The sequence below is a fragment of the Lutjanus erythropterus genome, chromosome 13 (assembly GCF_056507025.1).
Source record: "Lutjanus erythropterus isolate fLutEry1 chromosome 13, fLutEry1.hap2, whole genome shotgun sequence".
NCBI classification, from domain to species: domain Eukaryota; kingdom Metazoa; phylum Chordata; class Actinopteri; order Lutjaniformes; family Lutjanidae; genus Lutjanus; species Lutjanus erythropterus.
In genome coordinates, this window is record NC_139329.1 from 34629605 (window position 1) to 34773783 (window position 144179).

General features: G+C 39.6%; 3 protein-coding genes and 1 long non-coding RNA gene across 5 annotated transcripts; 2 read left to right on the forward strand and 2 right to left on the reverse strand.

Moving 5' to 3' along the window:
- Nucleotides 1–11900: 11900 nt before the first annotated feature.
- ppip5k1b (diphosphoinositol pentakisphosphate kinase 1b) lies at nt 11901–81054 on the reverse strand. Its single transcript, XM_084735080.1, has 33 exons — nt 80765–81054; nt 66828–67424; nt 63882–64077; nt 61589–61679; nt 60527–60612; nt 59219–59373; nt 58306–58407; nt 57986–58147; nt 56506–56627; nt 55106–55207; nt 54880–54966; nt 53663–53738; nt 53128–53237; nt 52833–52856; nt 49890–49975; nt 48715–48840; nt 45657–45701; nt 43452–43573; nt 42711–42893; nt 40970–41111; nt 40494–40717; nt 39105–39232; nt 38836–38950; nt 38033–38140; nt 37830–37946; nt 36799–36939; nt 35450–35549; nt 31461–31610; nt 28052–28114; nt 23032–23187; nt 18112–18249; nt 16951–17064; nt 11901–12187 (listed from the first exon to the last, which is right to left on the reverse strand). Exons 2-33 carry the CDS (start codon nt 67017–67019, stop codon nt 12096–12098), a joined length of 3855 nt encoding a protein of 1284 aa, XP_084591206.1. The 5' UTR covers nt 67020–67424; nt 80765–81054; the 3' UTR covers nt 11901–12095.
- Nucleotides 81055–97259: 16205 nt separating this feature from the next.
- LOC146316980 (aggrecan core protein-like) lies at nt 97260–123438 on the forward strand. Its single transcript, XM_084734149.1, has 32 exons — nt 97260–97313; nt 103871–103949; nt 104676–105059; nt 105402–105576; nt 105729–105856; nt 105953–106246; nt 106397–106630; nt 107429–107603; nt 107805–107932; nt 108029–108322; nt 108805–108900; nt 110588–110718; nt 110806–110947; nt 111854–111964; nt 112126–112256; nt 112346–112487; nt 112674–112804; nt 112897–113038; nt 113656–113780; nt 114382–114523; nt 114682–114812; nt 114902–115043; nt 116106–116236; nt 116328–116469; nt 117497–117604; nt 117736–118773; nt 119419–119532; nt 119676–119834; nt 120784–120866; nt 120951–121095; nt 121355–121537; nt 122634–123438. Exons 2-32 carry the CDS (start codon nt 103877–103879, stop codon nt 122723–122725), a joined length of 5646 nt encoding a protein of 1881 aa, XP_084590275.1. The 5' UTR covers nt 97260–97313; nt 103871–103876; the 3' UTR covers nt 122726–123438.
- LOC146316981 (uncharacterized) lies at nt 111101–111732 on the forward strand. The gene is made up of 3 exons (XR_014771796.1): nt 111101–111239; nt 111331–111472; nt 111610–111732. It is a non-coding gene; the product is annotated as an uncharacterized LOC146316981 (long non-coding RNA).
- Nucleotides 123439–129067: 5629 nt separating the features above from the next.
- On the reverse strand, nt 129068–133675 carry hapln3 (hyaluronan and proteoglycan link protein 3). Of its 2 annotated transcripts, none has more exons than XM_084734940.1 (5): nt 133587–133675; nt 132613–132759; nt 130754–131152; nt 130011–130313; nt 129068–129931 (listed from the first exon to the last, which is right to left on the reverse strand). In XM_084734940.1, the coding sequence occupies exons 2-5, from the start codon at nt 132746–132748 to the stop codon at nt 129654–129656; spliced, it is 1116 nt and encodes a 371-aa protein (XP_084591066.1). In that variant the 5' UTR covers nt 132749–132759; nt 133587–133675; the 3' UTR covers nt 129068–129653. The 2 variants fall into 2 exon arrangements, with proteins under 2 accessions (XP_084591066.1, XP_084591065.1); XM_084734939.1 differs by having other exon boundaries at nt 132613–132762; nt 133587–133672.
- Nucleotides 133676–144179: the final 10504 nt, after the last annotated feature.

Sequence of the window (144179 nt, forward strand, 5' to 3'; positions counted from 1 at the left end):
TTTTTAAAACATGAAAAGTATGTATGTATGAATGTATGTATGAATTTTTAAAGAGTAAAAAGTATTTATGTATTTTTAAAGAGTAAAAAGTATATATGTATGTATGTATGTATGTATTTTTAAAGCATAAAAAGTATGTATGTATGTATGTATGTATATATGTATTTTTAAAACATAAAAAGTATGTATGTATGTATGTATGTATGTCTGAATTTTTAAAGAGTAAAAAGTATGTATGTATGTATGTATGTATGAATTTTTAAAGAGTAAAAAGTATTTATGTATGTATGTATGTATGTACGTATGTATTTTTGAAGCATAAAAACTATGTGTATGTATGTATGAATTTTCAAAGCATAAAAAGTATGTATGTATGTATGTATGTATGTATTTTTAAAACATAAAAAAGTATGTATGTATGTATGTATGTATGTATGAATTTTTAAAGAGTAAAAAGTATTTATGTATTTTTAAAGAGTAAAAAGTATGTATGTATGTATGTATGTATGTATGTATGTATTTTTAAAGCTTAAAAAGTATGTATGTATGTATGTATGTATGTATATATGTATTTTTAAAACATAAAAAGTATGTATGTATGTATGTATGTCTGAATTTTTAAAGAGTAAAAAGTACGTATGTATGTATGTATGTATGTATGAATTTTTAAAGAGCAAAAAGTATTTATGTATTTTTAAAGAGTAAAAAGTATGTATGTATGTATGTATGTATGTATGTATTTTTAAAGCATAAAAAGTATGTGTATGCATGTATGAATTTTTAAAGCATAAAAAGTATGTATGTATGTATGTATGTATGTATGTATGTATGTATATATGTATTTTTAAAACATAAAAAGTATGTATGTATGTATGTATGTATGTATGTCTGAATTTTTAAAGAGTAAAATGTATGTATGTATGTATGTATGTATGAATTTTTAAAGAGTAAAAAGTATTTATGTATTTTTAAAGAGTAAAAAGTATGTATGTATGTATGTATGTATTTTTAAAGCATAAAAAGTATGTATGCATGTATGTATGCATGTATGTATGTATTTATTTTTAACGCGTAAAAAGTATGTATGGATATATGTATGTATTTTTAAAGAGTAAAACTATGTATGTATGTATGTATGTACTTATGTATTTTTGAAGCATAAAAAGTATATGTATGCATGTATGAATTTTTAAAGCATAAAAACTATGTATGTATGTATGTATTTATATATGTATTTTTAAAACATAAAAAGTATGTATGTTTGTATGTATGTCTGAATTTTTAAAGAGTAAAAAGTATGTATGTATGTATGTATGTATGAATTTTTAAAGAGTAAAAAGTATTTATGTATTTTTAAAGAGTAAAAAGTATGTATGCATGTATGTATGTATGTATGTATTTTTAAAGCATAAAAAGTATGTGTATGCATGTATGAATTTTTAAAGCATAAAAACTATGTATGTATGTATGTATTTATATATGTATTTTTAAAACATAAAAAGTATGTATGTTTGTATGTATGTCTGAATTTTTAAAGAGTAAAAAGTATGTATGTATGTATGTATGTATGAATTTTTAAAGAGTAAAAAGTATTTATGTATTTTTAAAGAGTAAAAAGTATGTATGCATGTATGTATGTATGTATGTATTTTTAAAGCATAAAAAGTATGTGTATGCATGTATGAATTTTTAAAGCATAAAAAGTATGTATGTATGTATATATGTATTTTTAAAACATAAAAAGTATGTATGTATGTATGTATGTATGTCTGAATTTTTAAAGAGTAAAAAGTATGTATGTATGTATGTATGTATGTATGTATGAATTTTTAACGAGTAAAAAGTATTTATGTATTTTTAAAGAGTAAAAAGTATGTATGTATGTATGTATGTATGTATGTATGTATTTTTAAAGCATAAAAAGTATGTATGCATGTATGTATGCATGTATGTATGTATTTATTTTTAAAGCGTAAAAAGTATGTATGTATGTATGTATGTATGTACGCATGTATTTTTGAGGCATAAAAAGTATGTATGCATGTATGTATGCATGTATGTATGTATTTATTTTTAAAGCGTAAAAAGTATGTATGTATGTATGTATGTATGTATGTATGAATTTTTAAAGAGTAAAAAGTATTTATGTATTTTTAAAGAGTAAAAAGTATGTATGTATGTATGTATGTATGTATGTATTTTTAAAGCATAAAAAGTATGTGTATGCATGTATGAATTTTTAAAGCATAAAAAGTATGTATGTATGTATATATGTATTTTTAAAACATAAAAAGTATGTATGTATGTATGTATGTATGTCGGAATTTTTAAAGAGTAAAAAGTATGTATGTATGTATGTATGTATGTATGTATGTATGAATTTTTAACGAGTAAAAAGTATTTATGTATTTTTAAAGAGTAAAAAGTATGTATGTATGTATGTATGTATTTTTAAAACATAAAAAGTATGTATGTTTGTATGTATGTATGTATGAATTTTTAAAGAGTAAAAAGTATTTATGTATTTTTAAAGAGTAAAAAGTATGTATGTATGTATGTATGTATTTTTAAAGCATAAAAAGTATGTATGCATGTATGTATGCATGTATGTATGTATTTATTTTTAACGCGTAAAAAGTATGTATGGATGTATGTATGTATTTTTAAAGAGTAAAACTATGTATGTATGTATGTATGTTTAAAGCATAAAAAGTATGTATGTATGTATGTATGTATGTACGTATGTATGTTTAAAACATAAAAAAGTATGTATGTATGTATGTATGTATGTATGTATGTATGAATTTTTAAAGAGTAAAAAGTATTTATGTATTTTTAAAGAGTAAAAAGTATGTATGTATGTATGTATGTATTTTTAAAGCATAAAAAGTATGTATGTATGTATGTATGTATGTATGTATATATATGTATTTTTAAAACATAAAAAGTATGTATGTTTGTATGTATGTCTGAATTTTTAAAGAGTAAAAAGTATGTATATATGTATGTATGTATGAATTTTTAAAGAGCAAAAAGTATTTATGTATTTTTAAAGAGTAAAAAGTATGTATGTATGTATGTATGTATGTATGTATGTATGTATTTTTAAAACATAAAAAGTATGTATGTATTTATGTATGTATGTATGAATTTTTAAAAAATAAAAAGTATGTATATATGTATGTATGTATGTATGTATACATTTTTAAAGAGTAAAAAGTATTTATGTATTTTTAAAGAGTAAAAAGTATGTATGGATGTATGTGTGTATGTATGTATATATTTTTAAAGCATAAAAAGTATGTATGTATGTATGTATGCATGTATGTATGTATTTATTTTTAAAGTGTAAAAAGTATGTATGTATGTATGTATGTATGTACGTATGTATTTTTGAAGTATAAAAAGTATGTGTATGTATGTATGAATTTTTAAAGCATAAAAAGTATGTATGTATGTATGTATGTATGTATGTATGTATGTATTTTTAAAACATAAAAAGTATGTATGTATGTATGTATGTATTTTTAAAGAGTAAAAAGTATGTATGTATGTATGTATTTTGAAAGCATAAAAAGCATGTATGTATGCATGCATTTTTAAAGAGTAAAAAGTATGTATGTATGCATGTATGTATGTATGTATGTATGTATGTATGTATGTATGTATGTTTTTAAGCATAAAACGTATGTATGTATTTTTAAAGCATAAAAAGTATGCGTACATGTAAGTATGCATTTTTAAAACGTAACAAGTATGTATGTATGTATGTATGTATGTATGTATGTATTTATGTATTTTTAAAACGTAAAAAGTATGTATGTATGTATGTATGTATGTATGTATGAATTTTTAAAGAGTAAAAAGTATTTATGTATTTTTAAAGAGTAAGAAGTATGTATGTATGTATGTATGTATGTATGTATGTATGTATGTATGTTTAAAGCATAAAAAGTATGTATATATGTATGTATGTATGTATGTATGTATTTTTAAAACATAAAAAGTATGTATGTATGTATGTATGTATGTATTTTTAAAGAGTAAAAAGTATGTATGTATGTATTTATTTTTAAAGCATAAAAAGTATGTATGTAAGTATGCATTTTTAAAGAGTAAAAAGTATGTATGTAAGTATGTATGTATGTTTAAAGGATAAATAGTATGTATGTATTTTTAAAGCATAAAAAGTATGTGTGCATGTATGTATGCATTTTTAAAGCGTAACAAGTATGTATGTATGTATGTATTTATGTATTTTAAAAACGTAAAAAGTATGTATGTATGTATGTATGTATGTATGTATGTATTTTTAAAGAGTAAAAAGTATGTATGTATGTATGTATATATGTATATATGTATTTTTAAAGAGTAAAATATATGTATGTATGTATGTATGAATTTTTAAAACGTAAAAAGTACGTATGTATTTTTAAAGAGTAAAATGTATGTATGTATGTATGTATGTATGTATGTTTAAAGCATAAAAAGTACGTATGTATGTATTTTTAAAACGTAAAAAGTATGTTTATATGTATGTATGTATGTATGTATATATGTATGCATGTATGTATTTTTAAAGAGTAAAAAGTATGTATGTATGTATGTATGTATGTATGTAAGTTTAAAGAGTAAAATCTATGTATGTATGTATGTATGTATGTATGTATGTATGTTTGAATGTACTTTTAAAGAGTAAAAAGTATGTATGTATGTATGTATGTATGTATGTATGTTTGTATGTATGTTTAAAGCATAAAAAGTATGTATGTATGTATGTATGTATGTATTTTTAAAACGTAAAAAGTATGTATGTATGTATGTTTGTACGTATGTATATATTTTTAAAGCTTAAAAAGTACGTACGTATGCATGTATGTATGTATGCATGTATGCATGCATGTATTCTTAAAGAGTAAAAAGTATGTATGTATTTATGTATGTATATATGTTTAAAGCATAAAAAGTATCTATGTATGTATGTATGTATGTATGTATTTTTAAAGCGTAAAAAGTATGTATGTATGTATTTTTAAAGCGTAAAAAGTATGTATGTGTGTATGGTCATATGTATGTATGTTCATATGTATGTATGTATGGTTATATGTATGTATGTATGTATGTATGTATGGTCATATGTATGGTCATTTGTATGCATCTTCATATGAATGTATGTATGGTCATAAATATGTATGTATGTATGTATGTATGTATGTATGGTCATATTTATGTATGTTTGTATGTATGTATGGTCATATGTATGAATGTATGTATGTATGTATGTATGTATGTATGGTCATATGTATGTATGTATGTATGCTCATATGTATGTATGTATGTATGTATGCATGGTCATATGTATGCTCATATGTATGTGTGTATGTATGCTCATATGTATGTATGTATATATGTATGCATGGTCATATGTATGCTTATATCAGAGGTTGCGCTACACTTTTTCGTTGTCTGTCATTTTGACTGACAGGGTCCTAAAAATCCTGTCATAATCTATTTTTACCCGTCACTTTAATTTTTAAAATGATAATAATTACATATTCAATAGCATTTACTTTTCATTCATTTTTAATAAATATTCAGTCCGAACAAGCTGAACAGAGAATCCACACCGTACCTCTTTTATCAACACCATCATCGTTATTGGGCTTTTTGAAGAAACTTCAGCTGCTGACACTCAGCTGCCGTGACACTAGGTGCGTTTGAGATGATCCAGGCCTGTGCAGAATTGATCAGCGGTGATCGCCGCATAGTGCATGCCGGTTAGTTTTGTGTCCGACTTGATCCCGACTTGCTCTGACGTCATGCACACGTGGGCAACGATAACCTCACGAGATCGAGGCGGCCACAGTTTGTAGAGCCAGGCGCTGCAGCTGCCCTCCACCGACTGCAAACGCCTGGCTGTCACCTGATTGACAAGCTGACAGGCTCTGATTGGCTCTTAATTTTGACAACAAACACCACGTGTTGTATAAAATACTAATTTTCTGTGTAATTGTAATATTTAATGCTGGACATATCAGTCTTCTATCTATGTATACTCATATGTATTGCCATATGTATGTATGTATGTATGTATGGTCATATGTATGTATGTATGTATGTATGTATGTATGCTCATATGTATGTATGTATGTATGGATGGTCATGTTTATGTATGTTCATATGTATGTATGTATGGTCATATGTATGTATGTATGTATGTATGTATGTATGGTCATATGTATGTATGTACGTATGTATGTATGTATGTATGGTCATATGTATGTATGGTCATATGTATGTATGTATGGTCATAAATATGTATGTATGTATGTATGGTCATATGTATGTATGTATATATGTATGCTCATATGTATGTATGTATGTATGTATGGTCATATGTATGTATGTTCATATGTATGTATGTATGGTCATATGTATGTATGGTTGTATGTATGTATGTATGTATGGTCATATGTATGTATGTATGGTCATAAATATGTATGTATGTATGTATGGTCATATGTATGTATGTATATATGAATGCTCATATGTATGTATGTATGTATGTATGTATGTATGGTCATATGTATGTATGTTCATATGTATGTATGTATGGTCATATGTATGTATGTATGTATGTATGGTCATATGTATGTATGTTCATATCTATGTATGGTCGTATGTATGTATGTATGTATGTATGTATGTATGTATGGTCATATGTATGTATGTATGTATGTATGCATAGTCATATGTATGTATGTATGTATGCATGGTCATATGTATGTACATATGTATGTATGTATGCTCATATGTATGCTCATATGTATGTACGTATGTATCTATGTATGGTCATGTATGTATGTATGTTTGTATGCATCGTCATATGTATGCTCATATGTATGTATGCTCATATGTATGTATGTATGTATGTATGTATGTATGTATGGTCATATGTATGTCAGGATATTATTTTTTATTTATGATCTTTAGGGAGTTAAACTGTACTTTAATTTAGTTACACACTTGCTACAAGTTGTAAAGGTTGCTAAGAACGTAACACTGTTGGTTACTTGTGTTTTATGGCCCTGTAACCTTCTTATTTGGAAGCAAAACATGTTTTCACAATAATAATAAAAAATAAATAAATAAATAAAAATTGAGTTTGTATGATTTTCAGTCTGTACAAAATTTTATCATCTCAGAAAGTTTTTAAAAAATATATATATATATCGATATCAGTAAATATCAGTTATCAGCTATAACAGCAATATCAATATTGGATATCGGTATCGGTCAGAATTTCCAGATCGGTGCATCCCTAGTTTCATATTTATGAAAATTCACTGTTCACAATAATTTCTATTTTGGGAAGAAAAACAAACATTAATTACTTTTGGCAAGCTTGGCACCTTTTTATTTTGTCTTTTGGTTGGGTCAGTATAGTCTGAATATATATAATATAACATATGACTGGTGAAATCAATTAAAATGACAATTATTAACAAGAGCTCACTTGCTTATAATTGTTTGCAACATCTAAGTGATTATAATGAATTTGCACACACACACATTGAGTCGACATGTGTCTTAGGTTTTCAGTTATATCTAATTAATGCACTTCCAAAATATTTAAATGCACAATTTTTAAAATATGCAATTATACTGCATGGGACTGTAAAGTGGAGACTCTTGGGTACCTATAAAACCCGTCTTCTTTTCAGATATCTTGAGGTGAGAGGTCAAGGGACCCCTTTGAAAATGGCCATGCCAGTTTTTCCTTCGCCAACATTTAGCACATTTAACACTGGAGCGTTATTTCACCATCTTCTCAAAAGGCTTGCATTACACCAATGGATGCCTCAGGTCACCTAGTAACACATGAAACAAGTACATTCACTCCACAAACATGTATCCACAGCTACAAACAACTAAAGCTCCTGGCCCACCAGCGAATCACATTTTCTTGGTCAGTTTTCTGGCAAATCAAAATGAAGCTTGGATACAAATTTCAGCCCCATTTGCATAAAGTCAAACTATTAAATCTTTTGACAAATCCCAGCATTTCCACCACAAGCAAGTCCCAAAACCACCTGCTGTCCCATAATGGTTTGAGCATCCAGTGTGTTTTCATCCCAGGAGACCTACTGGCATTTCTTTGTTTTTGATTACCCTTCTTCAGACTGAGCTTTAACATTTTTGTTGCCAACAGAATTAATGACATTTTTGTCTTTGTGACTCTGCTGCTAGAGCGAGTGCAACTTGATAAAGGTCAGAAAAACTACCTGCAGCCACATGGTGGTCAGCTGTGAATGAAAGTAGCTCTTGTAGAGTTTGTATTGAATCAAGAGAGACGATTGTGTCTTTGTAACTCAAAGTGTGTGTGTGCATGTGTGTGTGTGTGTGTGTGTGTGTGTGTGTGTGTGTGTGTAGCTGATAGACAGAATGAATGGACATTTGTGTGTTTAAGTGTGTGTGAATGTTGGAAATAAACCCCTGAGAGGAAGACTTCCCATCCAGACAGAATGAATGACATCAGCTTTTGGCTTCCGGTGAGTCGGCGGTCTCTGTCTGTCTCTCTCCATTCACCCAGCGTCGCTCAGGAGGAGTCAATTACATCTGGGGGCGTCGCTATAGCAACGCATGGGAGCAATAGGAGGAGGCATGAGTCATCACTATTCTTAAAAGCTGTTTGGCGAGGAGAGGAGTGGGAGAGGGACGGGAGGGGGGGTGGCAGGAGAAGAGAAGAGAAGGAGGAGGAGGAGGAGGAGGACAGAGGAAAATGGAGTGAGGTATAAAACACAAGAGAAGAAGAGATTGGAAGGTAAAAAAGGAGAGAAAAGAGGGCAAAATAGGGTGGGGGTGAAAATAAGGGAGACTCGAGATGAGGAGAGGAGATGAAACAGATGAAAGGAGGAGGGGAGACAAGTTGAGGAAAGGAAAAAAGAGAGGAGAGGAAACAAGGAAAATGGTAAAGGAGATAAAACAGAGAGGAGACAAGGAGAGGAGAGGAGAGGAGAGGAGAGGAGAGGAGAGGAGAGGAGAGGAAAAAGTGGGGAGATAAGGAGAGAGGAAATGAGGAGAAGAAAGAGATAAGTAGAGGAGAAGAAACCAGGAGAAGATTGCAAAGGTGATAAGAAGAGGAGATGAAACAAGGAAGTGAAACAAGGAGATGAAAGATGGAAAGGAAGTGAAAGGAAACAAGAGATAAAACAAAGATAGGAAAGGACCTAAGGGGGGATGACACGTGTCAGGGCCAGCGCTGAACAGTAATGCATTACTCAGTAACTTACATATTACAGTAACAGTGTAAGGGATTACATTACTCGAATTAGGGAAGTGTTGTCATCATTTTGAGTTTGTTTGGCTACTTGAGAGAGAATCTGTGGTGATGGAATCGTATTCGAAGGCCACCCAGAGTTAAACTTCTACAGCTGATGTCTGCACAGTTGACAACAAAAGCTTTCTGGGTATTAACTGCCAACAAAGCATGAAAAAATATAGTAATGCTGTGAGTAATTACTTGTGGTAGCAGGTAAAAAGTAATGTTATTTTTTAAAGTCGTAATTAGTAAGAAGTAACTTACTAAACTTATTGTTGCTCTGATTGGTATAGGTAAGGTATTTTGGTCTGCGCCTGTGGATAACAGTCTCTGGAAATCAAAATGGCGACGCCAGGCTGAAAGGAGATAAGAAGAGGAGATAAAACATGGATAGGATGCAAGGAAAGGAGAGGAAACAAGGGGAGGATAGGAGGAAAATTGGGTTGAGGTAAAAAATAAAAAGATGGGGTGAGACATAAAAGTAGAGGGAGGGGCAGCAGGGAAGAAAGAATAAAGAAAAAAGATGAGTGGAGAGGGTGGGAGAGGAGAGAAAGGGTAAGGGGAAGAAAATGTGAGGCGAAAATACCTGGACGGAGAGATGGAAACGAGGAGAGAGGAGGAGGAAAATAAGGATAAGAGAGACACCGGGATTAATGAAATGGAATGGGAGGGAAGAGAACTAAAACACGAGGGAGGAAAAAAAAAAAGAAAGAAAAACAACCGAGAGAAATGAGACGTGGAGGGAGAGGAGTGAGTTGGCAGAACGGTGACAAGGCGCTTTGTTTATGGAGCAATAACAGGCTTATGTGTCTGGACTGTGGATCATTAATAAACACACACACACACACACACACACACACACACACACACACACACACACACACACACACACACTTAAACCGACCTACTGCAGGTACACATGCTTAATAACATACAGAACAATGTTTTCACTGTTTAATTGATTTTCTTTTCTTTTATTATCCCCCTTCTCTTCCTCCTTCTCTTCCTCTTTCCAACATTACAAGAAATCAACAGACATCTTTTACACATTTTTTACACATTAAACCACGACTTTGTTCTCTTAGCAGCCAAAGTCATCACAGAAACACACCCGTCCTCTTTGGCTGACATTAAATAGAACATTAAATAATCACATAAATAACTAAACAACTAAAATCACCCACGTTCAGGTAAAAAAAAATCATTAGTCCTATTCAAATCTAAAACTCTTTCCATGATGACTAAAAAAAAAAACCATATATATCTTTGTTCTACAGCAGGTGTTTCCAGGTTTTGGGGGCCAGTTCATTTTCAATCTAACCAGTTTGAAATGAACAGGGAGCCATTTTTTTTTTCTCCCGTTTATACTTCGGTGTTGCAGACAGAACATAATGATCACTGTTTCATGATAAAGCTTTAACTCTACAAAGTTTTGGTTAAAGTAATAAAAGCAGTTCTTTGGAGATTAAAGTGGTAAATTCACCACTGAATTTCTTCCTTTTTAAAATAACTGAAAGTGAACTGACGCCCCAGTTCAGTCACGTACTGATAAAAATCTTTAGATTCATGATATGTCTACCTGAGTATCACTCATCAGATCTTTAATTTAACATCAAAACACACACGCAATTTGGTTTGACAGCAGACACAAACAGTCTGAGAGTTCAGCATCAACTGAGAAAACTCATCAGGTAGTCGTCATTTGGTAAAAGTACATTTATACTATTTACTTAATCAAGTGGTTCTTCCCTTTAATTCTAAAGTAAAACTATACCACAGATTTTCTTGACATCATTTTTGATTTTTAAATGAAAAAATAATAAAAATACAGCAGGAAACCCACAGTTTTGACAATAATCTCTTAAATATTTCTTGCAAAAGTCATTTAAAGGCACCTTTACAGATAAATTGTTTTCCATTTAACAGCAGACTATCATTGAAAAGAATAATACAGTTTGAACAAGCTGGCTCTGGTTGTAATTTTTGTTATAAATACCTGTATTTCAGAATGGAGTCTTTGCAATTTTGGTTGTACGAAGTAAGCTAAAAATCCTGTGAACCGAAAGTACCACAACAGCCAAATTCGCTAAAAGACGCCACAAGCTGTAAGTCAAATGTTGCTAAATGTCACATGGATTTAAAAACACAGCAGCCTGTTCTGTTCCAGAGCTGGCTGTGATTAACAGACCACAGCGCTGCAGCACAACAGCGGGAGAAAAAAAAAAATAAAAAGCTAATCAATGACGGTTGACACTCTGACTCACAGCCTGTAATGCGTTTCAGTCGTACACGTCTCCGGTCAGGATGGAGGCAGCTGGTGAAATATTTTGTAAAACAGCATTTGGGCAGGAGAGAAAAAAACAAAACAAAAACAGCAGGCACTGTTGTTTGTTGTGTTAGCGTAGACAGCATCCAAATTAAACTAAAGGCACAACTGGTCTGAATGTTGGCTTGATGCACCGTTTCTCAGCTGGTTTATGAGTGCGTCGACAAACTGACGAGGAGGATGGAGCGGATGATACGGGTCCAGTGTTTTGGGAGCGGGGGAAAGGAAGGTGTGGCGATCGGACGTGAGGAACTGCAGCAGAAAAGTTTGAGTGGTTTTATTTACAGTCCATCCAGAATCGGCTTCTCCTCCAGTGTTTGTTTTTGTGTTTGTGTGAATGTGAGCAGAAGGACAGATGAAAAGATGAAACGGGGAGACGCACAGACAGAAGCCTTCAGATCGTGCCCTTAGATACCCAGAAGTCCTCGTGCTTCTCTGACAGACAGTCTATTCACTGAAGCTGAAGTTCAGGCCGGAGCTTTCTGTGATTGGGGAGGAGGGGCCGGCACTGGACACAGCACTGGAGGGGATACTGCCATCTTTAAAAAACAAAGAAAAGTCAGTCAGTTATCTTTTTAACGCACACATGAACAGAACAAACATGAAGCTCTGACCTTAACCATCAACTGAAAACAAATTATCTGGTACAAATGCTGAATTTTTAAAATCTCTGTCAATCCCCGATGGACAAATTAATGACATTACTTTCCGCCCAGAGCCCTCACTCCGCTCTGAGAGTTGGAGTGTAATTTATTTGTTACTGTGTGTGCGTCATGTGGAGGGGACACAAAGTGAAAAAAAGAGGGGGGGAGTCGTCTGGTAAAAAAAAAAACAAAAAAACAGGAAAGCAGCAGCGTCATCTCCTCGCCACTTCATCCCCTGTTGCCATGGAGAACTTTATGAAAACAGTTTTTTTGGGGTTTCATAAATCAAGTCACACGGACCTCAACGTGCCTCGACTACAACAGTTTCAACCTGCAGCTCATTACTCAATAAATTAGTGGATATTATAATGTTCAGTATATGAGATTTTTAATGTTAAGATCAAAACTGGACAATGACTTCTCTCTCAATTATTGCATATAAAAGTTACTTTCAAATGTCTGATTTAAAGGCAAAGTTCACCCCAAAATCAAAAGTGGTTATTTTCCCCCTTCCCTGCAGTGCTGTTTATCCGTCCAGATGTTTTTGGTGTGAGTTGCAGATTTGTGAAGACATCGGCCTTCTCTCCAGTGTAATGGGACTGAATGTAGTTCTGCTTGTGGTGCTCAAAGCGCAAAAAAATACATTTTACTTGATGTTTTAGGTAGCTAGCATTATCGGGATTTTTAGCAGGCCGCAGTAATAATTACATAACATGGATTTAGGTCACTCAGCAGATCGAAGAAATATCTCCATACCAACCTGAATATATTGGTAATTGTACAGCAGGGAAAAACAGGAAGTAGCGCCAGAATATTTCTGCATGTGACTCTGTGAATGAAGAGTTTATTTCAACCAAACCAAAGTCGGTGATTGTTGGAAGAGTGGAAAGACGAACCAAGTTTAGATAAAGTGTATGTTACCATGATTTGCAAAGTAAAATGCCTAATTTTGTAAATGGAGTCTGGTGGCGTTGAGAGCAATGATATAACAGTTCAACCAAAAAATATCTTACTTTCCACTACTCTCTGTAGGGATCTTTTCCATAATGTTGTCAGACACTACGAATAACAATCTGAGCCTGTCAGTGCCAAAAACGAGCACTTTTAGTGGAAATACTTTTACGTTGAAGCTGTTGTAGACAAATCTGTGGCTGCCGGCTGAGGCGTATACTGGGGTGAGAATGTTTTCACATCTAATTTGTTGAAAAAAGGATTTAATTTAAAACTAGTTGGTGATGTAGGAAGGGGAGACGAGAGGTCGCTCTGGATATTTAACCGCAGATCAAAAATGCGTCTCATGCTCTTGGAAAACAGGGAAAAGAAAATATTAAAATGCTCTTATTGTAGTGGTTAAATGCTTAAAAAAAAGCCAAAATGTTGATGATTGTTTGAACAGTTGAAAGACTAAACAAGACAGTTTGGGTGAGTTTTTGCTTTAACTTGCTTTATGTTGTTTACTTTATGTTTCCTCTTTTATCCAATGGTTTCCTGTCGCCTTACTTTTGTGGATCAAATGAATTTTACATTTGCTTATGTATAAAGCTGCAAGCCTCTGGGGTTTTTTGTTAAATCTCACCTGCATAATTTGCTTCTTTTCTCTCTTTAGTTGTTGTATTTCTTCTGCCCTCTTTTGATCTGTGAGATAAAATCACTGTATCTGTCAGTGAAGTCCAGTGGGCTGATGTGCTTTTTGTTTTGGTCGAAGTTGTTGGCGCTCTAGTGCGACATCTAGTGGCAGCACATGTTGTATGACGAACCTTTAAGGTCATTTCAAACCCATATGCATCAATAAATAATTGGAGTTTCTCCACAAGGGTGACCCCAAATGTTTTTGACACCAAAACATTCTCCATAACTGAGTGACGTCACCCTGCACTTGCAAACAGCTGTCCTCTAACTACAGCCAATAGGAGAACAAGCCGTGTCACGCCACCAGCGGAACAAGTGGCGTATTCATCCTGATGTAACCTCCAGCATCTCTGCCGGTACATCGTGTGATAAACGAGGCTAAATGAGTTATCAGCTGCTACAGCAACCCAGATCTGGAGCAGGACAGGAAAAAAAGATTGACAGAGAGATAAAATACCACCCAAAGTGTTTCATAATGTTAATAAAATGATGAAACGGGGGAAACACGAGAGCCGAGAGAGTAGATGCTTCATCAATCAACAACACCGGCACAGAAACGAATGAATCACCTCGCCACCCAGGGGGATAAGGGGAAGAGGAGGGTGGCGACATTAAGAAGGAGAGGCTGAGTTGTTAAAGAGGCTGTGATGTTCTCTAACAGTCCTGTTTTACTGTAGTTATACAGCTGATGCTGATCCCACAGGATCGTCCGTCTGACATTTACAGTCTGCTGTTGTTTAGCCTGTCTGACAGTTTCAGGGCTTTTTAAAGCGAGTTTTACCACAATTACAGCTCGTCTGGTGAAAATGTAGGCTGTTCTTGAAAAGCCCTTTCTACTTTATAGGTTAATATGCACATTTTGGAAGAGCTGCAGCTATTATTTTTAAACAGTTAGTCAAACAATTATTTTGTCAATCAGTTTATTTATCTAACAACAAATTTATTGATTATTCTAAAGTCTTTTTTTAAATATTTGATTAATATATCAATTAGTTTGCCCCAATCAAAATATAAAGATTTGTCTCATTAATATTTCAATAATTTATTCAATCATAATCCTGAAAAATGGACTCACAAACCACATTAATGACGATAATGATAACTGTGGCATATTTTAAAATCAGTCTAATTTCCACCCCATTTAACAGAAAATATTTGTCAAACGTCTGATAATATAAAATACTGATTGTTGTGACGGACATTAATTTTTTCTTTTCAGAGAACATCTGTATTTTTCCTTCAGGACTAAAAACTTAAAATCTTAATGAAATGGATCTATTTCACTGGAGTAATACGCAGTTAAGATCATCACTGGGAAATTGTTTTTTGCATCAGTGTGGGTCAAAAATGAACAAATTACAGACTGTAACAACAGTCTATGATTTTAGTTCAAGCCGGTGAAGGGGGGCGTGGATGACGAGAAATACAGTGAAACACAGTTAACTGAATATGATTTATGTAGAGGGAATAAACAAGAATATGCTGATGTGATCATGCTGACCTTTATTTCACTAAAATTCACCTTTTTTTAGAAAAAATCTTCCCCAATTATTGTTAATGATTGATAATAATTCTGGGGTGGGAAGAACTTTTTTTGGGCTTCTAAGACTGGGGGGTGCATGCCAGAAAAAAGTTTGGGAACCAGTGATTTAGCTGGTTTGTCACTCATACGTGGCCCTTAAAGTAAACAGAAAATATAAAATAACAATGTCAGATGACTCGTGGTTTAACGTCATGTTAACAGCAGAGGCGCGAGAATCGACAAACCACCCCAGAGCTATATTTTAGTCATTTCAGATGACGTTCTTACCCAGAGAAACTTACAGGTTGGCTGTTTAGGCTGGTGTTCAGATCAATAGTGGAACAATTAACCGATCATCAATAAGTTGACTGACAGAAAATTAACGTCAACATTTTTCAAAACAATTTATCATTCAGGTAAAGATCGAGACGCTTCATCCTTGACTCTTTGACCTTTGGAAAAATCAGATGACAAAACAATTTCCGCTCAGTCAATTATTAAAGGAATTTACCAAACATGAACGCAAAAATATTTGCTATTACTTGTTTTCAGCTTCTCAAATTAGCTGAAAACCACACACACAAAAAAAACAGTGTCCCATCACTCATTAGGAAAGCACAGATTCTCTTTTTGGCCTGTTGTACCTTTTCATGAGCCTGATGAAGACTTGGTGATGCCTCGTGTTGTTGCTGATCACATTTTTATGGTCTGAGTGTCACTTGAACAAACGCTGGTGGTTTGTTTTTTTTCTGATTTATCTCGCAGTTGCCAGCGGCGACAGCTCTGCAGTAGCCATTGTATATTCTTATTTATATTTTCCAACAAAAAAAAAATTGATATATACATTGAAAAACCAAACCGATTAATAAATGATGGAACCATCAGCAGCCCCGGCTCTGAGATGAGGTTCAGTGAAATGTGCCTTTCAGCCGATGTGGGGCAGAATTTGTTATGATACCGAAGCTGTAACCACGAGGTCATCGCAGATAAATGAGTCCTATCAGGTCACATCTGCTGCCATCTACACTATGTGAAGGTCGAGCTGAATGAGTGGAAGGCCTCTTTATCTTAATCCGGGTTTCGCTGAGCATGCATGATCACTCTGCTTCTCATGCCTGCAGTTACTCACTTTCACACATGGGAGCTGTTCAGAGCAGCTCTACAGGAGGATTAAAAGCCTCGTATGAGGGGGAATCTGAAAATGATAGCCACTAAGCAGTGATGCATTAAACAAGCATTAAAAATGAAGTATTTTGACCGCTTAGACAGATTCTTGAGAGTTTACCCTGCCAGAATGGTCTTAAAACCTGCTTTCTGCCAATCAATCTCTTACTTTTCTATTTTAGGATTAATGCATCTAAATGTTACCCCAGAAAGCCGTCACACACATTTCCTTTCATTGTAGTAACAGTCCTAAATCTCCAGCACTAAAAGATCATCTCTCATAAGAGATAAAAAAGTAGGCCAACATTTTGTATAATTCCATAAAATCTTTTAAAACACTCACGCCACAGAGGCTGGCTTGGCGGCCGAAGAGATGTTTCAGACCCAGAGGAGGACAGAGGCTGCTGAGGGCTGTAGAGAGACGTCTGGCTCTGAGAGTCAAACAGGCTGGAGAGCGCTGGAGCAAAGACAGAAAAAAAACCCCAACAACATCAAGATCACTTTCCAAATGTCACATACTGAAGCTCATTTTTACAAGCACTTAATACAAACACAGTGCAGTGTTCAATATTTTAAGAGCTGTTGAGTGAGTTGGGTCCTCATCCAGCATATCTGATCTGAAACTAAATTATGCATTATTTGTGGTGTTTACTTCTATATCAGATAAAGATTACAGGAATTGTAGTGTAGTCCCTTGATAGTATATTTAACATTTGTCTGCAAATACTTCAATGCAATCAGGGACTCAAATCTACAACCCAGACATGTTGCGCCCACATAAGCCCCGGGTTAGAAAGTTGTTCTTCCGACTTTGATGCATTTATGAGCTTTTACAGAAGGATTATGTAGCAATTGTGTGCCCAGAAATGAGCCCTGCAGCCCAAATAGCGAATCAGAGCCATAGACGGTACATTAAATAGGTTATTTATTATAAAATCTATGATTGAAAGGAGTTGTTTCCCCCCCAACTGCTCCTCACCAGACTCAAAAAGCTAAGGCAGGATGCAGGAACACCGCAGGACAATAAGAAGTGGTTTTAGTTTCAGATGATTAAAAGAAATAATTGTTATAAATATGTTAATAACACACTTAGACTTTACATACTTACACCTGGCAAGTATGGGTACTTCTCTTTCAATTTAATAATTCTAAATAAATTCCACCCTTGGCGTGAAAGCGTTTTGGACGCGTTAAAACCTTAAAGGTAGAATCAGGAGGACTTGTCAGAGCAGAGTCTCGTTACCAGGACGTGAAATACCGATGTTTTGGGTTGGTAAAATGTCCCGAGCGCAGCAAAATAATGAGAAAATTAGACAGTACAGGGAGAGGGCAGGGTCTCTGCAGATACAGCCGCCACCACACACTTCTAGTGGGTGGGAAATGATGGGTGAAAGTATGAGCCGCACCAGAACTTTTGTCTGCATCACATAACTAGTGGAGAACTGAACAAAGAAAGACAAAGCAGGTATGTAGTAATTAATGCCGCTTCACTATGCGGGCCTACCTCTCATGGTTTTGGCGTGGGCCTCGCTGCTGCTCTCACACACCGTGTTGAGGAACTCGTCCACCTGCTTCAGTGAGAGCGAGTTGTGCAGCGTCTCCAGCGGGTAGATAGAGGGCACCATGGAGCAGCCTTCAAACCCTGCAGCACAGACGGGAGAGACAGAAATGCAGAAGATTGTACCGCTGCTCCATCAGACAGTAGAAGAGGAGGAGGAGGAGGAGGAGGAAGAGGAGTGATGGCACTACAGAGCTCTCTGTGCATGTTGGCTGCTGCTCCTCCGGGTGTCTGCTCATTCTCCCAGCGCCATATTGACAAGCAGGTCCCAACATTCAGCAGCCATTTTTGTTTGTTAACTAACAACACAGACTTCTACTTCTTCTGCAAGATCTAAAATGAATGGTTTGCTACCTTCTACAGCAGCTGGTACAGTTTATTTACTGTCTGGCCTCCAACAGTAGCTGCACTACACAATTAATATAACCAAAAGTTTGATGTTCCGGTCATTTGGGAAAGTGTCGTATACTATATAAAAGAGGGGTTGGATCAATTCACTCTCAAAATACTCACTGATGTTAGCATTTTGATGTGAGGAGCACATTTAAAGTCAATGAGATGATTTGATTTATCATGTTTTACACAACTATCAGCATACTGTCAGTCATAGGCAGTGGAGGAAGGAGTATTTAGCTTTAACTTTAGTAGAAGTAGCAATATCAACCTGCAGAAATACTCATCCTGCATGCAGACTTTGGCTTCAGTATAAAAGAGTTGGCAGCAAAAAGTAAAAGTACTCATAAGGCAACAAAATGACCCCTGCCATTATACGACTACAGTATCATATACTATATTATCTGAGTGCTGTATGAGCCACAGAAAGTTTTAAAACGTTCTTGTATTTCATGTTTTTTTAGTCTTACATTGTTCACTGCATTGTCGTTAGTGGTGGGATCATCCACCCGAGCTTGGGAAGTAATTATGGTGGTTTTATCTGATTTCATTCTCCTGTTCATCTTTTTTTAGCTTTAACAGAAATGTTGACTCAATACAGTACTGGGCAGTCCAGAAAAGCCACGAGGGACTAAACACGGAGAAACACTGTGGCGCTCAGTTAGTTAAAACAATTCAGTTCCACTTAAAATGTCCGTGTTTGATGCCACAGTGTTTTCTCTCATTTAAATCCATTTTTTGGACAGTTTACATTTGTCTATAGTTGATATAATTACTGTAACATTAGTATTAAAGTTGTGGCTGGTCGACGTGAAGCTAATTTTAACCACCATTCTGAAATATGTTAATGTTTGTGGTTTTAATTTCGATAATTTCAATTTGTGCTTTACTTAGGTGCAGTGCAGTACTTGAGTAAATGTACTTAATTACTTTACAATAATGGTTGTCACCTTAAGCTTCCTTGTTGATGCTTTAATTGTATTTTCTTTAAGGAAGCGCTGAATATAAATACAAAAAGAGGTGGTTAGAGTTTTTGCCAAGATCAGAAGAAAGAAGGTGCATCAACTCGACTGATTAATTTGAAAATGAAATAGTCCCAAAATCATGATTTTAAACAGAGGTTACAGATGTTTATGTAGATTTCCATCTTTTGTTAACCTCTGATGAAGTATCCAATAATTCTGACTGCAGAGGAATGGAAAACAAGTGAGGTGTGTTTAAACAATCAGCAAGATGTTGTTGACTCCGACTTTAATGATGGTTGATAATCCAACATAAATGACAATTTCTCCTTCAGGAGGGAGGAGGAAGCAATTATACTGCAATAATCTTTTTAGTTTTGATAATTAATGGATTGAAAGTGAATTGACCACAACCCTTGTATATTAAAAGACATTTAAATTTAAATAATGTTGATGCAGTGTTGCACTGTGTACAACAACCGTGCCATCGCCAGCTGACTTTTACACACAAACATAGAGCAAATAAAATCCAGTGTCATTCAGTGCAGCCCGACAAACAACACCATGATGAAGCGATAACACCAAAAGAAAAAACAAAAAGGGGGATGGATGGTGGTTTTAAGCAGCGCTTCCAATTCATCCATATCCCCAGAGAGCATGCTGGTCAGCCTGACATTTCTCCATGAATAATGTGCTACGACTACAGATTTTTTTTGTTTTTTTTACAGCAACCCTCTAAAACAACTTGTCTGTCTAATATAACCACACAAGCAGAACGAACCGCAGTCAGCACTCAATGGACGGGAACCGATCAAGGCCTTGAGGGGCCGAGATATGAATTTGAGGAATAGCTCAGTGTTAATGTTTCTCATGGGATCATTCATGTGCAGAACATAACACCAAACCTTTATGGACATCAAGAAAGTTATAGATCATTTGAGGGTCATCAGACTGTTCAGATTTTCTGCTGTCACTCGATGTAAATATCTCTACATGACATTTCTTCGTAGCCCTTTGGCCAAACAGCTGATGCATACAAGAAAACAAAGAAAAGCAGGACTGGAAAGGCATTTTACATCACAGACAGCTGCTTTAAAGTTGTTTTAGCCTGTATTTAGACTACATTAATCATCAAATCTTTTCCTTACTGGATGCCAGCCAAAGGAGCTTTATTCATTAGAGGTAAGATCACTGTTCAACATGAAAAGGTCTTCCTGCCAAGGCTTTGATCACAGAAGAAAAATAATACCTGCTTGCCTTAAATAAAGCCTCAAGGAAGGAAGGAAGTGTTGTGGTGGCTCAGCAGACTAAGATGTATATCGCAGTTTTCCAAGTTTGATCTTCAGGTTTGCTACATAACATTTATCTGAGATTCAGTCATCACTGTTCTCTAAAGCTGGGGTTGTATGAACATAATGTAAGATGGCATTGATCGCCCCTGCCTCCTCCCTATCTTTGCTGCAGCCTCTCCATGTGGATATCAAATTCAGCTCACACACCAGATGCAGTGGGAGCAGAAAACACTGATGCTACACTGCACCATTCACCACTCAACCAACACAGGTGAGCACAAAAACAGGAGGACAGGAAAATACAGGATGGCACAGAAATAAAAACATAAAAGTCAGTGTGACAGAGCCAGAAAGTCCATATCTACTCGACGCCTGTGGCAAGAAAAAAAACAAAAAAAAACATCTGTAACTTATTACAGACTGAGAAAGAATAATCACTTTGCCAGGTGACACAACGTGCCAAGAAAGAAACACTTTACAAAATCAGCACTTTATGAACAGGCCACCACTTAATTAGCCAATTAAAATGAGGGATGAGACAATGACCCAAATCTTTCAACAGACGCTCAAAAATCTGCCAACTGGCCAGGAAACATATTTTGGGAGTCGTGGGGGAGGCGCAGCGATGCCCAGTCGTGACCTCCCACTGCGAAGGCAGAACTGGTGCCACCAACACCTGATTCTTTTTCTACACAGCTCATTACTGAACAAGTGCCCAGTTTTGAAGGCATTTTCTCTGAAGACCCCCGCTCAGGATGGAGCATGCACACAATGCAGTCAGACAAGCCTAAACGTCTTCCACAGAAGCGTTTGTTCGGCTGGTCATCAAGTGTCCACACAGCATGCATGTAGAGCAATTAGTCCTCCTTGTGCAGACTGATTTCAACACTTATCAAAGAAAAACTACAAAAAGAATTATAACACCGCTTTTTCCAGCTCTAGAAATGGCACAATAGGTGTCCAATCATGTGCAAGGACTGTGGACAAAACAGACTTCAGGACTTAAAGACACAGTGAAATAAAGAAATTAGAATTACCGCTTGCACTGACATGTGATTCCAGTCAATACCAGTAAGAAACATGCTCTCTTCATATAGAGACTAGTTTTTACAGAGGAGTCCAGAGGGCTGATAGAGAGCTGAACATTATGATGTCACAATGAAGTTTTTATTTTTGAGGTTTTTATGCATTTAATTTAGACAGGACAGCTTAAGTGAAGACAGGAATAGAGAAGAGAGAGTGGAGGTGTGATACGCAGCAAAGGGCCACAGGCAGGAGTCGAACCCACGGCCATTGCAGAGGACCTGTAGCCTCGGCTCATGGGATAAATGTTATCAGGCCACCTGTCACAGTGAAGTTGACTTTTGATCCTTGTGATATACACTGTCATAATTTCATCATTTTATCCTATTGCATATTTGTTTTAAATTTTGTCATAGTTAGCATGTGAGATATCAGAGATGTACACGAGAATCAGACTGACAAAAGATTAGCGTGCCCTTTGACCACCAAAATCTAGAAATCCACTCATTCTTGAGACGTGGCGTTCACATGACCGGGTCAGACTGGAGGTCACAGTGACCTTGATCTTTACCTTTGACCACCGAAATCTTATCAGTTCATCCTTGGGCCCAAATGGATGTTTGTCCCAAATTTGAAGAAATTCCCTTCAGGCGTTCCTGAGACATTGCATTCACAAGAGTGGGACCAACATATGGACGGATTGCAACTCACCTAACAACTTAGGTGAGGGAGGTGTGGGTGGAGGCCTCCAGCCCACATCACGATTGAGTGAACCAATCAAATCTCATTGAGTTGATCAAATTCCTCTCGTAACTAAAGTCCAAACACAGATTTAGGATATGTCACATTACAGAAGATTAGGGCTAACAACGGTTTCACCGTGACTTTAAGCATGCAGAAGAAAACGGGCATTTCCTGCTTTCTAAGCAAGTGTTGCACCCTCTGGCAGACATGCAAAACAACAACAAAAAAATAAGAACAGGTTGCCAGTTGGACGTGAAATGGAGCAGGGCTGCAGGTGTGGCAAAAAGAACAGGAGACAGGATGAATGCACAGGCAGGAAACCAGTCTGAACTACCGTAGATGCAAAGCTCAGCGGGCAGTAACATTGTCCCACTCGCCCCAACACTGGCTGCACGGGGCTAGAGGGAGGAAGAGGAGGCAACGGGAAGTGAGAGCGGTCTACAGAGGCTGACCGTGGAGGGATTCTGGGAGCTCCTGACCAGACATCAGCCAGCTCTTGAGGAGGCGGCGGTGGTAGGGACAGTGGCGCAGGTGGTGGGCTATAGCCCCGTCCACAGCCAGAGGGGCAAACCCCATCGTTTGGACGACACGAAGCTCGTCTGAGGGCTCTGAGGGACGAGAGGCAGAGCAGGGAGAGAGGAAGAGAAAGTGGAGTGGAGGAGCAGGAGGAGTGATAGGAGCTGTTTAACAGATAAGCCCAAAGCTAAAAGGACAGTGGATTAACTCAGAATAGAAAATACCCCCATTCCAATAAATAACTCTGTGCATAGAGATACAACTGCACTGTGAATGCTTTCCCAAATAAAGAATGTGTATTTGAGATCAAACCATGACTTTCTGACAAGGCTGGATTACCAGCCATGTAAATACGGCAACTGCCCTGGAGCCCCAAACTCTCCCATGATGCCCACAGGCTCTGGGTTCACCACGAGGTGATTAGGTCATGGTAATTCAATGTTTATTTGTTTGTTAAAACTGTAAGAAACACAATGGCCTGATGCACCAGGGGGGGTTAAACCTGCAATAACTGATTTTTTTGGCCACTTAGTGGCAGCAGAAACAAGCTGCGTGCAGAGGATAATTTTATCACCTTTTAAAGTTGAGATAAAATGAAAATTGCCCTTTCAACCATTTTAGATCACATCCCTCGTTAACTGCCTACCTACTTATATCAAGGTACAAGCATGTTTTCTTCATGTAAAACAAAATACGATGGTGTGGTTATGTAAGCTTGAACCAGCCAATATCAAGACATGAATCCATTAATCGATCTTCAACATTTAGCCACACAGAGCTAAGAATAGTTAGCCAGCTAGTGACAGCATCGTACATCGGGTTATGACATGCCTACTTTTCAAAGTTCAAACAAAATTCCTACCCACATTTTCCCCGCCTGCCCTTCCCGATTTACTCGGAAATTCATCTGGGCTTAAAGTTGCAATGGCACGTGTTAGCAAACAGTTGTTTATTAAGACATCCAGCCATTACGGAGCAACATTATTATTCATTTAGAGATGTGTTTCTGGACACCTCGCGAATTCAAGTTCAATATTCACCCTCTTTTAGCTCTATTTTTGGTCTCCACCATCTTCTAAGTGAAAAATCTCTTTCTTTAGCTTTTAAATGCAGCTAGATGCAAACTCTTCGTCTTGTTGTTATGAGCTGAGAAGGTAGCATACAGTGAGCATTTATAATTTGTTTTCAGAAAAACAAAACAGAAACCAGCTCTAAAACCCAGCAAGAGCGATGAGAGTGAACTAAAATAGTAAAGTTGTGGGCAGGGCAACTAAGCAATGAGCTGAAACACCTATTGGTCCAAAAAGACACTCTCTACCTGCAGTTTCTAACCCTAACCCATCTAACTACTTGGATGAAAAGGGCACGCAACAACTGAGGTAAAACTCAAATTATTTTATTCCGACACTGGAAATTTGTCTGCAATAGTTAAATTGAAATGCTGCTCGGTGTAAAGCCTGAAAGGGCCAAACTCCCGCCAATTCAGCACCATGGACAGAACCAGCAGTCACTGAATTAATAACTGCAGGGAGAGTATGTATTTTTGGAGCAGTGGGCCTTCGGAGTAATGGGCATTTGTTTTCAGGATAATGGACTGTCAGACAAAGTGGCTTTCAGTCCAAGGAAACATTTGTAAGGTTTGGGAATAACGAGCCGTCGCCTCGTAAAGTTGAGCTGCAGATTCAGGTGAGAAATCTCTGTAAGATCAACGCTACGGGTGACCACTTTCACATTACATCATCTGATATATCGTTATTACAAAATTGTAAATTATAGTGTCTATGGGGCAAAATGTGTTTTTACCATCTTGAGGCCCAGTCTTAGAAATGCCTCCTAAACCTGAGCAACTGCCTGGTTTTAAGGCCTGTGTTATTTCAGTTTATACAAGCTCAGAAGGTATAAAACTGTGCTTAATGAAGATGTCACAAACTCACACCGATTGTTTTTTTTTCCCAGGGTCTCTTGGTCAGTTAATCCAGCTCTGCATTCTGATCACAACCACAAAGAACGGCTTGAAGGAAGACAAGACCAGACTGCTCAAGCACTGCATAAAGACACCTGACAAAACTCTCACACACAACACATTTTTCTTCATCTCCAGTCCACTGCAATACGATATTTCTCCCAATAACAAGGTTATGAGTGGGGAAGCTGTTGCGATTGTTCTTTTCTCTGCAGACCATCATAACGGGTAATTCATCAGTGCTAATTTGCTAATTTTCTCAGGAAGCACAACAGGTTTCCTCACACCCTGACAAGCTAATAACTAGATAGAAAATGGATTAAATGGATTAATTAAATTCTCTTCATTTTTTTTTTCTCTCTCTCTCTCTCTCACCATTTTGGCTGCACAAATGTAAAATGTACGTCTGAGTTCAGGTTTTGCTTCAATTAAAAAATAATACGAGATGTTTCGCTCCAAAACACTGCATTGATTTTGTGAAAATGTGACCTGACTGATTTACGACTCAATCTAAGACAAAAAATAAAATCAGCCAAAGCCCCCAACAGCTAAATATCCTATTAGTATTCCACGGTGAGTTTTACACAGCCATAATTCTCTTTACAAAATGTGTGTATGAAAGGACATTTTGAACTACTACACTATTTTAAGACCATGTACTCTTTTTAAGGGAATATCATTATGTATTATTAATTAAAAACAGGCAGAGAGGAAAAAAGGTAGCTGCAGGTAACAGTGTGAAACTTAATCAGAGATTTATTTTAAAACAACTAAAGAAGCAAAGCTGAGGAAAACTGCATAAATAGGTTAAATGTGGTGCGACATGCTGTCTGTTTTTACCCCTTCTGACTAACTGAAACAAAACTTCCAATGAGGTGTCATTTCATTACTTCTTAAATTTAAATACTAGATACTACGCCAAACCACATACATACTTCATACACATGCTACTACAGTTCAAACTGGCGCCAAAGTCACTGTGGTTCCCGGTGGTTTGTCCAAAAGCTTGTCAGCGTTATATCAGCTTTCTGAATTACACTGACTCTGCTTGTCATTCTGAATCAACACGCCAGACGATCCGAGTGCTTGGACGAAATGTGATTCCTCCTGCTGGAGTACAGACGGCTCTAATCGGACTGGCAGCACATGCTGGGCTTCTTCTCAGCCATTGATCTAGATCCCAAATACCATTCAGTCATATACAAATAACCGTTCAGGACTTGTGTTCAGTCCTGCGCTGCACAGTAGCGTTTAATTTGCCACATGTCTGTCTATAAAGAGCCAGAGGGGCTCAAATCAGTCAGCAAAACACATCTCAGGGAGGTAAAGAGTCAAGCAGAGAGTGAATTCCTTCTTACTGCTTTAGCAATCAGAAATCTTTTTGGAAAACATTCACCGAGGAGTAACTCTCATTAATTCTGCTAATAAAGCTGCTGTTCCCAAAAGAAACACAGACGCAGATGACTGAATTAAAGACACTGAATATTAAATAACTTTTCACAAATGGACTAGAGACCCAGCAAACAACACAGCAGGCCGTTCGCAGCCACAGCTCGGCTCTACCAGTGACTCAATATGTCAACAAACAGCTGAAATTAACACTTGTTATCAAGAAGGATTTTAATGACAGGGTTCCTGCACCTTTTCAACAGTCAAATTCAAGCACTTTTCAAGAATTTTTAAGTTGCATTTTAAAGCTTTTCCAGGACCTTACATTAAATCAGATGTTCTTGTGCCATTACACCAAAACTATGTTTTATGATATAATTCTACTTAAGAGTGTCAATTGAAAGTAAAACACAACAAAGTTTCATCTTTTAAAATGTCCATAAGTGACTTTTTATACAACCTGGCTGAGCTAATATCTGGCTTATTTTATTACTTCATATAAAAAGCGATATTCAGTCAAGCAGTGATTTGTTATAAAAGTAACTTAATTACAATTTCAAGCTGTTTTGAGTGCTTTATCCAAAATCAAAGCTCTTTTCAAACCTTGAAAATATCTTAAAATGGTGCAAAATGGCCCTTATAATGTCCTAGAGTTAAAGGCAATGACTTTGAATGTCTTGTTTTGTCCAACCAACAGTCCAAAACCCACAAATATATCCAATAAGGATAATATAAAATGCTCACATTGGAGGAGATAAAACCACAGAATTGTTGGCATTTTTTTTGCTTCAAAAATGAGTGACATGATGAATGAACTGATTATCAGAGGTGGCTGATCATTTTTTTGTCAATCAAGTAGCACTAATTTTATAAATAAAGTAAAATGAAATTGCCAAGCATGTGATCCAAGAACAAACAAACTCTTAAGAGACATTAATGGAAAAAAAAGACTCCGAGCTTGGAAAAAGATTTTCTGGTCCAAATTGATGAAAAAAATCCAGCTAAACACACGGGTCCCTTGTTCTGGTGTGTGGGTGCAGAACTGCAATCCAACAAATGAATGAAGAGACGATCACCATGACATAAATGCAGACTGAAAACTTACCACAGAAAGCAGCTGAACACTGCTTTACAGGCTGGTTTTTCAGGCCAAACTAAGAGACTGACAGATTAAGTGATTCCAAATTAAAAAGTGCAAGTGTTACGTGTGCGAAGATTATCTTCACGTGGAAATATATCAATATAATGATCAATAGAATATATAGATATATTCCACACAAGGCACATACATCCATCCTGTGAAGAAACAGCAGGATCAGAGAGGCAAATTAAACAGGTGCAGGCAGAGCAGGTGGTGTTAGAGGTGAGGGCCGAAAAACAACACAAGGTACAGCAAACACCGAGGGTGTGTGGTGAAACAGAAACTCTTAAATTTTGTTTTGTAATTTTTAAGTCTTGGAGATGCTTTAATTCAATTAACGCAGCCAAACGTCAAACCCCCAAAAATAGAAAACACAAGAAATGTTTTCCCACAAAAAGGTCATGCAAGATAACAGGAAAAACTGGAGGAGTGTCGAAATAAACTTGAATAAAAGCAGACATACCATTAGTCGGATGCCTGGCAAACGACACAGAAAATCTCTTTACTGGCGGCATAGAGAACAGCTCTGAGGAGATAAGAAAGGTAACTGGTGTTACTGGGAATGCTGGTACCTGTGTCTGCCTGTTTGCCTGTTTGTGTTTTCACATGAGAAAGAAAAAAGAGAGAGAAAAACAGAATGAGAGAAGAGAGTTGGCCTGTCGATTCATCAATATCTGTCTGCCAACCAACATGCGTGAAAGTGAGAGTCATCTCTGGATAAACAAAGAGGAGACAGGCTATCAGGGAAAGGTTGTGGAGCAGATGGAGTAAATGATGGACGTTATTGCTGAATAGTGAACATGCAGGAGGAGTGACGCTGGACTTTGCTCTGCGACAGGAAACGATCTGTGAATCCAAACTTTTTTTTTCTTCCTTTCCTTGGCTATTGACCCTTATTTAGCTTTAAAGCAATAGTTCAACATTTAGGGACTTATTTGTTATTTTGTCGAGAGTTAGACGAGAAGGTTGATGTCACTTTCATGTCTAAGACCATATGAAGGTATGGATGGCAGCATGTTAGCTTAGCTTAGCATAAAGACAGGAAACAGGAGGAAACGGCTAACCTGGCTCTGTCCAAATGTCACAAAATCTTACTCTATTTCTCCGTTGTTTAATCTTTAAAATAACTGAAGTCATGTTTCTGGCTACCCGACAAGTGGAAGACCAATATTCACTCTTCCATTTAGCTCTGTTTTTGGACTCGTCACCAACTCCTGAGGGAAATATCAGACTCTTTAGCAGCTAAGTGCTCCGCTGTGTTCACCAGCTAGTCTCCGACTGTGTCTGCCTGCTGTTTGCTGCAGAGCGGGGGGTGTGCAGCAGGTTTCTGGAGTGCTTCAGCAAACAGCTTCCTATTGCAGCGGAAAATGATGCTGATTAGAGTGGTGAGAGTGAAACAAAACAGTAAAGGTGTGGGCTGAGCGGCTAAACAATGAGCTGGAAGCTGCTCTAATGCTCTGCAGAGTTGAGGGGAACCTTTCACATACTGTACCATTCACATAATTTCATGGGATCCATGTTTAATATAGGAATATTATAAGAAAACTTGACCAAACCTCATGGGAAAAAAGATGTTTACAGGTCCTTTTTTTTACTTCTCCAGGATACAGGATCACTAAATAATTGCAAAAATATCCAATATCATTTAATCAATTATTAGATTTCAAGTTTAAAATACATTTAAAAGACATTTAGAACACGATGGGTGGTGTTGATTAAGTGTCGGTTCACCAGAGATCAATTAAACATCTCTGTTTCCCAAACTTTTTCTCTGGGGACCCATTTTTAAAAAGACAAATGATCAAGGCCCATTTCACAACAAGCCTCAATCTTGGTAGTTAATTATGTGCATAAATTAGTATTTCTGACCATTTTTACCACCATTTCACCTTATCTTAGATCATATTATCTTGATGCATGTTACTGAATACATATACACGTGTTAAATACTTTATAAAAGAGAAATAAATGCATTTAGGCTGAGTTAACAGGCCATCTCACCGTTTTTAATTCTCATCATTTTTCCTGCTTCATAAATAAGACAAAATAAGTGCAGCAATAAAATGCTCTATTTTTCCCTCTCATCAGTAAAACAATAAACACATTTGAATTGATTTATAAAAAGTGTACTGCAGATATAAATCTTAAAATGTGCATAACTGCTTCCATAGTCTTTTATTTATTTGGTACCTCAACAAAATCTCCTTTTCTTTTTCACTTTCCCAGTATGTTAAAATATGCTAATCAAATCACCTAAAAATGTCCTGTTTTTGTGAAGTATGCAGGAGAATTATTTTCACTTATCTTTTGCACTGATCGGGCTCATAAATAACGACCTGTTGATGTCATTCAACCTGTTAAAACCGGATAATTAAGGGTGTAGCTGCAACTGGAGGAATTCATGATTAAAAAAAAGACAGCTTAATGAGAATGACTTGGCAGCTGAAAAGACGTTTTAAAGGTCTGTTACATAACTTCCTATAATATTAATAACAAAATACCAGAGTTGCAGTCTGATGTTTCTCTGACTCATTTCAGACATCTTGATCCTTCTGATGTGACACGACCATCCCCAGCTCCCCTGTCCTGAGTTTCTCATCTGGTCGCCCTGATGACGGTGTACCTGCACTTATCTGACAGGGCTGCGAGGGTTCAACCAACCCAGGTCTTCTTCTTTTCATCATTTCCAGTAAATCGATAACATGTTGTTCTGATGCAGCCCTCTCTTCCCTTAAATGAACAGCACTGACGTCAGTCCGAAACCCTCACCTGTCTCTCAGACGCCAGAACATGATGTAACAGAATTGAGAGGAAAGGAAAGCATCTGTTTGCTCCTGGCGGTGTGTGTAGCCTTGCAGTCAGAGTGACACCCGGTGGATAAACTGAACAGCTCAGTTTCCGGTGTTTAAAACCCGCAGTGGGAAGAAAAACATTCCCTGCAGTTTGTCACATCCATATGCATGCATATAATTAGCTGGTAAAATCATCTGCTGACTGAACCTGAGAATGCATCACATTCATCTTTAGAATGAATTAAACAAACGCGTGTATCTCAAACAGCTGCGACCATGAGAATGATATCCAATCCAGATGTTTGGGATAATTTAACTTGCTTTAATGACCCCTGGTGGCTGCAGAAACAGCTTGCTCGTACTCACCATTACCAACATGAGACTGAGGGAAAAGAGTAGGGAGGGAGAATGTGACTGGGGATTATTTAAAGGTGGATTATTGGGTCTTGAAAGTATATCTGTTCCAAATAACAGGCTGAGTTTCTTAATGTAAGGATTACCGTAAATTGTGATTAATGAAAAAAGCCAGACTTCTGGCTTCCAGACACAAAAACTACTTTGCTGTGGATTATGAAATTAAATTCCCTGAGAGAGGACGTGGAACGAACTGCAAAACAACATGCACAGAGAGAGTACAACTCAACACATTCGAACACAAGCAGACGGTGAGTGTGATCGGCGAGTGGACATGCTGATCTGGGGGAGCATTGATCACCGATCAGCTGCGAACTATCACACAATCAGATGTCAGGTCGCATGCTCAGCATTCGCCGCGCAGCTAATCACCCCGCTGTCAAATCAGTACCTTTATCATGCACACTGCGAAATCACTCAAGAAATGTGATGCAACAGACTGAAATTGCTGGTTTGTTTTGGGAGGAGAAAAAAGAGAGGGGAGCTTTGATCAAGAAAAAAGAGAGGTGACAAACAATGAATGTCCCAAAAAAAAAAAAAAAAGTATCTGAAGTCTAAGGAGCAACAAGTAGAAGAAGAAAAAAAGAAGATATTCAGAAAGATTTTCTCAAAAAGAGATGAAAAGACCCGCCGTGTGGAGGAGGACAGACAGCGGTTTGAACATACCAAACATGCCAATCTGGCACGGCAGACTGCCAGGAGACAGAGGTGGTTTTCGGTGGTGGTGGTGGTGCGTGCGGACGTAGTCCCGCAGGTTGGGGGCGCTACAGGACACCCCAAGGGCGGAGGCTTTGAAGAGGCCAGAGCAGAGTGAGCCTGTGTGAGGGGTGAGGATTAGTTTTTATTACACACCATGCCATTATTCATTACAACCTGCTGCGCTGGAGAGGACCTGGCATGAGTATGTTAACATTTTAGAGCTGCAACGATTAACTGAGTAATCAATTATTAATCAGCTATTAAGGTAACGGCCAACTATTCTGAAAATCGGTTAATCAATTGGAGTCACTTCTTAGTAAAAAACGTCCAAATTGTCTGATTTCAGCCTCTTAAAATGTGAATATTTGTGACAGAAAACTGAATATCTTTGTGTTGGGGACAACACATTTGAGGATTTTATCTTGGGCTTTGGGAAACATAGATTACATTATGACATTTTCACCATTTTCTTATATTTTTGGACAAAACAACTAATAGATTAATCAAGAAAATAACTGGCAGATTTATCGATAATGAAAATAATTGTTAGTTGTACACCTGTGTGAAAACCCTGTAACTACAGTTTGAGTGATTTTCACCCTTCAACTTCAGCTGTGAAAAAATAAAGGTGTATCTTTTGGTCACTGGATTTTCCTTTCAGAAATGGGCAATAAAAATCATTAAACAAGTGGTTATTTGACTTTTGTCAGAAATACAAGGTGTTTTTCTTTTTCATGGTCAATGAGCTAAATTTAAAAAATGGTTTGACAAAGGGAAAAAGTTTTTTTTTTCAGTGTTGCCTGAGTTCAGGCTAAAATGTTTTTGGAGTCCTACTGTGATCTGATTTTAGACCTGGCAAAACACGGCCTGTCATCTGCAGGAACCTCACTGCACTCAAGTGAGCTGTCATTTGTGAAAACCTAGTCAAGCAAGTGACAGAATATAAAAAAAAAGGCCTTTTCCTTTCCATTTTCCTGCCCTTTCCTTTCCAAAATGACCAACAGATACACTGACAGATGATCTGAAACTTGTTTTAATGGACAATCTGAAAACACAGCTGCTGACCGTTTGTTCCTAGAAGCGATGACGTGCAAGTTACAAGGTTTTCACAACATCTGTAAGACCTGTGCATATGTGTAAACAAGAGCGAGTTCACAAGTGCGTACACAACGTGTGTGTTTTGTATGCAGAAACAGCCGAGGCGTGACGAACAGGCCGAGTGTGGAAATAGGATTGTTTCAGACCCCCGCTGTGCTCAAACGCTCTGAAGTTAGGAAGTTAATGGTGAGAATATCAAACAGCCAATTCTCAAATATTTACTATTTTTTTTCTCTAATATTTTAAATCAATATTGAGTTTGTAGACCACACAAGAAGAAGAAGGAATATTATCTTTGAAAGTGCAGAGAAGGAAATAAAAACAAATTAAAATGTGTCTCGTTTCTTTGTTCTATAAACAGTGTGGAGGTATGAAGAGCAGCTGTCTGAACAGAGGTCGTCTGACACCTGCTGCTCTCGTCTGTGACCTGTGCAGTCAGTGTTGTTGGGTGTCGGTGATGAACAGAGAGGGATCACTCAGCAGCCTCATGCTCACTGTACATAACAAACTGACGGGCGCCACTCCGAGAAAACCCAGAGGGGCTTTATATGGAGCTGCTCTGATGTCGTGTAAACACTGAACCAACTGGTGCATTCAGTGATAATCAAGCACTGAGTGACAGACTGATCAACACCAACACTGCACTTTAACCTGCTCTTGTTTGCATTTGTTTGTGATTATCTGGAATTGTAAATCAAAAAAGATGTATAGGTGTCTTTCCTCTCCGCCACATATTCATTTAGTCTAATTATGTATTTTAGGTCTTAAGTGTGCAAACAAAGGAAATAAGCTCCACTCAAACAGGAGCACTGGCATTTTAAAGGGACAGATCACCCTAAAATAAAAAAAATACACATTCTTCCTCTTACCTGTAGTGCTGTTTATCCATCTAGATTGTTTTGGTGTGAGTTGCAGAGCTTTGGAAATATCGGCTATAGAGATGTCTGCTTTCTCTCGAGCAAAACAGAAGGAGAAGTAGGGCTGCACCTCACATTATTACAATATACAATTATATTTCTAGTTTATTGAATACTCTACAGATTAATTAATATAACAATTAATTTAGCCAAAATAAATATAAAATACTTGCCTTAATATTTCAATATTTTATTCAGTCATATTCCTGAAAAATACAATAATGATAAAGGTAACATTACAGGTAAGAGGAAAAATGTGTATTTTTAATTTTGAGGTGACCTGTCCCTTTAACGTAGCCCAGTGCATTACCCAGGTATAAAACTCTCAGAGAAGCACACGTGGCAGACGTTGTTTCCACACGGTAAATCCACTCCCTGGTCTCACTCTCACGGTTTTATGGTTTCCTTCACACCTCTGGATTTAGACAGACTGTCATGCTTACGTGAGCGTCGCCGTGTTAGCGGGTTGTTGGAGGTTACACGGAAACTGTGCACACAGCAAAACAAAGAGCCCTTCAAGAGTTCTTTCAGAGGTTAAAAGTTTCAGGCACTTAAAAAGATCTCTGATACAGCTGATTTGGAATATTTTAGGTATTTTAACACTTTCTGTGTTCCAGGATAGGGGGTCAGGAAGAGCAACCCAAACATCTAACTTACAGTAAAAGGGTTTATTAAAGCACCAAAATGGTTGTACAGGAAGATGAGCCCCAAAACCATAATTGGTGCAATACAGAATGATTTTTTAGGAGAATGTGTTGATTATTTTCTCTTCTCCGGAAAGAAATCAAAGCCTAGTTAGACTGCAGTGCATGTAGCGCACCATAAAGGTGCTGATAAATAAAAGAAAACGTCAGACTTACACATTATGTACATTAAATACAGTACGTACCTCCTCACATAAAGATGGTAAATGCAATTAATTTTTCTTAGAAGACACAATTCTTGAATGACATTTCATGCAATTATAAAAATGAATTATCTTTAAACATATTGCTGGATTGAAAGTCAATTATTTCTCAGTTTTCATAATTAGCTGATGTGTTAAACAACAATGTTTAGTCATCCTGCTGTATAATATTTTTTAGAGTGCCTGAAAAAATAAATTGGTGTGCATGAGCTTATTTTTTTATTTCCAATAGTGACGGAGCGCAGTAAAGTCCCGCTCACACCAGAGGGGAAAATTCATCACTCTTCAATGACTTTGTATTGCGTGATGCTTCTTTGTCATTTCCGTCCGTTGGCAAACAAAACAGTAAGTTTTCTTGTACATTTTATTGTATGCTAACAGCAAAAACTGTGTACTATGACAGTTGCTATATAGTACATACTGTCTATAATTGATATGTAGTATGGACTTTGGTCAGATTAAATTTCAAAGTCTCTTATGCAATATTATTTACTTCAATTTGATCTTCAGAGGTTGGTTCATTTCCTTACAAGACCTCAGAAATAAGAGACTGAAACACCTGCAGTATGTTCCCTGTGTTGTCACTTTATCACCTAGCGGGGGTATCGGAACGTCCCTGAACGCTACGCGACACCAGAGCTCCTGCAGCTGGCTGTGAACACAGCTCTCTCTGCTGACCTCTCGCCTACATAGTTTGGAGTCTGATCCTGTTTGGCTGCCGCTAAGCTAAGCTGGGGTGGAAGCTATGTGACCGTCAGGGGAGGGGTGATGGAAAGAATAGAAGGGCAGAAAAACAGACACAAAGAAATAAAGGGGAGGGGGGGGGGGGCAGAGAGAGGTATGAATAGGTGGGGAGGAGAGGAGAGAGGAGAGAGCCAGGGTCTCGTGATGAAGGGAGGATCAGTGCTGACAGCTGGAGATAAATGTGTTGTGAGGTCAGTGTGTCTGTTGGCACAAACTCTCTTACTCTCTCTCCCACACACACACACACACACACAGAAAACACACACACACACCAGACATGAGGTCCCCACCTAGGCCACTGGTTGGTTTGATCTCAGGAGACTGGCGTGAACACGAGGGGAAGAGTCGGTGGGACGTGCAGCCTTTGGTGGGAGAGGTCTCAGAGAGGACCTGAGTGGGGCCATGGAGACCAGGGGTTAAGACTGAGACGGGCTGCTACTGTAAATCAGGGACCTGATGTCTCCCATTCACTTAAACAGAACCATAACACTTTTGATACAAAAAAAAAGAACAAAGAAAACTTGCCCATACTTTATTTTAGAGTAATTCAGTATTCTACACTAATAACAAGCCGTACTTTGTATCAGACTAAAAACAAAAAGATTATATGAAACTTTATTAGACCCTTATTAGACTTTATTAGCAGGTAATTAGGGACACATTACAACAGAACTATAGGCTGAATCGCCTGGGCATTACGCTAACAACAACAACTTCAGGGTAACTACCTGGCAGAGATCTGTAAAATCAGCAAGCTTATTAATTTCTGCTGTTATTTTCATCTGTTTCTGTAACGTTTAAAAGATATGTCGTTAAACATGGTGGTCTGACCCATCTGACGTTTCTGCAGGGCTTATTTTATGTTTTGTGTTGCTCTGCTGCTTCTTTGATAAACAACTCCACAGTGATGTCTCACTCAGTCTGAAATATTGAGCTGAACTGCGGGCTCCATTAAGGCAGAGCTCACGAACCGACGTTTACGCTCTCCCAGTTGTGTCCCCACTTTTTGCGTGCACCCAGCTTTGATGTTGGGGTCTGGTTGCAGTTTAAGCTGCAAAACAGTGGCAAAAAGAAGGAAGACGTTTCCTTTGGTTTGTGTTGATGTGTGCAGCGTGCAGCCTTGACCGGATCGTGAAGCTGGGTTTCACAGCGGTTATGTTCTCCGCATATAAAAAAAAAACTCCACACAGCCACAGTGCTCTGTGCTCGGTAGGTCTGTGGTCCAAGACGTAACCTCCAACCCAACGTTCGTGAAAGCATAGAACGTTTTAGATGAGTGAGGTGTATACACTTTGAAATGACTTCAAGAAAAAGAAAACATTCAACACGATTCCGTTAAATTATGTTTGTGATGCAGGAGTTTTCTACCCAGAAGTTATTGTGAACAAACATTGTGATTCTTCTGAACTGTAGACTAAACTAATTACCCTCCAATAAATGTAATAAGGGTCTGATAAAGGGTCTAATTCTGCCAATAAAGTACAGCTTGTTACATCTTATTCACATACTATAAAATAAAGTACAACCGAAAACTGCTCAGCTAAAGAGAAGAACTACTATGTGGAAAAATAAAAACACCCAATCTGGTTCTGTCATTATTAGAACTGCATCCTGTAACACAAACACTACGGTCTGATACCTCCATGGAGCCGGTCTTGCGGTTGCGGATCATGGGGGACCTTCGCTGGATGTTGATTGGCTCAGAGACAGGAAGTGCCTGGTCTGTCTGGTCCTGGGAGAGGTCCTCCAGACTGCCCTGATTGGGCTTTTTGTCTTGATTCTGGTTGGTCAGAGCAAATGAGAAGGAAATTGCTGACATTTATTATATTCTTGTCCATGGAAACATGTGAGCAGGTATGAATGAACAGAAAAAAATACTTTGCTTACAAGAGAAACACGCGATTCAAGTGTCAGGTTTCTGTAATGTTTTGTGAGTTAAATACACTCCGAAGAATGTGTCTTTACACAGACAGACAGACGCCACCACAACATGATGGCCTGCATACCAGTGTGACAGAACATAAAACCTTTACAGCACATATTCATGTGACAAACAAGCAGTGACTATACATGATTATCAAAATACTTTTCCTGCAGACACAGTTAGTTTTTTTGTTTTCACCATGCACTATATGCTGTATGCTTGAATGAATTTTCACAAAACTTTGTAAAAACGTTAGTCATCACTGTTCAACCTCTGACTGTTATAACGTAACGCCATCAAATTTAGTGTACATGTAAGCAGAGAGAAAATAAGATTAGGAAAACTCTCCATTGTTGGCAATTAACAATTAATCAACTCAGGAGCCCTAGAGAGCTCCTATCTTTTGTAGATACAACCACACACTGCAAACTTCCCCAAACAGTTGTGGAAAGGAAGTCCGGATAGCCACTAAAATACAGAGATGACTGGCTAAATCATTCATCTCATTTCAGATAAAGTTCTGCAATTTTATGCACCTTCTGGTGTGAAAAAAGTTTGGAGCAGAAAGTGACAAATGGCATCAAAGTGATACAGTATGCCTAAGACCTGTCAAAAATATCAACTTCTGCTATACAGGATTTGTTCTTTTTGAATGTATTTAATGATTTTCTCTTGAGTTGTAAACTGCACAACTGAGGGCCACAAAACGGACAGAAACGTGCAAAGCAACACGCGTGTTCGCACACCTCTGAGGAAGCTGGGCGGAAGCCCCAGCCAAGTGGTACGTTCTCCTCGTCCTCGCACCCTTTGACTCCTGGACTGAAGTGAAGCTCGACGTGGAATCGCTCCTCAGAGGACGGGTCCTGCTCACGACACAGACATAAAGACATAAAGAAACATGGCTGACAGAGCATAAATGAGACAGTTCTGCAGCTCTACGCAAACTGACCTTATCGTTGTCTTCATACAGCATTATGACTATCTGTGTCATGTAGTTGAGTTCGGTCACAGCGCTCAGGTAGTCCATCGCCTGTTTCCACTGCCAGTCCTTCTCCTCCTGAGACGCACACACAAAAAAACAAAACAAATATAACACCTCATAATCACATTTTAACAAAACAAAACATGAAACAAAAGGTGTTTTTTACATATATTTACCAGTGAGGTAATAATGTCTGCAACAGTTATGATGTTAATATGATTTTTCCAGTATCAAGGTACTATATATCATGATGACAACTGTGTATGTTTCTATTACACAAGACAAAACTCTCACAAATATAAAACACACACATTAACAAGTTTTTGATATACAATAATACTAAATATTTAACATGTTTCTCCCATCCTAAGTGACAGCAAATCTAAAACCATTACTGGTTAGTATTAAATAAATATATTATGCAGTACAATGCGGTTGAATGATGTCACTTCTGACATACTGCAGCCTGTTCTCGCTTAAATACTAGTCACGTTCTTAATTCTACAGTACAACCAAAGGTGTTTTTCCAATTCATTAATTAATAAAAACTCCATCTAAAACAACATGTTAATGGCAAAGACAACCATGTGTATGATATAATAATGTGTATAGAATAATGGAATTAAAAATGATGTTTCTTATCCTTATCGGTCGACAACTCCCAGCATCCATTTCTACATCTACTCTTATTGTGGCAAACGATCAGCAGACACAGAAGGAATCACTTAGTGGAGTACAAAACTGTCAGAGACGATAAAACCAGAGCGTACATTTAGCAGCCCTCCGTAGCGGAAGATGCTGAGCAGGGAGTGAACGTGGCTCTCGCTGGTGAAGTAGAGACGTGTGCGGACGTGACGACCAGGAGACATCACGCCACGAGAATATCTGAACACCGGGGGAGACAGGAAATGAGACAAAGCTTATCAGTCAACACAGCAGCAGTGAAACCTCCATAAACACACACAAGCTGTATATATACTGTGTGTGTGTGTGTAGCTTATGTACATGTAAACATGTTTGTGTGTGCTTGTGTTCTCACAGGGGGTGCAGCTTGTTGACGGCCTCGTCCTCGTGGGTCCTCTGCAGGTCCAGCTGGATTTTCTTCATCAGAGGAACACAGTAAGCCTGAGCGATGTCCAGTTTCTCTGCTTTGCTGATGCCATACTCCTGATACGGATGATACGAAAGACAAAAAAGCAATGTGAGCACTTTCATACGCTTCTTTTTCATCTACTCATTCATGGTCGTGAGGAGATGGAGCCTTATCTCAGCATATTTTGGGGCAGAAGGCAGTGACATTAGATGTAACTAACCCGCATCAGAAGGTGCAGTAAGTGATACATTCAAGCATGGAGGCCTAAAATATAAAATTCATGGATCCACAATTATGCTATAACTAACTTTTCCTTTTAAATGTTAACAGTTGCACCAACAGGGATACATTTTTAAAGCCTATTAAATCATGGTTTAACTTTAAATTCTGTTGCACCAAACTTTAAACTATCTTGAGGATTAGAATTAAATTTAGTTTAGCTTTTACTTTAAACCTTTTCTATTGTGCCAAAACTCCAATTTAAAATGTTATTCTTTATTAACTTTAAACTTGCACTTGAGGAGATTTAACTTTTAAAATAGCTGCCTTTTCAAAATTAATTGAGCAAAATAATCAAGTCCTTTGAAGAAGGTTCAGAGCCAAAAACCAAACCCAACTGAGTTTTATGATGTGTGTCTTTATTTCACTCCAGTTAAAACTATCAATTGCAACCAGGCGGTCTCTTTTTTTCTTCACTGTGTCTGTTTTTTAATCTTCTATTATTTGGTAATACTACTCCATTAATTCAGCAAACAAGTTTTTGCCAAAGGAGGAGAAATTGGGCTTCCCTGCCACCATGAGCAGGCAAACTATGTTTTTGGCTAGCTAGCAAACAATGGAAGATTTTGTTTTACCTAAAAGTTTTCTACCATCTTTTATACTTAAGAGGCCCTGGCCCTGACTGTAACTCAGTCAGTGTTACATTGTTTTTTATGGCATACTTTACAGTATATTTCGATTTTTAACTGCTGAGTCACACTACTTTCTTGATGGAACACTTAAATCTTGCCAAGGGAATCAATAAACTTTGATTTCACCCTTAAATACAAAATAGCTGGTTTCACAACCACAATTGAAAGCAATAAATATGTGAAATTATCTGCAGAAGGCCTTCTGGTACAATTCTCTAATGTGATCCATTTGTTAACATTCCCAGACTCCTCCAGATGATTTAAGTACATAATTTAACTCTCCTAAGTTTCTCTTCCTGGTCCACAGCTCTCAATGTAAATTCAATATTACGATATTACAAAATAATTCGAGGCTAATGTAAAATTGTAGCCTGAGAAAACCTGAAATGTGCTTCAAAGCTAAATGACTCTGTTCTCGTTTAACCTGTGGTATGACTATGTCAGCCAGGGCGCGAGACAGCCTGAAGAGCTCCAGCGTGTCCTCCAGTCCGAGCGAGGCGTTGTGCTGCGTGTCGTATTTGATGCAGTCGTAGATGTCCGGGATCTTGCTGATGTCGTAGCGGCCGTTCTTCATGCGAAAGTCTCTCTCCAGTTTGGACCAGCGCTGCAGCATCAGCTCCAACGTCTCGCTGTGGTAAAGCTGCAGGTCTGAGGAAAAGAACAGGATGACTAATCCTACGGCGACTCTTCAAATAGTCTAAATGTTTAACAGGTAATTGTCTCTAAAAATGTACCTGACATTTAACTAGGTGGACACATTTGAACCTTTTCGCTTGTGTCATGCAGACAAAAGCTTACAGACTAAACCAAATATCTCAGCTTGTATTTATAATTTTTAATAATAACACATTTTGAACAGCTCATCTTCTTCTTTATACAGGTGCAACAGGTTCACACTACCTGCAGACTTGGGGTCCTCAAGTCTCTTGCGGATCTGTGAGGTGAGACTCTGGATGAGGGCGTACACCTTGTCACAGGTTTTGACAGGATTCTGTATGACCTTCATTGAGTTCACCAGCGATGGGCTGCCAGTCGGTGCCAACTGGAAACACACAGAAAACAGAACATACACAACAGAATATATCACATACTATCAACTATCAAAACCACTTGTCAGCACTGTGCATCGTTGCAGACTAATCGTTCATCTGTGTTTTCAGCAGGTTGCAGTAATAAAGCTGCGACGATGCATCTACAGTAGACATGCAGCTACAGACGCTGTGGGTAGTTTAACACTGCACTGTCAGGCACGAAAGCAGCTACTTCACAGAATGGAATAACATTTTACCACCACGCGCTCTTGTTATTGCATCTAATTATGGTGAGTAAGTTCTGCATTTATGGTTACACTCGCCATTTGGGTGAAATGTTTGTTAAAAGGGACATTTCACCCCAAAATCAAAGATACATATTTTTTTCCTCTGGCCTGTAGTGCTATTTATTCATCTAGATTGTTTTGGTGCGAGCTGCAGAGTTTTTGGAGATGTCTGCCTTCTCTCCGGTATAATGGGACTAAGTGGCGTAAGTCCTGTGTTGCTCAAAGCACCAAAAAATACATCGGAAAAATTCAAAACCAGTGTCTCTTTCCAAAAATCATGATCTGGTTACATGAGGTAATTCACAGACCATGTTGTGAGCTGTATGTAGGAACTACTTTCTTTCTGCTGTAGAATCTACCGGAACTACTTTCTTTCTACTAGATAGTACAGGTCAGGGGAAAAATACGTATAATAATTTCAATACTGTCAGTACAACAGCTCATTCCACTGCATCAGTGTGTCAGTCACTAGAAATGTTTATTTTAATAAACCAAAACACTGGTAAACTTAATGCAACCTGTGAACATTCCTGTTTATTGGGGAGATTGCTGCACAAGTTTATCTTAAGAGATGGACCAAAGATGGACATAACCTTGGTTGTGGTTGAACATAAATTTGCTAGAAGAAACATTTTCTATGTTTTACCATGTCATATAAAGATAATTTAAGGTATTTAGAGAAGGAAAGACTCCGAGCAAGAGAGCAGTCATGGTGTTACTGCAGTGACACAGTGTGTCCAGCTCAGACAAACTTGCTGGGGGGCTTGCTACCTACATCAGTTAACCTTTTACTGATTGTATCTGAGACCTTGATGAGAATGGATCATTAACTGAAACAAAAAAGATCTCCCTGATTGGTTGACTACTTTTTTGGAGTAGCTGATGACCACTGAAATGTAGCAGTCATGAAAACTCTACCATCAATAATTACTATTATTATGAGATGGTCTGAAAGGATATATTCCTGATACCCTAAAATGATGCTGAAGGATAATAATATAATAATAATATAAACATTTACTGTCTTTGACACTTTATTGCATTCATTGTTCCACTGGTTTCAACTTGAACATAATTGTTTTCTACAAGCAATAAACAATAGTATGAGCAGTAAATCACTGTGGGAGAGAGACCTGCATAAGAATATTTTCACAATTCTTTGGAAAGGTTGAAATATTTCAAGAACTGAGTCTTGAGAAGCGCGTCCAACTGTTTAAACTGAACACATGGAAACTAACTGGCAAACAAGACACAGCGCCAGGCACCTTATCAAATCAAGCTATTTTTAAATGTTCGCTTCACCACCTCAGGTTTACCACATACCTTCTGATAGTCGTCCTCTGTAAACTCCTGGTCCTTCTGCATGATTTCATGCAGCCTGGCCTTCACCTTCTGTTGGCAGTCGGTCAGAGAGTCGCTGTCGCTGTCCAGCAGTCCATTCATGTTGGCACTCTTCACCATTTGAACCAGGATCGGAGTCAGCTCCCCTTCTAGCGCTAGCAGGCCCTGCAGAGAAACAAGACAACTTGAACTGAAGTCAATGTGTGGCATTTCTTTTTAATCAACGTGAGAGAAACACATTCAGTGCATGCAGGTTAAACGTGAGCTGTTGAAACTACTGTCAAGCTGAATCAGGGTTTCTTTTCAGACGATTTAAAAACAGAATGGTTCAACGAGAAGTGAGCTGAAGTGAACCTGTGGGCTGATTTGGACTGAAAGAGTCGCTGAAGGTACGTTCGTAACTGGCTGTGATTGGGAGGGGGAGGCGGAGTCGTTTTGTGGGTTTTATATAATGTTGGGGGACCATGGCATGGCTCCAGCACATCAGAGACATGTTTCGAGTCTGCCCAAAAAATGCACAACAGTCTACCGGTCTAACTCCACGATTCAGTGAAATTTATTTCTCAGTCTTTCCACACGTTTTTAGCAACTATGTTTTAATATGTATAACGTGTTAAAAGGAAAACTGCCTCTCTCTCTCTCTCTCTCTCTCCCTCTCCCTTTTTCCTTTACTAGGACTTTAAATAACATCTGTTAGTCTTTCAGGCAAGGGAGTGGAGTTACCTTTGCGAAAGCAGCAGCTGTCATCTGCACCCTGCCTTCGTCAGAGGCGTAGATCTTCAGGTCGTGGCGGTAGGTGCTGTGCAGACGCAGGAGGCCACAGCCTGGAAAACCAGCATAGTCACCTGGAAGATTGTACACAGAGAGAGGCATCATGGTTAACTGACCGGGTTACGGCACTGAGATTTGCTGTCCAATAATTTTCTCAATTAAGAAATGGCTGAGTCGGGGAGGCAGCTGAAAGAAAATTGATTGTACCCAAAGGTTCCAAGCATTTTCATTAAAAATAGGCACAAAGGCAATACATCACCTGTGCAGGTGCAACATCACTTTCAGTTCAAATGCATTATCTTCAGAATGGTTTATAAGGTTTGGACATGGCTCGTTTCACTTAAATGTGAACTTAAATAATGTGGTTTATCCTACAAATAAAATGAAGTGAAAGTGAAGTGATCTGATGTTGAGTAAACCCCAAAAATTACTAAAGAGAGCTTCCCTGGTCAAATACTTCAGATTATCCACAACCCCAATTCAAAAAAGTTAGAATGATGTGTAAAACATAAAGAAAAACAGAATGCAATTATTTGAGAAAAACTTTTCAACCTATATTCAATTGAATACAAAACAACGATAAGATAAATAACGTTCAATCATCAATCTGATTTTTGTAAATCTACACTCAATTTGATGCATGCAACATGTTTCAGGAAGGTTTGGACAGGGGCAACAAAAGACTGAGAAAATTACATAACATTCAATCAGCATTCAAAAGGTAATAAGACTAATTGGTGACAGATGACAGTATCATGATTGGGAATTAAAGGGACATCATCCAAAGCCTAAATCGTTCACAAGCATGGGTCTGCCAAGATTCACCACTTTGTGAAAAACTGTGTGGGTAAATATTCCAACAACGTTTCTAAACACAAGACCGCAAGGAAATTAGTGATTTCACCATCAATAATCCATAATATTGTTAAAAGATTCAGAGAATCCAGAGAAAGACCAAAATCCAACACTGAAGGTCCATGACCTTTAAACCTTCAGGCAGCACAGTATTAAAAACCAATAGGATTGTATAAAGGACACTACATGGTCTCTGCAACCAAAAAAAACTGCATCTACAAGTGCAAGTTAAGGCTATGCCATGCAAAGAGAAAACCAGACATCACAGTCCAAATTTCAGATTGTTTTCAGAAATCATGGACATCATGTCCTCCAGGCTAAAGAGGAAAAGGACAATCCAGACTGTTACCAGTGCTAAGTTCAAAAGCCGACACCTGTCGCCCACTCAAAATGTGTAGAGCATTAAGAAGTACAAAATATACCAACAGAGACACTGCACTGTTGAGCTACTAAAGTCGTACATCAAGCAAGAATGAGAAAAAACTTCACTCTTGAAACTTCAGCAATTACTGTCCTCAGTTGTCAAATGCTTATTGTTGTGTTGTCAACAGAAAAGGTGGTGTCTCACAGTGGTAAACATGCTCCTGTCTCAACTTTTTTGGAACATGTTGCAGCCATTAAAGTCAGAATAAGTGTATATTTAAAAAAAAAAAAAAAAAAAAAACTCTCTCTTTGTACTGTATTCGACTGAATATAGGTCAGAAAGTTTTCACAAATTATTGCATTCTGTTTTTATTTATGTTTTACACGTCTCAACTTTTTTTGGAATTGGGGTGACACTTCAATTAATGTAGCTAGAAGGTGGATGCATACCAACGCTACAGATCAAATCACACTGATGCTTCATGCATTTTTCTTAAGTGTACAGCTAAACAGCCGGATGTTACACTACTGACTACTTTGGGTTACCCCTGTTTTAGGCTGTAATCCAGGCTAAAGAAGTCTGGCGGTCATCAAACAACATCATCCCAAGAACTCATAGAAAAAAAAAATGCAGCAGGATTAGTGTGAGATGATCCGCGTTAGCTTACAAAACCAAACTGCAGTTACTTTAGCTGTCTGCGTATGTGTGATGGGAACATTTGCTGCGGAGGATCACCTCGGTAACACATCAATGACGACACAAACAATCCACAGCAATCTCAATGTGGGACAAACCGGACTAGTCGCCAGGTGAAATGAAACAAAATCATGATGAGATCAGGAAAGGAGAGATCAGAACACGTTAGTGGACGGAGCGACAAACGCGCAGAATGACAGAGGAGGGGAGGAGCGGTGATATCCAGCAAACCCTTCTCTTACCAAAGTCAATAGGGGACTCACAGCCAAGGGACCGGCGGTTACCGGCTAGCAGTTTACACAGCACAACAACAACAGGTAAGAAGAGAAGAGCAGAGTTAATAGACAAAACTTGTGGTGGAGAAAAAAGTATGAAAACAGTGGCTGGGATGAGCCTTCTTTTCATAAAAAAGAAGCAACGAAGTGACAGACTGCAACTAGCTATTGCATCTATTTTCACTTCTGCTTCAGGTTGTTTCCCTGTGCAGTTTGGGAGAGTTTTGCATGCACTATAAAACAAGCATGAAGAAGAAAAGCGACATCAACAAATTTTATTTGAAAAGTACTTTGATGTTTTAGTTTGGTCCATGGCTTATCTATTAAAACGGGGCAGGCAGCATTTATGACCTACACTGCAGCCAGCCACCAGGAGGTGATCCAGATGTTCTTTGCTTTTGGTGAGCTCCTCATGTTCATATATGTCAACGGTGTGAATTAGAGGACTACAGTGGGATCGGGATCCCACAGGACCCAATGCGAATCTCGCAGGACCATGCGAAATAAACTTAGAAGTTGATCAAAAAATAAACTTCAGGATGAAAACTGTAGAAGGTATTTCTTTGGTGGCGTGAGTCAATGATCACACTGTCTTGAAATAACCTCTGGTTTATTAAGAATAATGTGAACAGATCCAACATTAAACAAGTCATCTCACGTGACTGAACTAGACTGAATCCAAGCACGTTCATTGGCGTTACCATGGATACACATACATGGTATGGTGGCTCATAATGACCAAACAGGACAATGATTGAGTCAAATGATCTACGAAAATCAAATCAAAGAGTTACGCTTAAATCCAGAGGAGGAGAACATAATTTTGCAATGTTATTACCATCATATAAGCATTAAAGGACTGCATATGGATTGGGATCCTGCAGAACCCAACAAAAGTCTTGTGAGAGCAGGTGGTTTAAATTTTGCTGCAGACGGTTATGATCAAAAATCATAAATAAATAAATGATTCCACAGGGAAGAGGCCTAGAGTGGGACTTCTAGGCAGAACAGAACAGCAAGCAGCTTTATCTGCCTGGGTATAGTTAATCTTTTAAGTATCATTATACAGTGTGATACCTTGAAATGAATACTGTAAAAAAATTCTGTTCATGTCTTTCAGTTCCTGATATTAAGATACTGTTAATCTCCTTTGCAGTCGCCACTTTGAGTAAGTAAGCTTGCACCTGCATCAACATATTAAAGCTGAAGTTTGTGACTTTACAATCTTAAAGTGTAACTCCACGCTTTGCATAGCTTTGAAAAATGCTAAAAAGTGAGCAAGGGGCTGAAAGAGGGGTTGGTGAGGGGTTTAGGACGGGGGCACGTGTTGCTTAGTGAGGTGAGCCACCAAACTCTGATTAGAGATTAATTCTTTCTTTTTAGAATATAATTTCATGACGTTAAGAAGTCCCAAACGATCAACTCCTTGTATGGTTCAGTGCTGTTTTAAAACAGTAGATGTCGTGTTGAAATGCAGAATTGCCCTTAATTTGATAAGAAATTAACACCAGCATTAATGTGTTTCATCACATTGCAGTCATATGATATAGTTTACAGCTCAAAAAACAAGCTTAAATGTGCATTACCTCTTAAACTCTAGGTCCACTTAATTGTTGAGGTGCTTTTGACCATATCACACCAGCAGATGGGTGTTTGCTCAGTTGTGATAGGAGTGTGCATGAACCTTGAGTTAAAATTATTTCGCCAACAGCTGTTTACAAGGTCAAGAAAGAACTGGCATGCTGAAAAATAGGTGTTTATTTTGATGCAGTGCTTCCAGTGAGCAGTAGGAGAAACCACTGACTGTCAAATTCCCCAATTTATTTGTTCAAATGCAGAGTAACATTTATCCATGACTAATTAAAGTTGCGGTTCACCCCAAGATCAAAAGATCTGTATCCTTCTAGACTGGTGCGAGTTGCTGAGTTTTGGAGATATCAGTGGTAGAGATGTCCGTCTCTGGAATATAATGAAACTAATCAAAGCACAGTGCAAAGATTCTCTCCAGAAATCATGACCTGGTTCTTCAAGTTAATTCACAGACCAGCTGTGAGCAAAATCATGTTAGACCATTTTCTTTCTTCAGTAGAGAACAACAGTTCCTACATAAAACTGCTTGAATTCGAGCATTTAACTAATATTCAATAAAAGGAAAACATCTCTCTGGCTGATATCGCCAAAGCTCAGCAGCTCACAACAAAATTATCGAGAGTGAACTGTCTCTTTAACTCAGTTGTCATGGGACTGTAGATGGACCTTGAGTCAAAATTATTTGCCAGGATCAAGTAAGAACTGCCATGTTCAAATGTAGAGGTGTTTAATGAGCAATCTGAGTAATAAATTACTGTTTTTCTAATGCAACGTCAAGTTTTAAGGCTGACTAATTCAGGGCTGAATAATTCTAACGTGGGCGATTTAAACAATTATTGTTCCATTTAGAAGAAATTAAGGCTTAAAGAATTTTGACCTGTGATCAGGAGATTAGAAGCTTTTTAATGTATTAGTCTATTATTTTCTTTTCTTTTATTGTAAGTTTAAGTGAAGGCAACAATGCTAAAACATAAACCTATGACTGTAAATAATGAGCCACACAAAAAACGCAAAGTGGAAAGAAGCTTGAAAATCTGTCTCGATGACTCAAATAACGATCTGCACCTTTGACCCTCTGTGACACTCTGTATGTCAGCTATGCGATGTTGACTCTGGACTGAAAAGAAGGACTGGAAATAAACTTTTATGAGTGAAAGGTACACGTGGGAGGAAAGACGAGCTTTTGCTTACAGGCGTGTGTGCATGTGTCTCTGTAGGTATATAATTCCTTCCTTGTGACCACGTGTGCATCTGTACACAAAACTCCTAGAATTCCCACCTCAGGAAAAGTCGGGCAATTTGATCCATTTATGTGAGGAAACCAGGAAACATATGGGAACTTTAGAAATAGCTCAAAGAAAAAAGAAGATAGCAGAACGAGCTGTATAACTTGTCTGTTAGCTAATACGAGTGTGTGTTTGTGTGTAGCAGGTACCTTGACCTCCAGGGTACATGCAGCGAAAGGCTCTGCCCAGCTCCTCAGCCTGAACCCGGCCTGCAGGCGTCAGCTCCCCGCCCCACTTCAACACAAGCAGCAGAGATGGACCGTCTTTCTTAGAGTCTGAAAAACAGCAGCAAATCGTTATTCATATTGTTTACAGGTGTTTTGTTCTCAGTTGGGGAGCTGCATAAAAACAACTCGGACGTTGTCTATTTACCTGCAGTATTTGAAAAAAGGCAATTCTTTGATGTTATATCTTTTAACTAAATGTCTTCTTGTTAGTGGCTGGAGAGCACGGACAGATTTTTCTTTTTACGTTATATTTATATACTTTAGTAGACCTACTCTCAATAAAATATTATTGAAAAAAAGACAACAGAATAAGTGGATGGGGCTTCCAGGTCAATGTGGAAGTCGTCTCGGATAGCCAGACTTTATGCTGGGGAGAGATGTCTGGCTCCACATGTGCAGATTCTGTGATATATTTCGTTCTTTATGCCAATCAGAAACTTCTTGGGCGGAGCTAAGCCCAGCAGCTAGCTTGTTTACGTTTGTACCATTAGCATCACAGGTGGTAATTTGTCATTTTCAGCGTGTAGTTTGCAGCTCAGAGGTTGTTGTCGTTTCTCTGGGACTTAGATTACAGATGTTGCAATGCCGACTGAAATCAAGCAACCAATGGCGGGCTAATACCTGCAGTGTGCATCTGGTGAGTCAGACTAATGTGTGCTTTAAACCTGCATTCTCTCTAAAGGCACACAGGGAGAAATTCCATTGGTTGCAAAATAAAGTTTGAGTATATAGAGTCCTATGAGAAAATGATCCTTCTTCTCACTTGATTTATGACCTAAGTAAACAGATTCCTAATGGGTTCATGGTCTTAATCATTTGTTCCAAGTCTTCTTCAAGACAGCATGATGTTCATTTTGTCAATTATAGTCCTTTTAGTGTAAAACAGGTTTGCCTTAGGGCGGAGCTGCCGTGTGATTGACAAGTCACTCTCAGTGAGTCCGTCCAGTGCGGCAAACAGGGCTCTGATCAACTTGAGGTTTCAGTCCACAAGGCAATGGGTGATGTTACGGCGGTTCTGTCCACTTATTCTACTGTCTGTTCTCACTGTTGAAAAATAGCTACTGTACATTTAAACACTAATTCTGTGTGTTTTGTACCTTCTTCTTCACTTGAGGCTTTTGGTTGACCATTACGCAGGTACGTCAGCTGGACTTTCCTGTTGATACCTGAGAAATGACCGTACCTGTAGAGACAGAACACACACATAAACACACACAGCAGACACAACAAATTTTGATATGCACCTAGCCAGCCAGCGAGACAGACAGACAGACAGTAAACATACACACAGATACGCAGACAGAATTCATCCCATCTTCAGATATTTTCTTGAAATATCAAACAGCACTTCTTTTCCATATCCATTCCAACAAACGCCAGGAACAAGGCAGAAATGTCATCACATCTGACACACTGATCATACACACAACCAAGTAACACTATTAGCAAATGGTTTAATGATAACTGAGTCACTCAGCAGGTATTTCAGACCAGTGGCTCTTCCAAGTTGAATTTCAGTCCTTAATAGCGTACATGTAAGTATGTGTGTGGCTGCTTTTAAATTGTTGCAAGGTGAAAAACAATATCAATTTTAATCATGTTGTTATTCTTGAAAAGTCACACGCAAACACATATCAAGAGCCTCCACTTGCCCCGCGCTCCGTGCTTCAGTAAGAATTTGGCACATCCTGCGGACTAATGGCCACATAGCGTTCTCTAATAGAACAGGCAGCTGAGCGGACGCCTCAAACAGCCACATGATGATGGACCCTGAACCGGGATAAATAACTCTGGCAGGAAGCCAGAGAGTCTGAGATGATGTCAAACACACATCACGGCACTTTGCATCATGGTCGTATCATTCTTGGTATTTATTTGCATCTACTGAAGCATAAAAAAGGGTGGGGATTACTGCGCCACTACAGTACACACTCACACACTTACTCTCGCATTCACACGCCTTTTATTAGTCAGGGAGGCATTTTATATTTTCACCTAATTAACTTCAGTGCCCGTTTAACAAATGATAGTACAGTTCAAAAGGAAATGGCGCTTGATCTTGCTGCTGCATTTAATAAAAAGGTTCTAAAAAAGCAGCAATATCTTCATATTAATTGATCATATTAAACTACAAGTTTTATGTAGAACAAGAAAGGGAGAGCATATCACCTCCGTTTTAGCAAACCTCAACTGGCTCCCAGGATCATTTAGGGTTGATTTTACAGCTTTATTACTTGTTACAAAGCTCTTAATGGTTTGGGACTGGCCTACATACCAACTCTTTGTCTTTGCCGTTATATAATCCTTCAAGGCCTCTTAGATCCTCTGCTGCAAGTTTTTAAAATACAGACTATTACACAGTTCAGACTTTTTCAACTATGCACCAAAACTATGGCATATGCTTGTGAGCATTTTTAAATGATAAATGATTTATTTAACATTTCCTTTAACTGTCTCTCTTTGTTTTTCTTTGCTCTTTTGGCTTTTTTGGGAACATTTCTATCTTTCACGTATTTTGTTGTTTGTAGCATGCCTGTTATTTCTGTTTGCCGCCTCTGTAATTTGGTATTTATTTGATTGCATGACGACAATTTTCTATGAAGCACTTTATCCTCTTTCAGCTCGTTGTTTTGGCTTTAACAACCTGCGACTCTCACCGCTTTCATCGGTTTTGGAGCTACAGAACCAATTGGCGGTCAGATCTAGGTGGAGATGAAAAGGGGTGTGAATATTGGCTCTGAAGAAGTTTGGTCAAGGTACGTATGTTTTGGCATCAAAATGATATTTTTCCCAAGTCCTTCTAAAAATGTTTTCCCCGTGACCTGCCATAGGTTTATTCATATGTTGCCACATATTACTTCTTGTTTGATGGAGGGGAGGGTAGGGCATGAACACCGTAACCTACAGTACATCACTGCTCAACATCACAACGCCCGAGTGGGAATTTCCACTTTCCAAAGAGAAGGAGTTGCCCTTTCAGCTGGTAAACTAAATGTGTTACAAGCTGATTTTTTCTCAGGATTCCCGTGAGAGGTGAGTCAATTTCACTCTTGATCGCGGAACTGGGACGGGACAGGAAAAAAGCCAACAAGAGTGGGCAGGAGCAGGAATCACAGTAACAATAGTTCAGTTTTTTATATATAAAAACGTGTGTAGTGACGTGTGTGGACTGTAGAAATGACGGGAGTCATTCTTCTGAGACTGGGACATGACAGGATTTTTCTTTTATTCTGTCACTGGATTGGGACAGAACAGGAGTATATTTTGTGGGACAGGAGTGAAAATCCACACCTGTGTCACCCTGTATAGGTTGGCACTAGTAAAATACCAAACACCTCTTTCACTGAGGTGGTTTATTTAACTGTAGGTTCAGTGGACTGTGTGCAAACCCTGCCTTTAAATAACATGAAAACAGAACTTTTTTTATTATACATATTCACTTTATAACACAGGAATATTTTTTTCTACTGCCGTTTTGAACCTCGCATATCTTTGACTAGAACTTCCAGATTATCTTGTTGCGCTCATTCCAGTCTCTGTGGAGGAGAGCACCAGTTAATCACTAAAATTACTGTAAATGTTGATGAAAGGCAGGAGGAAGGAAGACATTAGGAGATTTAGAGTCCACTTGATATGCGGTAAGAACGGCATGCACACAAAGTAGCACAGCACACACTGATTTACACACATGGAAACACAGTGAAATCATCAGAGACATTTGACTGTGTATATGTCTAGTGTTAATGGACTAAAAATGAATGGATGTTAATGAAAATGATACACTCAGTGTGCAAAACATTAGGAACACCTTCCACATGTTAATTCAAATTTCTAATCTTGCACAAGATGTGTCTAAACTACCGTCTTTACCCTGTTTATACGCTTTTATCTGCAATTTTAACTTTCACCTACATTCACCTTGATCTGCATCAGATAGAGAAAGGTGTTCCAAATATTTTGTACACACAGTCTAAGTCGACTAAAGAAAAGGAGGGTGGTAAAACCTCATCCTTTAAAGTGAGAAGGGAGAGAGTGCGTACTGAGTGTCATTCAAGCTGGATTCCCTTTTGGAGAGAAAGAAGGAGGGAAGGTGGGTGGGCAGGAGAAAAGAGAGACAGAGGAGGGAAGAAAAGAGAGTTAAAGACTCAGGAAGGGAGGGAGCGAATCAAGGTAAACATCTGTCTGTTTGTGAGTAAGAGAAAAAATGACTGGACCCTGGTGGAGCGTTGAAAAGATGAGTGGATGACTGCTGAGGAATGATGGGAAAACAGGAGGACGATGACTGATGCTGCGTCTTTATGAGAGAGAGTGTGTTCGATGTGAGACGTCACTAACATTTCCAGGACAGTCTTGAGTTGCTCCAGTTTTGATTTCTTCTCCTCGATCTCACAGTCGTTGTGCTGGCCCAGTTCAACCAGCAGCAGGCGGGCGATGTCCAGCACTTCCTGGAAACACAGAGGCAATTATCCATCATTTGACTCTTATCTTGAATTTTACTGAGCACGCTAACCACGCACTGGAACTTTTGCAAATGTCCTGACTGAATAGGATATGAAAGACAACACTGACGGTGAAGATGACAGCTTCAAAAGTGCTTCATAAAAAGATGATACGGTGACAGGATGAATAGAGCGTGAATGACAGGATTTAGACAGCTCAGTAAAAATATTTAGACAACAAGACAATAATGTTTTGAGAGCCATAATGATGATTATGAAGCTTGATATACGTAAACTTAGCCATATCCTCTGAAACCCTTCATTATTCTTAAAAGGATTCAGTGATAATCTGGAAAAACAGAAATAAAGAGGCAGAGGAGAGGGAGCGTGGGAAGATGAAGAATCGAGAGATTAAAATCAATCTCGCTCACCTGCAGCTGTTTTGGCTTCTTCAGCTTTAGCTTCCCTGACTTGTAGCCTCCGTACTTCTCAAACAACTCGAAGAATCTGTGCAAAAACGAAAAGAATAAAAACAGACGCAGGTGCACTGGATGAGGGCAATATCTTTAAAGTCAAACATATTTGATATGTCGAGCCATGTGCTAAAAACAAGCGGGTAAAGAGTGACAGGCTGGGTGGCTGTTTGTCTTTATCCCCTCAACATTCAGAAGAGATGAGGAGGCAGTTTATGCTGAAACGTAATATTGCAACCACCTGCACTTCTCTGTAAAACAGACGCAAACATTTAAAAGTAGAGAGGAAATGGAGCCAGTAAGGATATTATGGCTGTTCTGCCCTTCAGTTTTATGCATTGACAAACTGAGGTAAACTGCACTATGGTATTGTTGTGCAACAGATGAAACATCTGAAAGACAGATGTTGAATGAAAGAAGGAGACACCTTAAAAGTATAGTTCGGATTTTTTGACGTGGGTTCGTATTAGGTAGTCAGTGTATCACACACAGCAGGCGGCGCTTTAGCTTCATGTCAGACAGACATTTCCAACAGCATACAGTCATTATATAAACCAGATTTTGTGATCTCTCCCTCAACCAGACACCTTAAGCAAAAAAAGTAGTTTTATCTCACACAACATGGGGGTTGCTGGTTAACTGCAGCCTTGATTGATTAGTTTTTTTGTGTTATTGTGTAACTTTGGAAACTAATCTTTTAAAACACTTAAGTAACACAATAAGACAAACTAACGTACCAATCAAGGCAGCGGTAGTCCAGCAGCTCCCATGTTCTGCAAGGTAAAATTATTGATTTTGCCAGTGGAGTCTGGTTGGTTTAGAAAGAGCTATATGTGGCTTATATAGCTGCAGCTTCCTGATCCACTTAAACTGATACTGATCTTTTTTAGATGACCCATTTAAAAGTGACCAGAATTTGTTTTGCTGCTGAGCCAACAGCAATATGTTGCTTAGCTTCCATGCTGGTAGTCTCCAGTCTTTTGGGGTGTGTTGACAGCCATCTAATGTAGGTGATATACTTCAAATAATCAGAGCTCTCTGTTTACTCTTCTTAGATGAGGTCAGGTGTACAATATTGTTGCTGTTGTACAATAGATGATAAACAGACAAACATTTGAAACATATGCTGACAGAAAGAGGGAGACAAGCCTTAATGCAGAATCCGTGAGACTTACAGAGGATGTCGGACCTCCATTTTCATCTTTTGCTTTGGTGTGCGGTCTCCATGGCGGATGATGGCAATAACACAGCGCAGCTCCATCCTGAACAAGGCAGAGTAGCGGGGACAGGAAAAGAAATGAATTGCAGCAGTGGCTCTGCTATTTCACCATCCCGACAAAAGTCCACTGCTCGTGTCACTGACACCACACACACAAAATACATTTTGTTTTTAGTACATACATGGTTCCTGAGGTTGTTGGGACGATGGGGATGTCTTCAGCTTCCATGGGGATGGACCAGGGGATGTGGAACTGGGGGGCTAACTCTCTCATCACCATGTTCCTGGTGAAGCGGAGAAAACAATATCAGACTTAAAGGTATTTAGCAGCAAGAGCAGCGGGAAAAGAGAAAACCCAAAGCAAAAGTAAACATGTCATTCATTCTGCAGGATCCTTGACTTTAATATTTTGATTTTAAGATTAATGTGTCAGATTTGACCTGAGCTGTGTTATAAACAAACAAAAGAAACAAAGTGCATTAAAGGAACCCAAAAATCTTGGCCTGAACACAATGCTTGTTCTTGTACTTAAGTTCAGATATTACAAATTACACTAAATAAAATACACACCAATAATTTTACAATATTTATGTCAACTTTCCATTTGCAAAGTTCACCTTCCTGTTTTTGCCATGAAGAAATTTCCATGTTTATGCTGATATCCATTACTGGACAGAAGCTGCAATTCTTCCGTCTTTTTATCAGTAAAATTTATGAGTCTTTGGTCGTAAAGCTTCAATTACTCTGCCTGGAGGGAGAGGTGATAAATCAGGAACAAACTAAGATGTAAAGCTGACAACAAGATCCTCCGAGCTGTCAAGGGCTCCAGATAAATTACAACATGACAACCTCGAGGCAAGAATTACATTCAAAGGTACAACAGTAAGTGGCAGAAACATCAGGTGATGATAGAAAAAAAGAGAGAAGAGACTGCTTCTTTCATTCATTAATTCATTCATTCATCAACAGACCTTGGCAGGTTTCATTTAAGATAAAGATCAGGATTTATTTTCTAAGAGAGACCTGCCTATGAATATAAACATACAAAGTTAAAGTACAGACAGACAGGTGATATGGCCAAGTTTAGCATAAATCATCATAAGTGATGATGTTTATCATAAATTGGAGCGTCATTCTAACATTTACATATATTTTATACCAATATTTGATAGTATCCAAAGTACCAAAGCCATAAAAAATTAAAGATCTAATTGCTCATTTAAGACCTCAGTTCAGTTTAGTCTTTATTTTCCAGCCTGGAATTTGTCTTGACACACAGCAAAACCAGACAATCTTGGTGACTTTTTCTGTACCAGCACTGTGTTGCAGCTTGTTTTTGTTTTTTAAAGGGAAAATTCCACTATTTTTGCAAGCTTGGGGCTTTTTTTCTCTTTGATGTGGCATCAGATAAGGTATCAAGTATCGTTTTTGTATATTAGTATTAGTGTATCGTGTATCGTGCCAACACTAGGACAAAAATAGAAAGATACAGTTCTATTTCAATGTTCTTTTCAGACTGAATCTATTCTTGAATCAGGAAAGTTTACAGGTGTTTAATAGTGCGTGAGCCGGTTTCACCTACCCCAGCACTTTGGCACAGTCGTCGTAGTACTTCATGGAGTTTTTGACAAAGCTGAATCCGTTCACGTCACAGACGAAGGAGTGGCCGTTGGCTCTGAGCAGGTCGAACCCACACACTGTTTGCTAAAATAACAAAAAAATGTTGGCCACAAAGTGAGGAGGAAAACATTTTAAAATATAAAAAAAACAAAAGATCTTATTAGACAGAGGTAATATGATGATTATTAAATATAGAACAAAGAAAACACAGATGCAGGTTTTGGAATGACTGGACATGGTTACAGTTTTTGTTTAATAAGGTGAGACTTGGACAAAATGCATCTCCTCATTAGAGCAGAAAACACTGATGCACTCTACACTTTAAAAACTGTGAAGCTGCATTAAAGAAAATCTCACACTGAGGTGATTTGACTGAGTTTATTTGCTTCTAATCCCATAAAGAACACAAGAAAATATGTTTGCATATGTATTATTTGTGGCATTTTATCATACTCTCTATTTTTTTAATCTATTCACAAAATATGAGTATTACATGTCCGCAAGTAATATAACATGTTTTAAGAAGCTGAATAAAAGAGATGCCATCTGTACTCGCTGTATAACTTTTATTAGGTCACAGGTTTGGGTTTACGAGGCTTTTAATGCGAACAGAAGTATTTGTTTGTTAAGGAACATTTTCCATTTGGGCCCAAACAGCTTACATTTGGGAATACTATGAATTACACAGAGTAATAATAATATTACGAAAGTATGAATTATTGATTTTCTGTGCCTCATACTGCAGTTGTCTTTATGTGCTTGTCATCCAATACGAGGTATAAGTGTTGATGGAGTCAGCAGCACCAGAGATCTTCTTTATTTGCTTACAGTGCTGTATAATGTTGGTCAGAACACTGTGATATGAATTATTCTCATGGTAGCACACTTTAGAAATAATGCTTCTGGCAGATCCCCCGGGAAATAATATATTTCGTTTGAAAGTATCTCAAATATCAACAGTTTGTTAATATTTGGAGGTTGCACAACTCTCTGTGTTTACAGTTATTGGTTTAAAGATGTTTTCTCCCTTCTCTGAAATCGGTCTAATGAGGTGATAGCGCTTGTGGTCTAGTGCAGCTCAACACAAGTTGATGCAATGTTTGTGTTAGCCACAAATGGACTTCTGCACATAAAAAGGTACCCGGCAGGGCTTTTGACCACTAATGGCTCGTGCAGCAATAAAAAAACATGACAAGAGAAGGACCACAAGCCCATAAATAATGCAGATTAAAAAATAAATAAATGCAGGTTTCCTAATGATCTCAAACTCTTTGGTCTTTTCGTTGTTGTCCTGCACAATGTAGTCACGTTTCCACAGCATGAACTTTCCCCAGGGACTAGGAACCTCTAGAGGAACTAGGCGTGTTTCCATAGCAGAGAACAAAGTCTAAAGAAAGCTCCAGGTGCACGATTTTGTACTACATCCTCTACATGATGACTACCTTGAATGCCAGGCAGACTTTGCGGGCCACTAGTTTCTCCATGGAGGTCAACATGACAGGGTAGCGGATCTCCTTCCCTTCACTGTCCCTCTCTACTTTTCCGTCCAGGGCAGGAGATTTCCGGGCCTCTGCGTGAGCGTAGTCTATACCAACGGTGTAAACCTGCAATGTCCAGAAACACCATGTAACCCACAAACACAGCCACTGTGTTAGAGCAGACAATAATGACTGCATGACTCATCAGGTTCAGCCACGGGTGTGAGAATCAGTTTCAAGATATTAAACGTTTCCATCAATGACCAAATGAATTTTTACTGTACCTTCACATCAGTACCATCTGTGGGCATGAACTCCTCATAAATGTAGGATCCTGTCTTTCGTACGCTGCTCTCTGGGGAGTACACACTGCTACGACTTCCTATCTACAGCAGAGAGACAAAGAAGGAACATGTAAATAAAAATCTTATTTCATCTCATCACCCAACCTTTGTTCTATCTGTGTGGTTTCCTAAAAGTACTAACTTAAGAGCTAACCAGCTAATGGTTTTAAAAAGTGAGAAATATCAGAATAACATTCACTGACATGTAGGGACAATGACTCTTTATGTAGCTTGACATATAAAGTTCAAAATTGTGCATGGATGGCAAAGTTTACAAGTAGCGTGACTTGGAATGCACGGCAATATTTGTATCGACCAGTAAAGGCTTTGAAATGTGTTTTGCCCAAACATTTCTGAAGATATGACGGGACAATAAGATGACGCTGTATGTATGTCTGCAGTGTGGAGGCTTTTCGAAGTGTCCAAAACAGCTGGCAAAGTTTGCACTGTTTGCTCAGTGTCATTCATATAATAAGAAGTCAGCTCTCGTTCCTTCAATACTACAAATTTAAATGCCCTTCTTAAGAGCTGTCATCCTGATTATTTGTACAGAACAAAAAGAAACAGGCTGCAGGAGGAAAAAAAAGTGTCAATAGTTTTTTTGTTTGTTTGTTTGTTTTGTAAATTTGTGCATTTCGCATCTGTAGAGCCTTGACATTGTCTGCAAGTAGGTGTGAAATACGCACATATATCAATATCAGCATAAGCAATCAGCTGAAATGAGTTTGGCATATCGGATATCGTCAAAAATCCAGTATCGTGCAAACATAGCAACTTACAGAACTCTTGCCTCCTTGTTGTGAGTATCTCAGGTTAAGAGCATGAGCTGATGCATTGCTCTAGAGACATCTACCTTTCTGAAGAGTCTTTGGCTGCCCCCTCCAGCAGACGTTGGGTAATAAATGTAGACATTGTGGTCCTCGGCACACACCGGTTTCTCCACGAAGGGTTTAGGGAACACCTCCCCGTTCACCTCCACATGGTCCTCCCCCTCCACCAGGTTACACTCTGCACAGCGGAAGAATTCAGTTTTAAATTCACTCATCAAAGACATGATGATCTTTTTGCATATTCAGAAAGTAAAGTTTACACTCTTTTAGTGGCTGTTCAGCCTGAGTTTTTTTTTATTTAATTTATTTTATTTAATCTATTAACTATCTATACTATCTGTCTATTATTTTATTTATTTATCTTTACTTATCTCCTTATTTAACTATTTTTCTTTTCCACTTTCTATTTCCTGGTCATTTACTACGCATTCCATTATTAGTATTATTCTATTGTCTTCGCCATTTTTTTAAATCTTTTTTTTCCTGAAATGTGTGTCAAGAAAAAGCCGTGAAACACTGAATGTTTACCACACACCTTTCACATCCACTCACAGTAAATCCAATAAATATTTATGCACTTTATTTATCATTTATTTAACCGTATCTTCTCATATTTTATTTAATTTCCAAAAGGCACCTCGCCAAACTGACAGCAATACCTAAATAATACATAAACAGCAGTGTAATATTGTTTATCTGAAATATTTATTATCACAGTTTCATATTTATAGGAGGAGGAGACAAAACAGTGGTAGACAAACACACTTGGCTATATCCAGTTGTGTTTACAATGTACAAGAGTTCAGAAAATTCAACTCGCGGTTTTAGTTTCTGAAATATTAATGCATTTTTCATGGAATCGATGGCTTTGATTTTGGTTGTTAAAGGTGGGGTGCACATTCTGGAGAAATGCTGTTTGTATTTTAACTCCACAACCAAACAAATCCTCCTTCAGCGCTCCGTCAGAAGATTTACTTCCCCACAAACACGACCTGTTGCTGATCAGCTGGAATAGCGTTGTGTGGCTCAACCCGAGCCACTTTTCTTTACCATTTACAGAGACATGGCTGTGTAGGAACATTAGAAGTTTTTTCAGTGCACACACAGAACACGGAACTAGAGGACCATGAAGACATTTTGTGAATTATTAAAAAAAAAATATTCAATCAGAGCAGCACGCCCCTACATTAACACCTGCACTCTTACTGCCTGCAACAAAAGTTTAATAATAATGTGACACTGAGCAAGTGTGAAGGCATTACCTTTTCTTCTATGCCATTTTCTGATAGCCTTGCACCTATGTGCATATAATTACTCCACCTCTGACTCACCTTCAGGATTGTCGGGGTCTCGGTTCAACACGGCGTAACGAGGCAGGTCAATGCCCTCTTCCCGTAGGATCCGGTACACTTCCCTCCTGACAGAGAATCAAATATAATTATAACCATAGTGAGTATGTGGCAGTAAAGCAGCAATGAGGTGTATGAGGTAAGTGTAAACAGCAATTATGACATTTTCATTCCCATCAAGTGTTCAGTCCTCTGATTAGGAAGGGAAGAAACTACAAGTGCAAACAAGCTGATTGCATGAAAGGATGCAGCCGCTGCAATTAGGTGAGGGAGAGACAGAGAATCTAAATGAAGTTCTGTGATGAACATGAGGAAAGTCAAAATTCTTGTTGGGGAAAACGGCGAAATTCAAAAAGGGACAGGAAGCCGGTTTTATTGCCAGCAGCCGGTTGCTAAATTAAATTGAGCTCAGCGAGACTCATTCACCTCTCATAATGTTCTTGCAATTATACCGTTATCCTCAATTGGAAAGTAGCTAATATTCAACCATTCACCTGTGTAATAGTGTCAAATTCATTATGGGATGCCAACAAAAAATTTTCCCCCCACATAAAAAGTAACTTTAAGAAGGGTGAATGCTTCTTGTTGGTGAGACGGTGTAATTTACATAATGTTAAGACAAAAAGGACCAGACAAATAGATAATGAACTTTAAATTCCAGAGCTCTGTTTGTGTTTTTTGGAGTAACCACCAACAAACACCCATCAGGCTTTGTAGATCAAATATGAGTGCAGATTCAACAACTTAATTGCTTATTTCTCGCCTCAAACTTGTTCAGAAGCAGATTCTGGTGCACTGCTAAAGTACAATAAATGAAATTAATTAGATCACTTCATACAGCCAAAAACTAAAACTACCCCCGACTGTCGAGGGATTCCCACCATGACGTGAGCTGAGACAGCACAGCACGGTTTTAAGCTGCGTGCACTTCTGTCGGTCACTGAACTCACTGTATATGTAGCAACAATTTAATTACCAGCCATAATTTTAAAACTGGCTCGTAAACCTTTTTATTTTCTTATCCCTGCGTGTTCAGACTTGTACCTGTCCTGTATGAAATACTGCATGTTGAGGTCGTTGATGAGCAGTGGATTCCTGAGCTTGGCGTACTCCACAGCTTTGTCCAGAGGGAAACCTGGGAAATGTCACACAAATATAAAAGCACATCAGCCTGTTTAGTGTCTTCACCGGTCCAAACTCAATGAGCGCTGACAAATAAACTGAAGTGGGAATGATTTTCAGGTAGATACATTTCTGCGTCGTAATGTATTGATCCACTCAGCTGGTGGATTCTAACGTGTGTAACATCATTGATTTGTGTGTAGTTTAGTCATTTTAATAGGATATAAATAGGATTGACAGATTTTTCAAACAGATTTTAGCAGGAGCAAGAGCAGACAGACATACAGTCATTCAGTTTAACTCTGAACTGGACCTCCACTGTGGATTATCGTTCATCATCATGTCCTGTGTACTGTTACTGCATTTCTTGTTCAAAACAGCCACTGTTTTGTAAATTAATCCTAAAAACACTCTGGTACACAGGAAGTGATGTATTTTCATTTTTGGCCTCAGCAACAGGAGTTTATTTGAAAGATTATTAAGAAAAAGAACTGAATGGTTATGAGCAGCAACTGCCGCTCATAACGTAATGGAAAGAAAGTTCAACTTACAAAAGCTTTGACAGATTGAAAAAGACTCTGCACACCTGAATATGTAACAGTTACACTAAATAAAATTAAAAAATGAATGAATGTTCAAAATTTCTGCGCACTGTCACGCTTACTGCTGGAATATTTGCTAACGCACAATGTTTTGTTTAGCTTGACCTTCATCAGTGGAGTAATGTCCGACAATTAATAAAAATGGCGATCTATACAACACAGTCATACACAAATTAACACGTGTAGGCAGATCAACACTAATGTCACTGTTGTCTGTGTCACAAAGACCATCATTTGAAATGCTCTCAGTTCTCATTTTTCACAGTATCTTTACTCTTCTACAAGGTGCACTTTCTTGTGGATTCTTCTTGCCGACAGCGAGTCAACACACACCGCCGCGGTGATGACACCATCCCGTCTCCACTCATTTATACTCACAGTGCTGTTGTCTTCTCGACACGTCTCATTTTTTAATATCTGTTGTCATGTTATAAATTAAGTACTGTATCGAAATTTGCAACTCCAGTATCATGACAACACTAAGTTTTTCTTAGTTTTCTTATTTCTATACAGGAAACTTCAACAGAAAAAGGAAGATGCAAGTTACACTTTAGGGGTATTGACACAAATAATATGACTCAAGACTGCTGGTTCAAATATTTTCCATATTGGTGTGCAGATAGACATGCCTGTAGGAAATATTTACAGGAAGTATGAGTTCTTTTTTCTATTTTCCAAAAATAATAACACAGGACTCATATCATGTTCCCATGTCTGGAGCAACAATCAAAAAATCGTATTCTGTTAAAAATAGAAAGGAAAAACAGTCCCATGTGATAAACTCTGATTCAAACACACACAGACATGCAGACCAGAGTCAGAAGGAAAACATACTTGTATAAATGTAGGTATAATAAATATATGTGTGTGTATATGTGTATGTAAAATCCATGTAACTTTTAATAAATGAGCATAACTTATTAAAAACTGCTCCTAATGTTTGAGCTGTTAATGTAAACGAGTGCAGAGGTGAACTGATGTCATTAATCTCGCTCTGCCTTTGTAAACCACACTCGATCAGCTGAGAAATAAATAAAAGCCTTAAATAGAACTTTCCAATCCCACGGTTCTGTTCGTCTCTCATTGAGACATTCCCATAAACTGGTCCTGGTCGCTGCCAGACAACCCGACGCAAACCTGGCACACTCTCTAAATTATGGCAGGGCTTTTTAGGTACTGATGTTTCTCAAGAGGACGCAGAGCATTTACTGAACAGATTCAGATTATTTATTACCGTTTGATTGTTAATATTTGAGATTAGCATCTTTTTCCTCAGTTTTAGAGATAATTTACTATTCCTCAGTTAAGATCTGAAGCAAGATTATGGATAGATTTCTGGTATTTCTGGCAGTTTCAGGACACCAAGGGTTAATATGAACAGTTTAAATCAAATGAGGACTTATCTGGCGGCTAGGCAAAGCACAACTAAGTCCACATAGGTATGAGTAAACCACTGGTTATACCAGTTTGAGGAGCTGGTGTAGCCAGTGAAGCTACCAAACCTCTCACACCTCTCTGCAGCATTAAAATGCCAGGCCACATTTCCCCTCCACCTCCCAATCATTGTTTCCTCTCCCGCAACAGGACGTTTTCAACTTCTTTGTTGATTTTACCTTTGGAGTGGAAGGAAATGAGGCAGTCGCAGAGGGGCCATTTCTCCACAGGCTCCTCCAGGATCACCTCCTCGGGAAAGATGACCACGTTGATGTAGTCAAACTTGCAAAGGCGCTCCAGGATCTGAGTCATGGGCTTCGACTTGGACTTCTTCATCATGGCACATATGCCGACCACGATCTGTCGCTCTGGTGGCTGGAGGAGAGGACAGGGAAGATGCAGGCAGAGAAGAGAGAGATGGAGGGAGATGATGAGTGAGACAAGGGTACTGACAAAAATGTGCCAATGCAATGACATAGCAGCACAGATAGAGTTTTACAGCCTTGTCTTTTGTAATTAATTCTTAACATTAATTCTCTCTAGATCCTAAGGTGTCATGTGATCTGTATCTGAAGCTTGGTTAAATCTGCAGTGCAGGAGTTTAACATTTAAATGAACGTCCGTTACATTCAGGCCCTTGCCAAACAAGTTCTCACAATGCTGACTGAGCCTACTGCCACCATGTTTAAAGGCGTTTTAAATCTGTTTTTCATGGTGACATTCCTGTGCTGTCCTTGTCAACCAGTAATGATTGGTTTGACACAGCTAAAGGGGGGAGCAACTGTAACAGCAGAGTTGGCTGCAGCACGGCGAAGCATAGGCTACTGAGCCCATGATGGACAACTGCAGGCAAACGTCATGCGCACATCGATAGTGTTTGTGTAATTACTCTCACTGCCAGAGAGGGAAGGCAAAAATTCTGCGCTGCAAGTTTAACATCCAGTGGTTAGTAACATCTGAACATGCTGATTGACGTCTATCTTACATCAAGTACACATTTGAACTGAACATTTCCATGCTATCAGAATAACAAGATGTACTTTGAGCCAAATGCTAATGAGAGCCTCACTAACAAAGAACTAATACATTTTATAGATGTCATAAAATGGGAACATTATGGCCTTTCCTCTGTTGGCTTGGCTCTAGTGATGGCAGTGTCTGTCTATCATCCATGCAGCACTCTCATCATCAGATCATCGATTCACAGATTGAAAATTTCACTATTAGTTACTACAAACAGGGAAATTTTGTTTTCTTTATCAGTAAGCTAAAACTTCATAAGAAAATGTGTTTGGTTCCTCAGATGAAAACTGTTCACACTCATTCTCACATTACTGAGTCAGAAAGTGCTTACTGTTGTACCACAGTGGTTGACAGCTGATGTCTGAACTGTGACCTGCTCACTCAACCTCACATCAGATAAACGGCAACAGTGTTAAAGTAAAACAGAGACATATACTGTGAGAGACAAAGTAGAAGGAAATGATAGCAAGTGAGCAAGCAGCAAACACAGCTCTACCATAAAGTCCTTTTATAGCTACAGGAGTAAACAACAGACCAGATGAGTTTAAGTTGTTTATCTGCTGCATTGTTCTCAAGCCAGCCTTTGTATATTTCTGTCTCTATTTTTTTTTCCACTATCCAATTCCAAGTGAAACTTTCCTCTTTAAAATTTCCAGGCCTGCTCATTTCTTACGGCCCAGAATGGCCAAAGCCGTAACTTCCTGTTCCAAAATAAAACCCCTTTTTCCACTGTAAATATACAGTTCGATTATTAAGCTATTATTAATTCTGTGCATGGTGGAATTAAATTGATGCAACAAAACATTCCAGACATATGCACAAAAAAAATTTTTTCACTGTATTTGGCCATTCAGAAACATTAAAATGTTCTGGGAAGAGAGAAGAGTTATAATCCAGAAGATAATTCCCAAACAAAATCTTATTGGCTCCTAAACTTTTCCTGTTGGGCTTATATCCACAGAAACATTATTATAATAAAAAATAAACAGGCATTTAAAAACTCAGCTCGCTTTACACACAAAAGAAATGTATTGCACTGTTATGGAAAAATATTTGCAGACCAAGCACTGCTCACTGGATAAGACAGATGTTGTCATTTGAGTTTGAGTACACCAGAAAAAGATTTAATATGTCCTGGTACACAGTATGTCAAAAGCAGTGTGCCAAAAATACCAGCATGCCCTACTGCATCCAATTATGTTTTGCAGTATGCAAGCCAGCATGCTTTTCTGGCTACTCTGAACCCACACCTTTCTGATGTGTGCATGAGCGAGAGGGTCAAAGTTCAAGGCTAAATGATATGAGGAAATAGTATGTCCCAAAGGTATGCATACATGCAACAGTTCGTCATTTGTAAGGGCAGCTGCAGTACGTATTAAAAGAAACAAGAAAAAGTATGTAATTTGTATTTCAGGGTATACAAACTAGAGCGCCTAACATTTAGAACTGGCAGTGACTGAGTTTGTTTTATTCACCTACCACAATTTTGAAACCTTATTCAATATAATTGGCATTTTTTTAAATCATTCAAATATGACTGGGAGGTTATGACCACATTTATCTGTGATGTAATAAACTCAGAAAACATTTATTACTGTTTTACACAAACTTCAGAATATAGATTTAACAGATGATTGTGCAGACAACTGATTTTTTTGGACGATGCCATTTCTGACCTTGAGAATTTGAAATTTTTTCTTCTAAATGTTATATTTTGCATGCATTATACCTATACTCTAGTATACTTGTATATTTTGTATAGGACCGGGCGATATGGCTCATAAATAATATCTTGATACATTCAGGCTATTCCTCGATATAAGATACTTATCTTCATATACATATTTTCTCTATTTATGTCTCTATCTATATCACTTTTTGTTTTGTGTCAACTTAAACAAGTCCAATAAAATGATGAAGTGGATTTATGTGAGGTTTTACTGGATGTTATATGAATGTAAAAGGCTCCGTTTCATGGTGTTCTAAATAATTCTACATAAAGATACTGTGGGGAAAAAAGGCTTTAACACCTATAACAACAAGACACGCCCTCTTCACCTGAAAACTTTGCCACATCAGCTGTAATTACACCTGTCACTCACCGACTCATCTTCATCATCCTCCATCTCCTCCTCTCGATGCATCTCGTTTTTCATGCCTGCCTCCATTTGGCCCACGTCCTGCTCATCATCTTCACAGCCAAGCACGAAACGGGGAACGTCCCTTTGACCCTCCCCCCGTCCTTCCCCTGCAACTGCTGCTGCTGATCCTGGTCCGCTGCAGGGCTCGGACATTACAAACCCCTGTGGAACATGGCCGCTTGGGGGGGCTCCTCGAACAGCTGAGCAAGAACAAACAGTCAGCTGTGTCACACCGTCACTAGATGACTGACACCTGAAAGCCTGGCGATAAAGTGAAGGGTCTGCTGGTGTTTCTGAGCTGGCTGATAGCAGCTACGTGCGTCCGTGTGCATACAGTGCGTGTTGAGGTAGAAAAAAAAGAGTGGTTGAAGTCCTTAGAGGTAGACAGGAGGGAGTGGACTTCACGTGTGTTGAGGTAGATAGTCCAGATCCTGGTTGTATAACTCCCTGTGTCAGGACAGAGGAGGTCTGGCTTTGAGAGATAACATGTCCCGGTCAGAAGACGCTTCTTCACACAACAAACTCCAAAGTCAACATCTGTGCACCATTTTCCTTCCCCTGTAGGAATAAAAGATAACACAGACATGGAGAAACTGGTTGAGCAAATAGTTTGAGAGAACTCCTTCAGGTGGAAAAAGTTAAGATACACAAAAGAGGGAAAACTTGACAAGTTAAGCAACATTTGGCAGTTACAGCTGTGCAGCTTCAATAAATATACTTCCACTTGTTGATGCGGTGTTGCTACATCCACCTCTTGTGAAATAAATGTCAGAGCTGTAGCACAATAGAAAAAAAACTATTGATTCCTGAGGAAACTGTGTTATTGCAACACTCATGAAGATTCTATTTTAATCAGGTTTCTGGTGAGAAAGAATTTCTGGTATGTTGACTATTGAAATATTTATGGATGATGGTAGTTTAAACACTGATTAATCCATAGACAGACAGTGTTTTCAGTCATGTTAGGTATTTGTATCAATAGATAATCACAAAAGATAGAAGACAGAACTTCTATTGCTGGAAAAAACAGATAACAAAGAAAATTTAGCACCACATTGATGAGCACAGTTAAAGGACATTTCACTATGTTTTATGTGAATGTCCAGTCAGTGTGGTGATGAAGTAACACATTCCTCCATGTGCACTAAATCAACCAAGAAAAGGGAGTTCTACTGCTGCAAAATCTGTTGGTCTTTCTGTACCAATGCTGTCATAGTCATGTAGTCTGTGTTAAGGAAGACGTACAGGCTATTCCAGCTTGGATTTCCAGTTCCCATGGGGAACGCTACATGAGCATTTCTGTCAACAAATGTTATGCTTAAGCCAAAGTTATAGCAGGGATAGTCAACTTGCAGCCTGCAGGCCAAATCTGGATCCTGACAGGCTGCCAACTGGCCCTCCAACCATTTTCATATTTCACAACAAAACTAAAATGATTAACACGCACCCCCATAACCTCCGAGCAGGGTGACACTGGAATCGTTGGAAATGAAAAGAGGCAATTTACCTCAGACCGTTCCTAAATCACTAATTTGCCAAGTGGCAACTGCTGTATGCAAAGTCACTAAAATCAGGATCAGGCGCCATCGCAAGTCAAAACATGCTAGCTTCAGTGCAGTGTTCCCGCTAGCACTGCATGAAAATTTTATTTATGATCTTAGCTGATAAATAACATTATTATCTATTTATTTATTAACTGGCCTCCCGTCAATTTGTAAAAGCGGCCCCCGGGCAAAGCAAGTTGAGGTGGTGATGCACGGCAACAAAGGCGAGGGCGTCAAAAGGTCACCTGCAGCTCAACTTACTTCAGCTGACTACATTTACCATCAGCACTAATTGGACATCTACATAAAATGTGGCAAAATGTCACTTTAATTAAATGAATGCCAGGTTTGTTCTTGTCATTTAATAAATAACTGAAATATCCCATAAAATTGAATTAATTTAATTAAAACCATTCTGCTCATCAACTACATGTATAATTATAGTGTTGTTTATCACTCCTGAACTTGCGTCAGAAGGTGTTTGCTCACCTCTATTTCTGTACTACAGTTATCTGGGATCTGCTGTTTTTTGTTCTTCTTTTTTTTTGTTAAACATTGTTTCTTAGTTCATCAGCACAAATGACACAGTGTTCCCCTTCCCCACTTTCCCAGATCATGCCAAATAACGCACAAAAAAAGACTAACACTACCATATAACTAATAAAAGATCAAGCAGTACCAAACTAAATATACACCCACAAACAAATGAAAAATGAGACATAAATTTAGTTTTATACTCTAGGTAGTATTCTCAATGTCACTATTATGTCAAGGGTGATTATGTATATCTTACGAGAAAAGTATAAGATTGTTGCCTTATGTTAGGGCATCTCTAAAGCTTGCATTTTTGAGGAATATAATTAAAGTTTTCCAGACTTCCTCAAACATATTTTGTCTATTTCTCAATATGTAAGTTATCATCTTCAACAGCATACATGATACCATTTCGTTAATCCATCCTTTAATTCTTGTTTTCTTCATTTAAAGAGCAATGATCAGACTAGGATCTACTTTTATTCACCTTCAGAGTCCTCTGAGGCTCTTAAATCCAAGCTGTACAAAATCTGCAAGTAGGAGTGAACATGAACTTCTGTTCAAAGCCTCACTTGTAGCATTTGATGAATTCAGCTGCAGGCTTTAATTCAGCTCTTTCTATTCTGGCTCCAGGGTGGGGAAAATCAACTTTTTAAAATGTGAGCGTACTGTACCATCTACTGACACACTCAACAGTAAATCAGAGACCTACAAGCCACTTTCACATTTAACCAGTACTTGGCTGGAGGCTGGTGCCGCTTTCCCACCATGTGTCCGGGTCACATTTCCTGCGGGCGAGATGATGCTCCATGTGAGCCTCCTGCTGACTCAGCACATTTCATTTTCTACGAGAGCCCGTACTGGTGTTTGCCGTTGCCATGACGACGGGGCCCTCTGTTGTGTCCTGTATGTGCATTGAAGTGGATCACGTTACTCTGGTTTGCATTTCACTTTTCAGACAGAGCCACTCATGATACATCCTTAACGGACTCAGTCTGTCTGTCCTCATGTCTTTTTTACCCTAATTGTTCAATCATAACTACAAATGTTACCCTCTGCGATATCGTCTCTAGCTGTGTATCCTAAAATATATCAAATCAAATCATAAGCTACTTGTTAACTCACTTTCCCTGCACAGTTTTTTCAAGGATTCAACCCTGTGGTCACAAATCCCATTCTGTGTTCCTTCTTTTCTTTTCAGAGACATCATGCATATTCATTCTTTTGATGAAAAATGTACTTTTATCTATATACAACAGCTGCGACCAGCAATTGCAACATACGTACGTGCATACATGCATGTCTGCAAACACACACAACCTCCATGGATAAAACAAAAGGGGTTGGACCAAGTCACACCAATTAAAACAGGAACTTTCGATGACAAAGCGGTTTATGAGTTATAAAAGAGGACGTGGCTTAAGTATGAGCCTTCACCGAATAGAAAGGAGCTTCCAGAAGAGTCTACCACAAATGATTCATGAGTTATGAAAGTTGGCAGACACCAGTGATGATTCCAAAAGTGCCTAAAACAAACAGGCGATGATTTGTGAAGGGCGCGTGGCTACAGTACAGGGGCGGGGCTAACTCAAACCACTGAAACAAGAATTCTCTGCTGTGACCAATAATGCCACCCACAAGAGTCCATGACAAACACTTACTCACATGAGATGAATCCATTCAGACTTTATGTGCCTTTTTTTTTTTAAATAGTCCACTGCCACACAGCATTTTTACCATTTTGCAGGAACACAAACACAGTTCTGTGCACACTGCATGATTCTAAATTAATTATCAAAATCACAGTATGGCCAAGTGCAATACCCAAATCTCAGAACCAAGGTAAACTAAGGTACTGTAGTGCTGCATAGATGTTCTGGCCTAAATAGTCTTGTTCTCCAGATTAAATAAAACATGTTTGACCTGAACAAAAGTCACAGCATCATGATTTTAATAGCTTCTTTTTTCAGTGAAAATTAAAATTGTAACGCACATGTTGCAATTTCAAAATAATAAAATTACTTTTTTTTACCAGATCATGCAGTGCTACTAAAAAGGCAGTTTAGAAAAGCTGCAGTACAACATCTCAGATAATATAAAACAGTACAGAGTTCAAGATAATATGAATATAATTTTTTTTTTTAAATCATCCTGTGATGATGGCAATATTCCAACTTTCTGACATAATGGCATGCTGTCAGGCACGGCAACAAAACACGGCTGAAAGTGAAAGTAACATCACTAATGACTCTGCGGTGGAGGAGTTCATTCCAATAAGGGGAGTGACTTCAGTTGTATGGAAGTGTTTCGGTTAGAAAAGATGTACAACAAACCGCGGTAACATAGAAGAAGACGTGCGGGAAGACCGTAATTACAAAAGGGATTGATAAAACAAATATTTCATCTTCTTAAGCAGAAACACCCAGTTGCGTACGAGAAGAGTCAAAAAAACAGCGATGAAAATATTAAGAATATGGCAACACTATCCTAAAATATCTTGATATTATTTTAGTGAAAAAATGTCCTTTCCTGCACATCATCTTCTACAGACTTGAGAAAAAAATCTTGCAAACCATATCGCAATTACAATCTCAGACAAAATAATCGCAATTAGATATTTTATCAAAATCATTCGACCCTATGTACATTGCTTTATTATAGTTTTATTTTAATGTATTATCATCAGCTCCTGGATCCTAATGAAAAATATCTCATTCTGTCTGGGTTTGTTTAATGTTCTCTCGATACAGTTCAAGGCTGTTGTTGCTCGTCAGCCGCCTTCACAACATCCTGATGCAACACTGAAGTTGTTTCTGCAATCGTTTTTGAATCGACACTTCCCGGGGTGTTTTGCACAAAGGCGTTTTGAGAAGTGGAACAAAGAGAGCTGCTGCTTGTTGTCATTGTCTTTGCTGTGATGATGGTCTGAAATCAAACAATGGAGCTTGAGCCCATCCTCTTAACTTGGCTCTCCGGTTACCACCCAGTAGGAAAGATTTGTTTTGGTGTTTCTGCTGCTGTATTACTTCGTGAGCAGTATTCTAAGAAATACACCACTAAAATATAGCTATTACTCCTAATACTACAAGTCAAGAAAAAATTTACAATGCAACTGATGCATCTGCTGAATTCAGAGGCACAATAAAATTAAGATGCGCCTTTATTTTGACATTCCCATGGTGTCTCTGTGTCACGCCTGGAAGTTAAAGAGAAAAGATGATATGACTGCAAAATTATAACCCACACACCAAAACAAAAGATGTCGGTGCAGCTTTATAATCATGAGGACATAGTTCTCTTACTAAAAAAATCAAACAATTAACAGCTGCCAAATTTCAGCAAACATTTGCAGCCCTCGTGGTTCAACATAATGGGTGTGCGCGGTCACTGCTTGGCTTATCTGTTATCTGATCCGATACCAGAGAATAAAGAAACAAAGCTGTTATGTCATTCCCTCGTAACTGAGCCTAAGCCCACGAGCGAGGTGTGAAATGACGCCAAACTAGAAGACGAAACTTGCTACTGTTGTGAGTCCACAAGCAGTCGATGTGGCCAAAACCAGTTTGTGTGCCTCTCATCAGTGCATCCTAGCACCCCCCCTTTCAAACACCGCCGCCGCAGCCACCCTGACCCCTCCACCACCCATGACAAACAGCTGACTCGAGGGGAAAAGCCTCCAGAAACAGATGGGTAGATCATATCACAACATACCACAAGGCGACTGTGCGCTCCACGCAGTCTTAGAATGACTGGAAGAACTTATTTAACTCTCATCCTACCAAAATATTTAACATAAAACGGGGGTCCCTGGGGAAGAATAAACTGTACTTTAATTTAAAAGCATTATTAGTAATGTAGATAATGTTATTCAAAAGGACAAAGGAACACAGACATAGCACATAAAGGAATGTGTCTGCTGTATCTGTGTCTGTCTCCTTGAAAATGACTGACACAGCGCTCCTACCGCTCTGATAGCGAGTCATACTTTAAAACGGATAGTTCTGATTATTTGAAGTGGGGTCGTATGAGGTACTTGGCGACGTTGAGTGCGTTACCTACAGTAGATGCCGGTCGACACGTCCCAAGTTTGAAGAAGTGGAGAAGAGGGCCAGCAAGGATGCTAAGTATGTACCGCTGTGGACAGGGCCAGCAGAAAAATATGTTTTAACCACCTAAAATGAATAAATTAAAAAATCAGTTCAAGTGTATGCTATATTTAGGATATTTTCACTGCTTAACCATGCCATCAGATAGCCTTTTGCAACAGGAAACTGTTGTTATATAAGCCCAAAACCACTCTCTCTCTTGCTCAACCTGACTACATTGGCAAAAACAATCATTTCACCTTGCAGAAGACGGCACTTGCTGGTCTACCGCTGCCTTAATTGTTTAGTTTGTTTGTGTTATGGTGTGACTTTGGTGTTTTAAAAAGTTGGTTTGGATTCACCGAAGTCACACAATAACAAAAAACTAACAAACTAAAACATCAAGGCAGCAGCAGACCAGCAGCTTCTGTGTTTAAGGTATGGAAAATTTATCGATTTCACCATTGAAGTCGACTTGAGAGACACAGAGCGATATTTGGCTTATTTAACGATGGTTTCCTGTTGCAAAAGGCTGTTGGACGCCAAAGTGCACAAAAGTGCAAGTATAGCATGCACTTAAATTAACAGTGCTTTTTTTCAGCTGGGCCTTTTTATTAAGTGGCTAAAACATGTTGCTGACCCTGTCCAGACCTGTACATTACTTACTGACACTGACTTGACCAGAGTCTACTGTAGGTTATACACTGATGCATTTTAGACAACAATAATATTAAGACGGAACAAACTGATTGCCAAAGTCATGAAAAATTACTGTAAACCAAATAGCTTGATATTGATTGATATTACAACAGTATTATAGGGATTGTTATTGGTGCTTTCACAATATAATAACACTGAGTTACCAGAACAGTCTGGTAAGTTTAGAAAATTAAATTACTTTACTGTAATGCAGCCGTTTAAACCAGGAGGTAACAACACTTATGCTATAACACAATAAATCTAAAATCTAAAACAATATCATCTCTCATTTCATGATGTCAATATAATATCAATATAGCCCTAGAATAAAGCACCTATGAGATACTGTGGACACTCCAGATGGTAGGTGTTAAGGTTAAAGTCACTTCCACTCGCATACGGAGATTATTTCTCTGACACTGTTGAATGTTCTGGCCACTAAAGAGCACACTTCCTGTGTCCTGGTCTTTCTGCCAGGACATACCTCCAACAAATCTCACATGTGACCCAGCCTAACCTTGGTACCCAGAAATAACAGTGTCCTCTCCTGCGAAGGGGGGGGGGGGGGGTCACGAAACAGAAACTGAGGGGTGGAGCCAAGGCACGGGTGTTGGGTGCCATGGGCCAGTTACACCACCCAAAGATAACTCATCATTACTAACCTCAGAGGCGACGACAGGCCGCACTAAACTCAGCGGAAGCCCGTGTTGCTGGCTCGGGGTCGAAGAACACTAACAGGGCTAAACTCGTAAATAAATACCTATAGCTGCTGTGACTGAGCGCTGCTGAGCCCGAGTTTATTCTGGGTCTTTACTACAACAAGGACACGGCCTTCAGCTGACAACACCGCACACTTCATGAAAAAAAATGTTGGTTTAGGCACATAAGCAAGACACTATGTTTCTACTCATGCAAATTTCATTCCAGCTGACTCTGAATCAGGTGACTTCAGTGATTAAAATAACTTTCAGCAGTGAATTCAGCTGCTGTCATGTCATTCACACATGACTCAACACGACTGTTTGTTAAACTTTGCATGCTATTATAATTCCACCAGGTACGCTGTGCTCCGAAGCAGCATTCTCCGAGAAATTCAATTCCTCCACCACCTTGATTTGCATATTGGAGGTTTCATGGTGGGTCTTCCCAAACTTTGCCACCATTATACAGATCAAGAGGACACTGATAAAATGAAACCGAACAACAGGTTTATGATCCTTTGTAAGTTTTCTGGAATTTGCTGAGTCTGTATATCCAAGCCATGTCCTAAAAATACAACATTAATGAAATTCAGTTGTTCTACTGGTTTTAACAGCCGTTTCAAACAAGTGTCAGCTTTATTTGGGATAAGTTTTGTAAATGATAAATCTATTTTTACTGTACAAATGCTACATTTATGTAATGCTTTTATCCAAAGTACTTTACAAGGTTTTTGCTGCCAAGTCATCAGTGTCCTGCCCAAGGATACTTCGACCACCAACCCTGTGATCAGTGGACGAGCCGCACTACCTCCTCCGCCACAGCCAACCCTCACTTAACTCAAAATTTTGAATATGTCCATAAACTTATCCAACTATCAAACACGAGAAGCTCAGTTGGTCGAGTGTTCGCCCCGTGTACTGAGGCTGTGAGTCTTTTGCAGCGGCTGTGGGTTTGATTCCCACCTACAGCCCTTTGCAGCTCGTCATTCCCCCGACTCTCTCCCTACATATCTTCAGCTCTCCTATCATTACAGGCATAAAAAGCCCTCCAAATTTTTTAAAGAAGTATGGAAAGATGGCATGTTTATTAAATTCTTTGTTTTTGATGTGAATCATAATGCTTTATATTGGTTTAAGTTATTATACAACTGATCGATTCAAAGAGGCTCTCCGCTGCTATAACACATAAACATCCGTTTACACATTTATGAGAAGTTTTACACAGTCTATGAAAACAGTTGTATAATGTCTAAATGTCTAGACGGGACTCTCTGAAGTCTAAATGTCCTAAGAAAATAACCCTGATAATGTCAGAGTTACTTCAGAATGAGCTTTTGATGGGGTGGTGAATATTTACCAGTCAAGTAGTCTAAAAAAACAAACAAAACAATGGAATTGCATTATGGAAAAAGTAGAATCCAGCAATTTTTTGAGCATGACCCAAAGCAGTGACTCTTAGATTCTTCTGCCAACTTTTAACCATTTTGTTTTTTAAATCTGTCTCGCTCAACTCCATGGAAGCGTGTCGCTAAGCCACTGGAGAACCCCTTTAATATAAGACTATATAACCTTTGAAAAATGAGTTTATACAGTCATTCTCTTGAATTTATAAGCAATAAAACGCTCCGGTTCTCAAACCAACACACTCAGGGGTTTTGCAGCTACAGCCTCGGCTAGTATGACATGTAGATTACGATGGCTAATTTTAGCAAACTTTAGATATACATAGATAGATATTACAGTATAACTGCCATTAGGGAGTCAGTTGCTTTATTTCATGACTGTTTTTCTACTTGTGCTACTGCTTTACACAGTATACATTTACCATCAGAAGGAAATCTGTTAATTTTTAATACGAGGGATGGACCTGGTTCGTTTTGTTCTCCTGCAACTTGCAAGCAGAGTCATAAATTACTCTTTTGGCTTTGTATTTTTTAAACAAGAATATTTTAATAAAATAGATACAAAGCATAGATACAACCCTGCACAAACCTCAGTCAGAAAATGATCAATGAGCAGGCAGACAGGACGAGGGGATGGAGAGGAGGGATGGCAAGTTTACAAGAGAGATGCATTTTGGTCATTTTGCTAACAAGGGAGATGGCATCCCCCCTACTGTAAACCATGATCGCTTAATAATGACTTGCATTTCAGAGAAGCAAACTGTGCCACCAAGGCTCAGTTGAGATGTTGTCTTTTTTTGGATGCAAATGGGGGTCGATCAAAGTCATAAACGACTTAATGTCCCTTTCATCGAGGACAAAACAGAAGGAAGGGAAAAAAAAGGAGACGCACAGAAGAATCTGCCAAAATCATCGTGTAAATCTGTCTCCTGCCTCCCAGTCATACTGTTCTCATCAAATAAATAAAAGCCTGCATCGCCCGTGAATAAATTAAGCAGCTGATTAAAAAACATCCCCAGCTGCCACCTGTTGGCCCTCGTCCACGGATGAGTCACCTCCATCATCGCCGTGGGTCCGGAGATCAACAACAACACGGCTCCAGTAAAAGGCTTTTAACCTTTGAGACTGTCGGCCACAGGAAGCCTGTGTCTTGTGTTTATGACTAGTGAGGGAGGAGCTGGTCATTAGCTCCTATTCACCATCATTTCTCTGATAAGATTGCAAATGAGAAACATCATGACACACTGTGCAAATGGCAACAGGCTGTCTGTCAATTATGGACTCATGCATTTGCATGGACCTAATAGCTCCATCAGAATAAAAATGCCTCATGTAACCATTTCAATGACAAGAGACTGGCCCAGTCTGACCCAACCACGAGCAACTTTCAAACAGGTTGAGATGGATGGTGTAAACTTTTGATTATCTATTCCATAGGAAAATATTGGCGTCTAATAACCATGTAAAAAGCTTAATTCGATTGTTTCTCTCTGGTTTGAATAAATTCACTTTGTGCTTGTTAGTGACGAGTTTCCAGGAGGGACAGAAACATGGCAGCAGAAAGACAAATCTGGTGTGTTTTGTTTGAACGCCTCAGTAGTCAAACAAAGCTAAAATCCACCAAACTATCGACCAAATCAAAAACTGCTGGAAAAGTTTGTTTTAACAGGAGGACTACTTCTTCTTCATTTGTGTTTCTGGCAGATTAGATGCTTCACAGAGAGTGAGAACTACTCTGTGCACGTCAAAAAAAAGGTTTGTTTTTTTTTCTTAAAAAATTACTCAAACTGATTGACTGATTCACAAAATATGTGACGATTGATTTATTAAATCGCTGCAGCTCTACAATGATTTCAATCAAGAAATATTTCATTTCTAGACAAGATAAAGAGGAAATGACGTATTGTGATCACATCCTTTATTGTGAAAAAACTCTAAGCTCAATATCACAACTTTTCAATCAGGTTAAGGATGATTGATCAAGTGAGCAGCTTGTTATCTGAACAGAGTTTAGGACTAAATCATTTATGAAACTTGTTAATCATCATGTTCAATAAAACTCACTGCTCCGGCGCACAAAGCTATCGAGGCTGGTGGCCGCTAACGTCAGCCCTGAAACCGTATCAGCCCCGAGGGTCAGATAACACGCCGGTGATGTTATCAGGACACAACTACCAGTGGAACAGCAGTTACAACCACCTCTACGAGCATGTAAATTCATTATGCGCCAAGCACTCCAGAAATTAGCTTTGTTTGCAAATACAAACTGCCGTCATTACTGAAAACAGAGGCCATAATAGGCCTGCCGGTGAACCGCAGGCCCTGCAGAACAGGCCCATTATTTCTAACTCATCAGCACAAACATTTCTCACTGTGGGTCGGAGATGAAACCTCTACCGAGTTTACAAGATGATTTATGGAGCGCTGAGAGATACATGGCTTTATTCGCTTGCTTCTAAGTTACTGATGAATAACTTTTATACAGCGTTACAGTTAAATGAAACCATAATGGGTCCCACGGGAGAATCTGGGCGGCTGCAGCAGCAGATAATACAGAGATGAAACAGCAACAACACAGGATAAACAAGTGGAGTGGATATCAGATACAGGAGATGGGATTCCTAGTAAAATATGGAACGAAGTTGACAATTTTAACATCATAACAAGCTAAAATTAGAATGAGAAGTTAGGAGGAAGCAGAGATCATAGCAGTAAATACAGCAGGGCTTAGTGAGTCTGTATGCACTGATCATACTTCATTTAGGTCATTTTGTCTTGTCCGATTAAGGAAATCAGGCATAAATAAGTCATAGAATGCAATGTCTGAAAATAAAATAACCTATTTAATGACCAGTGACCACTTTTTCATGGTTTGTTCCATTTCCTGTTCTTTCAGCTACAGTGTTTGAGGTTTTTGGCACGTTGTTTAGCCGTTTTTTTTTTTTTTACTCATTCACATGGCGGAAATACTGTCATGATGCGGTCATAAATCACCAGGGTTCACAGGGAACTGTCTCTCAGATAAATGACTACATGGACTTTACCACCATGTTGTGATACGGGGCTCTACACTAACTAACCAGGCTCGCGACCAGACATCAGCTATTGGTTGCCGAAACTGAAAATATGGTTGCATTTTTAGCCACCTCATGTTTTGAGTAGATGCAGTTATACGTCAGTGTAATAATGAAAATGTGACATAAAAGAATGTGCAAAAGCATTTTAACATTGGCCTGTGGTTCTGTCGGATGCGCTGAAAGACGCAGGTATACTTCTATTCCCAAGATTTCACACATTTCCTTTTTTATTTTGCGTTCAGGTTCATCTGGTTCTTCTGGTTGAATCAATTTGCACATGGATGAATCAGTCAAACTCAGAACAACAACAAAACAATTTGCTCAAAATCATGAGTAAACACACTAATGCTCATTCACATTAAAAATGCTGTTTGCCGTCCCTGTTTTCATACGTTAAAAAGTGACAGCAACCAGAGAACAAGAATTAGTTGTCAATGGCAACCTTCACTGTTGAACCCTGTAATAAATTTCTGTCATGTTTTTCTTGTTGCATGTCTGCATGTCTTTCTTTTTCTTTTGTCAATTAGTAGATCAAAAGAAAATTAACTGGCAACTATTCTGATGATAAATGTGACTGTGTGAATATAAATATGACTTCAACTGCATTTGTGTCCAAATCTGAGGATTTGATTTTTATCTTTGTCACTCATGATGGTAAATGAAGAATCTTTGGGTTTTAGACAAAAGAAGCAATCTGAAGACGTCTCTTTGACATTTTATAGACTAAATGAGTAAGCTCAAAAATAACCAGTGGATTAATCTATAATGAAAACTGTTCAGTTGTTTAGTTGCAGCCCAAAGCATCTATGTTGATAATCGATCATTATTATTATTATCTGTTCAGGTTTCTCAGTGGTGAGAACTCCCTGCTTTAAATAGTCTTATATAATAATTTGGTATTTTTGGACTGATGATATACTTTGGCCATTTCTTCACTAATTTCTGACAGTTTATAAACCAAACTATTAGGGCTGCAACTATCTATTAATCGATTAGAGATCTGGTTCAAATAATGTCATAAAATGGTGAAGAGTGTTGATCACTGTTTTCCAAAGTCAAAGTTGATGCGCTCATATGTCTACTTTTGTCCAAAACACAAAGATTTTGCTTTTTCTGTCAGAGAAGAGTGAAGAAACCATAAAATATTCACATTTGAGAAGCTTAAATCAGAGAATTTGGTCATTTCTTATGAAAAAAAGGATTCAAAACAATTAATCAATTATCAGAATACTTGAAAATTAATTTAATAATCAATTATTTGTGTTTGCAGCTGTACAGACTATTAATAATAGTTTCACAATATAAATTCTCAGGGAGCGTGACAGATTATGAAGGAAGGACACATTTTCCCACACTCTGCAGCCACACACACACACACACACACACACACACACACACACAATATGTCAACACTTCCAGTCTCAGTCACTTTGTTGAAACACTAAGGTCACAAACAGCTTTAATAGCTGAGTCAATCAAACTGATGAAATATTCCTGCTCTCTTGGTTGTTAACAGACTTTATCAGGACCAAACACTACAGGTGTCCAGCTGCCTCTTTAAAGCCACATCCTGCGTCTCAAATCACTAAAAAACACAATGAATGAGTCACTCGGGGGTTTAGTAGTAAGGAGCAGCTGCTGTGGGAGGAATAAAACCGCACAAAACAGACATAAATGAATCACTGCGTCGGCCTGTTCAGCGCACGGACGCAATCAAGTTACAAAAACGGTAAAAACCTTGCCTGATTTTCTCCGTTTCCACCGACAAAACCGCAAAATCCAACTTTCGTCTGTCACAGGACTGAAAGCCACGCCGCGAGGAGAAGTAGAAAGCGCTGAAATGAACGGGACTTACCGGCGGAAAACGACTGGAAGTCAGTCAGCTGTTCACTTCCTTGTTTCCCCTCAGCGAGCAGACTGAAAGGGAAGCTGCTGCCGCGGCCTGACTTCAGATTTTTTTTTTTTTTTTTTTAACTCTCGGTAAAGTTGTGAGCTACACCTTAAAGTTCATGTCCGGTCATTGGAGGCGATTAGCTGCTGCTGCTGCTGCCGCCTGCTGCTGCTGCCGCTTCCTTCCTTTTCTTTTTCTTCACCTTTTTTGTTTTTTTATGTGAAGTTTACTTTTTTTAAAGCTGCGCCATCACTGCCATCTAGCGGTCATAGTGGTGTATTGCAGCACTGCGCGCTTCAATGACCGATAGAGGGATGTTTTTGTGCAACAGATGCTTGATAGATAGATAGATAGATAGATAGATAGATAGATAGATAGATAGATAGATAGATAGATAGATAGATAGATAGATAGATTACAGTTTCGAACAAAAAATATAATATAACAATGATATTATGACAATAATATGTAACATAATAACAAGTAAGTAAAATATGTATGCCTTATTCTACATATAATATACAGTGTGCCAATAATGCACATAGAAACATCATACAGTAGTTTAATTGGTTAATAAACAGCTAACTTTAAAGAGTAAGGAAATATAACTACATACTAAATGGTATTTGATGGTAACATATAGTATTGTATAATTGAGTACTCCCATTTTCTGCTTTATTACTTTAAGCCCAGTATATATTAGCCTCAGTACACTGATCTGGTGACAGTATTACTGGTTACTTTACAGTACAGATGAAATTAATTGTTAATTAATCCCACTACTATAGACTACTGTCTCTCTATATATTATTTTTATATGTTCTAGTAAAAGGAACATATATTTATATATTGTAGTAAAATGCACAGATTTTTAACACACTTCTTATTGTCTATTTTCCCATAATTTCTCTTTGCTTGTCTATTCTTAAATTGGAGCAACTGTAACACGACCTGATCTCCCCCTTGTACTCCCTCTTTATATGAAATTGGTTTCTCCATTGCTTTTGTCTATTTAAATGAAAAGGATCATTTATAAACTTGTGTCACAGCTCAGCTGAGGTTTAATTACCTCCTTTGCCTTTCCTCCTTTTCATACTTAGTGCCCAGAGGTCGCAGAACATTAATTAATTTGCAGAATACAAAACCACAGACTGTATATGGGCCATTTATATTTCTCATTGTCTGAGGAACTGTCCATTATGTAAAGTGATTCTGCTGGTTCAGTAATATTTCACAATCCTTCCCTTGGGTGGAATATAAAGGCTGTAGCCTGCAGCTCTCCCACACACTTCAATATACCTCATGTTAATGAAGGAGCAAAGTGCAAGACATGTCAGGGGAAAGGCTTTCAGAGGACGTCAACTAATAGTCTGTTGTGAGATATATATATTTTATTATTGCAACCAACAAGTTTTTTTTTTCTTAGTTTTGTATTTTCAGTAAGATCATGAAAACAGAATATCACCGTTATGTGTAATGTATTATTGATATAGAAATCATTGATTATAGCAACTTCAAAGGTCCAGTGTGGAAGATTTAGTGGCATCTAGTGGTGAAGTTGTAGATTGCAGTCAAATTAATACCACTCGCCTGACCCTCCCCTTCCAAGTGTGTAGAAGAAACTATGGTGGCTGTGAAAAATGCAAAAGACCGTTTCCAGAGCCAGGGTTTGGTTTGTCCATTCTGGTTTACTGTAGAAAAAACAACATGGCGGACATCGTGAAAGAAGACCTGCTCCCTCTCTAGATATAAAGGGCCCATTCTAAGGTAACAGAAATGCAGTGGTTCCTATTTTCACGATTACACACATACTTAAAACAAACATATGAATATTATATTCCATTTCTGCCATGCTCTGCCTGTAGATCCCTCTAAACCAGTGGTTCCCAAATGTCAGTGTGGGTCATTACTACAGTGTGACACATCGAAAGCTCTCATTGATTGACACCTTGTTTTTTTGTCTGCCCATGCTCCAGGAACTTTGCCTGTGAATACAGGTGTGCCTTCAGACTTACCCTTTGCTATGCCTTAAGAGGCTTTCACATGATAAGAGACAGACTCACCGCAAGGTAGGGTGCCATGTGTGCCTGGTATACAAACGGCTAGGCTAACTTTAGCATTGGATTTAGCTAGGTTCATAAACTATGATTCACAAATCTCATAGCCCGATCTGACTGCTGACATTTCACCATGCATTATGTTTACTAGCGAGATTGTAGTGTCTTTTTAATGTTGCCTTACATCAGTCACAGTCGTGTCTAGAGGGGCAACCTGCAAGATTTGGACACGGTGTTTCTTCATTCATATGTTGTACAAATGATCACTCTTACAAGATGTTTCATGCGTCCAGGTTTCCCTTCGAGACTCCACCATCCCTGTCTAACTCCTCTGCTTGTCCATACATCGATGGTCACTTCTGGCTGCATCATCACACTCAGCTGTTATCTCATTGGTTGCACTTTGAAAAGTCGCTGGCAAAGAAGGTAAAAGTAGCACATAGCAGTTATACTGCTGATCATGTGTGGAGGCCTTCAGACACAAAAAGTTGAAAACTCCTGCTCTAAAAGCTTACACACTGGACTTTTATGTGGCATTTATTGTGGACCTAAACTAAATAGAAGTATCTGTATCGTTTAAGGGTAAAGTAAGTGATCCTGGAGAAAAAATGACTGTTGAGTATCATTCCCAGGTTGGTACGAGCCTCTCAACACTCGACTATCTTTCTCCAGAATTGCTTGCTCCACCTTTAAGGGTTATAACACATAGCCTACAGACATTTAATTTCATTAGTTAAAATTATTCATCACGCCCTGCTGCCTCACACAGGAACCACACACAGTCAGCTGAGGTATGAAACAAGCCTTACATAGACTTCAATAATCCCACAGTTGCCTTTGCTTCCCATTGAGCCGTTCCCAGCATCAGACCGGCGCTGGTCCCGGCCAGACAGCCCGGTGTGGCTGATGTGAGTCTGGCAACCTGTCAAGAAAATGCGGAGCGCTTTGCCCCCATCATACAGCGGGACATGAGAAGTCAGTCTGTGCTTCAACATAAGGAAGTAGTGTTCGCTAAAAAACCAGTAACCACCTCTCCCTCCCTCTCCTCATCTTCTCTCTCTCACCACCTATCCTGCATCCAAAAAATCTCTTTTTTTAAACACGTGAATTATGTAATGCATTGAAAAAAAAAAAATCTAAATGCTTTCTGAAGCGCCCTGTCTTCACTGATTCAATGGGCACACTATCACTGATGGCCATCCTGGGTTTTAAAAGCCTGCTGACAAACACGTCCTTGTCCTCTTTAAGGAATGTTCGGCTCGCAAAGAGACAGAAACGGAGAGGAAACGGAGGTGAAAAGGTCTATTTAAAGTGTGCAGTCCTGTACATTAGACTTATCAGCAGTCAAATTAGCATAGACACCTATAGAGAAGAGCTAGTTAAAATGTGTGCACTGTGACCAATTTAGCTCCATACCCAAATATACATTTTAAAAAAACAGGACTGCTTCCTTCATGCAGTTTCCATGGATGGATGCAGAGTGTGCACAGTCACTAATGATGGATAAAGAGGTGAACGGGTTCATCAAGTGTCTCTCTGTGTTACTCTCTCTCTTCCTCTGCCTCTCTCGCTCACTTTCTCCCACAGGCTTCCTGAAAAAGGGGAAGGTATTCGCCGTTGCCATGACTCATAAACTCTACCACCTTTACCGAAACTGAGATTGATCTTTGTACAAAACTGCTCCTGTAATTTCTCACTCAAGGTCATGGCGGCTGTGGATAATATTTCATTTCATTAATGGCTGAAACCTAAAATAGCTGCAGAGATACAGAGCAGTCTTGCATGACATTTGTAACACTGGTTAGGAAACAAAAACAAGAAATATTTTAATAATTAAAAAAAGGCACATAAAACAGTTACTTCATTGTATAGCTGTAATAACCCCCACAGAACAGTGGCCAGTGGTGAATGGTGTTTCCCCCTGAGTAGACTAGTTATTGCTTCCTGTCACTGACCAATAGTACTGCTGTTAGAAATATACTTAAATAAAAGTACAAAGTATTTGTCACAAAAACTGCTCAGAGTATCATTTTTATCGTTGAGGCGTTGATGTCACAGTCACCTCTCCAAACTAGGGTTGCAAATTTTGTACATTTTTCTTTGCTGAAAATGTGAACAAATGATTTATCATTAATAATTTATTGGATACAAAAAATGTCTTTCTTTCTCATTTTAAGTCTACACTTAATTTAAAACAATGTCAAACTATGTACAAATTACCGCCATGACTATTGATTAAATATTCATTTGGTTTATTATTACAGCAAAAGTCTGGATATTAATACAATTTGTACTCAGTACTCAACTCTGATTTTAAAAGTAACTAAGCAGATTACATCTTGTAATGCGTAGATTTGATAATCTATTAATAAAAGTACAAGTACCAAAGAAAACTACTTAATTACAGTAATTTGAGTATTTGTAATGAGTTACTTCCACCCCTGTTCATCATATATCCTGAACAGAGCAGTTTAAAGAAAGGAATGCTTCCATTCACCATCAGTCCTTGTAAAATATTCAACTTTCAACTGTTCAAAAATCAAATATTGACACTGGATGCAGAAGAGAAAATGTTTTATAGGATTAACTGGAAATTCTTATTCAGTACTCTAGCAGAGAGACATGGATCTGGGTCACTATCTACTCACCCTCTGCCGACTGAGGGTCGGGTTTATTTTGTTAGTCTGCAAAACGCTGCTGGAGTTTCACAGGAAAACAGCGTTGCAGAATCTCCAAAAAATCGGAAGTGAACAATGAAACATTAAATGCCTCCATACTGCTTGTCTGTCGTAATCCAGGTCTCCTACGGTCCTGACATCCCGTTTGCACACCGTCACAACACACACACGCCCAGTTCAAACAGTGTGCATTTGCATGTGAACGTAGCTCTAAACTGAGGATCTACATTGAAGATTCAGGCTTGAACATCCAGGCAAGAACATGGTGCAAATAACATTTTTTTTAGTCAACTTCTCGTCAATTTTTTCTTATTCTGCAAAATAGAACCTGCCAATACTAATGAGAGTCAATAATTTATTTTTAAATTTATTATTAGTGACATACAGCACAATAGTAAGTCCCTTCATGCATTTCTGCTGCTTTACATTGCAGTTCAAGCACTAAATAGAGGATGTTATTATTGTGTTTTCTCAATATAGTTTATTTAATGTTGTCACACTGGGCTGCATTTTCTCAACTGTGTAAGTCATCAGTAAGTCTTTGTGTCAGTGTCACTGAGAGAAATTCCTGCACGCTTATTCTTGTCTTTGGCAGTGGAGAGTGCGACTACATCATCCTAATGGACCTCAAACAGCCACTTGACTCATTTCCTACAACTAGATCAACAGTCCGATAAAGATAACCACAGACTGATGAAAAGAAGACATTCTGTACATCTATACTCGTACTTTTTGTCCAGAAATGCTCACTAGAGCTATCAGTGTGGTTCATATATCCACATATGTACACATTTATATATAGTGAAGGCGCACTGACAGCTATAAAGCGGCTATTCACTTCTATGGAGAAGCTGTAAAGAAAAAAAATGCAGCCCTCCCACTTGATAGACTGCAAGAGGCTGTGTCAACACACACACACTCTCTCTCTCTCTCTCTCTCTCTCTCACACACACACACACACTGCTTCCTTTCCTTCATGGATAGCAGGAGGAGATGCTCAGCCAGGACTGGTTGAAAGACGGCCTTATGAGAGAGAACACACACACACACACACACACACACACACACACACACACACACACACACACACAGAGAGTGAGACAAGCAGCCCTCATATATACAAATTGTGTAATAACTACCCTGTATAGACAGGAAAAACTGTACAGCATAATAAAGTATAATATGATAATATACATGATGATGAGCTCATTTTAATTCCAGACTAATGCAGGTACTGAACACCTGGTCTATTGACAGAGCTGGTGCCCTCTACTGGTCAAGGAAATAAATTGCAGGATTAGCAACAAAAAAACATTCTTATTTTACTCACAGAATACACAGTTTCGGCCAAACCGTTTTACTAGTTGTGAAAATGTATTTCGACCTTTCTTTTGCAATTTTGTATGCAGCAGCCTGGACCTTTGTTTAACTTAATGCACATTATTATTACAAACTGCACTGTAACATAGCAAACTTCTAAGATGTGACACAGTAAATAGAAAAAATCTGGATAAATTGTTGGAAAAACTAACATGAGACTGAACCGTAAACTCGTTACACTCCACTTCCAGAGAATCAATCAGCTGGCTGGAGTGGGTGGATTCTGGACCCGGGCAATGGAAAACAGCAAATGCAGATGATTCCATGAAGATCACAAGGGGTCGATATTTCTGCATTAAAATGATGTCAATCATTAGCTATGACCTTTACAGACACCAGATTTTAACTAAACCAGACATCTGTGGAAGATTTTGGAGCCATGTGTCAGACAGCTCTCTCCATCACCATCAGTGAAAATAATATTCGGAAGAATGTTGCTTCATCCCTCCAGCAGAGTTCAAGAGACTTGGAGAATTTACAGTATGTGATTAAAGAACATTTAAAGAGTCACTAAACCCCTAAAGCACCTTTTCAGCACCAAATTTTGACATTTAAGTGCAAAGTAGTCTGCATATTGGGTTATAAATATGCATAGTGACTGCCCTCTGCTGGTTGAAACCCAGCTACTGTGAGTGAATTTTGCTATTGACTTGTTTGGAGGCAGGTGACGTATATGGTGGAACAAACCAACTACCCGCCCACCCAGTGGCTGTTCAAAAATAACAACCAATGTGTGCTGCTAACCCTCTGCTTTTTCAGTTTTGACAGTTTTGAAGCTCCATTGGACTGCATTCCTTCATTTGATGATGAACAGTAGGATTACAGCACCATGGTGAAGTCAGTTTTTAATTTGGATATTCAACAGACAGATCTAACTAACTAACTAACTAACTAACTAACTAACTAAATAACTAACTAACTAACTAGCTCAGCCCAGAGACATTAAATTGTGATGAAACAGATTTTTAAATCAATTTTCTCAGCTCTAAGAAAGTTTTACAAACCTAATAACTCCATGGATGAAAAATTCATAATAGAAAGAGTCATAACTGACCTTGTGTGCAGTTTGAGGTGTCCTGTCAACAATTACAGGTGTCTCTTTTAATGGAGGCCTATGGGGTAAATGCTTTTTGGGCTGCAGGGGATTTTTTTTTCTGCAATATTGCAAGTGGCCACTGGGAAAAACTGGAGGCAAGGCTGAGTGGCAATGACCTGTCAAGGTTTTTATATTCCATCTACGGACAGGGACTGTCTGATAACAGCTGCTGATGGCTCCAGCTATATCGGCACACATAATATGTGGTAACAATGCTTCATGTAGCCTCAGCTGCTGCCCCCTCTCTTAGCTCCTTGCCATTCTGGGGGACATTTTTTTAAAATGATGCAGTGGGTAGAGTTAAGTTCAAACCTGGGGGTGAAGTTACATTGTCCAGTGAGCTTGTGAATTCTTTTTCGATGTCGGCATGTTTTTCTGACAGTTGACAGCAAACTGCTGAACAGTAACGTCAAACACATGCATCTATGCTGCTAGAAACGTGCAAAAAACAGAAGCCATGATGGAGAGCCTTTTTTTATGCACTGTTATAAAAACAGAGGAGTTGACAGTGTGTAGGCCTGCTAAGCAAGCAATAAGGGAATCTAAAGAATCAGAAAAGAATATGCAGAATCAACGACAGCATTAATGTTAATTAAATCTTATCAATTGCTATTCGTAATGGTGGACCTAAAAAAAAAAAAAACATGCATACGCAACAACTTTATGTTGTTTTTTCTTCCTTTAATTGGCAGGTTTATGCAAATTTTTCATCTTGCTAAATACTTATATTGGACAACAGCTGGTTTGTACCTTCTGTTTTAACCACAGAGGTGGACTGATCCTCATGTGTTGAATGTGCAGCTTCAGTTTTGGTGTATTTTTAGAGAGAGGTAAATATATACTAAAATGTATTCTTGCACGGAACAGCATGAGAACAGTACATTCAACGGCAGCCACAAAATGCTAAGCCGAGACAGTCTATTTCAGGCACATTTTAAAACAGAGGAAGGAATTCTGGGAGGTGTTGTCATTTTCTGGCATCTACAGAATGATGATGTTTCTCCAGCCAGCTGCTGGACCTCAGGACGTTGCTGAGACATGACACGTTAAACAATAAATAAACTGTCCATTAGACTGAAGAGACAGAGAAAGACTCATCTGTGTGTTTCTGTCTGTCTCATTGTCTAACCTGTCTGCCTGCTTCACCTCTTGTCTGATATTTCACACTTGTTAGTATTTATCTATTGACGTTTGCGTCTGTCTTTCTGTCTAAAAGCTGATCTTTCTGTGTGTGTGCTGACTTACAGGCTGCACGGTGTGTAAAATCAGGTAATACAAGATTTACTTTGTGAGCCGTGGAGATGTTTTATGTCAGGAACTCTGATCTAAAGACCACTGACATTTATAAAGTCATATATTCTGATATGGAATATTTGCTATTGCAAATTAGGTGGTTACATAACATGCAATGTGTGTGTTTATGTATATGTGCATTTATATTCAACTGGGTACTGACTGTATACATTACAGTGGTATATTTATGTGTGTTCATACCCATAGTTTCTAAATCTGTATGGTTAAATCAGTGTGTGTTTCAGTGTGCACTTCTATTTCCTGGCTTCCATATTTAAGGGTGCTGTCAGAGAACCTGTGCACATGTCATATTAGAAGGAATTCTATTTTTAAAATAAACACAATGGCGCTGTTAGCTAAATGCTATCTGTTTTAGCATGTTAGCCTGCTAACACTTGCTAATATACATTAAAACTTCAGCTGAGGATGATGGGGGTGTCATCGGTTAGTTTTGCAATTATTGCTTTATAAACCAAATTACAGGTCCAGTGTGTAAGATTTACAGGGATTTAATTACAGAATATGGCAGAAATGTAATATAATATACAATAAAAAATTAGTTAGTTTTCATTAGTGTATAAACACTTAAAAATAATAATCACTGCATTTTCAGTACCTTAGAATGAGGTGTTTATATCTACAGAAAAAGTCTCTCGTCTTCCACGGAGGCTGCCATGTTTTCATGCAACATTTGTGCAGTTTCCAGAACAGATAAACCAAACACCGACTCTAGATACAGCCTTTTGTATCCTGCTCGGCCACCGTGGGTTCTCCTACACGCTTGGAAGGGGAGAGTGAGACAAGGAGTTCACAGAGGTTTTTTTTTTCAGTGGAGGCTTTTCCATCTGTAACTTCAGAGTCGTCCATGGAAAAATAGCATTAGCATCGGTGACAGAATTAATCCCTGTAACACTAGTTGCCATGCAACCAGCAGCTTTCTACAAATTGTCATCCTAATCTGACAGACGCTTGTTAGTGGAGCACAGTGTGACGCAGCAGCTATCTGTTGCATTAAATGTTGGCTTTTGAAAGAGAAAATACTGAAATGGAGTGATTAAAATATAATGCATTCAATGTGACGTTCAGGGGCTGCACAGAATGTTTCTGAGGACGCCGCTGGCCCGCTGGTTGCACTTTGAGAAGCCTGAGCTAGAGGATATTTCAGAAGATCATCTAAATCATTAGGATTCATTGTTGGGGACAAGAGGTAGGAAATAATGAGTTACATGTAACAAACATGAGTGTAAAAATCTTTTTTCAAGTACAAACTTCACTCAAAAATCAGAAATACTTTGCAGTAGAATCTACCAGAACTATTTTAAAATCCTCTTTCTTTTCTACTAGAAACAAAGTAGTTCCTTCTTGCAACTGAAACAAGGTCTGCGGTTTATCTTGAGTAACCAGGTCATGATTTTTGGAAAGAGAAAGGAGACATCTCTGCAGCCTATGTCTCCAAAACTCTGCAACTCACACCAAAACAAAATCTAAATGTATAAACAGCGCTACAGGCCAGGAGAAAAATAAGTATTGTTTTTTATCAGAATGTCACTTTCACTTTAATTCTTGCACCGCATGAGTAATGTGACCTAAGAGAGGAGGCTACTTAGTCAAACTCGGTATGTGTGCAAACCCACAACAGTGATTCTGTGCAAGTGTGTGTGATGTCTTTGTGTGTGTGTGTAAATGTGAGTGGGCACACAGTCGCGTGTGTTTGCCTGTGAGAACAGAAAGTAAATCAACACATCAACCGAAACAGACGCTTCAGCAGTTTTCAGAGCTTGAAATTTGTCACCCTGAAGAAAAAGCCTCAGTCTGGTTCCAGTTGATCCGACGCTCTGTGTCAGCAATATCCCAGCTTGTTTCCAGCATGCGGCTGCTCATATTTGGATGATTTGAGGCGGCGAAGAGAGAAAACACAAGCGTCTCTGTGCTGACCTCCCTCGTCCACTCTGAGAGGTCTTTCAGGTGGACTCTGTGTAATGCCTCCAGTTGTAAGTCAAGTCTGCACTCACAGGGACTGTAAATGAGCTGAAATCGCAACCACAAGCGACGGTTTGGACGTGTCGACAAAGGCACACAGACAAATACACACAGAGGGAACAATTTAGGGTGAACATGACTCTTGAGCCAACGCATGTTAACTCAAATTAAACAAACAATAAAACAAATTAACCCAGTCCTTCATTTTTGTGAGAACAAAAGGGTTATTCATGCTCGGACTACCACGCTATATTACATAAACTGGTGAGCAACAGTATTTCACAGTCATTTACTGTGTGATATTATTGATTTTGTGAGTCAGCTCAACACCGTATCCATACACACAATTTCTTTACGACCCAGACTGTGAAAACACACTACCTGTCTGTTTCTAGAGACTCATTGTGCGCCGTAGTATATAGTTAAAGCCCAACACATAAAGCACGTACACTCAACACTTTTAACAACCTCAGTGCAATTTCAGGCCAATGACACTATAACATGGAGGGTTTTTTCCTGCCGAGTACAAGAGCGGTTCAGTTCTTCAAGCTCCACAGGACAGAATTACTTTTAGCCTCTTGTTCTGACTTTGTTGCCATAGTGACGGTAATATCAGACGCCAAGCCAGAGGAAAGCTTGTCATTCTTAATCATTAGTTTCTGAACAGATCCACAGTTCAGCATTAAGCCAGATCCAAGACAAGACGTTACGTTTCATAACATTTATTCAGAATGGAGCAAAGTTGCTTAAAGCCATGTCCATTACAAGAACTGATGGGATGTCAAGCGCCCAAAAGGGCTCATCTGCTGTTTGAGGAACATGGATTTGCTCAGTAGATCTTGTAGCACTGTGTTCATTAGTTTCTGCTATTTCTTGTGTAAAAATTGTGCCCTGATGGTCGTGCTGGAGGAACGATGAGGAGATCAGAAAGAAGAACAAGGGTTCCTCCTCTGCAGATCATGCAGATCTCAGTTGTGTGGGGATTTCTAAATGCCACTAACTAACCTGTGCCTGATACATATTTGGCATCATAATGCCAAATTTGCAAGACGGCAAGACTGCTTAAGAATTTGCCATAGTGGTTTCACTTCTTTGCTCTGTATGCAAATAAACAGCTGCAACGGTTTGCATGCATTTACATGCCGGGAAAAATGGACACAATGTTTGTCCCACAAAGAAAGAAATAACTTCATATGTAACAGTTGCAGAATTTACAAGAACAACTCTCAAAATAGCACAATTTTTAATAGAGTCTGGGCTTTCTGTGTTCACAAACATCTGCTGAAGGTAAGAGAGCCTGTATGTAATTTTAATTTCAAAGAAACACACGATGAACTAAAAAGACACCAGATGAGTAGAGAGTCCTTCAGTGCAGCCCACGGCACATTTCATACACACTGCTAAAAGGATGTGGTCACATGCGGCTCAGACCTGAGCTCACACCCGTTCACACCTGTACAGTACTTAGAGCTGTCCACTTGTGATTGGATCACCCAGGACGCCTGTTAATACCAGGTCTGAACAGAATCTAGTCTGCTCAGTTTTACCAAAGAAAGCTGGGGGACTGTCCTCCGTCTCTACAGGACAAAGCATTTAGAGACTAACTTGTGAGTCTAAAAAAGTGAAGCTAACATGTAAATGCCAAAAAATGCAGCTCCTCAAATGGCCACTTGAGGCTGGAACTGAAAGTGAGTCTATGCTCCTAGACTCAGCTAATACAGCTAATCTTCCTGTTCACAACAACTGTACAGGGGTGAATTTTTATTTAATTCACCTGTTAAGGCCAGAAGTTATGCATAATTCGGAGACTGGCCACTTTTGAGTGACATGTGGATGCCAACACAGATGGCTAGCAGGTAGATGGCCACTTCATTCAGCTAACCCATGCACCACCTCCTTACCCATTTCTGGATCGGCAAAGTTAACCGCCATACTGTGAGCTTTAGAAACATGGGTGACATCGCAGATGCTCCATTGGCTATTTATTATACTGTCTAAATATTTGGTGGGTCAAAAGGACTAATAGGCACAAAAAGTTTTGGAATTTGTCCAACAGGCCGCCTCAGCCAGCAGTTGTGAAATGAGCTGCAAGAGCTGCAACATAATCTTTAGGAGCAAATGTGCCCTTCATAGTACATCCAATGAAAGTGCTTGATTTTTCCAGACATCCTCAAATTATTTTAAAAGTTTGACATCATTATGGAAAGGATCACTACAGGGATAGACCTTTTTGTTTCAGAGTAAGATTCTTCTTGTTCAACAAGAAACAGCCATTACATCACTCTCTCCAAAGCCACCAGACTCCACTGACAGACGACACTGACAGTAATTTTACCTCGCAGAACATGGGAGTTGTTAGTCTGCTGCTGTTTCTGTTAAAACACTAACAAATCTACTGGATGAATTCCAAAGCTTTTTTAGTCTTTTAAACCCCAAAATATGTTTTAAAAAAAGATATATATATATATATATATATATATATATATATTTAAATTATTATTTAAATATCTATTATTCCAGATTTAAATATCAGAATTACCCTTTAACTGATGAGGACGAGCAAAGGTGTAGATGAAATGGTCATCAACAGGGCAAAAGCAACTGGACAAACAGGTACTTCAGATTAATGATGAGGTTAATATGACAGTCAGCTGTGACACATTTCTGACATTATAGCATATGTCTCACCAAACTGGGTCACAATATATTTTTTTGTGATCCTAACAGATGAGTCATTATATGTGAGGGTGAATAACTCTCCTCATTTCAGAGAAATGTGACACAGTAGTTCTTCTACAGTGGAAAAATGTCCATGGTTTTGTAGACTGTTCCTTTGTCTGACATTTACCGTTTCTTTCATGAGCCATGGAGCAACTGGAGGGTTTGGCTCACCAAAAGTCTTGGCTGTATTTACCTTGAGAGAGACAAACGCATGTTCACAAACTAAGACAAGCCTGTCTGAGATCACAGCCATAGTATAAGTCAGCTACTTTGTGGTTGTTTGAAGGATTTTCCACGTCACAAAGCTATGAATGCCAGAGAGTTAGTCACCAACTGCTTACTTTCTTGTCATCTCATAAAAATCACAGGGGTATAACACATTTTGGGATGCATTTGGTCTGAAAGTTAGGGAGGCTTTCTTGTGGCCCAAAGAGCGCCATTTGGAATCCCCAGACCTGCTGGCTCAGGAAACACTTCTTCCTCGTCAGTTGAAGTGCATTTGCTCAACAGCTTTCCAGTGGAGCTGCTCACCTGCCGGCGTCCGTGGTCCAAGTTACTATGAATGTGCAATAGAATGCAGATTAAAAAGAGCGTGTGTCACCAGGCAAACTTTCCCTGCATAAAAAACTTTCAACATAAACCTATAAAATTTAGAAACTTTCTGTGCTGCTCTTTGAGATATGTTGCCATGCAACAGCTGATTGACATGAATTATGGTGAGTAAACCTGATGTTGCTATTTCATCTGTGTACAGCTGCTGAATAAACATTGAGTCTGCAAATAAGCACAAAATTAGAGCAAATCAACCGTTAATACGCTTTCCTTTGAAGCTGCAGACGGTAAGTGTGCGTCAGCGAGTGCAGCGAGCACACAGCCAGTATTTACACCTCTGAATAGAGTTTGGTGGGAGACGAACAGGAGACACGCCTTTCCTCAACCTCAGGCCAACATTAGCATGTTTAACTTTAAACTGAATGCACACACACACTACAGGGGACACATGTGACAGTATATGCACAGTGAAACGGGCAGACACGTCCACGCACACAAAAATACTTCACGTTTTTGTCTCTTTTGTCTCTTAATCAGCTGCTTTGCACACACACAAGCACTCACATATTTCACGTTTTCTAATATTATTATTATTTTTTATACTGTACTGTAAAAATACCATATTTCCCAACCCACCCTCACATCACCCATTGGTTTGTGGACTACCACTCTGAATTCTCAACTTTGGCATTATTACGGGGGTCGCTGTCTTGTTGGGCGGCGCTTTGTGTTTTGGCTCATCTGTTCAGCAGGAAAAAATGGCGGCCCACCTGGCCTCAAAATGTATTGTATTGTTGCTAAACAGCACACTAAAATATATTCCTGAAAACATTTGATGGAAGAAATTGGAAACAGAATATTGATGTATGTTTGATCAGTACTGCCTAGACAGTTTAATCTGAGTTTCAGGCACAAAATGGCAGCCGCCTTTTCATGGTCTTTCTCGTTATACAGCTAAATGGCAAAAATATAATATAATATAATATAATATAATATAATATAATATAATATAATATGATATAATATATATTTTAGGGGGAAAATATGATAAATAATTGATCAGCACTGCCTAATGCCTACCAGACAGTTTGGGAGCCTTCTGTGTTGTACTGGACTCACTGAGAATAGAAGAAGAAGAAGAAGAAGAAGAAGAAGAAGAAGGCACACATTTCTTTCTTTTCTCTCTGTTGTAATCTTTTTTCATACATACACAGGCCCAAAATACACACACACACACACACACACACACACACACACACACACACACACACACACACACAAACAGGACCTGCAGACATGTATCTGAGCAATGTGTCAGAGAGCGAGGGGGCGGCACACATACATATAGTCAGGCGCCCGAGCATTTAGAGGTTCAGTGCCTTGCTCAAGGGCCCAGGAAGTGAATTGGCACATCTCCGGCTACCAGTCCACCCTCCATACTTTGGTCCATGTGGGACTTGAGCTGGCGACCCTTCGGTTCTCAAGGTAAGTCCTCACAGACTGAACTACTGCCGCCCCTAACTTGTCATATAACTTTTCAATCACACATTAGCCATTTTTAATTGAAACAGGACCATAATTTATAAAATCATCCTCATTTGATATTAGAAGAGACTTGAAACTACCAATTGAGTCAATAAACTCACTAGATATCTGTTTACTGGGGTCATAGATCAAGTGAGAAGGATGCTCACTTTTTTGAAACCAGTGGAGTCGCCCCCTGCTGACCATTAGAAAGAATGCATGTTTAAAGCACTTAGCATCGGCTTTACTTTTCAAATCCTGATGCTCTGTCCAGTATTTACAGTGATCTACAGTCTATGATTCCTGCCTGATGTAATAAAACATGCCTTATTTCCGTCAACGATCACAACACAGGATGCAACAGCTTTGGGATTACTTGGTGCAGACAAATGCGGACATATGAACATGTGCCAAAGTACTCAAAGCTGCTTCTGTGGTACTTTCTGCTACATAACCACATTTTGCCATTTTGACACACACAATGTGAAAAAACATACCTGCCACACGCTGGTGTTAAATATGCAGTAGCATTATATTGTATCAGGATTTGAAGATACCATCAATATTTGTGCATAACTTCTGAGATAATTGAGCACCTACCAAAGATGCATCTGACTTCCTGCTATAATTAGAGCTGAAAGACCAGTGACTGTTTTTGCAAATCCACTTTAGCTTCAGAGTAAAAGATGGAAAGTTCCATTCATTAGTGCTGAGATGTATTTGCTTTGTACTGTAAGTGCAACAGGTTAGTGCAAAGACTAACCCTTCATCATACTTCTCGATGTGACAGGAGGAATCTATTTCGTGTCAAACATGTAGTTTTCCCCTCTATAAAATCAGATTTGTAAATCATAAATAAATGATCTTTGTTACCTGTGGAAGTTTTGACATTAACAGTTGATACACTGCATTAACAGGATCAGCCTTTGCTCAAATCAATAAGTGCAGACAGCCTGAGGTAATCTGACGCTGACCAGGAGCAGCAAGTATCCTTTGTAACGATTTTGTGTGATTCTGAGCTTCAGCTTTGATATTCAAGGCTGTTTGTATGACCTCACCAACTGGCAGGAGAGGACCACATCTCTCTCTCCCTCTCTCCTCTTCCCTCCCTCTCTCTTTCCAACATCTAAATGTGCGGTGGAGTTTGAATAAAGCTTCTTTCTGCTCTCCTACACAGGCAGGAGCAACAGGCCCCTGGAGTCGCTGGCACTGGGAGCTTTGGAGCATCAACGGTACGTTTGCAGCTCACCACCGGAGTCCAAAACGAGGAATACTGTGAAGGGTTTTAGGGGATACTTTTGACTTTCCTCATCCTCTGCTTGGGGGTGGGCAGGTATTTGGTTGAGGTACTGTACTCCCATGTCAGGTAACTGAAGTTTCTTTTTTAAATATTGAGCAGTCCTGTTCTCTGGGAAGTTAAATATAATGAAGATAAAACGTGATTAGAGCCTCAGAGTTAACATTATTCCAGTTTCTGTGCTCATGATGCTGTGGGAGTCGTGGTTTAGTTGCAGGAAGTCTGGTGTGGTTTCTGAGTTTTGCTGAGTTGACTATTGAGGTGTTAATGGAGTCAGCATCTCTTAAAAACCAACTCTTTACTGATGTGTCATTTAATTTCACTTCACTCTATAACTTTCTCCAGAACATTAAATCTTATAATGTGGGTAAAAATGAGAGTTTCAAGAGCAGGGAATTGTAAATCCTTATGTGAAATATGGAATTAATTACATTTTTTGGTCAGTTTGCATTTTGGATGGCTTCCCTGGACGGAAAGTGGCATGTGTTTATGTAAATTATCTAATTGTGTCTGAATTCATTACAGCGTAGTGTTTCAGTACTAATCATGACACATAAAGATGTTCCTTGTTTCCTAATGATTTGAACATTTATGGCTTGTTACACCTTTAAAAAGAAGCAATCTACTTGTGACCCCTTGTCATTGGTTGCATATCTATTGTCTATAAATTTTAATTTTAATTGAGGAGCAATTAGTTTTTGGTGCACAATTTAAAGGCCTGAAAATAGAGAAGAGGAAAAGAGGAAACTACATCTAATTCTTGCTATACAACTCTTTTGTATAATGAGTCTTTTATCTTGTATCTTGCACAATTATCCATTGATTTAAAAAAAAAAGCAAAGATTAGTGCAAAGTCTGAAATAATAATAATGATAATAAATAATAATTTTGTCTTGCAGAAATATGTTTTTCTGCTTTCCTATTTTATAATCATTTTGCGACCCTTGGGATTTATAACACGACCCCTAGTGGGAGTCCAAAATCCAGGCAGGGAATCACTGCTGGCATTATGTGCAACCACACTAAAATGCACAGCAAATCTTTATATAAAGTATATATTTAATAGTGTGATCTCCCTAGTGATTGGTAAAAATTAAAACATACACTGTACTGCTGCACTATAATACACCAAAATAACTATAATAAGTTTCCAAAGTGGTGCCAAACCAATCAGAAAGAGGGGGAAAAAAGTTACTTTCCTTTTTAATCAAATCTGAGTGGAGCATCTGAACTTAAGAAAACAGTATTTGATTACTGGGAAAACAATGTTTCTTATTGCAATATAGGAAGCTTCTGACAAGAGTGACATCCTGTTACCATGGTAACATCAGGCTGCGCGAGTGCACGTTGTGAATCGTAATTTTCAGATGTCGGAAATGAAAAAAAAAAACAGACAGAGGGTTCGGTTAGAGCAAATATTTTCACATTTCTTACATTTAGAGTCATCTAAAGGTTACCAAACTAACATTTGAGGCTGCAGTTTTGTTTGTTTGATTGTTTAACACGTTTAACTAAGGCTGAAGCACGGCTGAGTTTTAAAAAATTCACTCACTCATGACTCCCCACTCACTTTTTCAAGGTAGAGGACTGTATAGTGAGGAAGAAACACTTTCGGACACTACTCTCTACTGTCACGATGCATTGTGGGATACTTTGAGTCCACTATATAGTGTATAATAATTATTACTATACACATGGACAGCACTCAGTGGTGGGTGATTTTGGACACAGCCTACATCTTCGATCGTAGACTGCTGAGTATGTAGGCGCGTTCTAATGCACCCATAGGCACCTGTGAATATGAATTTTTCTTTTTACTGTACAAGAGTGTGTGTGTTCTCATTCACAGGCCGCACAGTACATATGTACACACACTCCCATGCGTTTTCTTTAGCAGGGGCATCAGACGTGCGCTCCCACACATCCCCTCGGTGATCTATGAGTGTCGGCCTGTGTTTCTGCATGCACGCAGTATCAATGTCAACTCTGTTCTTCTGCGGAGGGACTCTGGAGGGTTGGAGGAGAGTGGGTGGAGGTGGGAGGTGGGAGCGGTGGGGGGGCTCCCCTGGATGCCTTATGTTTACCTTGGCAAGGTCGCACCCCACCCCCCCGCAGGCCCTGCCCCTGTCCGTTGCTGGAACAGACCAAGGCCTTATTGCCCTCCACCTCAGCTGGGAGCGGAACATACCACAGTGGCCGAACAGGGGAGCAGCAGCCACCCCAGCGACTGAATGGGCACACTGTGGAGAGAGGGCCGACCTGGCATGGCGCGGCTCGCTCACGAATGCTCATGCATGTTATGAAGAGGCCACAGTGTAAATGATGCATGCGAGGATCTGCTCAATGATGGGATAGTGAGCAATAAGGAGCGTGGTTATGGTTGGCTTGGTCACAGTTTTTGCTGGCATTCTCTCTGTTCATACATTGTGGGAGTGTGAGTGCAGTGACGGCTGGTTATTGCCGTCTTCATCCGACATTGGAAGGGTCAAGAGGGAAAATAACAAGAAAACTTCAATGAATTACCTTTTTATGTACAGGCATCCTCTATATCTACCCATACTCATTAACTCTCAAGAAAAGTTACACACCAATTTTTTTCCAAGGAATTACAAAGTAACTGACAAGTTTGAAAAGAAGTTTCACCATCACTGATGGGTGTGACTGGGTGTGGCCAGAGGTGTGCTCTTTTGCACCCATACACTTAAAAAACAAAAAACAAAAAAAAAAGTTTAGAAAACTCAATTTCAAGTCAACTGCCTTCACTAGATTTTTGAGCTTTGAATCAAACTTTTATAGCACTTTGGTCAACTTTGGTTGCTTTTGAAATAAACTAAACAAAGTATTTCCAATCTGTAATCTTTTATTTGAGATAATGTACTTTTCTTCTTTAGATAAACTTGATTCTTAGAAAAAATTGATTTCTTTTTTTTACACTGAGCTGTGAACTTTATTTGTCACTTATAGTGAGAATGAGAATTAAATGGTTGAAATGGAAAATATTAAATTATGAACTATTATTCACTTTTACATTTACGTTTTGAAATATAATCAGTGACATTTGATGTATGGCTAAAGACAGATACGCCTAAACAATTGAGTCAGGATAATGCTAGTACTGTATTATCACGTTTTCATCAAAAAGGGCAAATCCAGCATTTTGTCATAACAACCACGAAATGTAATAATTTATTACAAAATGCAGGAGCATTTATTGCATATTGCAATCAGGCTGTTGATTACAAAATGCTATTACACTGTTACACACAGTGAAAACTGATTACATCCTGTCAATTTAATACGGACTGCGGTGTTAAGGCATGTGGTATTTACTCTTACTTTCACTCTTGCTGCACATGCATGAGCATAAGGAGAAGTTCATGTGAAGTTGTTGTTGAAAAGTGATTTAAAGAAAATGGAAGTGTAGTAATACTTCAGAAAAGTTGGGAAAAAGTTGAGAATAATCCCAACAATGTTTGAAACACCTGAATATTCAAGTAGAGTCAGAGAGAGCCAGAACAGTCAGGAAACTCCCCCAGACGTCCACAGGTACCACACCAAAAAGTGTGCTACAATACGTCATTGCAAAGAGGTTCCAGGCGTGGACCGAACATCACAGACTGATAATTGTGCGATTATTCCGGGGTGGATCTGTCAATCTGTCTACACATGTGTGGTATTTTGTGTTTCCTCCTGAACTGTGCCAACATTCACAGACAGATCTTAGACAGCGGGGCAAATATTAGTCCTACTGTACCGTATGTCCCGGATCTGTGGAACTCTGAGAATGCTAGCAGCCCACACACATACACACACTCATTCATACAGTTTGTAGTACACACACAGACATACTGTATGCACGCCACATGAATGTGTCAAGGTTGCCATGCATAACCACCAGCGTGTTTACAGTAAATGCATGATTGTGTTTTTTATGCTGTGTCACTTGAACTTGAAAGGTCACTGCACATCTCTTTTGGCTTTTCACCAGGCTGCCAACCTCAGATCAGCAACTGCAAATGATTTTTGACTGTGGCTTTCAGGTTCATTGGTTGTAAATGTGTCTGTGGCTGTTTGTAATGAACTGGGTGCTTCTTGCAGCCTGTCCCAGGGCTCGTGAACGCAGCACAATGAGCGTTCAGTTGGGGAGTTGCAACGGTTTCATATATTTGACAGTGCTGCACGTCACAGCAGTGGAAAGCTGAGGGAAAATAAGCACTGTGGTAACCAGGGTTTGACAGATGTGGGTTTGTGATAGTGAAGCATGATGTTTTTGGACTGAAGTTGTCGGTTGCTGATGTTTAATAATATTTGGGGTCAAATTTTAATTTTGTGACCAAAAACTAGATGAGTAAAAAATGTTTTCTTGACAGGGGAGACCCTCAAGACCCCTCAGAAGCAGCATTCAGACCACAAGAGCTAAATAGTCACTTTGTCTGTGATAGAAGCTCTTTATGGATTATTGGCCTTTAAATGAAAATTTACAGTAAGCTAAAAATAGCTTGATTAAAAGTCTACAGTGATGATTCCAATGGTCCTTTGAGCTAAATGCTAATGTCAGCATGCTGACATGTTAACAGACTGCTGTTTATCTAGTATAATGTATAAGATGTAGGCCTGGGTGATATTGCAGGAAAACCTATCATGATGCTGAAGTTTCATATTGGTCGATATTGATAATTATTGATCTTGAAGGTCGTGTTGTGTTCTCCAAAGGGTCGAAGTGGCTAAGGTGATGAAATAAGTTTGTTGGATTATCACTGGGCCATAAAGACTTTAGACACCAAAGTTTTTTACCTGATGATGGTGCTAGAGGAAAACTCAGAGGATCACCGAAGTGGCTGCAATCCTTCCTGTGGGGAACACGGATGCCAGTACAAAATTTTGTCCATTGGTCCAGCGTGTAAGATTTATGGCGATCTGTTGGCAGAATATGGCAGAAATTTTACACAATATTCATAAGTATGTTTTCATCAGTGTATAATCAACTGAAAATAAGAATTGTTGTGTTTTTGTTATCTTAGAATGAGCCCTTTATATCTACAGAGGACATGGGTTCTCTTCCACAGAGGCCACCATGTTGCACCGCCATGTTTCTACGGTACCCCTGAAGAAACAAAACAAACTGGCTCTAGATATGGCTTTTCACATTTTTTGCTAGCTCCACAGCTACTGTAGGTTCTCATATATGCTTGTAAGGGGATAGTGAGATGAGGTGTTTGCAATCTGCAGGCTCACCACTGGATCCTTCACACTGGTTCTTTAAGATGTTCAGCATCTTAGCTTAGCATCTTAGCATGCTAGAAGTTTCTAAGTTGAGCGGAGCATACAGTATAGTTGAGGCTAATACTAATGTAACTAGTTCTGCAGGAAACCAAAGCACTCGACAAATAATTTATTTTTACCTGATGATGGCGCTGGATGAAAAGTCCACAGCTGTTGCAGTTCAGCACACTTCATCCTCTGCACCCCATGAATCTGCACATATGTTCAAAAATATTTCAGTCTGGGCTACAAACACTGCCATCTTAGGCACGTGACGCCGTAGTGACCAGTGTTGGAAAGTTAACATTTGTAGATACATCAGTATGATAAGAAGTACCTCAAATGACAGAAACCATCTTTGGGAAAAACATACTTGGTGTGTATTTGGTATTTTAGTTTCGTACATGTCCTATCTAGTTACATTGGGTAGGTAGGATTTATGACCTGTACTGCAGGAGGCCACCAGGGGGTGACTGAGACGCTTTGCTTTTATTTGTGGGGAGCTACCATGTTGTCAATTTCTATGTATGCACCAACTAACTTTGTCATCCTTAGAGCCACAGCATTTAAATTGCCAGTGAAATAAAAGCACAAAGTAATGCAAAATTCAGAGTAGTTTTTCACATGTCAATTTCACATTTTGACAGCAGCTGATTATATTTTCATACAAACACACACACTATAAATAACGATGGTGTGTGAGGTGGAAAAGTAACCTCATTGCAACATTAAATTCTTCATTAGTTTTCAACCAAGGGAAAAGCATTTCAGACGAATGAATCATACGTCTCCATCTCAGCCTGAACTTATTTTAGTACTAAAGACATTTCCTGTACCCAGAGACAAGAGGGGCTTTCATTTCTCAGCGGGCATGTATGGTATTTCCAAATGATACTAGAGACTATTTCCATTTTAGTTAATGAGGCTGACGTAATAACCAAACCGAATGCACCGAATATCCTGGATAACAGGGAATATGAATGGACAGGAGTTTGGAAAAACCAGTGGCATTCAGGAGCAAAGGAAATGATAATAAACCTGCTTCATTCTAACACTTACTTCACTGTTCACTCAATGAGCATTTCTGGTAGAAAAGTTAGAAAGTCTGAAGCTTGATGTGATGTGAAAGGGTTAGGGTCAGGGCGAAATATCACTGCCTGTCCTTTCTGTCATTAATAATCTCGTCCACACAAATTTAATTCCAGTTCTGTCAACTTGGATATTTTTCAGGCAACGATGACCCCCCTGCTTCTGCTGTGTGTGTCCTTGCCCCTCATCTCGGCAACAATATCATTTGAAGACCATGAAGGTAAGCATGCGCTGACTGTTGAAAAACTACAGGAGCAACTGACCCTCCAATTAATGTGTATGTGGTAGTGCATCTATGTTCTTTCTTTTCACTTTTTTGGTCTCATCAGAGAGTTTGTTTTTTGACTCTTTTGACCCATTACATTTCGAGACATTTTCCTAGAAACATAGTAACCTCCCAAAAAACTGACAAGCAGAGAACCAAGTAGTGCAAAGAAGGATTTTAAGTAGTTTAAAGGTTTTCAGTTTTCAGATGCACATAAAAGTTAAAATACTCTTAACTTGTCAGTACAAGGTGTGGAGTTGCATGGCTTGTCATCGTCACACTCAGACAACCAATCAAATCAAGCAAGAGGAGGGCGTGACTACTTTACCACTTCCTTCCTGAATCCATTTTTTCACCATTAGTCAAATTTGATCCCCGCTCCCCATAGGCACACCAGCTGATTTGTCCAACACCTAGCACTTTGCCAAGGTGTTTTTGAAGTGTTGGTGTCTGTATCGATGTATCGGTGCCTGATCAGCTCCTGAGATGGTATTTTTTTGCCTTTATTTGATAGTACAGGCAAATACAGACAAAAAGGGGGGGAAAGAGAGGGGATGACACACAGAAAATGATCTAGGTGAATGAAATGGATCTGCCCTTGGCTCCTCTTGTCCAGAAGTGTCCTATAATAATTCTGACTTTCTGTAAAAGAAAATGAATCATGACCTATCTTTACCCTAGACTTGGATGGAACATTGCGTGTCAGCATCCCAATGGAAATGCCTCTCCATCCTCTGCTGGGCGGCAAGGTGGTGATACCGTGCTACTTCCAGGACAACACAGTAAATGACCCCGGAGCCCCGACCATCGCCCCGCTCTCCCACCGCATCAAATGGACCTATGTTACCAAGGAGAAGGTCACCACCATCCTGGTGGCGTCAGAGGGAAAAGTTAACGTGGAGACAGAGTATTTGGACAGAGTGACGATGATCAACTACCCACTGGTGCCTACTGACGCCACCATGGAGATAACGGAGCTGAGGTCCAAAGATTCTGGCACCTACCGCTGTGAGGTCATGCAGGGTATTGAGGACAACTACGACTCTGTGGAGGTCCAGGTTCAAGGTACACCACAAAACATTCACGACACCAATCAAAATTGATCTACTCGCTACATGATAGTCAAACATTCATTAGTGCTTGCTGAAACAACTAACAGCAGCTTTGCCCCTGCATATTAACACTCTTAGAAATAAAGGTGCTAACTAGAACCATAAAGGGTTGTTTGGCTTGACTCCACAGGAAAACCCTTTGTGGTTCCTGGTAGTAACTTTTACAAAGGTTTCACTTGGATCATATTGAAAGTTTTACCTAGAACCCAACATGAAGAGTTAAAGCCAGCCATTTTTTTAAAAGATATTTAATAACCGTTTTTCTGTCTTCCTGCTCACTTCCTGTATCTCACAGGTATCGTGTTCCACTACCGAGCCATCTCCACCCGCTACACCCTGACATTTGAGAAGGCAAAGGCAGCCTGCATCCAGAACAGCGCCACCATCGCCACTCCAGCCCAGCTCCAGGCTGCTTACGATGACGGATACCACCAGTGTGATGCTGGATGGCTCTCTGATCAGACTGTTAGGTAGTGTCCATCCATCAATCCATCAATCCACTCCGACAGCATCAATATAAAACAAATGTTTTTAACATTGCAAGTGACACAGTAACAGAATTAATGTTGTTACTGACTTTTCAAGTCCATCTGCTGAGAGACATCTTTCTCGACCTCTCAAGGTACCCAATCCAGGAGCCACGTGAACGTTGCTATGGAGACAAGGAGACCTTCCCCGGCGTGAGAACCTATGGTGTAAGAGATGTCAACGAGACCTACGATGTGTACTGCTTTGCCGAGAAGTTGACAGGTACACTAATAAAACACAAACAGCAACAGAAGCTTCCTGACTAACTGTGGACTATCATGTCAATGTATTGTGCTGTGCTGTCCTCTCTCCTCCCAGGCAGAGTCTTCTACTCCATGTCCGTAGAGAAGTTCACCTTCTATGAAGCAGGAGATCAGTGTGCCAAACTTGGGGCCCGGCTCGCCACCACCGGAGAGCTCTACCTGGCCTGGCAGGCTGGCATGGATGTGTGTAACGCTGGCTGGCTGGGGGACAGGAGTGTACGTTATCCCATCAACATCGCCAGGCCTCAGTGTGGAGGAGGGCTCCTGGGTGTCCGAACCGTCTACCTGTTCCCCAACCAGACAGGATACCCCTACCCAGACTCTCACTACGATGCCATCTGCTTCCAAGGTAAAACTATCATGAAGGCTTTTTTAGGGTGCATTTCTTCTTTAGGATTTTAGGAATTTCTAGGATCATTGCGGATTGATGCCATCAACCTTAATTTGGTGTTAGACAATAAGGCTTTAAGGTCACAACTGTGCAATCTCGCCTCCTCAGCTGGTGAGGATCAAGATGCTGTACCCATGAGGACCACCCCTTTCCCAGACATCATCCCCATGACACCCGCCCCTGGAGTGTACCCAGGCCTCACCCCCCGCCCTGGCCGGGAGGAGATTGTGGGTGGAGAGGTCGACACCCTCGTCCCACTGCCCGTCCCACCCAGTGTGACAGACACTCCTGTGGTACGTGAGCCTGGACTGACAGACATCTATGCTGCGATGGCTCCCACTGGTAAGTTGGTTGTGTACTTGATCAATAACAAAACCCTTCGAATGTTTCTTTAAACTGTAAGAATACATTGTAGAACAGCACAATAATAAATCGTGGATGGAGGTTTGAGGTCTTAAAAGTGAAGCCCATGTGGAAGTGCCTAAAATCTGCATCCTTTCTAAGACCTTCCAGCAGGGGCCGACTGGTTTCAAAACATAGTCCAATTGCATGGGGTCATAAGGGAAAATTGCCCTACTTCTCACATGATTTATGCACTCAGTTATCAATTTCTGAAGTGGTCAATGATCCCAATCACTAGTTTAAAATCTTCAATACAGTATGATGTTCGTTTCTGTAAATTATGGTCCCATTTAGAGTAAAAATAGATGACAGCTTTGCTTGTCAAGTCATTCTCAGACAATACATTGAGCACAATATACAGGGCTCACGAAACTCAGATCGAACTGTCAAACTAGGTATTGTTGATCAAATATAAATTCTCTCAGTACACCGCCTATTTAAAAATAAAAATAAGAATCATATTTCTGTTCGCTGTTCAGGTTTCAACAGCAGGCAACATCCTAACAGTATCAAAACTCATCAAAATTAAAGTATTCCAGCATCAATCCAAGCACTGTTTTTACTGAAATATAGAGAAACACACAACCTCCACAAAATCTTCTCATGCATGTCTGAGGCTCATTAAATGGCCATGAGGAAATAAAAGTGACTGAGGAAAGTAGCCTAAGCTTGAAGAAAAATAAAAAAGCATAAAATGACACTTTTTACCTTACGTCTTGCCTCCTTCTCTTTTCCCAGGTGTGGTGTTCCACTACCGACCCGTCACTGGCCGGTACACTCTGACCTTCCGGGAGGCTCAGCAGGCCTGCCAAGATGCTGGGGCTGTCATTGCCAGCCCACAGCAGCTGCAGGCAGCCTTCGAGAAGGGCTTGCACCAATGTGACGCTGGCTGGCTCCGTGACCAGACTGTCAGGTGAGCTGGAGGCCTATGTAGAAAAGCGATAGACCAATATATTAATGTTTCCCATAATGTGTGGGCAGTTGGAGTTCTATTCATATGGTAGTCTTGCAATCCTTACAATGAGAACAAAAAATTACACAGTAGATTTCCAGAGGGATATTATGCTGAAGCTAAACCTTAATATTTTGTGCTATCATCCTCTGTTTTGCACAGGTATCCCATCGTGTCACCCAGAGATAACTGTGCTGGTAATATGCTACACCTCCCAGGAGTCAGATCCTACGGCCTGAGACCAGCCAGCGAACGTTATGATGTATTTTGTTATGTGGAACGTCTGCAAGGTGAGGATCTTAAAAACTCCCTGAAACTGATATACTAAAATTTACATCATTACAGTGATAAATATATCTATCTGTATCTGTCTATCTGTCTCCTAGGTGAGGTCTTCTTCACCAGTGACTACGACAGCTTCTCTTATGAGGAGGCTGTGCAGCACTGTCAGAAACTCAACACCACCCTGGCCACCACTGGACAGCTGTATTCTGCCTGGAAGCAAGGGCTCGACAAGTGTCGTCCAGGCTGGCTGATGGACCGCAGCGTCCGCTACCCCATCACAACCCCCAGGGCCCACTGTGGAGGAGGTCAGGTTGGGGTCCACATCATCTACGCATACCCCAACCAGACAGGATTTCCTGATGAGCACTCACGCTACGACGCCTACTGCTTTAAAGGTAGGAAAGAGTTAGGTGGGGATGCCAGATTTCTCTTTTGGGTCTGGAGCTGAAAAAAGTTTGGAAACCCCTGGTCTAAGAAGATATTACACATGCACAACATAAACATTTGCCATTTGCCATAACAACTTGATATAGTACTGCTGTGATACCCAGCCAGGGGTGTTTGTACACCAAGACATACCTCTGCAGTTGCCAGGGGGTACTTGGGAAGATTGTAGAATGACTCAGTTATTTTGAAAGGGTTGATTTAAAAAAGAAAATCCACATATTCAGTCAGCGGTTGCAACTGAACAATGTCCAATGCAATGTAATGGATAAACAGTTTTTAAACAAGTTTGATAAAACTATTGGCGATAAAGGTCATGGGTAACAGTTGACATAACTGACAGTGCTAGTTTTGGTTCCCACTGGTATAAAAATGGCCCTATATCTGAAAAAATGAGCAGTGCTTAACCAATCTGTTATTTTCTTTTTTTAAGCTGAAACTCACATTGAAATTGCTGTGAATGTGACGACAGTGACAGAGGATGTTATCAACAAGACAACAGTCACAACTGATCGCTTTGCCCCCACAGGTAAGACAGATGCATGGAATCTGGTCTCTTCAGTCACTGTCATTACCAATGTTTGGTCTTGTAGTTTTAATATTTATCTCAATACTTGGTCATAAATTTGCCAAAGTAGACAACAAAAATATAAATGCAGTGCCCTTGTTTTTGCTCCCATTTTCATGAATTGATTCTCTCAACTTTTAAGAGATGAGATTGGGCTGTAACATTCCTGTTGGTGTCTGTCTCTTTCTGGTTTTCCTGTAACAGTCCCTGTAGCAGGGGAGACTACACGTCAGGACGTGTCCGTGCAACAGAACAAACAGGTGACTCTGGAGTGCAAGTTTGATGCTGTTCCAGCTCCAACTCTGACCTGGCTCAAAGATGGCCAACCACTGCAGGTCAGAAATCAAACAAATATTCACACAATGCCATGATTTCTCCTACATTGTATTCACACTTACTCTATCTTGTTATAGGCCTCTTCCCGTGTACGTATTCTGTCCGGTGGCCGCTACTTGCAGATCAACATGGCTGAGCTCAGTGACAAAGCTCAGTATACCTGTGTGGCCACCAACATCCATGGCATGGCCACACAACAGTTTAACCTGATAGTCAATGGTACAGCTATATCTTCTGTCTAAATTCAATGAAAATAGAAACGCAACACTGTTTTTGCTCCCATTTTTCTCAAATTGTTGATTTCTTTTCTGTAACAGTCCCCACTACAGTAGAAACTACACCTCAGGACGTGTCCGTGCAACAGAACAAACAGGTGACTCTGGAGTGCAAGTCTGATGCTGTTCCAACTCCAACTCTGACCTGGCTCAAAGATGGCCAACCACTGCAGGTCAGAAATCAAACAAAACAACCAAAATATTCACACAATGCCAAGATTAGTTCTGAAATGCATTCAAAAATCACTTTTATTTATTTTTTTGTAGGCCTCTTCCCGTGTGCGCATTCTGTCCAATGGCCGCTACTTGCAGATCAACATGGTTGAGCTCAGTGACAGAGCTCAGTACACCTGTGTGGCCACCAACATCCATGGCATGACCACACAACAGTTTAACCTGATTATCAATGGTACAGCTATATCTTTTGTCTACACTAAACAAAAATACCAAATGTTCAAACTGATACCTCATCTTGTCTTTTAACAACATTCAATAAGTGCTTGGGAACTGAGAACACTAATTGTTGAAGTTTTGAAAGTGAAATCCTTTCCCATTGTTGCTTTGGGGTCTCCATTTTGTACTTAAAAATGTGCAACATATTTGAAAAAGTAGACGGGTCTTGACTGCAAGCAGGTCAGTCTAGTACCTGAGCTCTTTTCCTAGGAAGCCACGTTGTTGTAACCAATGCAGAATGTGGTTTGGCATTGACATCCAGGAAAAAGACACTGTCTGGATGGCAGCATGTGCTACTCCAAATCCTGTACATGACTTTTACCAATGATTGGACCTTTACGGGTGTGACAGTTAACCCTTCCATAGGCACTAACACACCCCCATACCATCACAGATGCTGGCTTTTGATCTCCGCCTTGATAATTGATAACAACAATTTTCCCAAGCCCATGCAATAATATCCTTTGTACAGTCATGTCAGTTTTTAATGCAGGGCTGAGTGTGTAAAATATATAGAAATGCAACACTCTTGTCTTTTCTCTGAATTTTTTACAAATTCATTGTTGATTTCTTTCCTGTAACAGTCCCCACTACAGGAGAGACTACCCCTCAGGATGTGTACGTACTGCAGAACAAACAGGTGACTCTGGAGTGCAAGTCTGATGCTGTTCCAACTCCAACTCTGACCTGGCTCAAAGACGGCCAACCACTGCAGGTCTGCAATCAAACAAGCCAACAAATATTCACAGAATGCTATGACTTCTCCAAAAGCGCATTCACAAATCACTTTTTCTTTTTGTAGGCCTCTTCCCGTGTGCACATTCTGTCCAATGGACGCTACTTGCAGATCAACATGGCTGATCTCAGTGACAGAGCTCAGTATACCTGTGTGGCCACCAACATCCATGGCATGACCACACAACAGTTTAACCTGATTGTCAATGGTACAGTTATATCTCTTGTCAACACTCAACAAAAATATAAACACAAGACTTTTGTGTTTGCTTCCATTTTTCATGAGTTGATTTCTCTCAGATTTTGCTATATGAAATTGGGTTATAAAATCAATGCCAGTGTGTGTCTCTTTCTGGTTTTCCTGTCACAGTCCTTACTGCAGGGGAGAGGAGCCCTCAGGATGTGTCTGTGCTGCTGAATGAACAGGTGACTCTGGAGTGCAGGTCTGATGCTGTTCCAACTCCAACTCTGACCTGGCTCAAAGACGGCCAACCACTGCAGGTCAGAAATCAAACAAACCAACACAATTTAAACAATGCATTGACTTCTTTGAAAACATATTCACAAATTACTTTTTAAAATCTCTTTGCAGGCCTCTGACCGTGTGCGCATTCTGTCCAACGGCCGCTACTTACAGATCAACATGGTTGAGCTCAGTGACAGAGCTCAGTATACCTGTGTGGTCACCAACATCCATGGTGTCACCAGACAACACTTTTACCTTGCTGTCAATGGTACAGCTACATCTTTTATCTACACTCAACAGAAATAGAAACAAAACCTTTGTCTTTACTTCCATTTTTCATGAGTTGATTTTTCTCAAATTTGTGAGATGATTTTGGGTCTGTTCTCTTCTCTTTTCCTGTAACAGTCTCCATTGAGGAGGAAATTGCACCTCAGGAAGTGTCTGTGCTCCAGCACGAACAGGTGACTCTGGAGTGCAGGTCCGACGCTGTTCCAACTCCAACTCTGACCTGGCTCAAGGATGGCCAACCACTGCAGGTCAGAAATCAAACAAAAAAATATTCAAAGAATGCTATGACTTCTTCTAACAGTATTCACAAATTGTTTTTATCTTTTGTAGACCTCTTCCCGTGTACGTATTCTGTCCGGAGGCCGCTACTTGCAGATCGACATGACTGAGCTCAGTGACAAAGCTCTGTATACCTGTGTGGCGACAAACATCGATGGCATGACCAGGCAACAATTTAACCTGGTTGTAGATGGTACAGCTATATCTTTTATCCACACTCAAGAAAGACATAAAAGCAACAATTTTGTTTTTGCTCCCATTTTTCGTAACTTGATTTCTCTCAGATTTTGTGATATGAGATTGGGTTCTTAAAACCATGTTGGTGTCTGTCTCTTCCTGGTTTTCCTGTAACAGTCCCCATTGTTGGGAGAAGTACTCCTCAGGATGTGACTTTGCTACAGAGCAAACAGGTGACTCTGGAGTGCAGGTCCGACGCTGTTCCAACCCCAACTCTGACCTGGCTCAAAGACGGCCAACCACTGCAGGTCAGAAATCAAACAAACAAATATTTTCACAACACTATGACTTCTCCTAAAACATATTAACAAATGTCCTTTTTAAAATCTTTTTGTAGACCTCTTCCCGTGTGCGCATTCTGTCCAATGGCCGCTACTTGCAGATCAACATGGTTGAGCTCAGTGACAGAGCTCGGTATACCTGTGTGGCCACCAACATCCATGGCATCACCACACAACAGTTTAACCTGGTTGTCAGCGGTACAGATACAGCTTTTGTCTACACTTAACAAAAATACAATTCACATTCCAAAAAGTTTAGACACTGTGTAAAACTTAAGAAAAACAGAATACAATGATTTGCAAAAACTTTTTGACCAAGATTCAACTGAATACTGTGCAAAGATGAGATATTTAATGTTAAAACTGATTAACTTCCTGTAACAGTCCCCACTGCAGAGGAGACTACACCTCAGGAGGTGTCTGTGCTGCAGAACGAACAGGTGACTCTGGAGTGCAAGTCCGACGCTGTTCCAACACCAACTCTGACCTGGCTCAAAGATGACCAACCACTGCAAGTGAGAAATCAAACAAACCAACAGATATTACACAATGCAATGACTTCTCCTAAAACATGTTCACAAATGACTTTTTAAAAATCTTTTTGCAGGCCTCTTCCCATGTACGCATTCTGTCCAATGGCCGCTACTTACAGATCAACATGGCTGAGCTCAGTGACAGAGCTCAGTATACCTGTGTGGCCACCAACATCCATGGCATCACCAGACAACACTTCAACCTGGCTGTCAATGGTACAGCAACATCTTTTATCTACACTCAAGAAAAATATAAAAGCAACACTTTTGTTTTTGCTTTTTCACTAGTTGACTCCTCTTAAATTTTTGTGAGATGAGATTCAGAAATAAAATCCATGTTGGTGTCTGTCTCTTTCTGGTTTTCCTGTAACAGTCCCTATTGTGGGAAAGAGTACTCCTCAGGACGTGCCCATGGTCCAGAACGAACAGGTGACTCTGGAGTGCAGGTCCGACGCTGTTCCAACCCCAACTCTGACCTGGCTCAAAGACGGCCAACCACTGCAGGTCAGAAATCAAACAAACAAATATCCACACAATACTAGGAATTCTCCTAAAACATGCAAACAATAGTTTTTATTTCTTTTATAGGCCTCTGACCGTGTGCGTATTCTATCCAGTGGCCGCTACTTGCAGTTCAACAGGGTTGAGCTCAGTGACAGAGCTCAGTACACCTGTGTGGCCACCAACATCCATGGCATGACCACGCAACAGTTTAACCTGATTATCAATGGTACAGCTATATCTTCTGTCTACACTACACGAAAATAGAAATGCAACACCTTTTTTTGGTCCTATTTTTCTCAAATTGATTGTGGATTTCTTTCCTGTAACAGTCCCCACTACAGGAGAGACTACACCTCAGGACGTGTACGTACTGCAGAACAAACAGGTGACTCTGGAGTGCAAGTCTGAGGCTGCTCCAACTCTGACCTGGCTCAAAGACGGCCAACCACTGCAGGTCTGCAATCAAACAAGCCGACAATTACACAACGCTATGACGTCTCCTGAAACATATGCACAAATGATTTTTTATTTGTTTGCAGGCCTCTTCCCGTGTGCGCATTCTGTCCAATGGCCGCTACTTGCAGATCAACATGGCTGAGCTCAGTGACAGCGCTCAGTACACCTGTGTGGCCACCAACATCGATGGCATCACCAGACAACACTTCAACCTGATTGTCAATGGTACAGTTATATCTTTTGTCAACGTTCAACAAAAATAGAAACGCAAGACTTTTGTTTTTTTTGTTTTTTGTTTTTTCATGAGTTGATTTCTCTCAGATTTTGTGAGATGCGAATGGGATCAAATCAATGCTTGTCTCTTTATTGTTTTCCTGTGACAGTCCTTGCTGCAGGGGAGAGCACACCTCAGGATGTGTCTGTGCTGCAGAACGGACAGGTGACTCTGGAGTGCAAGTCTGATGCTGTTCCAACTCCAACTCTGACCTGGCTCAAGGATGGCCAGCCACTGCAGGTCAGAAATCACACAGGAAAAGAAATATTCACACAACACTGTGCCTTCTTTAAAAACATATTCACAACTTTTTATGTTTTTGCAGGCCTCTTCCCGTGTGCATATTCTGTCAAGTGGCCGCTATTTGCAGATCAATATGGCTGAGCTCAGTGACAGAGCTCAGTATACCTGTGTGGCCTCCAACATCCATGGCATCACCAGACAACACTTTTACCTGGTTGTCGATGGTACAGCTACATCTTGTATCTATACTCAAAAATATAAATGTACCACTTTTGTTTTTGCCTCCATTTTTCATCAGCTGATTGCTCTCAAATTTTGTAAAATGAAATTGGGCTATTAAATCCATGTTATTGCCTCTTTCTCTCTGGTTTTCCTGTAACAGTTGCCACTGCAGAGGAGACTACACCTCAGGATGTGTCTGTGCTGCAGAGCAAACAGGTGACTCTGGAGTGCAAGTCTGATGCTGTTCCAACACCAACTCTGACCTGGCTCAAAGATGACCAGCCACTGCAGGTTAGATATCAAACAAACAAACAAATACTCACACAATGCTATAAGTTGTCATAAAACATATTCTCAACTTACTTTTTATCTTTTTATAGGCTTCTGACCGTGTGCGCATTCTGTCCAATGGACGCTACTTGCAGATCAACATGGCTGATCTCAGTGACAGAGCTCAGTATACCTGTGTGGCCACCAACATCGACGGCATCACCAGACAACAGTTTAACCTGATTGTCAATGGTACAGATACATCTTTTGTCTACAGTCATCAAAAATACAACCCAAATTCCAAAAAAAGTCTGCATAAAACCTAAAGAGAAACAGTATGTAATGATTTGCAAAAATGTTTCGATCTGCATTCAATTGAATACTGTGCAGAGATGAGATATTTAATGTCCAAATGAATTACCTTTATTGTTTTTGTAAATGCACACTCATTTTGAATTTGATGCATGGAACATGTTCCAAAAACGGTGGGAGAGGGGCATGTTTACCACTGTGATACATCAACTTTTCTTTTAACAACACACAGTAAGCATTTGGGAACTGAGGACACTAATTTTTGAAGTTGAAGTAACCCCAACCCATCCAGAAAGATGGCAGCATATGTTGCTCTAAAACCTGTATGTGCCAGCAGCATTAATCAGCCTTTATAGGGCCTGCAGAGATTTGACAGTTACCCTTGCCATGAGTACTAAAACACCCCCATACAATCACAGATGCTAACTTTTGTGCTGGTGACAAACTAGATGGTCCTTCTCATCTTTAGCCCAGAAGGCATGGTGTCCATGATTTCCATCTGAAATGTGGACACTGTGGACAATAGTGAAATTCCTTACCTCTTTTAAATTGTGTATTGAGAAACATTTTTAATCTTTTGGTCTTTGCTTGTGCAGTTTTTTACAAGATGGTGAACCTTGCCCCAACCTTGCTTGTGATCGTTGCCCCTTTACTACCCTGTTACCAGTTAACCTGTTTTCATGTGGAGTGTTCCACACACGTGTTTTTTGGTTAATCCACAACTTTCCCAGTCTTTTGTTGCCCCTGTCCTAACTTATTTTGAACATCAAATTCAGAATGAGTGTAGATTTACAAAATCCAATAAAGTTTGAACATTAAATATCTTGTCTTTACTCAATTGGATATAGATCAAATTGAATGATTTGCAAATCATTGCATCATTGTTTTCATTTTACACTAAGTGTTTTTGCTCACGTATTTCATGAGTTCATGTCTCTTGAATTTTGTGAGATGAGATTTGGCAATGTCATCGTCTGTCTCTTCCTGGTTTTCCTGTCACAGTCCTTGCTGCAGGGGAGAGTACTCCTCAGGATGTGACCGTGCTGCATTACGAACAGGTGACTCTGGAGTGCAAGTCCGACGCTGTTCCAACTCCAACTCTGACCTGGCTCAAAGACGGCCAACCACTGCAGGTCAGAAATCAAACAAACAAATAAACAAATATTCACACAATACTATGACTTCTTCAAAAATGTATTCACAATTTACTTTCTCTTTTTGTAGGCTTCTGACCGTGTGCATATTCTGTCCAATGGCCGCTACTTGCAGATCAACATGGTTGATCTCAGTGACAGAGCTCAGTATACCTGTGTGGCCACCAACATCCATGGCATCACCACACAACAGTTTTACCTCGCTGTCAATGGTACAACTGGATTTCTTATCTACACTCCACAAAAATAGAAACCTGACATGTGTGGCATATAGAGATTCAGATTAAACAGCAGGATTATTGCCCAGATGTGCCTTGGACAGGTCACAATAAAAGGCTAATGTGCAGTTTTATCTTGCAAAAATACATTTATTAGGCACTGAACTATGGCTAGTTTGCACAGGCCTACAGATACCAAAAGTTTTTCCCTGGAGGCAAAGTCAAGACCGGCTTTACTCTGCCTCTGATTGGTTTAATCTAAATTTCTTACCCTTTCCCTAACCAATCACTCATCATGCCTAAACCTAACCAACCCAACCACTAGACACTGAACAGAACAATGATATTTACATGTTTGTTCAGGGTAAAGATTTTTGCAATTGCGTGCTATATTTTGGGACAAAAAAATATGCATTAACTGTGCCAAGGCCAATTAAACTTAGCTCAGGCTTGTCAAAATTTAGCTGCAGGAAGTTCTGGGTCATTGAGCATTTCTGTTGAAGGATGCCGATATTGAGCATGTTAATTTGATTAAGATTATTTGAGTTGACAGACATGTACATCTGAGTGTCATCTGCATATGAATGGAAGCTCATAATATGCCTTTGGAATACATGCCCCAGAGTTCACATGTAAAGAGAGAACAAAGGTTGTCTGAAGATCGACCCCTGGGGTACCCCACACATCACCCAACATCTTCACAGAGGATGACTGAGCGTTTCCAGTAGCAATACTAAAATATCGGAGCAGAGTTGCCAACCCAGTGTTGTAGACGATCCAGTAAAAAAGAAGGTCCATGGTATCAGAAGATGTCTGTCTTTTCAATTTAAAACTGCACATTTTTGAGTGGCCGTTCAGCATTACCATCCAAAAGCACCCCTGTGGCTTATCTTAGACCTTTTACTTCAACTCATGACAAATGGATGCAAACACAAAAGTGCCTTTATATTTTTGTTGAGGGCAGTTTGTTAAATACTATTATTGATCATCTCCCTTTTCTTTGCTTTTTGTTTGTTTTTAGTTGAATCTACTGTTCACTACAATGAAACTGAAACCCATGTGAATATTACTGAAATAGAGGAGTTTATCAACAGAACAACCATCACAACTCAACATGTTTCTCCTCCTGGTAAGACAGATGTAAATAACAGCATGAATGAAAAGTGTATTTTCTCCATGGCCACAGTTGCATCATTTCAATAAGGTCAGTTTCACTTTACTTTAAACAACTCTCATTTGGATTCTTATTTTTTCACTCAGTGAGGCCCATTTTACCTCCAGTCCATGTTGATGTGTCTGGCTCTGGTTCAGCTAGCGGGGAGTTCTCAGGGGAGTCCAGCACCACCAGTGCCAGTGGTGATGGGTCTGGAGAGGGTGTCACCTTCAGCGGACGCCACGATGTCATCTCCGGATTCTACTCTGCCTCTGGAGGTCCGCAGGAAGCAGAAGGAGGAAGTGCTGTCACCTTCCCATCCGGAGAAGAGGGTAGTGCATTTGGATCTGGGGAGGAGCTTGACAGACAACACTCTGGCTTCACTGAGTCAGGTTTTACCAGTGTAAGTGGCAGTGGGGATACGATCATCACCATGGTGGATAGGGAGATGGTAGAGGTGACACACCAAAAACCCACTGAGCAGGAGTTAGGCCAGGGAGGCATCTTGGAGTCACATACGTCCGGATCGGGAGATATGTCCGGGTCAGGCTATGATGGATTTTCTGGCATCTCATTTGTTGACCACAGTGCCGTTGACCTTACAGTCCAGCCGTCTGGTGAGCAGGAGGTGTCCGGTTATCGCCCCTTTGGATCAGAGTTCCACAGTGGTTTTCCATCTGGTGTCTCAGGCAGCAGCTCCACCTCTGGGGACTCTTTCCAGCATCGTGGTGATGTCATCTACCTAACAGACAATGACATGATGGAAGTGACCGTACCGCCACAGATACGCCACCCTGAGCAGGGCCGGGGTGTCGTGGAGGTAAGCGGGGAAGGAAGTGCGTCAGGGATCCATCGTGAATTCAGTGGCACTTTGGACCAAAGCTTGCACCCCTCAGGAAGTGGAGACCATCATGAAAGGCCAACTGCTGAGGAGCTTTCTTTCGACCTACCTGTAACTCAAGTTACTTACACTGAGTACACTGACAGTCTTGGCCAATCAGGACTCGAGGAGGGGATTCAAGAAGGTCGTACAGGACCTACAGAGTATGTTGTGACTCCAGACACAGCCTCCGGCAGCCCAACCACAGCACCATCAGTGTCATTAGCAACCCCTGCCGTTGTGGAGCAACCTGAAGTAGTGGACGGTATGTGATTTACTTTACTTTGCTGTAGTTCTGTTCATATCTTACTGTTTCATTACACCACTTCCTAACTAGAAGTAATGTAAATGAGCAAACATCAGATTGTTTCTTTTTCCAAAGCTGTTCTGTGCTTCAGCGAGCAGGCTAAGTGACATTTCTCTTGCTCGAAAAGCTGCTTGCCCTGGTTCTAGTTTTGCAAAGTTTTGCACACACATATATTCTTTGGTCAAAAACCACACTGATGTCCTTGAGGTTTCTGTTTCCCATTCAGTAAGCAGTTAACATAGACAGTAAGAGACTAATTTATAAGGTTGAGAAGGGGGACATCTTACATCATCCACAGCACCCTTTTTACAGGGACATCCTCCAAGATCCACATCGGTGCAGAGCTGCAAGCAAACAGTCCCCAAAATATATAGAAACAAGTCTGACTTAGGAAAATTACTTAACACAATCATTTGCAGAAGGAGAAATCACAAGCAGCACCGCTGCAAAATCACTTATAGTATAGCTGGACAATTTTTCATGATCCATCCGCTCAAGTTTGCTCTCTCACTCTGCTAGGAAGCGGTGTAAGGCCAAAAAAAGCTTTTTATGTCCAGCATCATTTTCAGTCATGAAGTAAAATTCCTTCCTCTCTTCTATCAGCCTCTGCAAACCCCTGTGATCCAAACCCCTGCAGTTCAGGAACCTGCACTGTGCAGGGAGAGCTTGCTGTGTGCCAGTGTCCTAGTGGTTTCACTGGTGAAGACTGCTCCACACGTGAGTTACCAAACCACCATATAAACACAGCGCAATAAGTTTGCCTTTGATGTGAAAAACTAGAGTACGTTGGATTGGATGATGGATTGGATGTATTTTTATACTGGCCAAATGTGATGTGATGTGTATGTTCGTGTGTGTAGCTGTGCAGGGCTGTGCCGAGGGCTGGTTGGAGTTCAAGGGCAACTGTTACCTTCACTTTGCTGAGAGAGACACCTGGTCTGAGGCTGAGCAACGCTGTCAGGAGGTCAACGCTCACCTGGTCAGCATTGCTTCCCAGGAGGAGCAGGAGTTTGTCAACTGTGAGTAGCTGTGTGTGTGTGTGTGTGTGTCTAACTGGTCTGCAGGCAAACAATGCCATTTGAGTGTGTGCAAACAACAGGCATGCAAGTGAGATTATTTTTAGGTGTATTTATTTTATGTGCATGTATGTATCTGTACCTATCAGCAGTCATTATGCTGAATAATTCTAAACTTATCTAACATCAAGTTTTGATAAATGGCTGACAGTGTTCACTGCTGGGAATCTACTGAGGGGTCAAGTTACTGCTCTAGCGACATCTACTGGTTGCCCGGGGGACTTTTGGCATGATGATGCTCCTTCACACTACTTTATCGGAGAGATTAAAAGGACATTTTCTTGTTGAAAGTAAAAATTGATCCTTGTGTTCATCTCTTCCTACACATGCTAATCCTATTCATGTCTGTGCCCAACTTAACTATATAAACAGATATCTGCATATAAATGAAAAATCTGCCAGCAAAGGACAAAATGTTGGTATCAGAAACATTCTGATTTCCAGTTGTAGTTCAAAATAGTATTGACCAATCACATTTGAGCGGGCTCTGGTTAGGTGTAGATAACCGGACCAGGGGAAAGCAAAAGACATGCTGATCTGCACAAACAATCTGGTTGTAGATGTCATCTCTAACATCCAACTCCCCTGGCTGCACCGGAAACCCTAAAGTTTTGGTCATTCACCCCAGAGGCTAAATTGTCATCAGACAATAGTTGATGGGTTCCAAGATTAACACCCACCCTATGTGCACTGGGTAACAGGCAGGGAACTGGACAGTTCACCAGCCAACTGGGTTGGTTTTAAACCGAGGACCTTATTGCTGTAAGGCTAGGGTGGTTAGCACTGCGCTCCTGGAGGGGGGCATCGTGTTTCTACTGGGGCCATTTGAGTGATATGAGGGGAGGACATGTAGTAGTTTCAAAGCTAAATTCTCTTTTTGTATGCTATGCAGCCAACGGTCAGGACTACCAATGGATCGGACTTAACGACAAAGATGTGCAGAATGAGTTCCGCTGGACAGATGGCAGTCCTCTGGTGAGTTTGGTTGCTTATCAACTACAGTATCTACTATCATCTATGTTTTAATGATTTTAGTGACCACCTCTGTAACTTCCCTAGACCTTTGAGAACTGGAGGCCCAACCAGCCAGATAACTATTTCAACTCTGGGGAGGATTGTGTGGTGATGATCTGGCACGAGGGCGGACAGTGGAATGATGTGCCCTGCAACTACCACCTTCCTTTCACCTGCAAGACTGGACCTGGTAGGCTTACTGGTTTAAAATAAGTGTCTGGCCAAGAACTGATTCTGGGAATTCTTTCTAGAAGGGGAATTAGCTTTGAAGATGTGAACATATGGTTGGATTGCTAAAAAGTTTGTTTTACTGTGGTTGTAGATAATCTCAGCCAGACACTTTGGATTAAACCATGTCACAAAAACAAGAATCTCAAGTGGGGTTATGCAAAAAATGAACCAGTAACCTTGACTAAAACAAACTTCATAAAAATTGTCTTCATTTTCAGTCATGTGTGGAGGGCCCCCTGAGGTGGCACACGGCCGGCCGATGGGCAGCAGCAGGGAGCGCTACCCCGTCGATTCTATCGTCCGCTACCAGTGCGACGCAGGCTACACACAGCGCCACCTGCCTGTGATACGCTGTAGACCAGATGGACAGTGGGAGGAGCCGCAAGTGGAATGTACAGAAGGTAAGCTTGCAGGGAAAAGCTGAAATATGGATTTACTGCCCATGCTGTAAAACAAGAAATGAAAGTGTAGCTCAGTTAACAGCTGAAGTTAGCAGCCTCAGCCAAAAGCAATCAAAACAAAGTAGAAGAAGTAGGAAATTTAACCGCCAGGACCTTGCAGTAGCTGAAAGGTGCCTCCTCAAAAATACAACAATGCCTTGTAGCTTCAGCAACTAAAGAGATGCCCTGTGAAGACCTCAAATTTTCACCTATCACAATTTCACTCTTACATTAGCTCTTATCACGGCTCTCTTCCTCTGGCGTCTATCTTATACATATTAGTGTTGTATTTCACTTGAGTCTCAATCTTGAATTCATGCAGGCATAAGTAAAGTAACTTTTCATATTTAAGACACTGGACAGGGTTCCTGTTGTAAAATGTCATATGGAAACATAAAGTTAGCTGGAGACAAACCTCTCAGCTGACTCAAGAAGCTCAAGCACGATCATTAGCTTACATTAGCTACCCATACTTATTAAATCTGCTCGTGTGAAGCATTATTTTTGCTGAGGAAAATCCACGGTCGTCATGTAGAAATGAGAGGCTGCTTTTATATACTTTTCTGTAGAGTCAAATACCTCGTGTTTCAACAATCACTCCCAATTTCAATGTTAAATCCGCCCTCATTATCCCTGTAAACTGCATGTGTGCAGTGTCAGAATGGAAAGCTTGACAAGAGTAGCAACAGTAGCTTAGCAAAGGGTCAGCTGTCCCCACTTGAACTCAAACCAGAGACACTGCAGTTCATTCTCAAAGCTTTAAAACCTCTAAGCCACCTGGGCAACCCTCACACATGTTTTCAAGTTCACTTAACTGATGGACAAGAAGTGGGGAGAAATGGGAGATTTAAACCTTGAAACAAGCATCATTGAGAAGTGTGTAATATTTTGTACAGTGAAAATGCACTTCCTGCAGACTGTATATTTCAACATTTCACTGATCAAGACCCCATGAAGGCATTTGAACTTCCTTTTAGCCACACCGATCACTTAGGGCTAATTTATAAGTGCTTTTGTTAACATGATGTCATCAGTATGCTTACCTTTTCTCTCCCAGCCGGCGCCAACAGCAACAGGCTACACAAAAGATCCCTTAGGAGGAGAAGTAAAGGGGTCAGCAGCCAACGGGAACAGAGGAAGCTGCACTGAGCAGGAATGAAAGGACATACAACAGAGAGCCACAAAGGACCCCTCTTGTAAAGAAGCATGGACACCAATGCAAATGCCCGACCAAAAAGATAACATTCCCTACCATGTATATACACACTCTAAAGCACATTTAGACAGTGATAGTATAATTGACTGATGTTTTGGATCTTTGAGTGTCACTCTGCACCTTCTAAAGGCTGATTTCTGTGTATTTATGCCGTCTAATTTATAGCTGTGACCCAGTATTATCTTAATGCACACAGGGAAATTTTCTGCAATCAGTTGCCAGCACTGCACACAACGTAAGGTAGATAAAATAGTCAAATAGTGATAAAAGAGGCTTTAGAGTGACACACAAAGTCCAAAACAGCCCAATAAAAGTGTTTTCAATTGCAGCTGGATTCTCTGAAGTAAAACACATATTGTCACTTAGACTTTTGCTATATTTTTAGGATATTTTTCTAGATCTGTGTTTCTTAGTGGTTTTTTTTTATTATTATTTCTTTTATTTGGTCTTAGACTCTAAGGACTACAATTGTGTGCTTCAGACTGGCGAAACAAACTGTTTTTAACTATTATAGGCGAAGAAAGTGATTTTCAAACTTTTGGGTTGTGACCCCTTGGAGAATGGTGAAGTTTTTTACGTTATGTGAATTATCAGAGGAGGCTTGGCAAAAAAAAAAATCAGTATTTCAAAATCTGAGTAAAACCGGGGGGGGGGGGGGGGGGGGTAGGCATAGCAATGCATTGGTGCTGTAGAAACAGTTTTTAATGCCATAAATCATCTTTCAAGAGCATAAATTATCTTGTCACAACCTCAAGTTTGAGAACCACTGATCAACTACACCACCACAGTATCAGATATACTGAAATGATTGTGCTGTTCCAGGAAATCCAAGTTTATGACGTGATTAAAGTCACTGCAACAGACCTGGATCTAAATAGTCAGCACTCATGCACTTTTGGGAGTCTTCAGTCACTTCTGTGCTAATCATTTGAATCCAGTGCACCTTAAACAATTAAAAAAAAAAAAAAACATAAAAAAGACCCCAATCCTCCTCTGTAGCTGACACCGTACTGAGTAACAAGTGAGATCTACAGTATGACACTGAATTGGCTGGCTTTTCTGCCAGTAGGAGCCTCCAGGAGGTGCAGAAGTCCACATTATTGGGTCATCTGCTGCAAAAAATGCACACACACACACACACACCCAGGTATACAGGTTGACCTCTGTCAGCACTGTCTGATGTGATGCTTTTATGAGACTCAGCGTTTGCTGAATGGCTTAGTTTCTCACTGTAAATATTCTCTCTACAATTCTCTGAACAGCCGGATCTGTCCATCGCTTACGCAGAGCAGACAGTTTAATTGTTTGATTAATTCATCATCAAACTGATTGTCAATTTGTTTAATTTAATTATCTGGTAAGTTGCAGTGATGAGGCTGAACATAAAAAGACACAAATGAATTTTTCTCATAAAGCCTCAGACATCTCTGCGGAGGTTTCTGGCTTTGCTTCATGTGACAGGGTCTTATCGACAGAAATGTACTTCTTAAAACTTGAGAAATGACACAATTTTAGGGAAAAGAAGCTGTGAAAGCAGTAGAAATTATTGAAAAAAAATGATGATATAAAAATGATGAAAGGTTGAGGAGGTTATGAAATGCTGACCATGACCTCTTGAGGTCAAGATTTGCTTCAACTCTGAGAGCAGATACTCGTGTCCATATCTGACTTCTCACAGAAAAACACTGAAACAGCAACAGTCAAACTCGTACTCTCATGGATACACAAACACGCTTAAGTAAACACACCACAGAATATGAAAGTGGATGAGTAAACCTGATGACACCATCTATCTTGCTCAAACATTTGTACGTTTTGTACAAGTAAATAAATAAATTGAGTTGAGGGTCCTGGTGTGCTCATTTTTTTTTTCTTCACTTACACTACAGGATGTCCTCGTGTTTCAACATAAAGCAAACATCTGAGTGATAATGAGACTTATCTTTTGACAAATGAACCAAAATATGTGTAACACACTGCAAACAGACATTTCTGTTGTGACTTTGCTCAGATCCCGAATCCTGATGTGAACATACAGTAAATTGTACTGTGCTGTGCCAAATAAAACTTGGAATCATCCGTCTCTGTGATATTATTGTGTGCAAAACTGTCACTTTTAACCCAGGAGTCACTGACATTTTATATTAAGCAGCTGTGCAGCGCTCCTTACACTGTATGTGCTAACTTGTGAAAATCGCACACTGAGATTTTCTGTCCGTTTCTGGAAACATCATCTTTCCCTGGAGCTGTTAAATTTGAGGTAAACTCTTCGAGCCAGAGGAACAAACCTGGCATTTAGTTTGTTTTTACCTTCCTGTGGAACCCAACTGTGAAAAAACACACAGTAAATAGCTCCTTCATCAGCCTCGACAGCGGCTACCTTCATCACTACAGTCAACACAAACAGATCTGCTCTGTGTGTGTGTGTGTGTGTGTGTGTGTGTGTGTGTGCACACGTGCATGTGTGTGTGTAACAGGGAGAGCAGCCCCGCATGTATATAAGTACATCATGCGTGGTTGCACGAGTGTATGTATCTATATAGCGTGTTTGCACAGCCACACTGCACGTGTGTGTGCATTAATCGGATGTATATGTGGCAGAGCATGTTGGCACGTGTGTGTGCGTCCACTCATGTTTAGCCAGCAGGTGTAAATAGGAGGTGTTTATAGAACCCGCTGGCTATACGATCACTGGGACTTCTGTTCACATGCGGATGCAGGAGGGCGTAGTAATGTGTTCGACCCCTCTCATCTAAAAGTGCATCGTGTGCAGACAGGCTGACGCTGTTTACATACAGTAGCTGTTTTGTACGGGTCAGTGAACCATCTCACCTCTCTACCCTGGCATTCCTGTTTGGACTGTAAGTAAAACTGTATGACACCTTGAGAGCTCGCCAACCAGTGGTGGTGCCCCCTCAAAGTACCTGAAAGAATCTGAGAGAGTGTTTCATAGGTATATTAAAGGGCATCAAAATGATGACTCTGTCAGTTCAAGGCATATTTTCCAAAGTGCAATTTTGTAACACACTTCTTGGAAACTTTACATTATTGTTTCTGACAATAGATACTTCATTCGAGGATGAAATGTCTTGCAATCATTGGAAAAATACTTCCCTCTTCCTCCACTTTCACACTAATGCACCATTTAGTCTGAGTCTCACATTTGCTACAAATAGACTTCAGGTAAGCTCAGCTCTCTTGTGAGAACTTTGCAAATATGGAGACAATGAGAGCAATAGGCAGAGGAAGGACTGAGAGGAAGATGAGGACAAGAACAAAGGCTATAGACGGGTGGACACATTGTTCTGACGACATTACTGCATCATATCCAGATGATGAGAGAGACTGGGCAGAGCGTCCAGCCTTGCTACAAGGGTTGCTGCAAGGCAGTATCCATAATACAGACATTTAGACTGGAGAAGAGGTATGTATTCAGCTTTTTACACTAGACTGTACCATCGTTCTGCATCACAGTGCAATGCACTTAGTCCTACAGTAGATGTAAGCTTCTCAGTGCTGTGAAGTACATGTAATACATCTGTGATGTTACTGTGTTACAGTATAGCATGCTTAGATCCTAACCTTAGCAAGATACTCACTGTAAGCATGTAAGCAATATGACAGCTGAAAACATATCAGGATTACCAGATATTACCAGTACTGTGTGTAACTGCTCTTTTGCACCCCATTTACACCTGGTAATAAAATACAATCTGTATCTGGATAAGTTATCCAGATAAGGAAAACGCATGTTAAAACAAGGCGTAACAAGGTGTCTGGCTGGCATTGTGTTTGGATCTTAGGTAGTTATAAATGCAATCCGTGCAACAATCTGGATAGAGTATCTGGATCCACATCCCACTTTAATACCAGGTGTAAATGGGGAGTTTGCTTCACAAAGGTTTGGTTTTCTACCTGCAGAATTCACAGGAAGTAAATCACCTAATTTCTTCTGACACATGTACCTCTTATTAAAATATGTCTTTACAGTAGTGTTTTTATTTATTTGTAGAAAATAGTACAAATGCATAGACATATATAATGAAAAAAAAAAGGTACAGGTATGTAATGAAAACACTGTTTCTTCTTCCACAATGGATGTAAACAAGGTAGTTTAAATATTACAACAATACAGATACTCACTCATAACTTCTGCTTTCTCCATCACAGAGCACTACCCTTAATCACCCAGAAAAATGAAAAAGAGATGCATTATACTTTATAAAATGGGATACACAGACACTTCAGGGGACAAGCAGACTCCAGTATATTTCACAGTGTTAGAAAGACAGAAAGAGTCTGTGGTGGAAGCAAGTGGAAAGGTTAGAAAGAAAACACTCCCTCAACCATCACGGTGCCCTTTAGCAAGGCACTTAACCCAGAAGTTTTTGCGGTTGTCGTTTGAAGCTCTCAAGAATGAATGTTTGTTGTTAAAATGTTCCTGTGGGCACTGCTGAAAAAGACGATGTAAACATTTTGTTGAATAAATACAGGCTACAAGGTTGAGGTATGGTTGGAGAGCAGTGAATTAATTTGAATACGAAGGTTTCTCTCGGTCTGAACACCTTCCCTGAGTTTGAAAGGAATCGTCTGTGATTTAATGTCGCTGCTGGGGGTCGATCAAAGTCAAAGCTGCTCAGCAACATTTCAAAGAATTTGAAGCAAAATAAGATCAATTTGATGCACTGAGGAAAACTGGCAGCAAAAATAACTGAATTCAAGAGGATGGGAAGATGTTCTTATTCTACACTATATGGCCAATAGTATGTGGACACCTCAGTCAGAAAACTTGTATGTACTTGTCTGAGGCTGTTTTTCATGGTCAGGTTTTGGCCCTTAAAGTCCAATTAAGAGTTACCTTAAAGGGATTATTTGAAGTGGAGTTATATGAGGTACTTGTCCATAGTCAGTGTACCTAAAAAGGCTCAACTAAAAGTTCATTAGAGTCAGTTTAAGTGTACACCATATTTAGAATATTTCCACCGATTTCGTTTGCAGTCAGAAAGCCTTTAGCCAAATATTGTTCTCTCAAGATCAACCACACTCCCTTTGCAAAAACAATCATTTTACCTGGTAAAAAACACAGAGTCTACCGTTGCCTCGTTCTGTTAGTTTGTTTGCGTTATTGTGCAACTTTGGTGAATCCAAACTAGCCCTTTAAAACACAAAAACACAAACTAACTAACAGATCAAGGCAGCGGTCGACCAGCAACTCCCATATTCAGGGAGATAAAACCAGAGTCTGGCGCCTTATGACAGAGTGATATTTGGCTCATATAATGGCGGTTTCTCTTCAGAAATGGCTGTCTGACAGCAAGGTAAAGCAGGGAAAATATTGTAAATAATAGTGACTTTTTTGGTGGCTAAAATCTGTTTTGCTGATGACCCTGTCCAAAGCAGTAAATTGCTTAGCTTTCTACACCAGTACTCTTGTTGCTTCTCCACGCCGGGGTGTGCCAACGGCCCTCTACTGCAGGTGCTGCACTGACAATGGATAAATTCTTCATTCAACCTCACTTGAAATAACCAAAACTATTCCTTTTATGCCACAGGAAAAGATTGATTTTGCATTTTGCATCCAACTTTATGACAACAGTTTTGAGAATGTCCATTCCTATTTCAAAATGGCAATGCTCCCGTTCACAAATTGTGGTTCACGTAGGAATGGTTCTCACAGTTTGATGTGGAAGAACTTGACTGGCCTGCACAGAGGCCTAACCCCAACCCCACTTTAGGATGAACTGGAATACCGACTGTGAGCCAGGCCCTAAATCACCTGACATCTGTAGCCATCCTCACTAATGCTGTGTGACTGAATGAGAGCAAACAGTTTCCAAAATATTGTAGAGCGCCTTCACGGAAGAGTGGAGGCTGTTACAGCAGCATGTTAATGCCCATGGGTTTGGAATGAGATGTTCAACAATTAGACACATGCAGCGTTCAGGGATCCACATAGGTCTGGCTATGTTTTTGTGCTAATATGCTAACTCATTTACAGGTTTTAGGACTCATTCCTGTAGCACTCTATAGAGCAGTGGAGCTCCTCCACTTCTGCTGTGCCCCATGGGGACCTAATTTCGGAAAAGATGTGAACGATAGTCAATCGTGCTAGACAAATAATTTTTGTTCTCGTTTGAACTGTGTCATGATGATGTTTGGCAATTTAAAAGATAATTGTACAAGACAAGAACGCTGCAGTTTGTGGCAGGTTTGACATAGTTTAGTTTTATGTGAAACCGCTCAGTCAGCCACATCAACACCAATATCGCTGTGTTTTATCAGCTGAGAAGCAAAAGAATGACCAAGACCTGTTACTGTAAAAACACACAGGTATCATAGCATCAGAGGCTAAATTTAGCTCTTGGAGGGAGACAGTCATGACATTACTTACGCAATTGTTGGGTGTGAAGTCTTTATGTAATTACATATCCTCACAGTCTTCTCAGTTTTAGGACAAACAACTTTCTTGACTTGTAAAATCATCTTTTAAATTGACAAATAAGTGTAATTTGTGGCACAATTCATCTGTCTCTCGCCACTAACTACCCGTCATATTTTTTCCGATGCTAGGTCCATCGAAAGGGGCGTTACTTCCCCTCTCTGTCGTGTAGATATTTTGCCTAAGCACGAGTGGCATCACATGATGGATGGGCGTAGTTTAACAGTTGTTGACTGGTAATAAAGTACACTGACACATCAGTTACAGTATGGAGGTGGAGCGTCAAAATAGCTCAGAAATGAACAAACTGGCTAACTGCTAATTTGCTTCCAGGCTACAGCTAATGTTAACCTCTCACACAGAGCTCTGAACCAGTTCGCTGTTAGAATGTTTTGTTTTTGTCTTGTGTTGAGTCAGAGCATCTACCGATAACAGTAGACGCCAAACTTCAGGGACTGAGGGGGGAACCCGAAACTACGCACCCCTGGTTCCGGTGGGCCACAGTTAGCCCGGGCCTTTGTGATAGGATAACGCACGCTCCCATCAGCCAGCCAGCCGGCGTCACAGCGGTCCAATCCCATCAGCCTCCAGGCGGCGTACAGCTGACCCACTCTGGCAATTTCACTTCCATCACTGGCACAAGCCTGGGCCGCTTCTGTGAAGTTGAGCTTTGTCGGGTGCTTTAAGAAGTACACGGTTCCTAAAGCAGGAGAGAATCATTAAGTGTCATGTAGAAATATATTTAGTTTTAAAACGTTCACACAAACATGCATACTGACCCTTGACGGCGGCGGAGAAGCAGAAAGCATCATAGCGATTCAGGAGGCGATGCTGTTGTCCGTAGCTGCGCAAACCAGGAGCTAAGTCCACGCCCCCGCAGCCTGCACGTGGGGCTGTGATTGGGTACTGCACTGTGCCATCAGCCAACCAGCCAGCGTTACACCAGTCTAGCCCCTCCTCCCACGCTGTGAAGAGCTGCTCGAACGTGGCCAGAGTGGCGTCCTGATCCTGGCACGCTTGTTGGGCCGCGAAGAAGTTAAAATTGTAGCGTCCCTTCTGAGAGTGGTAGGGAAACACCACACCTGTACAGGGAAGAGGAGTGTTTGAAAACAGTTGTTCCATGGTTTTCACAGTCAGTCTGACCCTAATACTTTTTCTGCACATAATACATCCATGGGGCCCACACATTGTTCATGTTCTGGATGGATTCTGGGTGTAGTGGATTGATCCAGCCATGCATTTATCTACTTCAGGAGTTTTATATTGTATATACAGTAGGAAGGTGTTTCATAAGGTTCAAAGTACAGATGCAAGTCAAAAAAAAAACAAAAAAACAGCACCATCATCTTTCAGTTGACATCTCTGGCTGCTGCTGCTGCTGCTTGATTTTGACTCACAATGATTTCCAAAAGGATTTCCAGTGACACTGCAGTGACCTTTTCACCCTCATCCATACACCTCACATACACACACACACACACACACATACACACACACACACACACACACACACACTCCTCACCCCGCAGCTCCAGCTCCACCGTCACACTCTCGTCCTCCAGGCCGTCGATCACCTCACAGCGGTATCTGCCCGTGTCGTTCAGTTGCAGCTCGTTGATGACCAGGGACATGTCCCCTGGTGCTGAGCGTCGCAGGCGCACGCGGCCCCGGAAGTTGCCGTAGCTGCGGTGACGGTTGCCCATGGCGACCATAACCTCAGTTTCCCTGGTGGAGGCTATAGGGGAGGCAGGCACACCGACGGTGTTGGCAGGCAACCAGGACCACTTGACCCGGGTCCTGCGTGGCGTGGTCAGTTCAGGCTCGTAGTGGTAGTGGCAGGGAAGAGTGACACTGCTCCCCCTGGTGGCCGACACAGCAGGCTCAGGGGATTCCACGAGGAGACGGACCCCGTTGAAGTAGACTAGAAAAGACACAAACATCAGAAATACAGCATGTGTCAAACAGTAGAATCCTAATTTATATGGTATATAAATATATATGCTTTATATGGTATTGATGGGATTAATTACAATTACTTATTAAAGCTAATCTCTCTGGTATGTGCCTTTAAATCCTACTAAATGGAATGGAGCCTTCATCAAAGTTATTCTTTACATCTGTGCTTTTCAAACATGTCAAGCTGCCCTGAGGAAAGGCCTCTTCTATGGAGCCAAAATAGGGTCAATAAGATTTTGAGCTTGTGAAATGATGTTCACAAATAATTTCACAGCCAGCAGTTGTATATCGTACATGTGTGCATGTGACAAAAAAACTTGCACATTAAATAATTGAGCCAACATAACCTAACGTTGCTTTTTTACATCACATCAAATACATAAAAAAAGGTCTGTCCAAAGGCATTTATTAGTCTCTAACTCTGAGGGAAACAGTAAAATCCCCAATAACTTATCTCCGAAAAAAATCTGAAATATATTTACTGTAATAAATAATATAATGATCATGATATTTTGTCCTCAGAGATTAGGAAAACATGCTAAGTTGAAATACTTCCTTCTCTGACTTACAAGCAGCCACAGTGCCCTCCTTTGAAATCTCTATTCCGGGCCAGAAAACCTGTTTTTGTTTGCCTATTTCACATTAATTAGAGTTTACATTAATGCCGAATGCCATTTGTTGAATGGCAATAAAGGCAATAAAGTAAAGGATGTGAATATGTCCTCTAGAGGAGTTCAACAGCAAACTAAAATATATATGATAAGGTGAGTTGTGGCTGACTGGAAAGTGACAAGAGCAAAATTTCAATGTCCAAGTGCAAGTGAATGCAGCAAGATGCTTTCAAGGTTTCCATTTCACCCAGCTTCACAAGCTGTTCCTGAAGCAGGCAAACCAGGCTGTAAAATTTACATTTATTTAATTTAATTTTTAAAAACAGCACATTATAAAGCATGAATTCTCTAATATAATTGCATGATATTTCCTTGCAATAAATGAGTCAAAATGATGGGCTTATGTTCAATGAAAAAAGACATGTATTTTGGTCTGAGAATTTCAAAATAAAATGTGGGCTTAATTAATTTATTTCAATTTATTTCTACTGCTACTATGTTTAGAAATTTCTATTCGTCTTATAACTCATGCCTCAGTAAAATAATGTTTTTAAATTGAAATATCTTCATGTAGGAAAGTACATACACACACACACACACACACACACACACACACACACACAGCTGCAACACAAACCACATCAATCACTGGCAGAGTTTGTTTTTATAACCCGGCTGACTGCCTGGCCTCCATGAATTATAGCTGTCTGTCTCCTCCACATGCTGGTGTTGTGATGTAAACTGATGAAGTGTGTAGATTATCTGTGTGTCACACAGGCAGCAAACACACACAGACACACAGAGGAGGACCTACTCTCTCCGTTGCCTTTGCCATTGCTGATGTCCTGGTAGTGAAAGCCGTTGCTGTAGGCGGGGATCCTGCTCTGTCCGCCGGGCAGCAGCAGCAGGTACAGGCAGGTGGCCAGTAGGGGGCGCAGTAGACTGAGCATGATGCTGTCCGCTGCTGAACCAAGAACCACAATAAATACTGAGCTCTTTATTCTATACAGCTGCCATAAATACCAGTCTCTGGTCTGTGAAATCACAAACTGAAGACTGCATTGTTTGGAGAGAAGACAAAATTACATTACAGCTCACAATTATGAAAAAATTAGCCTGTTTCCCCCCAAAATAACTCCAATATGACTCAGAGACGCGACTTTGAGGTTATGAAGCCAGTTTCACAATTAACAAAGCTTTTTCATATCCTGTTTAATTCTGAAAAATGTCAAAAACACTGCATGCAAAAACATGAGCCGGGTCTAGCTTTTTTACGCATTTCTTTGAGTCTGCTCAAGATTGTTGCTCTACACATTCCTTTATGGTAAATAAAAATGATCTTTTCACAGCAAAAAAAAATCTATGAAAACCTTTAAAAGTTTAGTAAATTAAATATTTTAGGCTACAGTAAATAGAGTATGTGGCTTTTAGAAACATAAGAAACTTGGTTCACGTCTAATTAGATAATAATGTACGTTTAATATATTTTCATAAATTCCTTTCTTTGCAGTTTCTCTTCCTCTTCTCTTCACTTTAAAGTATTTAGCAGCTACATTGTTTAGTTTTGTTTTTCATTTCAGTTTTTCATTTTCAGTTTGCGCTGTCTTAAGAAGTATATGAGCCGCATTTCAAGTCTACTAACCTCAGCTCTCTATTTACAAACTGAATCACACTGTCGCTCTGAAATTCATCCGCACTGCCTGTTTGAAACATAAAATAGTCCTAAGTGAAGTATAACTGCCTTATGAGCGTCTAATAAAAGTGTAAAGTCGTAAAAAAGTGACTCACAGATAAGCAGTTGTCCGCCCAGCGTGTCTTCAGCTCATCCTCTGCTGTCTATCTGTCTGTCTCTCTGCGCACCAAACCGTCCTGACACTCACGCGCGGTGACGTCAGGACGAGGCATCCTCTTTGAAGTGAACAGTGACCTCATTATGGACGAGCCTCGTCATGCACGAGCCCATTACAACAGATATAACAGTGATAAATACTCTACTCAATGCAGAAAAATGGAAAGTAAACACATTTATCCAATTACCATTTTGTTTGTAAATGTTTCCATTTTATGTTACTTTATACTTTTACTCTACTATAATTATTTTACAATAATCAGTTTTTACATAAACAAAACATAGCCTATATGATTGTTAAAAGATTAAAGGTTCAGTTCGTAATATTTTGTGGGTTTAGTGGCAGAATATGGCAGAAATTGAATATAATTTTCATACACCTGAAAATAAGCATTGTCATGTTTAACCTTAGAGCAAGCCCTTTATATCTACAGAAGGCGCAGGTCTTCTTCCATGGACAAACCAAACACTGGCTCTTTCTTCTACACACTTGGAAGGGGAAGGTGAGGCGAGATGTTTGCACTCTCTACTCTACTACATTTCATAGGAAAATATTATCCTTTTTTACTCCAGTCTAATTATCTGACAGCTTTACTTACTGGTTACATTTCATCATCAATTTTTACACACAGAGAACATATTATAAAGCATAAACTATAATATATTATTTTAAAAAATGGTTTGTGTGGCTGGTACTGCGCATATGTATAAGTCACAAAGAACTTTTATTTGGACAAACTGCTTGTCTGAGAGGTTTACTATATTCCTTTTTTTTTTTTTTATTGTCACCTGGTGCCTGATTTTTTTTTGTTTTCATTATAGCTACTACAAAGAATTTTCATATTTTGTTGATTTTGGAGGCCCCTGTGGACAAAAGCGGTAGTGTTTCCGTTGCCAAAACCATAAAATATCACATCAGAAATAAAATTATCTAAAGAAAAATCCTCCCCCGTTTCTTTTTAACTTGCTAATGTATGACTGTCACAGTAACTTTGGCTTGGAAAATATAAATACACGGTCATTTCATCTGATATCACAGAAAATCTGACTCGTTGGCAGGCACTGAGAACAACTTTACAGAAAAAGTCGATCTTCTCTCTGATGGTCATGTTTGTTCGGGTCACATAGAGGCTTCAATATCAGACTGTTTCATAACCAGTTAAAAACTCCTTGTAATACAACCAGTAGTATTGGTACTTTTACTTAAATAAAGGAACTGAAAACATTTTCCACCACTGGCTATAAATATGATGTGACATTAGAAATTACTTGTCAATCTAATGTGTTTTAATTGACACACATGAGAAGATAAATGTCAAAAAGAGACAAAGCAAAGAGAAGCTAAGTCATGAAAAAGCATCTGTATGACACACATCACCAGCTAATACAAACACAACAAAAACTACTGGCATGAAAACTTACACTAAACATCTAAATTTGAGAAGCACATTAAAGAATATTAAACGTGACGCTGTCCTTCTCCAATAACACAACTGTATTAAGTTAACAGTGACACTAATACCTGCACAGATACTTTGCCACATCACCCATCTTGCGCACAGATGCAATTAAAATTAATTGGGGTCGGGTCAAGCCCATCGACCCTTGTCTTGACCTCGTCTCATGCCACTAAAAATGTGGCCAAACTCAACTGATGTTCTTTTCTCTCAACCTTTTCAAACCCAAACAGGCAATTTTGAGTGTGTAATGACACAACAGCTACATCTGTGCAAGATATTAGTGACCCAAAGTGCAAATCTAAAGCTTCATGTAAGCATTCTTTTACGTATACCATAGGAATTTTACTGGGTTTAAGTCTATTTAACAGCTGAGGAAAATCCTCATTAAAAGTTAACAATGCAGGTGTATTTTACTGCCTTGTCTCTGGATGATGCAACCTGGAATGACCTGACTCTGACCCTGGAGTTTTAGAATATAAATGAGGGATATCATCAGAAAAACACTTTTTTTTTTTTGTTTATTCATTTATTCTGTACATCTGTAAAGTCTGGATATAAACTTAAAGGAGAATTCTGTAATATATTTGCTGTAATATATCATGATACATCTTGAGAAATTTAAGAAACATGTTAATTTGAAATACTCAGGACAATGCTACAGCTGTGTCCTTTGAAACTTCTATCCCGGGCCAGAATTACTGCTTTTGTTTGCTCATTTCACATAAATGCGAGTTCAAAATATGCCGAATGTTTGCCAAATCACTTAGTTTCTGTTTATGAGTCATCAGAAACCATTAATAATCCTAAAGAAGGCAGAGATGTTTATAACGGTTAAATTGATGAATATGTTAATGGAGTTTGGCAAGCAGTCACTTAACTCAAAGTCCAGAGTGTGTATTTTTGGAGCACTGGGCTTTTGTTTTCAGGATAATGAGCTTAACTTTTGACTGACAGACAACTGATAGTTATAAAAAAGTACAACTTACAGTGGAGGACTCATCATCGCTTGTCATTGTCAGTATACAATGTGCTTCTTCCGCTCCGGCAATATGAAGCTAGGATAAACAGGATTTTAAACTATTTAATATACTGTCTATGGCTCCAACTCACTATTATAACTGTTGTACTCATTTTTGCACATGCAACTGCCACAATCTAAAATCCTCAAAATGTTAAATGTCGTGCATGTGATGGAAAAATTATGTAACAAAGAAAAACTGCACCTTTAATTTATTACAACAAATAAATTCGATTTACTTGCAAAACAATGAGTGTCCATTGCAAAAGCTGCTTAGTCTCGTGTCTTCCTCAACTACAGCATTGTCAAAGGTTGCCAACGTCTGTATTTCTGGTATGCTGAGGCTGACAGAGCATATTCTGTGCCCCTGTTTTGCCATGGCCTCAAGTAACACAGCAAATATTGCCACACGCACTCATATTTCAGTCATTAGTTGAAATAATAGCAGCCGTGGTGGAAAACAAGAGCAATTCCAGTTCTCCACTGGGGCCTGAGAATGTGCTGCTGCCCCGCCGACGCCCGAATATCTGAGTGAAGTCTGGTTATCACAGTGCAGATGGAAGCTGCCCTCCTGACACTGGCACACAGTGAATCTTAAAGCTGTGCGAGATATTATTGTCTGACACGACAACGCCGTCCCCCAGAAGAGCCACGGCACACTCAGTCCCTGAAACTGAAAACCTTCTCTGAGTCCTGCACGCAACGCTTTCCTCTGCGGTCAGCCCCCCTGCAGCCACTGATGTTTTTATAGTGACTTGACTGACACCCAGCCGACATAACAAAAACCCAAGACCACCGCAATTTCAGTAAAGGGGGTTGGGGGGTGTGTGTGTGATGGTGGGTTTGAGGAAATAGCTGCCCAGAGCCCCTGGAAGACAACCAGGATGTTTCATTTTAAATCACTGTTGTGGTCAGTAATCAGGATGGTTAGCGTACATACTGATCCAAACATTTATTCATTTACCACATTCACATATTTCTACCATCATACTCTTCATTTTTGAAACACAAAGTTGCATTACACCGAATTCCAGGGTGAAAATGAGACTCTGTGAGGCTGTACTTACTCTGCATGCTAACAATAGCATTTTAGCATGCTCACATTGACAATGCTAACACGCTGATGTTCAGCAGGTTCATAGTGTTTATTCTGTTAGTTTAGCATGTTAGCATGTGAATCTTTGCTATTAGCATTAAACACAATGTACAGTTAAAGGGACAGTATGGATTTTTGACAAGTGGGGTTACAGCCCACAGTCAGCACCCCCCACTTTGAAGAAGCAGCAGGGGTGGGTAGTGTAGGACATTAAGCAATGAACTGCTGTGGAGTCAGCAGCAAAAGAAAAATATTTTAGCCCCCTAAAAAAATAAATTTGAGTTTAACCCAATGTCTTGAACGCAAGCAACTCTGACTTGTTTTTGCTCTGTCTCATTTTAACCCATGCATCTGTCAGCACAAACTCTGGGCATCTCGTGGCCCAACAGCATCTGAAGGGCGTAAAAGCAAGTTGAACTGTTTATTTAGACTTTTGTTTTTTCTCCAACAATACATGCTCAAAAGCAAGGCTGGTGCCAAGAAAAAGACACTTAAATCATATTCCATTCACATTTTTGTAACTTAGGTGGAGCAGAGTGTGCTTCAGAGCCAGAGAACCGCACCCTGCTCCGCTTTCATCCCACAGACTCTCCCTTCACTTAACCCAACAACTGAGAAACAATCGTCTTGGACTTTTTCTGGGCAAACTGTACATTTACTGTCACTAGACAACTTCACTCCTAAACTTAAATCCCCCTGCTCTCAGAGCACCCATCTGCCAATGCGTGTGCCACAATCATATGCATCATGTTGATGAAAAATAGATGAAAAAAATGTTCACACATGTTGAAGGAAAGACAGAAAGTTTGGCTGCTCGTTTGCTGCTCGACGCTTTGAAATGCGCAGACAAGATGGATCCTATTTATTCATATGTTTCAGTGTGGCATGAACGAGGTTGTCACGTGAGCATGATGCTGATGAGATGTTTGCAGTCTAGCTAAGGTTGTATGCTATATTTTGAATATATTAACTTCTTTATCTTGCTGTCAGACAGCCCTTTTGGAGGGGAAACAATTGTTATATAAGCCAAATATCACTTTCTCCAAAGCCACCAGACTTATTTGACAAAAACAGTCACACAATAACACAAACAAACAAACCGATCAAGGCAGTGGGACACCAGCAACTTCAGTGTTCTGCTGGGTAAAATTACTAATTTTGCCAATAAAGCCTGGTTAGTTCAGAGAGACTGATATTTAGCATATATAATGGTGGTTTCCCATCGGAAAAAGCTGTCTAGGTAAAGCAGTGAAAATATTGTAAATATAGTGAACGCTTAAAACAATATTGAGTTTTTTAAGTAGCTAAAATATGTTTTGCTGCATTACTCAGCTTCCTACACTGATACCCTTATTGCTTCTCCAAACTGGGGGTGTGCCGGCTGTCATCCACTGTAGGTAATACACTGACTGTGGATAAGTGCCTCATACAACCCCACTTAAGCACCCTTTAAGGCACATCAAGTTAATCTGATTGAACTCAGGTGAACATGAACATCTGAACCAAATTTTGCTGCAGTCCATCTGATAGCTGCTGAGACATTTCAGTCAATACCAGAAATGTCAACCTCATGGTGGCGCTATATGAAAAGTGTAGGAATCAGCAAAAGTCAGTATAATTTATTCTGAATGTTTATGCAGAATTTCATGGCAGTCCATCCTGTTGTTGTTGAAATATTTCAATCTTGACCAAAGTGGTGGACTGACCGTCCAGCACTGACAGACATTACCATGCAGCTAGCATTGTTCAAAACTATGAAGCATGGAGGGAGCTCTATCGCCCGTCGCCAAAGCTGAACAATTCTCTGACTCTCTGTTACACCCAAAGGCATTTGAACTTAAGTCTGAGTTTATGTGAACTTGCAAACAGTCTAGTTACATTAATGTTACAGTCACGGCTAAAAGACGATAATCATCTAATGGCAGAAATCCCAGATCCGGGATCAACACTAACATCTCATCAGTTGTGGTTTGCCCAAAGCTGAACTCTTCATGCCAGTTAACCCTCAGTATCCATCCTGTTGTTCTCCACCTCCTCCCTCCATTCTTACTTTCTTTTTTTCCCATCCAAAAACCCACAACTATACTGTCTCTTCATGCAGCTTTATGAGTAAGCTAGAGCTCCTCTGACTACTACAAAGTGCAGTTTGAATCTGTTTGTCTCTACAAACTTACACGAAAGATGAAGATGTGATGATTCATGCCACATTTACTGGGCAGTGTCGTGAAATTAAAACATTTCTTTTGCATTTGTCACAAAAAAGAGGTTAAATTTACTCAATTAAACCATCTCTGGTTAAGGTTTGGTTAAAGGTTTTGAATATTTGCATCATCACTCATGCTCACTGACACTAAATACCAAGAATTACAGCTTTGTTTCAGTAAACCCTTCATGCTCACTCCTTCTCCTCTCTCCTCCACTCTCATCACCTCCCTGCACCATCTTCATTACCATCTAAAATATGTGTTTTGGAAGTAAATATCTATGATGTATCACTTTCTTGAATGAATTTCCTCACCGCTAGCATGACTCTAGGGATGGCAAGTTGGTCGGTCCATCCGCCGCTTTGGTCCAGACTGAATATTTCACCGACTTTGGATTGCCAGGATGGTGATTTTGTGGCTCCGAGAGGATGAATCCCACTGACTTTGGTCGCCTGATTTGCCTCTAGCACACAAGGTTGACATTTGCGGTTTTTAGTGAAATGTCTCAACTATCAAATGGATTGCCATGAAATTTGGTACAGATCTTCATGGGAATGAAACTCCTGCGAAAATTGTAAACTTTTTCATTCATTATGCACATTGTACAAACTAATCAGGTTTTATAATGTGGCAACACAGCTGTTAAGATCTGCGTAGCTTCAGGGACAAGAAAGACTTGGTTAGGGTTAGGGAAGGATCATGGTTTGGATTAAAAGGGGAGATCTTTTGCAGATCTGGGGTTCCTGTCTAGACACCACCCATTTGTGGTGCAGAGGGGATGATTGTGAGTCTGATGATCCTGCAACAAGTTTTTGCCAGGTATAAAATACAACGTCATATTGCAGCCATAAAATGATCCGATTTTAACAAAAACTGTCCTATATACTGAAACAGTTTGAAAGGGAGACCAGGATACTACACTGAATGGTAAAACTAAGCCATGTGCATCATATTACAGAGTGTCCGCCTCATCTGCGACTGTGTATCACCTCACACAGAATCAATCACAGCTCAAAACACAATCGCTCCTTCTGTTCTCACCTGTAAAAAACAAAAGCCGTAAATCTACTCAGTGTGTCGCCATTTGACCAGCTGCTTGATCAGTGCGGTGCTGATATGATGGCTGACTGGTCTCAAATCACAAACAATGTTTCATTGTTATTTTTTGGAATTATTGATCGTATATTGTACAGGATAAAAATTAGACAATCAACATCCATTGGCTTTTCATCTAGGGTCACCATGAGGTTGATTATTTAGTTTTTTAGTAAAATGTCACAACTATTGAATGGATTAAAGTTAAGTAAAATTGGTAAAATAAATACTTCCCCTGCTTGAGATGAATTGTAGTAACTGTGGTGATTTATCCAGTGCTTTGGTTTATGACCAAATACCAGCAAAACTAATGACATGCAGGAACTACTTTATTTCTAGTAGAAAATAAAGTAGTTCTGGTAGAGTCTGAAGTAGTTTTGATAGATTCTACTGGAGAAAGAGAGTGCCTTTCCACCATTTTGAATTCTGTTCAAGATTTGACCAATCCAGTTCTTTTCTCTCTTACAAATTTTGAGCAATCTTCACAAAATTTGGTACAGAACATCTCTGGACCATGCTGGAAAAAGCTGGGGTTTTGCTAAATGCTCAAATAAATTGCTCAGATGCTTTGGGCAGGGCTTATATATCCCCAAAAATGTCCTATCTCCTGAATGCTATGTGCTACTATAACCATATTTGGTGTAGATATGATGCCTGAGCGACCGTGACAATTTGGTGCCATTTGCTCAATGGCACTGTAGTAGCATTATCTAACTATGGAGGAAGAGAAATATTACTGTCCGTCTATCTCAAGAACAGTTCATCCAATTGACGTCACACTTGGTGGATGTATTGCTGAGGACCAAGTGGAGCGTAGCGTTGAGTGTGAAGTTGATCGGTTGAGAGGTTCTCGAAACGGCTACAAGATGCATTTGCAGGAGCGAAGCAATGAGCAGGCACTGCACTAATTTTCTCATTACTGTCTCAAAGTGTTTAGCTGCTATGAAAAACTATTTGAAAACTGCTCACAAGACAAAATCCAACCATGCAGACCACAAACAAATAAACCTTTTTATGGATTTCACTGAAGCAGTAAAGTTGCTTTAGTCCCAAATTAAATTAGAGTTAATAGCCTATAAATTTAGGCAGAAAGATCAGTTATCAGCAGCTCCTAAAACCCCTGAAACCTCCCCTCGGTGTGTGTGTGTTACTGTCTGCAGCCCCCGCTCGCTCTCAGCCACTTTGACAGCCGTTTCCCCTCCCTGTGTGTCCCTAAGCCATTATCTCCCAGTGTGTTTGAAGAGGGCAGACCGGTGCTCCTCTCAAAGGCCCAGATGAAAGGTTTTGGCCTGGGGCCCCAAATACCAGCGGCCCCTGTGAACTGCAGAGTGACTGTGGCGCTGCACCGAGGGGTGTAATTTCTGCAAGGCAGCAACATTCAGGCCCAGAGAGGCGACCAGTGCGTGGACCCGGAGCCCAGTGAGACGACATGAAAGAGGAAGAGACGTGACTGTGTGCGTCTGTGTTTGTGCGGTTTGACCGAAAGAGCCGAGCAGTCGATGGTGTCAGCGTGTGTAGTCACACGCTGTCATTAACACTGACTCCTTGGATAGTTAGTCACAAAAGGTGTGTGCGTGTGAGAGAGTGTGACTCTCTAGTGTGACTGAAATGATTAGAGAGGAAGGCTTCAATAAAAGACCAACAGGAGAGTGAACTGCAGGGCTCAGGGTGACACTTTCCAGCTTGATTAAAAGTTGGAGGACAAAATGAGCTGCAATAACAAATAAACACTACAATTTCCCGTCTTTTCCCTGCTCACTGATGTAAGTTCAGCACCGACTAAACATACAAAATGCCAAAAAAAGGAGTGCATTTAAGATCATCACTGTGTAAAAGCCCCTCATCAGCTGTTAAATCAACAGTTTCCAACATTTATTTGAACAGAAATAACATAGGATTTCCCCTCTTTTATAGATGACGTCCCCTGAGATGTCGTCTGTGTTGGCGCATACCTGATCTGAAATAGCAGTTGTTTTCAGAGAGTGGATCCTTCCTTTTCAGACCCGCTCCGGTGCCTCCAGTTTCCTGCCTCCTCTGGCCCGACTCCCTCGCTCCGTCCCTGGCCAGCTGTTGTACCAGGAAACTAAATACAGAGAAGCCTGGCTGGCACAGAGCTGATGGAGGAACAATCAGTCGAATTAAATTCCTCATATTTTCCAAGACAACTCCAGGAGATATTATGCAACTTTCTAAGAAAGTATGTCATTATTTTCTTTGGCAGTTTTGTGTTTTTACGACCTTGGTAATGGTTTGCTTTTGTTAACAAATTTGGGTAATAAAAACACTTCTGGTAAATCCTTTAAGAGAAAAACAGAAGTACAAATGTTGTGCTATAGAGAAAAATGATGTGGTATGGGCATTTTCACATCTTTATAGGTATGATTTCCTTTCACACAGGAAGAGAATGCTTCATCTTTGTATTTAGGGCTGGATCTACAGCAGTGTGTTGCTGTTACACCAGAGAAAGAACAAGAAATCAGCATCACATTATAACGTGAAAAGTTTGTTTTAACAAGATATTTTCACATTATTAAGACATACAAACTTATCACATTATAACAAGAAACTTGTCTTGTTATAAGAATATACTACTTATTTTGTTGGAACATGAAACATTTCATGTTTAAATGATAAATTATATTGTTAGTGTGGTCAGTCAGTGGTATGTTGCTATAATAATTAGTATAACAATAAGTTATATTAGGTATAATGTACAGTGAGTGGATCATCATTGCAAAATAAACACCAACAGGATGACACATCAACCTATTTTGCAATAATGAGATGCTTACTGAACATTTTTCTGCTTATTATATAGCTAGTTACTTTAAAAAAATGAATAAAAAAAATAAAATAAAATAAAAATAAATATTCATCTAAAAATGATTTAGTGCTCATCTAGAGTCTACTGATTTGTTCTTCTTTTTCTGGGGTAGCAGTAATAAGCTGCTGTATTTACCTGTTTCTTATCAGATGTAGTAAAAAGCAGCATGGTGACTTTAGGTGATTTGTGTGTGAGTTTAGAATAAAAAAGCTTGTGACTAGAGATGTTCTGATACCATTTTTTTCCTTCCCAATTCTAATTTTGATACCAAAACTTTGCATCTGTAGCTGGATACTCTCAGACAACTCAAGATGGCCCTTTTGCTGATTTTTAATTTCTTTATGGTCAAGCTGCTGTTTTCATAGTCAAGAATAAATGTTGAAGTTTACTTTGGGAAGCAACTAAAAGAAGAAGTTAATGTACAGAAATTGTTTGGTTTTTTTTCCCTTATAACAACCAAACAGTAAATGGTTAAATGTAACTGGTGTAATTTAAGGGACCAGTATATAGAAACAAAACAGTCTGGACCATTAAGAACTGCCCTTTTCAAGCTGTGCAGAGAAAAGACAATGGGGGGAAGACAAGATGGAGATTTGGAGGTCACACCAAGGAGAAAGCTGTCATTAGGTCCTCAACACTTAAACTGCCAGCCACTCCAGAGGGAAAAAACAGCTGGTCTGTGGAGGGCTGGTGATGAGATCATCTGACAACTGTTGTCTTACGTGGTAATTAGCTGGTGTTTACTAATTGAGCACAAAAAGTGACGTAAACTGGTGGTACAGCAGCCTTTTCCCTCACACATGCCAAACACTGCACAAACATTAATCCACCATCA

Excerpts from the sequence above, each read along its gene's own strand:
- ppip5k1b (XM_084735080.1), bottom strand. The coding sequence starts at position 67,019 with ATGTCCGAGCCCTGCAGCGGACCAGGATCAGCAGCAGCAGTTGCAGGG. Across the intron at positions 53,238-53,662 it reads AGAAGCCAAAACAGCTGCAG|GAAGTGCTGGACATCGCCCG; the intron begins GTGAGCGAGATT and ends CTGTGTTTCCAG. Across the intron at positions 40,718-40,969 it reads TGAGGACCCCAAGTCTGCAG|ACCTGCAGCTTTACCACAGC; the intron begins GTAGTGTGAACC and ends TCTTTTCCTCAG.
- LOC146316980 (XM_084734149.1), top strand. The coding sequence starts at position 103,877 with ATGACCCCCCTGCTTCTGCTGTGTGTGTCCTTGCCCCTCATCTCGGCA. Across the intron at positions 114,524-114,681 it reads CTTTTACCTGGTTGTCGATG|TTGCCACTGCAGAGGAGACT; the intron begins GTACAGCTACAT and ends TTCCTGTAACAG. Across the intron at positions 116,470-117,496 it reads GTTTTACCTCGCTGTCAATG|TTGAATCTACTGTTCACTAC; the intron begins GTACAACTGGAT and ends GTTTGTTTTTAG.
- hapln3 (XM_084734940.1), bottom strand. The coding sequence starts at position 132,748 with ATGCTCAGTCTACTGCGCCCCCTACTGGCCACCTGCCTGTACCTGCTG. Across the intron at positions 131,153-132,612 it reads TGGCAAAGGCAACGGAGAGA|TCTACTTCAACGGGGTCCGT; the intron begins GTAGGTCCTCCT and ends TGTCTTTTCTAG. Across the intron at positions 130,314-130,753 it reads GGTGGAGCTGGAGCTGCGGG|GTGTGGTGTTTCCCTACCAC; the intron begins GTGAGGAGTGTG and ends TTCCCTGTACAG.